Genomic DNA, 126696 nt, shown 5'->3' with positions numbered 1-126696 from the left:
ATATGTAAGTAAAACTGTCTTTAAAAAATGGAGAAATGGGATGCCTAGGTGGCTCAGTTGGTTAAGCAGCTGCCGGTGGCTCAGGTCATGATCCCAGGGTCCTGGGATCGAGCCCCACATTGGGTTCCCAGCTCGGTGGAGAGCCTGCTTCTCCCTGCCTACTTGTGCTCTGTCAAATAAAGCCTTTTTTTTTTTTTTTTTAAGTGGTGAAACATGGGTGCCAGAGGGGCTGAGTCAGTTAAGTGTATGACTCTTGGTTTTAGCTCAAGTCATGATCTTGGGGTCACAGGATCGAATCCGCCACCTGGCTCTGGCTCAGCGTGGAGTCTGCCTGACATTCTCTCCCTCTCCCCCTTCAAGAAGTGCTCGCACTCTCTCTACATTAATTAATTAAGTCTTTAATGAATGAATGATTAAAAATTAAAAATGGTAAAATAAAGACATTGCCAGTCAAACCAAAAATGAGGGAATTTGTTGGTAACAGACCCACCTTACAAAATACACTAGGGAAAGTTCTCCAGAAAGAAAGTGACTTTAGATGGTACCCAAAAAAGCACCAGTAAAGGTAATGACGTGATTATAAAAAATACAGCACAAATGCATATTTCTTAACTGATCTAAAAAGCAATTCTATATATAAAACAATAAAGCTCCCGAGGAGTAACATTTCTGTATCTCATGGGAACTAAGTTAATACACAGGTAAAGTAGATTTTGATAACTTAAAATGGACATAGCAAGCCACACATGCAAGATTAGGACATTTCCAGACAGACAAAAACTGTGGGAGTTCATCACCACTTGAGAACTGCCTTAAAAGTAATGCTAAAGGAATTCAAGTTGAAATGAAAGGACACTAAGTAACAACACAAAATCTTGGGAAAGTATAAAACTCACTGGTAAAGGCATATGGTCAATTTCAGAATACTTAAAAATTGCAAAGGTGGTGCATAAGTCATATTTGAATACGAAAGTTAACAAAAATATTGGGGCACCTGGGGGGCTCAGTGGGTTAAAGCCTCTGCCTTCGGCTCTGGTCGTGATCCCAGGATCCTGGGATCGAGCCCCACATCAGGCTCTCTGCTCAGTGGGGAACCTGCTTCCTCCTCTCTCTCTCTGCCTGCTTCTCTGCCTACTTGTGATCTCCGTCTGTCAAACAAATAAATAAAATCTTTAAAAAAATATTAAAAATAACTAGCTACACTAATTTCTTGATATACAATATAAAAAGATGTAAAATGTAATGGTAATATAAAATGGGGGGAGGGGAAGGGTAAAAGCAGGGCATTTCTATGCAACTTAAGTTGTGATTAGCTTAAAATAGACCTGTTATGTTTTATGTAAACTTCATAGTAACCACAAAGAAAAAACCTATAGTAGATACACAAGTTAGAGAGAAGGAATCTATTTTAAAAAAACATCAGAGGTGCTTGGCTGGATCTTTCGGTGGGCATGAGACTCTTAGTCTTGGAGTCATGAGTTCGATCCCCACATTATGGGTGGAGCCTACTTAAAATAAAAATAAAAGGGGTGCCTGGATGGCTCAGTTGGTTAAGCATCTGCCTTTGGCTCAGGTCATGATCCCTGGGTCCTGGGATTGAGCCCCATGTTGGGCTCCCTGCTTAGCAGGGAGCCTGCTTCTCCCTCTCTCTCCTGCTCGTACTCTCTCGTTATCTCTCTCCCTGTGTCTCAAATAAATAAATAAAGTCTTTTTAAATTATTTGTTTGAGACAGAGAGGAAGACACAGAGAGAGAAGCAGACTCTCTACTAAGCAGAGAGCCCAATATGGGACTCAATCTTAGGACCCTGAGGTCATGCATGACCTGAGAGCTGAAGGCAGATGCTTAACCAATGAGCCACTCAGGCACCCCACATAAAATCTTTGTTTTTATTTTTTTTAAAGATTTTATTTATTTGAGAGAGCAAGAGAGATTGAGAGAATGAGTGGGGGGAGAGGCAGAGGGAGAAGCAGACTCCCTGAAGCATGACTCGATCCCAGGACCCTGGGACCATGACCTGAGCTGAAAGCAGATGCTTAACCAACTAAGCCACTTTGGTGCCCCTCAAAACAAAGTCTTTTAAAGATTTTTTTTTTTAATTTATTTGACAGATAGAGATCACAAGTAGACAGAGAAGCAGGCAGAGAGAGAGGAGGAAGCAGGTTCCCCGCTGAGCAAAGAGCCCGACCGATTCAGGGCTCGATTCCAGGCCCAGGGATCACGACCTGAGCCGAAGGCAGAGGCTTTAACCCACTGAGCTACCCAGGCCCTCCAAAACGAAGTCTTTTAAAAAAAGAAATAAAAATAAAAATTTGGGGAAAAAATCATCAAATTGCAAAGGAAAATAGCAAGAGAGGAAGAAAGTAACAAAGGAACTACAGTAAGACAGTAAGAAAACAATGAATGACAATGGCACATTTTCATGATCTTATCTATCAATAATTACTTTAACTGTAAAGAATTAAATTCTTCAATTAAGGCCATGCAGGCGGGGAGGGGGGTAGAAAAGAAAAAACATCCCAAATATGCTGCCTACAAGAAAATCACTTTAGCTTTAGAACACACATAGGCTGAAATGAAAGGATAGAAAAGATATTCTGGGGCACTGGGGTGGCTCAGTCAGTTAAACGTCTGCCTTCGGCTCATGTCATGATCCCAGGGTCCTGGGATAGAGCCCCACATTGGGCTTCCTGCTCAGCGGGGAGTCTGCTTCTCTCTTTCCACTTGCCCCTCCCCACTGCTTGATTTCTCTCTCAAATAAATAAAAAATCTTAAAAACAAAAAGAAAGAAGACATTCTGTGCAAATGCTAATCAAGAGAGCAGAAGTGGTTATGCTTAAATCAGTGAAAACAGAGTTAAAATCTGTCAGGAGACAAGGTTCGCTACATAGTAAGTGGTCAATTCATAAAGAGGACATAACAATTATAAATATGTATGCATTCAACAGGGCATTTAAATATATAAAGCAAATACTGACAGACCTGAAGAGAGGAGTAGAAAGCGATAAAAGGACAGTGGAGAATTTCAATATCCAACTTTAAACAATGGTTAGCTATTTCCGACCGAAAATCAATAAGGAAAAAGTGGACCTGAATAACACTTTAGACCAAATGGAACTAGCATACATACACAGAACATTCTATTCAACAGCGGCAGAATACACATTCTTCTCAAGAACACACACAACATTCTCCAGGATACATCATATGTTAGGCTATAAGACAAGTCAGCATGTTTAAAACTGAAATCATATCAAGTTACTTTTTTGAGCATAATAGTTTGAAACTACAAACAGGAGGAAAACTGGAAAATTCACAAGTATGTGAAAATTATAAATTTTCAGGCGTACACACTCTTAACAACCAGTGGATCAAAACAGAAACCAGGGGCGCCTGGGTGGCTCAGTGGGTTAAAGCCTTTGCCTTCGGCTCAGGTCATGATCCCAAGCCCCGCATCGGGCTCTCTGCTCAGCAGGGAGCCTGCTTCCCTTCCTCTCTGCCTGCCTCTCTGCCTACTTGTGATGTCTGTCAAATAAATAAATGAAATCTTAAAAAAAAAAAAAAAAGACAATAGGAAGATGTGGTCCATATATACTATGGAGTATTATGCCTCCATCAGAAAGGATGAATACCCAACTTTTGTATCAACATGGATGAGACTGGAAGCGATTATGCTGAGTGAAATAAGTCAAGCAGAGAGAGTCAATTATCTTACGGTTTCACTTATTTGTGGAGGGTAAGGAATAACACGGAGGACATGGGGAGCTGGAGAGAAGGGAGTTGGGGGAAATTGGAGGGAGAGACGAACCGTGAGAGACTGTGGACTCTGAGAAACAATCTGAGGGTTTTGGAAGGGAGAGGGGTAGGAGGTTGGGTGAGCCTGGTGATGGGTATTATGGAGGGCACGTATTGCATGGAGCACTGGGTGTGGTGCATAAACAATGAATTCTGGAACACTGAAAAGAAATTTAAAAAATAAATAAATAAAATTTTAAAACGACAATAGGAAGGATCAATAAAACCTAAGAGGTGGTCTTTTTAAAAGACAAAGTTGAAAAACCTTTTGCTTGTCTGACTTAACCAAAAACACAGAGAACTCAAATAAATAATATCATAAAAGAAGAGAGTTCAAATATTGCAGAGCTGAATATGAAAGATTTGGAGCAGAAAGGAAGTAAGTTTGTAGTTGGCACAATGTTTGTAAATCCCTGAAAATATTGAAAATAAGTTAAAGAGGGCTAAATTTGGAACAACGATGAGAATTTCATGAGTAAAAGATTATGATTAATCCACTTTCATCCAAAGATTTTAAAAGTTAATCCCTAGATTGCTTCTCGGCCTTTTGGCTAAGAGCGAGTGTAAAAGTTAATCCCTAGAATACAAAAGAATTGACAGCTATGGTTGACCTTGGGTAAGTAAACCAGGCGGCTATAGAGCCAGATATTAAGGAAGCTTCAATTTTTACTTTACTTGTTTGATGACTTTTAAATTTTGTAGCATGTGCTTTTATTACCTAAATTTTTTAATTAAAAAAATCAACGTAACATCAAAACGTACTTACACTATACATGCGGTACATGTACAGGTACAGGTACAGGGTAATCTACCCAATGGAAATAAAAGAATGATGTAAGAATGTTTCTTTTTAAATCATTTGTGATAAAAAAATAGAAACAACTGAATGTCTAGAGCAGGAAATGGCTTAAAATACAGATATATATCCCATATTAGAAATATTCTGAAGCTTTAAAAACAGTGAGTTAGATCTATATGTATTCACCTGAGAAAATGTTTGCAATTATTTGTGCAAAAAGAAATTGCCATGAAATATATCATTCTAGGTGGTATAAGCTTCCACTCACATCCAATAAACCCTTCATCCTTGCAGGTATGCTTGAGCAGAAAAGAGCTACACAGCAATATTGGCTATCTCAGGGATTTGTGAAAGGGGAAGAAATTGTTTTGATTATATTTCTGCCACATTTCACTAGTTTCAGTAAAAACACTACTTTACAAAATTATCTGCAATACTGGGTGTTATAACAACCCAGAAACAGCAATCGAACCAGAGCAATTAAGAATTTTTACCTGTTAATTACTTTTTCATTTTTCCACTTGAAGTTTTTTCCCAAGGATTACTGAAATAAATCAATACTAATGAAATTCAGTTATTTTACCAACTTTTACATTGAAGAAAAAAGGAAAACCTATATTTCTAAAAATGATATCATGATGCTAGACTAGGATGGGGAGAAAGGAGAGGAAACCTTACTGGCATCTCAACAGTATGAAGTCCCTGATGTAGATTAAATTGCAAGCCATGATTAAAGGTCTTTCCACACTCATAAGGTTTCTTCCCAGAATGAATTCTCTGATGGTGTGAGAAGCTTGAATGATAGCTAAAGGCCTTCCCACATTCCTTACATTCATAGGGCTTCTCACCAGTATGTATTCTTTGATGTTGAATAAGGTGTGAATGAAGTCTAAAGGTCTTACCACATATCATACATTCATGAGGTTTTTCACCAGTATGAATTCTCTGATGTCTTTTGAGGTGTGAGCACTGTCTAAAAGTTTTCCCACATTCCTTGCACTCATAGGGTTTCTCACCAGTATGAATCCTCTGATGTAGACTAAGTTGTAAGCCATCACAAAAGGCCTTCCCACATTCACTACATTCATAAGGTTTTTTGCCAGAATGAATTTTCTGATGGTGAGAGAAGCTTGAGTGATAGCTAAAGGCCTTTCCACATTCTCTACATTCGTAGGGTTTCTCACCAGTATGAATTCTCTGATGTATGGTAAGGTGTGAGCGATGCCTAAAAGTCTTTCCACATTCTTTACATTCATAGGGTTTCTCACCAGTATGGAGTCGAAGATGTTCAGTAAGTTGAAAGCCACGAATAAAAGCCTTTCCACATTGTTTACATTCATAAGGTTTTTCACCAGTATGAAGTCTCTGATGTTGAGTAAGCTGTGATCGCTGCCTAAAGGTCTTCCCACATTCCTTACATTCATAGGGTTTTTCACCAGTGTGAATTCTCTGATGCAGAATAAGTTCTGAGCCATAATTAAAGGCCTTTCCACATTCTTTACATTCATAGTGTTTTTCACCATTATGGATTCTCAGGTGTTGTTTAAGTTGTGAACAATGAAGAAAAGCCCTCCAACATTCCTTACATTCATTGCACTTGCTACTATTTTGAATTCTCTGTTTAGTAAGATATGATGTATTAACAGTTTCTGCACATTCCTTACATTCAGAAAGTTTTTCTTTAGAATGAGTTCTTTTGTGATGACTAAAAAATAAATAGTAACTGAAACTTTTTCTACATTCTTTAGATTCAAAAATTTTCTCTCTATTATAAAATTCCTGAGTGAGTAAAGTATGTTGGTTAAATATAGGCATGTGTTCATGGTTGATAACGAATTGCCTGAAATAGCCCTCCTGTTCCTGTTGTGTCTCAAAGTGACTACTGCATTCCCAAATATCTCTGAAAATGGACTTCTCAGGATTATGACTTTTAAATTGTTCCATGATAGCCCATCGGGATGGCTCTGTCTCATAAATGTCTCTTTTTGGAGATAACTTCTTGGTCTCCCACCTGGACACCAACTCTGAAAGACAAGAAACACATTTTAATTGCTGGCTTTGTGTTAGAAAATAAATAAAATATCTATGGTAGAAAAGAGAGATAACTGAAAAATAATTCACATAAGAAATGAAAGGCTTGGAGAGCTCTTAAATACCATCGTGCAACTGAATAAAAAAAAGGGTAAGGAGAACACAGAACACAGAGAAAGGAGAGCTCATAGGAGAAAGTGAGAGTTAAATAACAAGTCAAGTCAGTGGGTCTGAATTTTTTTTTTTGAAGATTTTATTTTTAAGCAATCTCTACACCCAAGATGGGGCTTGAACCCACAACCCTGAGACCAAGAGCCAAACATTCAACCGACTAAGCCAGACAGGCACTCCAATGGTTCTGAAAATGTGATCTACCTCAGAGTTTGTTGCAATTATGGATGTTTAAGAAACATTCTGGATCAAATCAATCAGTATCTACCAGAGTCAGTGTAGAATGAGATCAAGTTAATAAGCATGTACAAGAGTGTGTTTAACAATTTCCACCAGGCCAAAGAATTATGATATGGAGACTGCTAATTGCCCACAAATGTATATTGTATATTGACTGAATCCAGTTTTTTAGTTGAGAATAAGGCTGCTCAATATAAACACTGCATTTCCCAGACTCTTTTACAGAATATGCGATGTAACTAAATTCTGTCTTAAAAAGTGTGTATTATACAGTAGCTTCTGAAAGGTTATAAGCCAGGTGGCCCATGACCTATGTCCTTTATTCTCCCATTTCCTCAGACTGCAATGTGGATATGGTGTCATGGTTTTGCAGAGCAGAGCTTACACTCTAGCCTGGACTTTAATGCAAGAGAAAATTAACCTTCTATATAGTTTAGCCATTATTATTTTTTTGTCTCTGTCACATGCAGCCAAACTTATAACCAAACCCAAGTAGCTTCCTATGGAACTGAAATTTAAAAATCCAATTCTTTGTCATGAGAACACAAGGCCCTCTGGTACTTATAAGGCCTCATTTTGAGTCCGTTTCTGTTTTATTGGTGTGCTACAATACTAACCTCCTTTCAACAACTGGGACATGCCAAAGTCATTCTTTTTTCTTTTTCTTTTTCTTTTCTTTCCTTCTTTTTTTTTTTTTTTTTTTTGCCAAAGTCATTCTTATCTTAGAACTTTCAGGAGGCTGTTTCAGAAGAAAAAGCTTAAGATTGATAGCTGTATAAAGCATTCTGTTCTAACATAATTTATTTTTCTATTAGTTTTCTTTCTGTTCTTGCAGACAACACCACCAGGGACTGAACAGGATTCCCAGCAGCACCAGAGATATAAAGCATATCAGAATAACATGAAAGGGCTCTGAAAACTAAGCTGCCATTAGAACTAAAGCTTACAAAAGTAGGCTAGATCTATACACTAAAGCTAACAGCATGACTCCCTGCTAAAATGGACTTAAACAGACTTAAATAGAATCAAGACTCTCTTAACATAAAAACAAAAGTGTCCAGGACACAATAAATCACTTGTCATACCAAAATTCAGGGAAACCAAAATCTGAAGGAGAAAAGATAATCACATGAAACCAATACCAAGATTAATTAGATGTTAGAACTACCTAACAAGGATTTTATTCTATTTTATTTATTTATTTTTTTATTTATAGATTTTATTTATTTATTTGAGAGATGGAGAGTGAGCACGAGAGAGAGACAGAGGGAGGAGAGGCAGACTCCCTGATGGGCAGGGAGCCCAGTAACATGGGGCTTGATCCCAGGACTCTGAGATCTTAAGCTGAACCGAGGGCAGACGCTTAACTGACTGAGCCACTCAGGCACCCCCTGACAAGGATTTTAAATGGTCTTCATAAAAACGCATTGACAATCAATTACAAGCTCTCTTTAAACAAATGAAAAAAACAGAATGTTGTAAAAAAAAAAACAACAACAACACAGTACTTATAAAAAAGAAGTAAGTGCAATGAAAAATGTAATAGGTATTATAAAAGACAAACTAATGGTCTCTAGAGTAGACATATCAGAAGCAGGGAAACAGTGAACTTAAAGACAGTATTTAATTCATCTAAAAAACAAAGATAAACAGACTTAAAGAAAAAAAATACAGACCTCATTTCCTGTGGAACAATAACAAAAGAGCCAATATTCATATCATCCATGTCCCAGAAGGATAGAAAAAGACTGTGGGACTGAAAAAGTATTCAAAGATTTAACAGTTGAACTTCCCAAACTTCATATAAAACCATAGATTCAAGAAACTCAGCAAATACCTATTAAGAAAAATCCAAAGAACTCAAAACCAAGACATCCATTTCTAAAAACTAGATAAAGTCTTTAAAATGGAAATGCGTATTATATATTGATGATAAACACCATTTCAAAAGACTAGATTTTTCATTTGAAACCATGGAGACCAAAAGGAAACAGCACAATAATTTTCAAGTAGTAAAAGAAAAGAACTGTTAACCTCAAATTCTATACTCATTGAGACTCTTCTTTTCTTTCTTTTTTTTAAAAAGATTTATTTATTTATTTGAAAAAGAGAGTATGTGAAGGGGAGAGGCAGAGGGAGAAAAACTCAAGCAGACCCCAAGCTGAGCGCAGAACCAATGTGGGGCTCAGTCTCACAACCCTGAGATCATGACCTGAGCTGAAACCAAGAGTCAGACGTTCAATCGACTGCACCACCCAGCTGCCCCTCATTGAAACTATTCTTAAGGAATGAAGAAGAAATACAGGCATTCTCAGACGAAGGAAAATTAAGAGAATTTGTTGTTGCAGACATGCCCTTAAAGAGTGGCTAAAGGAACCTCTTCCAAAACAAAGAAAATGATAACAGAAGAAGGCTCAGACCTTCAGAAAGGAAAGAATAATAGAATGAGCAAAAAGAAAAAAAAAAATACCAGGCTACCCTTTACCCCATGAGTTCCTTTAGTCCTACTTTATGGTAAAGCAAAAATTTTAACACTATCTCTTGCGGTGATCAATATATGTAGAAGAAATACTTAAAACAATTATACCAAAAGTGTGGGGAAGATAAAGGGATCTACATGGATGTAAGGTTTCTATACTTCACTTTAAGTGGTAAAATATCAAAACCAGCAGGCTGTGAAAGGTATGTACATAGATGCTAATACTCAGAAAAAACAAATAAAATAAAAATAAAAAACAAAAGCAACATATTAAAAAGCATAAGTCAAAATGGTACTCTAGAAACCTCTGAGTAACTCACAGGCAAGAAACAAGAAAGAGAAGAACAAGAAATGGAAGAAAACAACAAAATGGCTGGGGAGCCTGGGTGGCTCAGTCAGTTAAGCGTCTGTCTGCCTTCAGCTCCGGTCATGATCTTGGGATCCTGGGATTGAGTCCTGTATCAGGATCCCTGCTTAGCAGGGAGTCCGCTTCTCCCTCCGCCCCTCCCCCCACCCACATACCACTCCCCCTCGCTTGCGCTCTCTCTCTGTCTCTTTCTCAAATAAATAAAATCTTTAAAAGAAAACATAACCCAAAAAAAGGTAGCTATAAGCCTTCACGCATCAATAATTTTTCCAATAATTATTTTAAAGGCAAATACCTTTAAAATACTTCAAAATACCTTTAAAATACTAAATCACAATTAAAAGACAGACACTGGCACAATGGACAGTGTGACTACCAACATCGTGACTATAAGAAACTCACTTCAAACATGACATAGGTAGGCTGAAAGCAGGAGTGGAAAAATGTGTATCATGTACACATTAATCAAAAGAAAGTAGAAATTTTAAAAAGAAAGTAGAAAAAAAGAAAGTAGAAATAGCTATATTAATATCAGATAAAATAGATTCAGAATAAAGAAAACTAGTAAGTACCACTGACAGAGTTTCAAAATACATGAAGCAAAAACTGATAGAGCTGAAAGGAGAAAGAGACAAAGCACTATTATACCTGGTGATTCAAATGTCCTGCTCTCAGCAACTGATACAACTACCAGACAGAAAATCAGCAAGGATATAGAAGAACTCAATGGAACATGTCACCCAACAATAGCAGAATACACAATGTTTTCAAGCACACAATGAACATTCCCCAAGACAGACCTTCTTCTTTTCTTTTTTAATGTCTCATTTAGAAGTTTTTTAAAGTTTATTTGACAGAGAGAGACAGAGCGAGAGAGGGAACACAAGCAAGAGGAGTGGGAGAGGGAGAAGAAGGTTTGCCACTGAGCAGTGAGCCCGATGCGGGGCTGACCCCAGGACCCTGGGACCATGACCTGAGCCGAAGGCAGACGCTTAATGACTGAGCCACCAGGCGCCCCAAGACAGACCTTATTCTAAGTTGTAAAGCAAATCTTATATTTAAAAGAATCAAAATCACCCACAGTATATTCTATGATGTATAGTAAAGAATTTAAACTTCACCAAAGAGAGATCTGTCTTTTGTCTTCATCTCCAGGGAGAAAATCTCTACAACATCTTTGTTTAGGACCACAGCTACCAGACAGTCTAACAATGGGATTTATGATGTAGGCTTTGAGCCGTGTGGTATCAATTCTCCTCCAGAGAGGCAGGAATCTAAATGTATCAGCTCTACCTCCTGAGAGGCTGGAAACAGAAAGGCCAACCACTTGGGCAGCCAACCCAGAGCCCAAAAAAGTTCTGGACACCAGTATTCAGGTTAGTTTCCCTATCTGGCAATACTACATGGTATAGTTACACACAGTTGATGGGAAAAGTTAGCATTGTCCATGACTACACTGGGTGAGTGCAACTGGAAGCTCCATGTCTGGAAATATCCTGGGCTCTACCCATGTGTTTTTTCCCTTGGCTGATTTTAATCTGTATCCCTTTGCTGTAAAAAACTGTAACTGTGAGGATGACAGCTTTCAGTGAGTTCTGACTTCTTTAGTGAATTATCTAAGGGTGGTCTTGAGAACCTCTGAAATTGCTGTTGGGGTCAAACATAAGGGAAGACTGTGGACAGTTCCCTCTTTCACATGAGACCATAATGGAATTAAAGTATAAATCAATAAAAGAAAGGCAACAGGAAAAACTCCAGACATCTCCAAATAACACACTCCTAAATAATCCACGGGTGAAAGAGAAAGTCTCAACAACAAAAAAAATTAAGGACTATGAGGACACACATATATGGATTTTATATATATATATATATATATATATATATATATATATACACACACACACACACACACACAATGAATTATAAGGTTAATAAGAAACATATAACTGGAGCACCTGGGTGGCTCAGTGGGTTAAAGCCTCTGCCTTTGGCTTGGGTCATGATCCCAGGGTCCTGGGATCGAGCCCCGAGTCGGGCTCTCTGCTCAGGGAGGAACCTGCTTCCCTTCCTCTCTCTGTCTGCCTCTCTGCCTACTTGTGATCTCTGTCTGTCAAATAAATAAATAAAATCTTAAAAAAATAGTAATAAATCAAATTTATAATTTAGAAGATCCCAAAAAAGAAATCTCCAAGTCCACATGGCTTCACTGAAGAATTTTACCAAACACTCCCAGAATCTTGTAACCAGTTTCTTCCAGAAAACAGAAGAGAACACTTTCCAAAGTACTTAATGAGGCCATGATTACTCTGATACCAAAACCAAAGGCAGCATACACAAAATAACTGCAGACCAACACCCCCCATGAACTTAGATGAAAAAAATCCACAATTAAATTTTACCAATCAAACTCAATGATGTATAAAAAGAATGATATACAATGACTAAGTGGGATTTATTCCAGGTGTGAAAGACTGATTCGATACTTAAAAATCAATGTAATCCATCATATCAACAACTAAGGAAGAAAAAATCCCAGGATCCTATTAATAACCATTTATGATTAAAACTCTCAGTGTAAGGGAGACAAACCATAAGAGACTCCTACTCATAGGAAACAAACTGAGGGTTGCTGGAGGGGAGAAAAGTGGAAGGATGGGGTAACTGGGTGATGGACATTGGGGAGGGTATGTGTTTCAGTGAGCACTGGGCATTGTGAAGATTAATGAATCACAAACCTGTATCCCTGAAACAAATAATACATTTTATGTTAATTGATTGAATTAAAAAAAAAATTCTCAGGGCATTAGGAAGAGAAGGGAACTTCCTCAAACTCCTAAAGAGCATGAAGAGCACGTACAAAAAACCTAGAGCTAATATACTTTATGATAAAATACCAAATCCTGGATGTTTTCCCTCTAAAATTGCTAAAAAGGATGTCCATTATTACCACCCTTATTTAATACAGGCTTTGCAGTTCTAGCTATTCCAATAAGGCAAGAAAATAAAGCACACAGTTTGGAAAAAAAGGAAATAAAACTATCTATTTGCAAATGATATGACTGACTATAATAATGAACCTACAAGGAAATAACTGAGTTGAATAAGGTCACAGAATATAAGATCAACATATAAAATCAATTTAACTTCTATACATTGACAATAAGCAACAACCAAAATAAAAAGGCAATACCATTTATAAATGCTCCTGAAAAATGGAATACTGAGGTAAAAAAGTTAATAAAATATGTACAAGATCTATGAGATAAAAATTATAAAATGCTAACAAAAGAAATTTAAAAAAAAAATACTTGAAGAAACATGCTGTGTTCATGGATTGGAAGACAACAGAGTAAAGATGTTAATTCTCTAACTTCATCTATAGGTTTACATAATTCCTATGAAAAATATCAGCAAGGGTTTTTGTAGACACAAGCACTAATACTGATTCAGAGATATCATCAAAGACCTCTAATCTGTAGTACGGCCCTGCTCTTGGCCTCCAGGACCCTGTACTTTCCTAGAGGACCTCTTTCCATCCCAATCAACCTTCTGCTGTCTTTTTTTAAAGATTTTATTTATTTGAGAGAGAGAGAGAGTTAGAGCAAGGGGCAGAGGGAAAGAGATAAGCAGACTCCACAGGGAGCAGGGAGTCCAACGTGGGACTTGATCCTAGGACCCTGGGATCATGACCTGAACCAAAGGCAGACGTGTAACCTAAGCCACCCAGGCACCCAACCCTCTGCTATCTCCACTTAGTCAATGTAATTTTCTTTAACTTCCCCAATTTCTAATCAATCTTAATTTTTCCTAATATACCATTAGAATATATGTTCTTGATCCACTACTATAACACTTAAAAAAAGGTATTCCTGTCACCTCATAAAGCAACTCGTAGGAATTTTTAAAAAAATTAATAAACACTGTTGATCGTGTCCTTTGATAAATAGACATTTTTAAGTTTGGTATATTCCCATTTGTCTATTTTTGCTTTGGTTACCTATACTTTGCTTGGTGTTATAGTCCAGAAATCCCTGCCAAATCCAAAGTCATGAAACTTTTTCCCTATGTTTTCTTCTAGTTTGGGGTCTTACATTTAGTTCTTTGATCTATTTTGAATTAATTTTTGTATATGGTATAAGGTAAGGATCCAACTTTATTCTTTTGCTTATGGATATCCAGTTAAGGATACAGTCCTTTCCCCCATTGAATGGTCTTGGCACCTTTGCATAAAATCATTTGGTCATATATCTGGGGGTTTATTTCCAACCTTTTTATTCCATTCCATTTTTTAAAGATTTTATTTATTTATTTATTTAGAGAGAGCGTGTGCAAGTGCGGGGAGGGGTAGAGGGAGAGAGAGAGAAAATCTCAAGATGCCATGCTAAGTACAGAGCCCAATGTGGGGTTCAATCTTACAACACAGAGATCATGAGTATCAAGAGAGTTAGAATATCAACAGCTGAATATCAAGAGAGTTAGACACTTAAGTGACTAAGTCACTCAGGTGCCCCTATTATATTGCACTGATCTGTACGTCTGTCTTTATGTCACTACCACACTGTTTGAATACATAGTGTTGTAATAAGTTTTGAAATCAGGTTTTCCCTGGGGCACCTGTGTGGCTCAGTGGTTAAGCCTCTGCCTTCAGCTCAGGTCATGATCTCAGGGTCCTGGGATCAAGTCCCGCATCGGGCTCTCTGCTCAGCGGAGAACCTGCTTCCTCCTCTCTCTCTCTCTCTCTCTGTCTGCCTACTTGTGATCTCTGTCAAATAAATAAATAAAATCTTCTAAAAAAAAAATTAAAAAAAAAAAAAGAAAAGAAATCAGGTTTTCCCTAATCTGTCTAAAATAACCTTATCAGCCCAACATTCTGACCAACTGAAATAGTTTCCTGCCTCCAGATCATTGCTTACTCACCTGGGCACTGTCTTCCTGTCACTTCCTTCACAACCAGCCAGGGCTCCTTCCCTTGCTCTAGTGAAGAGATCACAGCCGGCTTAGATATAGAAAGTCCTGATTATAAGAAAAAAAATGGAGAGGAAGTAGAAATCAAAGTACCCAAATACTATGATTCATAATTGGTTAATAAATAAATAAATAAATAAAAGCACAAAATGTGTATTTGATAGTCTACAGACAAAAAAAAAAGGAAAAAATTAAATACTCATATTCAGGTAAACTCAAGATAAAAAACAAAGCAAATAAATAGGTGATAAAGTGCTATTTAAATTAGGTAAGTTTTCTGTCTCCACTTTGATATTTGGAAAAAACAACCTCCTGAGTATGCTTATTTCAGATACTTTTCAATGTTAAATGAAAAGTTCTTAGCATGTAACTACCAAATGCAAATTGTTTAAAAGAGAGCACATTTGTTGTAGGAAATGGAATGGTGTTCATTTAGGCACTAAATAGTAAGTGATATTTCTTGACCCAGTCCATCACTACATTAACTGGGAAAGTTAAAGAGCTTCGCACCCAGACCCCACATATATAGTTTTAACCTACACTAGTGCACCCGCAGGTTTAGCACAGTGTAAATGAAAAAAAAGATGAAGTGGCTTCTTTGACCATTAGTTAACAATTAATTTATTAATATTAATATTAAATAATCAAATAATTAAGCATAAGTTTTAATGGCACAGAATTCCAATTCTGTTCTTTAATCATCAAGGAAGAACATCAATTTTAAGGACCAGGGGAAGGGGTAAGGATGGGAAAAATGAAGATACACCCCCATCTAAGGGTGCTCATTCCTATACAAAGAAAAAATTCATCTAGCCATTTGAAAGGTAGCCCTAAAATTCATAGTAAAGGAAGCAGAAATTCAAAGAAACAGATTCTAAATTATAAGAGGCAGATAAACTTACCCAGTGAAACCAAGTTGCTATAGTTCTCCAACATCACATCTTTGTACAAATTCCTCTGCGTAGGGTTCAGGCATTCCCATTCCTCCTGAGAGACATCTATAGCTACATCTTTGAACATCACCAACCCCTAAAATGACAGAGCACAGTACTGTTTTTGAAATTATAAGAGATATTTTTCAAAAGGAATAAGAGGTGCTAAAAGAAAGCATGCAGGAAAGGAACAGCATGTATATAGTATATAGTGAGTATAGAGGGAAAGGTTGGAAGCTTGTGACCTGGGTCAAGAAGGAATTTAGTGGAAATGAAGCAGAGTGCCTGTATGTTCTTAAAAATTCAATTTCTGCAGATACATCCTCTTGTATAGAATGGAAAATTTAATCAGTCATCTAGAAAGTTAAAAAAATAAGTAGAGGTTTCCAACTAAGTGAAATAGTTGGAAATTTTATAATCTTTCCAGAATGTCTTATGAAAACCTCCAACTTGAGAAAAAGGACTTGAAGATTTTTCTTCATCAGTATGACTATTATGTCATAACCATTTTAACTTTTCAAGCAAATTCTTTAGTAAATACCCAGTGCAGATTGTATATTCCAAGGACAGACAGAATAACAACTCCCATCCCGTATGCTCTTCTTCCGTGTAACCTTGACATACCCCCACACCATTGATATAAGGTCTATGTCTCGGCCCTTGAACATGATCCTGGGAAAACAGCTGTGACTTACTCAACTTATAAAGTATAGCAGAAATGACTATGTGACTTCTGAAGCTGGATTATAAAAATATCTCTCCACCAGTGAGAACATCCTACACCAATTCTCACAATGTCTATTTGGAAAAGTCAAAATTGTGGAAAAGTTCAAAGATTTCCCATGTTTGATTCAATTAACCCTCCCTTATAACACCATTTCCTGTGAGGACATCTCCCGTGGGTGGCTGGCTTTTCTCCTACAATCTTACTCTGTCCTCAGTCTCATTCTGTCCTCTCTTCTCCTCATTGCTGGTGCCAGCAACTGTCCCTCCCCTAAAATCTAATGTCATTATTTCATCAGACATGCATTATCTCTACCTACTGCAGTGATATACTAACATCTAGATTTTTCCCCCTCAGGAATTTTAGCTCCTGGCTCAGTGTCACCATCTCCAACACTACTCCTATCTTAATTCTCAGTGATTTAAAATATCTATATAAGTATTCCATCTATTATCCTGTCCTCCCAATTCCCTCACCTCCTCTCCAATGATCTTGTCTTCCACTCTAGTTCACTCTTTGTATTGCTATCCGAGACCTCATCACTAATAGTAACTTTGACATCTCCAAAACATCAACTGTCTTTCTCTCTGGTCACCTTTACATTGTCACTCACCACACTCATACCTCTTCTCCACTTCTTACCCAACTTAAATTCTATATTCAGCTAATCCTCCAACTTGATAATAACTCCTAATGTGGACTTCCTTTTCATACTTGCTAAGCAAAGCCTGAATCCTACATAAATCTAACTCTCTTCCTATTCTCTCACTTTATCTATGTAACCGAATGAGTAGAGAAAACCACCAACCTTAAGGACAAGTTTTTATTTTTATATTTTATTTTCCTTTCTTAAATAGTTCAGAAAAAAAAAATAGACATTCAGATGTCTTACACCCATTCTCGTCCTTTCCTTTTTTCTTCCACCTCTTAACCCCTTATAGATGAGCAATTTTATAAGTTTCTTTGTGTGTCTTTGCAATGTTTTTAAGCAACTATATATATATACATATTCTACATATATATATTATTTATATATATTATATATTTTTATATATTTATATATATATATTTCCACACGTTTACACAGAAGGGAACATACTATAATATATATACTGTTCTATGCTTGATTTTTAAGTTCTAAAGTTAATGGTTTCCTTATTTTTCTATAGGTACATATCCTCCATTTTTTATCGTAGTTTATTTAACCAGACATCTCTAGATGGACACTTGGTTGTTTCCAATCTTCTGCTCTAACAAACAATAGTATAATGAATACTCCTATAAATATGTCACTTTGTATACATACAGGCATATCTGTACCAGAAAGCCTCAGAAATCAGATTTCTGGGTCTAAATGGAAAATGCATTTGTAATTTTGGTAGGTCCTGTCAAGTTGTCCTCTACAGCAGCTGGACCACTTTGTCAGACACCAGCAATATATGAGAGTACCCGTTTCCTCACAGTCAAGGCAGCAAAGCATTTTGTCAAAACATTTTGTTTTTATCAATTTAATGTGATAAAGGAATTATATGTCGATAGAATTTTAATTGGCATTTCTTGGATTATGAGTTGAGTATTTTTTCTTTTTTTAGGGTCTTTTATGTTTCTTTTTCTGTGAAATCTCTATTCATGCCCTTTTGACTCTTTTTCTACTGGACCGTTGGTCTCTTTTTAAAATTTCTTAGTCTTTATAAGTTAGATGATAAGTTCAGTGTCTGTATGTGAATTGTAAATACCTTTCCCATTTTGTCATTTCTCTTCTGACTTTGCTTACCAATGTTTCTTGCCATGCAGAAGTTTTTTATTTTTATGTAATCAACTTTGTTACTACTTTCTCTTTTAGTTCCTAGAGTTCTGAGTCCTAGTTAGAAAGTCCTTCCTCACATCAAAGTCATGAAGGAGTACTCCCATGTTTTAGTCTAGTAATATTATGATCACATTTTTAAAAATTAAATCATTCTGGACATTGGGGAGGGTATGTGCTATGATGAGTGCTGTGAAATGTGTAAACCTGGCGATTCACAGACCTGTACCCCTGGGGATAAAAATACATTATATGTTTATTAAAATAAAATAAAATAAAATAAATAAAAATAAAAATAAAAATAAAAAAAATAAAAAATAAAAATTAAAAATTAAATCATTCAGTTTAACTAGAGTTTATTTTATATAGTAGATGAGATATAGATTGGGCTTTGTTTTTTGAAAATGGCTCTAGTTACCCAATACTACTTGTCAATAGCCTATGTTTAACCAAGGAGGCAAAATAATTGTATACAGAGAACTATAAGATACTGATGGAAAAAACTGAAAAAGACACAAATAAATGAAAAGATTTTCCATGCTTAAGGAATGGAAGAATTATCGGTGGTAAAACGTCCGTATAATTCAAAACAATCCACAGTCAATATAATCCTTCAAATCCCAATGGAATTTTTTACAGAAATACAACAAATAACACTAAAATTTGTATGAAACCATCAGAGACCTCAAGTAGCCAAAGTAATCTTGAGAAAAAGGAACAAAGCTGAGACATCACATATCTTCATTTCAAACCACATTACAAAGCTATATAATTGAAACAGTATGGTATTGGCATAAAAACAGACACATAGATCAGTGAAACAGAATAGGGAGCCCAAACATATATGCTAATTAATTTATGACAAAGGAGCCAAGAATATACAATGGGGAAAGGACCATCTCTTCAATAAATGATGCTGGGAAAACTGGACAGCCACATGACAAAGAATTAAACTGTATCACTATCTTATACCATACACAAAAATCAGTTCAAAATGGATTAAAGACTTGAATGTAAAACCCGAAATTATAAAACTTCTAGAGGAAATCATAGGCAGTAAAGGTACTTGGCAATGACTTTTGGGATATGATACCAAAAAAACAAAGGCAACAAAAGCAAAAATAAACAAATGGGACTACATCAAACCAAAAATCTTCTGTGAAACCATCAACAAAATGAAAAGGCAACTTACATGGAGAAAATTTTTGTAAATGATGTATCTGATAAGGGTTTAGTAACCAAAACATAAAGAACTCATACAACTCAATAGCAAAAAACCCTAAACAATCTGAATTAAAAAGGGGCAGAGGACCTGAATAGACCTTTCTTCAAAGAAGACATAAAAATGGCCCACAAGTACTAGAAACAATTTAAGTGTCTTCCAGTGGATGAATGGATACAGAAAATATGATACACATACACAAGAATATTATTCTACCATTAAGAAAAAAAGGAGGGGCATATGGGTGGCTCAGTCAGTTAAATGTCCAACTCTTTTTGTTTTTTTTTTTAAGATTTTATTTATTTATTTGACAGACACAGAGTGAGCACAAGTAGGGGGAGCAGCAGGCAGAGGGAGAGGGAGAAGCAGGCTCCCCACTGAGCAGGGAGCCCGATGCGGGGCTTAATCCCAGGACCCTGGGATCATGACCTGAGCCAAAGGCAGATGCTTAACGACTGAGCCACCCAGGAGCCCCAAGTGTCTGATTCTTGATCCCAGCTCAGGTCATTATCTCAGGATCCTGGGATCAAGCCCTATGTTGGGCTCCTCACAGGGGAGAGTCTGCTTGTCCCTTTCCCTCTCCCTCTGCTCCTCCTCTTGTTCACGCTCTCTCTCAAATAAATTAAAAAATAAAATAAAATCTTGAAGGAAAAAAAAAAGGAAATCTTACATTTCCAACAACTTGAATGGACCCTGATGGCATTACAATAGGTGAAATAAGTCAGACAGAGAAAGACTTATTTGTGAAAACTAAAAACAGAAAACAAAAATCAAACTCATAGATACAAAGAATAGACTGGTGGCTGTCAGTTGTGGAGGGGGGAGGGTGGTGAAATGGATGAAGCTGGTCAAAAGATATAAACTTCCAGTTATAAAATTAATAATCCCTAGGGATGTTATGTGCAACATGGTGACTATAGCTATTAATACTGTATTGTATATTTGAAAGTTGCTAAAAGACTAGATCTGAAAAGTATTCATCACAAGAAAGAAAACTTCTAACTATGTGTGGTAATGGGTATTACCTATACCGCGGTGATCATTTTGTAACATATTCATATACTAAACCACTATGCTGTACATCCAAAATTAATATAATGTTACATGCCAATTATATCTCAATAAAAATGTCTATCTTTAGCCTGCAGTTTTGAGATATCACTTTTATCAATATTAAATTACCATATGCAGCTGTGGGCTGGATGGTCAGCATGCCACGAATTGCTAACCCCTGGTCTAGTTTCTCGAAGGCAGAGATCATCAGACTGGATAAAAAAAGCAAGACCTGGGGCGCCTGGGTGGCTCAGTGGGTTAAAGCCTCTGCCTTCGGCTCAGGTCATGATCCCAGGGTGCTGGGGTCGAGCCCCGCACTGGGCTCTCTGCTCAGCGGGGAGCCTGCTTCCCCCTCTCTCTCTGCCTGCCTCTCTGCCTATTTATGATCTCTGTCTGTCGAATAAATAAATTAAAAATCTTAAAAAAAAAAAAAAATGGGGCACCTGGGTGGCTCAGTGGGTTAAGCCTCTGCCTTCGGCTCAGGTCATGATCCCAGGGTCCTGGGATCGAGCCCCACATCGGGCTCTCTGCTCAGCAGGGAGCCTGCTTCTCCCTTCCTATCTGCCTGCCTCTCTGCCTACTTGTGATTTCTCTCTCTGTCAAATAAAAAATTAAAAAAAAAAAAAAAAAAATCTTAAAAAAAAAAAAAAAAGCAAGACCAGGGACACCTGGGTGGCTCAATGGGTTAAGCCTCTACCTTCAGCTCAGGTCATGATCTCAGGGTCCTGGGATCAAGCCCCGCATGGGACTCTCTGCTCAGTGGGGAGCCTGCTTCCCATCTCTCTCTCTCTGCCTGCTTCTCTGCCTACTATGTGATCTCTGTCAGTCAAATAAATAAATAAAATTAAAAAAAAAAAAAAAAAGCAAGACCAAACTGTATGCTGTTATATGAGATACACCTAAAGTAAGTTAAAATAGGGACAGTTGGGTGGTTCAGTCAGTTAAGCATCTGCCTTTGGCTCAGGTCATGATGCCAGGGTCCTGGGATCAAGTCCCTCATTGGGATCCTTGCTTATTGGGGAGCCTGCTTATCCCTTTGCCTGCTACTCTCTCTGATTGTGCTCTCTCTCACTCTCTGACAAATAAAATCTCAAAAGAAGTAAATAAATAAATAAATAAATAAAACCTTTAAAAAAAAAAGGCTAAAGAAAGTTAAAAGGATGGAAAAAAATATGCCAGGCAGGGCCCCTGGGTGGCTCCGTTAAGCTTCTGCCTTCATACATTTTTAAAAATCTTTAAAAAAAAGATATGCCATGAAATAACAATAAAAGAAAGCTGAAGCAGTTATATTAATAAACGTAATGCAAGAAAAAGAATATTACCACAAGGAACATTTCATAATAAAGGTGTCAATTCATCAAGAGGATATAGGAATTTGGGGGCACCTGGCTGGCTCAGTCGGAAGAGCATGCAACTCTTGATCTCAGGATTGTGAGCTTGAGCCCCACATTGGGTATAGAGATCACTTAAAAATAAGTAAACTTTTAAAAGAAGGACATAACAATCCCAAGTACGCATGCACCTACTAACAGAATTTCAAAACATAAAGCAAAACGGACAGAATTGTAACAGACAAATCAACAGCCGTATTTATAAGTTTCAACAGCCCTCTCTCAGTAATTGATAGACCAAATGACCAAAAAATCAGAAAAGATATAGAAGAGTTGAGTACTACTACAAAACACTGATAAACACTCTATCCGACAATAGTATAACAAAGCTTTTTTTTTCCCAAATGCACATTGAGCATTCGCCAAGATAGTCCACATTTTAGGCCATAAAACAAGTCTCAATAAATTTAGAAGGACTGATATTACAAAGTATGTTCTCTGACCACAAAAGAATTGAATAAATTAAAAACAAATTCTCAAAAAGATAAAAAAAGTCCCTCAAAATCTGTAAGTTAAAGAACACTCTTCTAAGTAGCCCATGGGTGAAAAAAAAAAAGAGAGAATCTTGAGCTCAAAAAAAAAAAAAAAAGAAAAAAGAAAAGAAAATTAAACCCAAAGTACACAGTAAGAAAGGAAAGAATAAGATCAGTAATCAATGAAATAGCAATCAAGGCAAGGGCAAACTGGAGAGAAAAATCAATAAAACTAAATCAATAAAACCCAAAAAAACTAATCAATAAAACTAAAAAAAATCAATAAAACTAAAAGCTATTGATCTTTGAAAAGATCAATAAAATTGATAAATTGCTAGCATACTGATAAGGAAAAAAGACATAAATTATTAAGATCAGGAATTAAGAGGGGGAGTATTACTATAGAACTGACAGGCATTAAAAGGATAATAAGGGAATATCATAAACAACTTTATACTAACAAATCTGGCAACTAAATAGAAATAAATGAATTTCTTGAGAGACACAAATTACTAAACTGATTCAAGAAGAAATAAGACTGGGGTGCCTGGGTAGCTCAGTCGTTTGAGCCTCCGCCTTCGGCTCCAGTAATGGTCCTGGGGTCCTTGGAGTGAACCATGCATCAGTCTCCCTGTTGGGCTCAGGCTCTGGGCTAGGTGGAGAGACTGCTTCTCCCTCTGCCCCTTCCCCCGCGGCTTGTGCACTTGGTCTCTCTCTCCCTTCCTCTTGAATAAATAAATAAAATCTTAAAAAAAAAAAAAAAAAGAAATAGAACTCCCAAAAGCCCTGTATCAATTTAAGCAATCAGTCTCCCCATGAAGAAAACTCCAAATTCAGATGGTGTGTTCACTTTCTACTGATGCTGTAACAAATACAGTAGCTTAAAACAACAAATTTATTATCTTACAGTTCTGTATGTTAAAAGTCCAGTAACTGTTTCACTAGACTAAATCCAGGTGTCAGCAGGGCTGTGTACCTTTCTGGTAGCTTAGGAAAGAGTCTATTCCCTTGCCTTCTTTCCTTGTCTAGCTTCTAGAGGCCACTTACATGGGTCATGGTCCCCTTCCTCCATCTTCAAAGCCAGTAACATTGCATTCTCTAACAGAAGTATGCAAGTCACATTCTCACATCTCCCTCTGATGTGAGGGAGGGAGATTCTTCAGATAAGAAAAAATAATGTATTTCAAAATTGTTAGTTTAATAACATCTGTAAATTCCCTTTTGCCACATAAGGTACCATAGTCACAGTTTTCAGGATTAGCACATAGACATCTCTAGGGTTCATTTCTCAGCTTATCACAGATGCCTGTGTTGTTGAATTCTATCAGACAACTAAGGAAAAAATAACAGAATTCAATAAGTTCTTCCAGAAAATAGAAAAGGGTACATTTCCTGACTTATTTTAAAAATTAAGGTAGAATAAAGACATTTTCACATAAAGAAAGCTAAGATTATTTATCATCAAAAGACACAAACTACAGGACATGCTGAAGATCTTCAAGCTAAAAAGAAATAATACCAAACAGAAATTAAGATCTTAAGGAGCAAGAGCAACTAAAAATGGTATATATATATGGATAAATAAAATGTATTTGCAAATAATCCAATAAAGTCCTTTTTCTTTTTTTTAATAATTTTTTAATATTTTATAAACATATAATGTGTTATTAGCCCCAGGGGTACAGGTCTGTGAATCGCCAGGTTTACACACTCCACAGCATGCACCATAGCACGTACCCTCCCCAATGTCCATAACCCTACCACTCTGTCCCTACCTCCCTCCCCACAGCAACCCTCAGTTTCTTTTGTGAGATTAAGAGTCTCTTATGGTTTGTCTCCCTCCCAATCCCATTTTGTTTCATTTATTCTTTTCCTACCCCCCAAACCCCCACGTTGCATCTCCACTTTCTCAGGGAGATCATATGATAGTTGTCTTTCTCTGGTTGAATAAAGTCCTTTTTCAAGATTCTTTTTAATTCCTTTGTTTCTGTGGATTTTCCCCTTTTTAAATTTTTATTTTGTACTTTCTTTCCTAATTTGAGATTTATCTTATTATCTTATTAATGATATTTTTCCTGTTTTCTAATACATAAATAAAAAAAATACATAAAATTTTTTTAAATGGTTCAGTTTCATTCTTTTACATGTAGCTGTCCAGTTTTCCCAGCAGCATTTTTGTTTTAAGATTTTATTTATTTATTTGACAGAGAGAGATCACAAGTAGGCAGAGAGGCAGGCAGAGAGAGAGGAAGGGAAGCAGGCTCCCCACCCAGCAGAGAGCCCGATGCGGGGCTCAGTCCCAGGACCCTGGGATCATGACCTGAGCCGAAAGCAAAGGCTTTAACCCACTGAGCCACCCAGGCGCCCTCTAATACATAAAATTTTTATCTTTATAAATTCCTTCCATATTTCCTCCTACTTCCTTTAAACTTATATATTTTCATGATTTTTGTTAGAAGCATTAAAACTGTAACTTTGTCTCTAAAGTCTTACTTTAACTAAATCCCATGGGTTCCAAAAGCTAGTGCTATCACAGAGTACCAGAAATTCTTTACTTTTAGATTATATTTCTTCATTGAGACAGATCTTACAAACTGTTGGTAAGAGTAACTTTATTTTTCTGATTTTGTTATTAAATCCTAGCTGTATTTCACTGTGTTCAGAAAACATGGTTTATCATTTCTACTTACTTGGACTAGGACTGTGGCCTGATATTTTGTTATTTTTCCTTGATCTATGGACACTTAAAAAGAATGTATGTTCATTATTACTAGTATACAGAATTGAATACATATCTAGTAGGTAGATTTGATGGTGTGTTTCATCCTTACTAAATTTGTCCACTTGGCCTGACTTTGACTGAAAGGATTAATTAGTGTCCTCTCCTACTTTCTTCTTCTATCTGTTTCCCTATTTGCTCAAGGAAATTTGATGCTATAATATTTGATACATGTGTATTTATAACTATGTCATCTTCATTTTGAAATGTATACCTTAGAATTATACAGTGTCCTTCTTTGCCACGTTTAATGGTGTGATGTGGCCTGAATTTTTGTCTGTTTTTAGTTTCCATTTGTCTAGTATAATTTATCCAACCTTTCATTAAATTTTCTGAGCCACTTAAGTGTCTGAGTCTCTTAAGTACAGAGAGTTGAGTTTTTCTTTGAGACTCAGTGTAAAAGCCTTTTTCTTTTGAGTTAAAACTCATACATTTATTGATAGGATATATATTTGTTTTTTGCTCTAGTTTTATCTTGTAATAATTTTGTTCATTTGTTCATATACATATGTGTGTATATATATCTGTGTGCCTTAAATCTTAAGTCTGGTATTATATAAATTTATTTTTTGTCTCTCTCACTACAAATTAAATTCCACAAGGGATGATTTGTATGTGTCTGACTTTTCCCCCCCACCAATTTATTCATACTTACTTAGAAGTGTGCCAGTCACATAGTAGGTACTCAATAAATATGCGTTAAATCACCTCATCAAACCAAAGTTCTGATAAGAGAAACATCAATATTTCCCTCAAAAGAATACTATTTCTGTTCTCTCTTTCTCTGGTGGAACTCTGAGCATATGGGAAATGAAAAATAATTCGTTGACTGCTTACAGGAACACTGGGTTAGAAAGGAGAGGAGCGAAAAAGGAAGACTTTAAAATTTTGAAACCAACACTTACTAATAAGTCTGTACGACAGTCAGGCAACAATATCAGTATAAAGAATGCAAATATTCATATGACTATAGAAAAAAAAAGGACATCAATTAGGAACAAAAAAAATCAACTTACATGGGCCATGTTTTTAAGAATTCAATGTATTAGTCCTCTTCTTAGTTCCACTGTAGAAGAAACTCTCAGAGCAAAGAAAAATATTGCTGGATGAGAGGGATTTAAAAAAAAAAAGACATGAGATGATCCTGCTTCTTAGCTCCCAAAGTGCTAATATAGAATGACATTTTTCTCCCCTCTTCATGTCTACTATGCCCAGTCCCCACAGACTTCTTAGACACTGATTTTGGATGTGCAGCAGTGTTATTCTTTCCTCCTACTCTAGGTGTTTCTAAGGTGAATGGCAGAATTACTGAGGTAGAGAAGAACTATGAGACACCAGGCCTTTCCTAAGTAATCTGTAAAACCAGTGTGGAGCTGAACTCACAACCCCAAGATCAAGAATCCCATGCTCTACTGACTAAGCCAGTCAGGTGCCCCCAACCAGGCCTTTCTTAAAGCTCAGACTTTGTGTGACCTTGTGTGTGATGTGGAGTAGACATTGTCTGTGACCATGGTAGTAACTGTGATTCTATGATACTTGGTGATATGTTTGAGCTCTACAGATAACTGTTGGGGATGAGGGTTAAATGGGCATAAGGGGGATTTGTGATTGGTGAGTGGCTGTTAATGTATTACTATATAGGTTTCTGGGTCTTAGGCTGTGCGATTATGATAAACGTGGATTGGATTACGTCTTTTTGGCTTTGTGTTGTATGAATCTACAGTTGGATACTGGAATGTCTCCCTAACTGCCTGATTATGTTAACCTGGGTGTAACGCTTTGTGTAATTGTGCTTTTTTTCATTTACTCAAGTATCTGAGGCTTACAGAAATAGCCACCCGCAATCAGGTCACAATCACATGCAAACTCCATTCACACAAATGGTCACGCAGACAAGTACACTGTCACAAAAGCACGCTCCCGAATCCAGTCGCTCTCAAGACTAACCGCCAAATACACTTAGTGCGGAGACAAAACCATTAGTCCGGAGACAAAATTTCCTTCACGCACTTACAACCACCCAATCTATCCTCCCTAGAGCAGCTCCCGCACTTCAGAGGCCTAACACTCCACACACTCCTCTTGCCAATGCCTGCAATTCCAGGAGTCCTTACCTTCAGCATGCTCAGGAAGGGCTCTGGTCCAAATTCTGATTCGCATTCCACGGGAGACCGCACGCTTAGCCTTGCACGCTCTGCTGGTTGGGTAAAAAGCCCTCACCTGCCTCAGCAGCCGACCACTCTGCCAACGTTTCTACCGGAAGTAGCTTTGAACCGCTGTGTCCTCTGGGAAACGTAGTCCGGAAGGAAAGCACCCGGGAGCTGAAAGAGGTAAATCTTCCGCTGCATTTCGGGATGCACCTGCGCAGTTTCACTCCGAGCCTGGACTGACTCTACAACCTCTCCCCTTCCAAGGCTCAGACCCGAAATTTGGGTCGGATTTCGGGACCTCGGATTTCTCTGAGGGCGGATTTCAAGCCTGACACCTTAGCTGTCCCTACCCCCTCACGGTGGACGCGCACGTGCTGTAGTTTGAGAATTGTTATCCGATGCGGAGGGATCCGGCCTTCGTCTGTAAGGTGGCCATGCGGCCTGTGTTTTCTGAGTCCGAAAATGCGAGTGACCGAAGACGAGTTTGATAGGCAGGGAGAGGATGTGTGTGTTACACCGACTGTGTCCTGAGTGAGGAAATTAGTTTGTGAAACGTTTTTGAGACCGTTTGAAATAGTGGTTGTGCTGTATACCCGTATGGGGCCGCGCGCAGTTATTGTGAAGTGGTGTATTAGAACGTGGCTTAGGCGCGAGGGGCAGTTTGAGACCTGTGATTGATTACGCATGCTTGTGGGTGGCGCGACTGTGCGGGCAGTGAGTGTAACGTTCTGTGGGAGGCTGTTTGTGTTGGGTCTACCTATGACTAGCAGGAGCGGTTGGCTGTGGTAGGTGCCCGTCTTGAGAAGGGAGGAGGCTGGTCTCCCTGATGGACGAAACCGATCCCTGGGCCAGGCGGAGCTGATCCTGAATCTTACGCGTGTGCGTGGAAGAGGAGTGAAGCAACATTGTGGGGTCTAAGTGTGTATGAGAAACCAGAACTGAGAAGGGTGGAAACTAATACAGATTATCTGCCAGAAGAGGCAAATCTCCTATCTCAAAGTGCCATGTGAAGAAATTTATCTGTGAGAACAAGTGGTTGTGTTTCTGGATCTGATTCTTGATCACATGTATGAGTTGGTTTGCACTTGATATTGTCCAAGGTGTTGAGTGAGATATCCAAAGTATGGGAAGGTGGTTTGTGGCTGTACCCAAGTTTCTGTATGAATTGTATGACAGTGCAAGGGCACTGATTAAACGTTGTGACTTTGAGGTTGATGTATGTGAGTTTTAACAGAGTATGACTGGGAGATCACGTGAGACATCTGGTAAATTTGTTTTTGTGTGTTTGAGTGTAACTCATGCAAGTTAAAATCTGGATGGAAGATAATGTGTGTGGTTGTGATCTGGATGTAGTAACTATATGAGACTGCAATATTATGAGTGTGAGATTGAGTCCTCTCAACCTCTTCACTTACCTCTAAAAAGATGATGATAGTTAAGCTTCCTGAAGCGTAGGTTTTACTTAAGTTTCCAATGGAAATTTTTTTTAAAGATTTTATTTATTTATTTGATAGATCACGAGTAGGCAGAGAGGTGGAAGCAGGCTCCCTGCTGAGCAGAGAGCCTGATGCGGGGCTCCATCCCAGGACCCTGAGATCGTGACCTGAGCCAAAGGCAGAGGCTTAACCCACTGAGCCACCCAGGTGCCCCTCCAATGGAAATTTTTAAAAATTTAAGTATAACTTAAAATGTGGATTTTAAAAATATGAAATAACTTACTGCAATGAATGCAAAATGACCGTGAAAGATTTTTTTAAAATCTCTGTTACAGGGAGTATGGTTAGTAGGCTTTGGTGGAAGTGAAATAGATGAGAAGTCTACATCTTAGTTGATCTGTGTAAGTGAAAGAGTTCTAGTCAAGTGAACAAAAGTCTAACTTGAATAATAAAAAGTCATGACTGTCAGTCAATTCTCAGGCTTGACCCAGTATACAGACTCAGAACACCTTGAATGAAAAACCCTGCTACATTGCCGAAAATTTATGTTGGTAATTTTCCCCCTTGCCTTCCTAAAGGAACCCGCAGCCTTTACCAGGGAGACCATACTTTGAGGAAAAGTAAAAAAATCAGACCATGGACACTGGCTTTGAGCTGACACTAATTCCAGGAGACCCAAAACCTCACTGGTCTACCAGTTGGGGTAGAGGCTTAAGGAGGTCTATGATCAATGTTAAGGTCCATCTCACAGCAGACCCAGCACGTGCCTGAATCCATCCTGTGGTTTCCCCCCCAGTTCTGGAATGGGTAATTGAGACAGACATACTCAGCACTGTCTCTCTGGCTGCTGAGTGAGGAAAGGACAAGTGGAAACTACCAAAACTACCTCTACCTAAAAATAAATAATAGACCAAAAGAAATACTGCATTCCTGGAGGGACTGCAGAGATTAGTGCCACTACTAAGAACTTAAAAATGCAGGGGTGATGAATTCCCAGCATATCCCCATTCAACTTGCCTATTTGGCCTCTGCAGACAAGAGAAATTTTGGAGAATGACAATGGGTTAAACTGGTGGTGACTCCAGCTGCAGCTGTTTTACCAGATGTTTTCATTACCTGAACAAGTTAACAGATTCCTTCGTACCTGCTATGTAATTACTGATCTGTTAATTTTTCCCCCTCCATACCTGTTAATAAAGACAACCAGAACCAATTGTTTTCACTTGGCAAAAACAAGTAAATAACTTCAGTATCCTACCTCAGGGGTACATCAGCTCCCCAGCACCTCCCCTCCCCATTTAGTTTCCATGTATAATAATTTAGTTCACAGGGATCTTAATTCTCTTTCCCTTCCACAAGATGTCATATTGGTCAATTACATTGATGACATTATGCCACTGGACCTAGTGAGCAAGAAATGACAACCACTCTATAGATTTACTGATAAGACATCTGGATGTCAGGGTTGGGAAATAAATCTAACAAAAACTTAAGAGGTCTTCTGTTACCTCAGTGAAACTTCTAGAGATCCAGTGGTGTGGGGCATGTCATGATATCCCTTCTAAGGATGAAGGGCAAGTTGTTGCATCTGGCTCCTCCTACAACGAAAAAAGAGGCACAAAGCCTAGTGGACCTCTGGATTTTGGAGGCAACCTCTTCCTCATTGTGGTATGTTACTTCCCATTTACCAAGTGATGTGAAAAGCTGCTAGTTTTGAGTAGGGCCCAGAACAAAAGAAGGCTCTGTGACTCTGCAACAGGTCCAGACTGCTAGGCAAGCACTTTGCCTCTTGGGCAATAAGGCCCAGTAAATCCAAGGGTGTTGGGGCGCCTGGGTGGCTCAGTGGGTTAAGCCTCTGCTTTTGGCTCAGGTCATGATCCCAGGGTCCTGGGATTGAGCCCTGCATCGCTCTCTGCTCAGCAGGGAGCCTGCTTCCTCCCCTCTCTCTGCCTCTCTGCCTGCTTGTGATCTCTCTGTCAAACAAATAAATATATGTATTTTTTAAATCCAAGGGTGTTTGAAATATCAGAGGCTGGTAATGATGTTGTCTGGGGCCTTTGGCAGGACCCTACAGATGGGTCACAGTGCAGGCCCTTAGGATTTTGAACCAAAGCCATGCCATTCTCTGCAGTTAACTACTCTCCTTTTGAGAAACAGGTTTTAGCCTGCTATTTAGACTTAGAGACTAAACACTAAACCATGGGCCACCAAGTTACCATCATAAACTGGGTGTAATCTGACCCAACTATTAAGCTGGGTGTGCAGAGCAGCACTCTCATAAAATGGAAGGGATGTTTAAATGATTGGGCCAAGTATGCCCTGAAGGCACAAGTAATCCTACTGGTCAGAGTTTTAAGCAGTGCACCTGGGTTTTTGTTGTTTTGTTTTCCTGCTTGGAAGAGGAAATGGTCAGATGTGCGATTCATAGGCTGTGGCCAGTGGTTTGGCTGGATGGTCAGGAGCCTGGAAGGAACATGATTGGAAAATTCATGTGAAGGAAGTCTGGAAAAGAGGTATAGACCTCTCTGCATGGGTAAAAGTGAAGCTCTTTGTGTCCCATGTTAAATGCTCAGCAGAAGAGGATTTTAATAAAGTGGTTAGGATGACCCAGTCTGTGGCCACCAGTCGGTTCTTTCCTCACCCACCCTATCATCACCAATGGGTTCTTGAACAAAGTGGCCATGGTGGCAGTGGTGGCCATTACCCATGGATTCAACAACATGAGTGTCTACTCATTAAGGCCAACCTGGTTATAGCCACTGCTAAATGCCCAATCTGCCAGCAACAGAGACCAACACTGAGTCCCCGATATGGCACCATTCTCTGGTGGCAGGTTGATAACATTGGACTGCTTCCATCATGGAAGAGGCAATATTTTTTTCTTTCTAAATAGAATAGACACTCTGGATACAGATTTGCCTATACTGTACATAATGCTTCTGTCAAAACTACCATCAATGGACTTACAGAGTGCCTTACCCACTATCATGGTATTCTAAACAGCATTGCTTCTGATCGAGGAACTCATATCACAGTAATTGAAGTGCATCAGTGGGCCCATTTTCATGGAATTCACTAGTCTTCCCAAGTTCCCCACCATTCTGAAGAAGCTGGCTTGACAGAATGGAATGATGTTTTAAAGACTCAGTCACAATGCCAGCTAGATGGCAGTGTCTTGCAGGGCTGGGGGATGGTTCTACAGAAGGCTCTTTATGCTCTGATATCAGCATCCAGTATCTGGTGCTGTTTTTTCCATAGTCAGGATTCATAAGGCCAGGAATCATGGGGTAGAAATGGGAATGACACCACTCACTATTACCCCTGGTGACCCAATAGCAAAATTTTCGCTTCCCCTCCCCACAACCTGTGCTCTGCTGCACAGAGGTCTTAGTTCCAAAGGGAAGAATGCTTCTACCAGGAGATACAATGATACCATTTAACTGTAAATTAAGACTGCTACCCAACCACTTTGGGTTTGTCATCCCTCCGAATCAAAAGGCAAAGAAGGGATTAAGGGTGCTGGCTGTGGTGATTCATCTTAACTACCAAGGGGAGGTTGGACTCCACAATGGTGATAAGGAGGAGTGTGTCTAGAGTACAGGAGATCCTTTGGGGTTTCTCTTAATATTACCCTGCCCTATGATTAAGGTGAATGGCAAACTACAAACTATAAAGGCAGGATTATTCATGGGCCACACACCCAAGAATGAATTTTGGGTCCCCCCACCAAGTAAAGAACCATGACCAACAGAGGAGCTTGCTGAGGGCAAAGGGAATATGGAATGGGTGATGGAAGAAGGTAGTTATAAATGCCTACTACAACCATGGGACCAGTTTCAGAAATTGGACTATAATTGTCATGAGTGTTTATTTTGTTGTGTGTTTGTATGTATGTATATAAATCTTTATTCCTTTTTTATATCATTATCATGTAATATAAGATGTACTGACCTTATAGTATATAAATATTATTAACTTTACATCATAATACTTAAGTTGTGGGATATAAGGGAGAAAAGTAAACATTATGCAAGACTTTGCACCCTCTTCTGGGGAAAGGATTTGTGTATTTTTTGGTTGTATGCAAGATAGTTGTATTATGTTAGGTGGAAGTATGTCCTTGTTACTGTTTTTTTTCAGGTATTAAGTATCGTTTAGGGAGATGCATATAGGTGCCAAGTTGGCAAGGGGTGGACTTATGAAGCCTAATTTTATGTAAGTTGGCTGGGCAACAATGCCCAAATATTTGGTCAAATATCATTCTGGATGTTTCTGTGAAGGTGTTTATTAGATGAGATTAACATTTAATTTAAATTAAAGCAGATTACCCTCCAGAATGTGGGTAGGCCTCATCCAGTCAGTTGAAGGCCTTGATAGACTAAAGACTTCCCTCTCCCAGAGCAGAAAGGAACTCTGCCAGCAGACAGCTTTTGAACTCAAACCTCAGCTGTTCTCTGAGTATTTAACCTGCTGACCTGACCTACAGATTTTGGACTTAACAGGCTTCCACAATCTCATGAGCCAAGCCAATTCCTTAAAATCTCTTTCTTAACTCAATACATAGACATACAGAGACACACACATATATCCTGTTGTTTCTGTTTCTCTGGAGAACTCTGACTAATACACTATTATAAGGACATGTATTGTCTAATTTAATTCTCATCTTAGGCAAGTGAGGCATCAAGGCTGAAATAAGTTGTGAAATGTCACAGAGTTCCTGAGAGATGAAACTAGAACTTGAGTTCCAGAGTCTCAATCTTTATTTAGCTACTGGATTCTACTATTTTCCAACTCTTTTCCAACCTTCTGCTGTATTTCACTAAGCCATTCCTGATGAGTATATCTCGTTGACAAATTGAGGCCAATATCATGATGATTATAGTGTGGTCTATCATATCTTATTTAACACATTGTTTATTCTGAGAGAGAGAAAAGCACACTCCCCGCTGAATAGAGAGCCCAACTCAGGGCTTGATCCTAGGACACTGGGCTAATGACCTAAGCCAAAGGCAGACACTTAACCAACTGAGGCACCCAGGTGCCCCTATCATCAGGAACTCTTCAGTGAACATCCTTGTAATACTTATTTATTTTTAATTCTTCCTAAGTATCCTAGATGTAGGATTTCTATATAAGACATTAGACATGCCTACAGTATACAAGAAGTTGTGCCTATGTACTTGGATGAAACACAGATGAATAAGATATAATTGCTACCTTTATGTTGTTCATAATCCAGCAGGGGAAATAAAAGTAGGTCAAAGGCAGAACATGACAAAGACCTCTGGAGAAGTGCAATGATAAAACCACAGGAGTTCACAATAAAGAATTCTAACTATAGCAGCATGTCCAAATTATTGTGAATTCATAGGAACTCTGGGATGTGAACTTTCCCTAGTCAAGTTTATGCCCTAGAGTTTTATTTCTCTTGATGCTGGGTCCAAAGGGAAACTAATGGAGCAAGGTGATTCTCTCACTAGTTGCAGGCAGGGCATTTTGGGTAATATTTCAGAAGTGAAATAAATTCTTCCATCAAAAGATATAAAACAACTAGACCAGGGTTTGAGCCTCTTAGCTCTTCTCTAGGCAGAAAACCCCTATGTATGCTTGGAAATAAACTATTAGAAGGGACATAAGAGAAATCATTCATAGCCAACTATATTTAGAATATGTTGAGCTAAAAATCTAACCTAAAGACCCACAACAGGGCTTTTTTTGGGGCCTATTTTTGAAGAACTTTCTTTTAATAAAATTTCCTAAAACAATCTAAAATCAAGACATTCTTGGTTCCTGTAAAGAAAATAGAAAGTATACTTAAATTTATGGAAGTTATGGAAGTATACTTAAACAAAAAAATCAGTTATCACAGACTGTTAGCTTTTAGAGGTATAAATCCAGATATTTTTCTTTCTATTGCTGATGTCTGACATTCTATCCATATGATATATGTGACCTTTTGGTAAATGGAATTGTTATACATGTTGTATAGTAACCTACTTAAGCCACTGTCAGTATATTTTTGAATTTTTCTCTATTTTTTGGTTATTCCTCAATTTAATTTTTAGTGACCACTTAATACCTTATTGTGAGGAAGTTCTGGAATTTATTAAATTTGTATATTCTTGCTGGACTCAGAAAGCTTAACCATACCAGAGAAATTCCTTCTACATCCTGCCTAGTTCCTACATCTGGCCCACCTTCTCCATTCTTCCAGGGTCATATGGGGCTAGAGTTTGTGGAGTTGGAGTGTTTTTGTCATTTGCAGTACTATCACTTCCAAAGATGTCCATCCAAGGTGAAGAGTGAATCCCTGAGCCCTGTTCAGAAGGATATAAGTACAAGGATGGGATGTTGGAGCCTGATTTTGTGGATTAAAATATTTTTGCTCATTATATCCTCCTTCAGTATGAATCTCTGGAGAGCCTTTGAAGAACTGATTTGGCATCTGTATAATTGGAAACAAACAACTGCATTTTGTATTTACTGAGGCTTCATTTTCTTGATATCTAAGGTGATCTGATCTTCCTCTGGCCCTTCTATTTTCTTCTCTGATTGGCAGCACCTCAGCAGACCCAAGTCCCATTTCATTTCTTTTTTTTAAATTTTTATTTATTTTTTTATTTTTTAAAAGATTTTATTTATTTATTTGGCAGAGAAAGAGAGATCACAAGTAGGCAGAGAGTCAGGCAGAGAGAGAGGAGGAAGCAGGCTCCCGGTTGAGCAGAGAGCCCGATGCGGGGCTTGATCCCAGGACCCTGAGATCATGACCTGAGCCAAAGGCAGCGGCTTAATCCACTGAGCCACCCAGGCGCCCCCCCCCCCATTTCATTTCTTACATATAGTAGTTTATATCTTTAAGCCAGATGTGATTTCCTTATTAGAGGGAAGGAGACAGCCCTGAATGGTAGAGAAACCAATGAGTAAACAGGCTCCAGGAAGAGGGAAGCCATTGCAGTTAAAAGCCCAGATGATGTGAAGAGCTAGAACTTAAAGATGTTTGAGCAGCTTTCTTTAGCCTGAATACTCAAAGATACATCACCATCATCCCCAAGCAGAAGAGACCTCAGGAGAAGGTCAACTTGCCAACACCTTCATCTTGGACTTCAGCTTCCAGAACTGTGAGAAAATTAATTTTTGTTGTTTAAACCATCCAATTGGTGGTATTTTGTTATGATAGCCCTACCAAACTAATCTAGGAATATTAGCCCTTTCTTTATTTGTGATACATCCTGCAAATATTTTTTCCCAATTTGTAAGTTGTCTTTTGATTTTTGTAGTCATGATCTTTGGATATTTTCTCTTATTGCATCCGTTTTCTGAATCACAGTAAGAAAGTTCTTTCTTGGGGTGCCTGGGTGACTCAATGGGTTAAAGCCTCTGCCTTTGGCTCAGGTCATGATCCCAGGGTCCTGGGATAGGTCAAGGCAGGCTCTCTGCTCAGCAGGGAGCCTGCTTCCCCCCCCCCCCACCTCTCTGCCTACTTGTGATCTCTGTCTGTCAAATAAATAAATAAAATCTTTTAAAAAAAAAAGTTCTTTCTTACACTGAGGTTAAAGAGGGATTCACCAATGCTTTCTTCTAAGACCTATATGATTTCATTTCTTATGTTTACATTCCTGATCTACTTGGAGTTTATTCTTGTGGTATGATAATGTAAAGATATAATTCTATTTTTGTCCAAATGCCAAACCAGGAAACTTGTCCCAGCTATGTGCTTATATTTTAATTTTTTATATCACTGTAGATTTACATGCAGTTGTAAGAAATAATATAGAGATCCCACATAACCTTCATCAGGCTTCCCTCAATGGTTATTTCTTATAAAATTGTAATACAATATCATGACCAAGATATTGATGTTGAAACAGTACACAAAACTTGTATCTTTTGCCAGTTTCACATGCACTCATTTGTGTATCTATGTGTATATTTAGTTCTATGCATTTTTTTATTTGTGCAGAGTCATGTGAAAACCACTACCACCATGATTCAGAACAGTTCTATCCCAAGGATCTCTTTTGCTATGCTTGTATAGTCACAGCCACCTCCTCTCCACCCAGTTCCTGGCATCCTCTAACCTGCTCTCCATCTCTATAGTTTTGCATTTTAAGAATGTTATATAAATGGATTCATTTACATAACATTTATATAATTCACAGATTTTAACTTTTATGAGATTGGTTTTCAGTTAGCATAATTCCCTTGAGATCACCCAAATTGTTTCAGTGGTTTGTTCCTTTTTATTGCCAGTGTTTTTCCATGGTAAAGATAAACCCCAATTTGTTTAACCATTTACCTGTTAAAAGACATTTGGGTTATTTCCAGTTTTGGGTTATTACAAATCAACTATGAACATTCACGTATAGGTGTTTATGTAAACCTATGTTTTCATTTCTCTGGGATAAATGGCAAAGATCACAGTTGGCTGGGTCATATGGTAAGCTATGCACTTACTTTTACTGTGAAACTTCACTTATTTCAGTTTTGTTCATTCCCAGCTCTGTGGATAACATTATCCACAGGATAATCCACATTATCTATAAATCCACATTATCTATAGGAATTTATGTTTGCAGCATCATTGGTCATAAGGGGAATGCAAATTAAATATTAATGTATCACTACACACCCATTAGAATGGCTAAAATTCAAAAGACTGACAATGATAATGCTAATCAGGTAAGGCAACTGGAATTCTCATACACAGCACATGGGAGCATAAAATGGAACATTCACTATCAAACACTATTTTGCAATATTTATTAAATATAAACATTTACTTTCTAACCTAGCAATTCTGTTTTGGGGTATATAACACAAACAACTGATTTCACATGCATGCCAAAGACTGACACAAGAATGTTCTTAGTAGCTTTACTCATAATATCCCAAAGCTGGAAACTCAAATACTCCATCAACAAGAGAATGGATAAATAAATTATGGTACATTCAGACAATATAACACTATACAATATTATGTTAAGTTACAAGCTACTGCTGCATACAGCATGGGTGCTATTATGGATACAATGTTGAATAAAAGAGGCCAGACACAAAAGTACATACTGTATGATTGCAGTTCTATAATGTTCAATTATTGTGATAGAGCTCAAAATAATGGTTGGACGGGGGGGGGGTGCTTGGGTGGCTCAGTGGATTAAATCTCTGTCTTTGGCTCAGGTCATGATCTCAGGGTCCTGGTATCAAGCCCAGAATTGGGCTCTCAGCTCAGTGGGGAGCCTCTTCCCCTTCTCTCTCTCTCTCTGCCTGCCTCTCTGACTACTTGTGATCTCTCTCTCTCTGTGTCAAATGAGTAAATTTAAAAAAAAAAATCTTAAAAAAATAATGGTTAACTTAGAGGTATAGTGATTGGGAAGAGTCATGAGGGAGGCTTCTGGGATGTTGGAGTTTATCAAATGGTGGTTGTAAGGTTTATAAAAGGAATCATTAAGCTATGGTTTTAAGATCTGTGTTCTACTTTGTTCAAAACTCTTATTTAAAATGAAGGAAAAGATATTATACATGCTCAGTAAATGGTGGGTCTATGTTTTGAGTCCACATTTCTCTAACTACAAAATCAGTTCATTTAATTCTGGTTTTTATCCCAGATACCCAGATTTTATTACATTAAATAAAACCTCAGCATAGGTAATTAAACAAACACAATTTCCACTAAAGGTAGATTTAAAAGACTGATAATATCCTATATTAGTAGAATAGACACTCTTCATGGTATGTTGGTGAAAATTTAAGCAGGGCAATTGATGAAGGTATATAAGTCGATTTTAACTTTGAAAGCCTCATTCTCAACAATGTTTAAGACTTTAAGATACACATGTTCACAAAAAGGAGTGTGCAATGAAATGCTATATGGGGAAAAGCTAGCAAGAAGTCACAGTGAAGGAAGTAAGATGGCTCCAGAATGCAGATTTTGAATTGGAAAGAGGAAAAGAGATTTTGTAATCATGGAGACCAGTTAATTAGTTAAATAAATGTATATAGATCCTATATCACACCCTTGAACAAATTATTCTGAGTGAATTGAGTCATCTATACTCCACTCAGCAGAAGTCAATACCCCATTCCTAAGTCAACAGACCCATGAAATGATAGGAACCCATGTCCTGTTAAGGTTCTGGAAGGGAATGTAAAGTTGGTGAAGACATGGGAGCTGGACAGTAAGAAGGAGTTGCTCAGCAAAGGTAGTAGTTAAATAAATTATAAAATATCCATGTAAAATAATACCAAGATAAACAAATGCAAGCTGTAGAAAGTAACTAAGGATATAGAAAATTTTCAAGATATAATACCAGTAGAGAAATCACTTTATAAAACAGGTTGACCAATACAATTATATCAATATGGAGTGATTGATTTTTAAAACGTTAAACACCTGTTTCAGTTATCTATTGCTATGTAACCATCCCCAAAGTTTGTGGCTTAAAACAAAAAACATTCATTAGCTCATTATTCTGGGGTTGGCAAATTGGGCTTGGCTTGGCTGAGCAGTTCTACTGATTCCACTCATCTTGATAGCAGCCAGTGGCTTGGTGGGGGCTGGATGGTCTAATATGGTCTCAGTGAAATATCTGGCAATTGTTGCTAAATGTCAGCTGGGCTTCTGTCTCCAGGTGATCTTTTGTCTTTAAGCAAGCTAGTCATAACCTCCTGTTTGAAGTGGTCTGAGGGCAGGAAGAGGAAAAGAGCAAAAGCTGCAAGACTTCCTAAGGCTTTGTCTTGAAAGTCTTAAAACGTCACTTCCACCACATGCTGTTAGTCAAAGTACATCACAGGGTCCTGCCTAACAGTAACCTAACCATTTCAGGAGAAGAACAATTACTCCCTTTTCTGAAAAACAAAAACAAAGAGAACAAGGGCCACAAAACCCCCAACCTTAAGCTTGGTTTCAGATATGCCCAGAAATGTTTTCTTTTATTCAGGACTCTTCACTTAGAGAAGAGCACTGAAGGGGAAGGGGACAAAATCATCAAACACCAGACCTTGGAGCATAGAGTAGGGAAATTGGAAGATATTCTTCAACACCACACAGTCTCTTGCCATCTATCACACACAGAAGTAAAAGGGACATGGGGAGTACTGCTAATCCTTTTTAGTATCAAAGGAAAAAGCCAGGGTCACTGACATCCAGGACTGAAACTTTCTCTAAGTTCACATCAAGTTTCCTGGGGAGAGAGCTTTGGGAAGATGTGGTTCTGAAACATGGACCTTGACCTCAGCTCCCAAGGGAGATCCTCTGAGGAAGGAATCTTACTCCTAGGTTCTCCAAATGTCTTCCTAGGACTTTGCCTAAGGGACTCTTCCAATTCTAAAATTCATTCCAAAAACAGGTTTGTGCTTTTTTGCTTGTATGTAACATTTATACTACCAAATATCTGACTCCCTTTTGGTGACCTTTTCTCTGCAGCTGGGGTGCATGGCTCTAAAGCAGGAGGAAAAAAGGGAACGCAGGCATACAGGCCCTAAGAAAGGATAGAACCTAAAACTGACCCCTAGATGGGCAACATCATCTTCACTGATAACCCCACTGTGTTAAGCGCGAAGCTAGGCAGTGGAGGTGGTGGTGCCCTGACAAGGCAGCTCAGAGCATGCTTCGGTGCAGCGCGACTCTAGTCAAACAGGCATTGCAGTCTTCACAAGCATAGATACACTCTCTGAGAAGTCTTCAACAGACCCCTCAGTCCCGATTTTAAACCCAGAACTGAAGACATGAAGCTCTGTCATTACACAACCAAACTCGTACCGGTCAGAGAATTAAAAGCCTCTCCCGTCACACTAGGAAACAACTAGGCACTATCTTACGATGGTCGGTCTCAAACCCCACAGTGTCACATGCCTCACATCACAGTCGACTGGTCACCCACAAAGTCCTGCATCCGATTAGGGACACACACGCATGTCTACACCTGTCACGGCCACATCACCGCACATACTCGCACTCGGCTTCGTCACGGCCACAAACGCGCGTACAGAGGCTTGAGACCCGGGCTCCACACACCCCGTCAGCAATGTGGGGGCGATGGGCTTCCTCACCGTGAGCGACGGTTGCCACTCGGAGCGCGACGACTTTCAGGTTGTGGAGCGATAATCAAAGACGACCCTGGATCTAAGTTCTTTTCAAAATCTGCAAAGGGGCTGTGGGAAATGTAGTTCAAGGTCGGAAAAGCCCGTATGTCGAGAAGGCGCGCACGCGCGCGCACGGGGGCTTCGCCTCAAAGACCGAGCCGCGGAGACACTTGGGAGGTACAGCCCGCGCGGGAGTACGCAAGCGCAGACAGCTGACCAGTGGTCGAAGGTGAGGCTGGTGGGTCCTACGGAGGCGGAGAAGGCGGGTGATGGCGGGACCCGGGGGGAATGCCGAGGAGGGAGGCGGGAACCTGGGCTGGGAAAAGCGAGGAAGGAAGAGGGAACCTGGGCCAAGAAGGCCGGGGAGGAAGGCGAGAGTCTGGACCCTGCATGGAGCGAGGAGGGAAGCAAGAACTAAGCAGAAGGAACCAGAATTCAAGGCCGAGGAACACGGAGGAGGGAGGGAATGGGGAGCCTGGGCCAGGGAGCGCCCTAGAGGCAACTGGTAGTCCAGGATGGACAGCGCAGAAGAGGAAACTGGAAGCCCGGGGCTGGTGTGAGGTTGGGGAGGGCAGGAATTTTGTTTTTTTCCCCCATGAGGAAACCCCAAGTCTCGCAGTGCGGCCTGGCACACAAGGGCGTTCAGTTCGTGTAGCTTTTTGTGACTTTCCTTGTGTGGTTTGAGCATGTGTTACTCCGTGTGACGTTGTGGAACCGGTTGTGAAAGTGATAAGGTCTCGGTGTGTGTCTAATTTTTCAAATAGGTTGCGAGTCGATTTGTGTTTGAGACTGCATGCGACTTTGGAGAGACAACAGTAAGGGGTATGTGAGTAAAATTTTGTTACTTTGTGTAGAAGTCTGTTACGGGCTCTGTGAGATTATGCATGACGTGTTTCTATGGGATCGCGATTGTTCGTGGGTGATATAATTGTGTCTTTGTCTAATTTTTAAAGTGTTTTGTGTGCACAGTCCGCGGCAATTCATGAATATTGTCTATTGTGTGACTGAGATGGAGCGCTTGAGAAACTGGACGCATGACCAGTTAAATATGTTTAGATTATCTGGATATTGGCCTTTTTATACGCTTGTAAAATTTGACCCTGTGGCAATTAGACAATTGAAATAGAGATTTTTTTTTTTAATGGAGAAAAGTAAAATAAAAATAATTTAGAGATGGTAGGATTGTATACTGGGAAACCGCATACTGACTAATAACTTGTATGTTCAAATGAGTATACCATTTGGGAGTACACACGTAAAAAATTTCTCCCATAATTGCCACTCACAGTTTCTATTTGGATGAATCTCTTTATTACCCTACTGCTGGATGCATTCCTAGACAAATTCAATAATTTCAGTCATTCTGAAGACTGAATCTGTTGAACATTAAAATGTAAGATTAGTCTCATCTTTTGATAGCTATTTAGTTAAGTAAGATGTGCACTATAGAAATCAATACTTTGAACTTGTCTTAAAAGTAAAAACTCTCCCTCCTGCTGGAAGCCTGCCAGGAAAAAGAGTACATGATCAATGATCAGTTAGTTTCTTCTCTAATTCCTCAATCTCTATTTTGTCTCTTCTTTACCCCCTGTAGGTGGGTAGTCTCTAGCTGGAATGGATTGGGAGCTGGAAAACGGGAAACAAGTCAGAAGTCAGGGACAAGAAGAGGCTAACATGATTGGTACCATTATAATTTAGTGTAAGTCAGCTCTTAACCTTCTGAGAGAACCCACTGCTGGGAACTTCCAGATACACTTCCCTTCTCATGGGTACAGCCACTTCTCCAGCTGTCTCCTCAGTGTTTCCTCTGGGCATGCAGTAGTCCACCTGCTCTGGTGGGTCTTGTCTCTCCGGTGAGTCCTCTTGGACAAGAGGATCCAGGCCAACCCAGGCAGTCCCCATCCATGGGTTGCCCATCTAGAGCTCAGGTGAGAATTAACTCTCTTAGTCACTTTGCCCTCTCAGATCCTGGAAATATGTACATTTCCCCCCAGATTCTCTCACCACTTTGGTTTTCAGTGGTATCAGCCTCTGAGGAGCCTCTTGTTTTCTTCCCCTGGAAAACTACGCCCTAAAAATAATTTTTACTTTCCTAGACATTTCCTTCTTTCAGCCTCTCCAGCCTCTTGAAGTCGGGGTTAAATTAACTAGCAAAACCTTACGTTTTTTACACGATTTTATTTTAGAATGAGGGACACTTAGAAGCTTGTTTTGCTCACCATCTTTGGGACATCTGCTGAGACTGAGAGAAAAATTTCTAAGTTACCATGCTGTTAAAAACAATGACAACAATTAGAAAACTCAGAGGTTTGTTGGAAAAAATACTGACAAATCAATAGGCTTTATATGTGTGCTTACATATATATGTATATGTATGTATTAGAAAACTATGGAAAATGATTAGTGGTCATCAAAAATATGAGATACAAAGGATTTTGTAATCTGTGAAAAAAGAATTAATGTTCCGAAGGGACTCAAAAAGTCAGACTTGAATAAAAGAATAGGAAGACACAAAGTGATAAAGTGTTAAAACTCCCTTAACATCATGCAGTTCCATTAAAATGTCAGTAAAACTTTTGCACTTTCTAAAATTCTTACAAAAGGGATGCCTGGGTGGCTCAGGCAGTTAAGCGGCTGCCTTTGGCTTGGGTCATGATCCCAGGGTCCTGGGATCAAGTCCCACATCGGGCTCCTTGCTCAACAGGGAGGCTGCCTCTCTTTCTGCTTCTGCCTGCTTGTGTTCTCGCTCTCTGACAAATAAATAAAATCTTTTTAAAAATAAATAAAATAAAATTCTTGGGAGAATATGAAAAGCCAAAAATTCTGAAAGAAAATGATAAAGGGGGAAATAGCCCTAACCTGATACTAAAATATGTTTTTAAAATGTAATAACTGCAGAGTCATCCAGATAATTAAGTGAACAGGTCAGTGAAACTAAATATAAAATGCAGATCTACTCATATATAAAGGAAATAAAGTATTTGATGGCAGTTTTGATGAAGGGAGGAAATATGTTATTGAACACCTGACAGCACTAAACCAGATGGTCAATAATCTGTTACAAGTTATTTTTGCATAGGAAAAACACAAAGTCAGTTGAGAAACTATAAAAAAGTACTTTAAGTACTTTAAGTATTATTAAGTACTTTAAGTACTTTAAGTATTATTAAGTACTTGTACTTAATAATGCAGTATTTCTGGGGCACCTGGGTTGTTCAGTTGGTTAAGCATCTGCCTTCAGCTCACATCATGATCCCAGAGTCCTGGGATCGAGCCACACATTGGGCTCCCTCAGGGAGCCTACTTCTCTCCCCTCTCTGCCTTGTGCTCCCCCTCTTTTTTTTTTTTTTTAAGATTTTTATTATTTATTTGACAGGCAGAGATCACAAGTAGGCAGAGAGGCAGGCAGAGAGAGAGAGGTGGAAGCAGGCTCCCCACTGAGCAGAGAGCCCAATGCGGGCTCAATCCCAGGACCCTGGGATCATGACCTGAGCCCAAGGCAGAGGCTTTAACCCACTGAACCACCCAGGCGCCCCTACTGCTCCCCCTCCTTGTGCTCTATCAAATAAATAAATAAAAATATTTTTTAAAAACACAATATTCCTTCCTTTTAAAAAGATTTAATAACCAATCTAGAAAATAAAAATATGATAGAGAAATGAAAGAATTATAAGAGACCATTCACATGAGAAACTAAGGTTTTATACTTATGAAAAGCTTATTTTCTGTCATAATAAAAATAAAACCTAGAACCACAATTTCCATCTACTAGATAGGCAAGCTTCAATAAGTTTGTATCAACATTTGTCAGGGTGTGGAGTGACAGGTATTCTCATGTATTGCTGGTGATAGTATAAATGGTAGAGCCTTACAGAAAGCAGCTTGGAGGTAGGCTGCTAAGAGAGAAAAGATGGTGCTAAAAAGGAGGGGAACTTGCCTGAAATCTAATCTGTTGCCCAAAGGCCTGTATCTCTGGATTTGGGGATAAAATAAGATCTGTCTGTCTCATTCTCCCCCCATTAATTTTGTGGAATGTGCACAGAGGTCAAGGGCCAAAGCAAGGGAAACGGAGGCAAATTCATTTGAGTCTTACGGCATATGGGAGCTGTAAGGCATGTACAGTGTCATGTGGCTTCTTTTCATCTTGGCTTTGCCTTCATAGGAACTGCCTCTTTTCCAAAGAGGAACCCAAAGGAAGACTGGCCACATCTTGCAGATCTCAAAACCATGGCTCAGGTGAGGTGATGGTTTCTCTCTCCTTTCCAAAATTGTCTTTTTTTTTTTTTTTTTAATGGATATTTGAGCATTTGCCTTTCTGCACTAAGTCCTCCTGCCTATCTTCTACAGAGGAGCAGTCCCCATTACTTCCTGTATTGGCCAGAAAAGCCTTTTCCTTCCATAAATGCTCCTTCTAATTTTAATCAGTGTTCACACATCAAGCGGGTATATCCTTGAACATCTTTCTCAGTCTTCTCCCAGAAGCAGAGCTGGGACAAAAATCCATTTCCTCAAATGAGAACATATTACTGCATGAACTTGTCTTACTTAGATAAAAACAGTCAAGCTTGAGATAGAATTGATAGATTACTATTAGTAAGTGGCAAGGAGTCTTGTTTTGAGGCTTTGAGAATCGAGCGGTGCTGGGCAAGTTGTACAAAACTGAGAATCTTGCTTTTCTCCTGTTTGATCCTTCAGTTTTGCTTATAACTGCTAACAATTCCTAAAAACCTGGCCTGCTAGTAACACTCCCCTATTATGCTAATGGTGTTGCTATGTTTAAATTTCTTATAATTTTATATTTGGATGCAGGAGAAATAAATGTATATGTTTAGATCACCATATTGAATTACAAGTATAATTCTTGAAATAATTCTGTTCTTGGTTTCAAAGATGTTACTGTCTCGGTTCTTTCAGAAAATTCATCTTGAGGGGCACTTGGGTGGCTCATTTGGTTAAGTGTCTGACTTTTGGTTTTGGCTCAGATCATGGTTTTGGGGTTATGGGATTGAGCCCCTTGTCCCAGTCTCCTTGGGATTCTCTCTCTCCCCCTCTCCCTTTGTGCTCACCCTCCTGCCCCTCCGCTTACGTGCACATGTTCTCTAAATAAATAAATAAATAAAATCTTAAAAAAGAGTGAAAATTCATCTGTGTGTCTGGACCTCTTAAATACTAGTGTTCTCCAGATTCTTTATTGGTTCTCTTCTCTTTACAGCCTCCTGTTTCTATTCACAGTCAACCACTATTCTAATGATGCTCACATAATTTTAAACCTAGAACTCTCTCAAAAGCATATCCAGTCTCCAACTAAATATCACCACCTGCATGTTCCACAGATACTTCAGGCATCTGGCCAAGATTTATCTCATCTCCTGCCCATCCTGTTCTTTCTTGTTTTGTTTTCAATCTGCTTTTGGCCCCAGTCCCATACCCACCTACTAATAACAGTTAGCTTGAGTTAAATAAATGTCTCTCTTCCACTGCACAATTTAGTGGTGAATCTTATTCCTTATAACCCAGTTCCTTTATCTCTGCTGATATATTTATTTTGAGTGCCTCTTGCATACCGTGATCATTTGTTCACCCATTCAACACCTTTACTCCTTTTCCATTTAACACCTTTGCTCACCCAGTACTCACAATGGATCTTTGTGTTTCTATGCTTTCCTGTTTGTGTATGTGTGTTAAAATAGACTTAATATAAAATTTCACCATTTTAGCCATTGTTAAGTTTATAGTTTAGTCCCATTAAGGACATTGACAGTGTTATGTAACCAGCACCACTATTTCCAGAAGGTTTTCATCATCCGAAACAAAACTCTGTACTTACAACATTAATCAACAACTGTTCTCTTATACTTTTTATAGCCTCATACCTAAAGCACAGTAGAAGAATGTGTAAAGATAGCCCATTAGGGTGAAAAATGTTAAAATGCTTATTCACAGTTTAAATTCAAGAAAGGTCATCATTAATAATAATATATTTTTTCCAGGGTGCCTGTGTGGCTCAGTGGGTTAAAGCCTCTGTCTTCAGCTCAGTTCATGATCCCAGGGTCCTGGGATCAGACCCCACATCGGGCTCTCTGCTCAGTGGGGAGCGTGCTTCCTCCTCTCTCTCTGCCTACTTGTGATCTCTGTCTGTCAAAAAAATAAATAAAATCTTAAAAAAATAAAAATAATATAATTTTCCAATTCATGAATATGATGTACATCTCTTTTTGTTAGATCTTTAACTTCTCTCAGTAATGCTTTGTTGTTTTGTGTTTACCTTCTTGCTCATGTTTTTTTTTTTTTTTTTTTTTTTAAGATTTATTTATTTATTTATTTGACAGAGAGAGATCACAGTAGACAGAGGCAGGCAGAGAGAGAGAGAGGGAAGCAGGCTCCCTGCTGAGCAGAGAGCCCGATGCGGGACTCGATCCCAGGACCCTGAGATCATGACCTGAGCCGAAGGCAGCGACTTAACCCACTGAGCCACCCAGGCGCCCCCTTGCTCATGTTTTGATAATCGATCCCTCTGTATTTTTTTTAATGTTACTGTAAATGTTATTCATTTTTTAAAAAATTTTATTTATTTATTTGACAGAGATCACAAGTAGGCAGAGAGAGAGGAGGAAGCACGCTCCCCACTGAGCAGAGAGCCCGATGTGGGACTCGATCCTAGGACCATGACCTGAGCCGAAGGCAGAGGCTTTAACCCACTGAGGCACCAAGGCGTCCCAATGTTATTAATTTTTATTTCAAATACTCACTGTTTACCACTAATATGTGAAAATGCAATTCTTTTTTTTTTTTTTAAAGATTTTTTTTGAAATTTTTATTTATTTGACAGACAGAGATCACAAGTAGGCAGAGAGGCAGGCAGAGCGCGGTGGGGTCAGGAAACAGGCTCCCCGCTGAGCAGAGAGCCCAACGCGGGGCTCGATCCCAGGACCCTGGGATCATGACCCGAGCAAAAGCAGAGGCCTCAACCCACTGAGCCACCCAGGCGCCCCGCAATTCATTTTTGTATAATGATCTACAATCTTTCTAAAGTCACTTATTCTAGTAATTTTTTTGTATATTCTTTAGGATTTTCTACATAGACAGTCATGTCATATGTGAATAATAACTGTGTTCTGTCTTGCTTTTCAATCTATTCATTTACTACATTGCCTAGACCCTTCAGTACAATGTTGAATAAAAGTGGTGAGAACAGACATTTTTACCTTGTATTCAGTGTTTCATTATGAAGTATGATATTAGCTGTAGGTTTTACATAGATTTATTAGTTTGCTGATAGTTTTTATAATGAGAGGGTGTTGAATTTTTTCAGGAGTTTTTCTGAATCTATGGTTTAGTCCCCCTTATATGACTTTTCTCTTTTTTTCTATTAACACAGTAAATTATATTGATTTTGAGGTGTTCAGTCAACTTAGTAGCCCTAGGATAAATGCCACTTTGTCATGATATATTTTTTTATATACTGCCTAATGAATTTGCTAACACATTGTTAAGAAGTCTTGTTTATGAGTCAGAAGAATTTGGTCTAATTTTTCTTGTAATACCTTTGTTTAGTTTTGGTATCAGGGTAATTCTTTTTTTTTTTTTTTTAAGATTATATTTATTTATTTGATAGACAGAGATCACAAGCAGGCAGAGAGAGAGGAAGGGAAGCAGGCTCCCTGCTGAGCAGAGAGCCCAATGCAGGGCTCGATTCCAGAATCCTGGGATCATGACCTGAGCCAAAGGCAGAGGTTTTAACCCACTAAGCCACCCAGGCGCCCCTGGGTAATTCTTTTTTTAAAAGATTTATTTATTGAGAGAGAGAGAGAGAAGTGTGTATGCATGTGAGTGGGGGAGGGGCAAAGGACAAGGGAAAGAGAGAATCTCAGGAAAGAGAGAATCTCAAGTAAACTCCCCACTGAGCTGGACACAGGGCTCAATCTCAGACCCTATATCATGACCTGAGCCAAAACCAGGAGTCAGCCGCTCAAACGACTCAGCCACTCAGGCACCCCAATATCAGGGTAATTCTTATAAGTTGGGAAGTATTCTCTCCTCTTATTTTCTGAAAGAATTTGTGCAAATTGGTATTATTTCTTCTAAAATGTTTGTTAGAATTCAACAGTAAAGCCATTTTAGCCTGGAGATTTTCTGTGGGAAGTTGTTTAACTAGCAGCTCAATTTCCTTAGTAGAATTAGGGATATTCAGGTTATTAGGTTTTTTCCCTTCTATGAGCTTCTATAGTTTGTATTGTTCAAGGAATTTATCAAATTTATCGACACAAAGTTGTCCAAAATATACTTTTTATCCTTTTGATGTCTGTGCAATCTATAGCAATGGCCCTCTTTCATTTATGTTACTGGTAATTTGTGTCTTATTCTTTTTTTGGTCAGTTGGCTGAGGTTTATCAATTTCATCAATTGTTTCAAAGCACCAGCTTTGAAACATTGATTTATTCCATTGTTTTTCTGTTTCTTCTTTCTTTAGTTCTTATCTTTTTTGTTTCCTTTTTTCCCCCCAATACTTTGGGTTTAATTAAATCATGTTCAGTTTTGCAGATGGAAGCTTATGAGACCTTACTTTTTTTCTAACAGAAGGATTTACTGCCATAAATTTCCCTCTAAGCACAAAAAAAATTGCACATGTTGTATTTTTATTTTGATTCAGTTGAAAATATTTTCTAATTTCCCCTGTGATTTCTTTTTCAACCTATTGGTTGTTTAGAAGAAATGTACTTAGTTTCCAAATCTTAGGGATTTTCCATATAGCTTTCTATTATTGATTTCTACTTTTATTCTTTTCAGTTAGGGAACATATTCTGTTTGATTTCAATCTTAAATTTATGGAGACTTATTGTGGCACAGACTATAGTTTAAGTAGATGACTGTGCTGTGTGCCTGTATATAGAGTATTTATTCTGGTGTTATTAGGTAAAGTATTCTCTAAATAATCAGGTCAAATTGGTTGATTGTGATGGTAAAGACTTCTGTATCTTTATTGATTTCCAGTCTGTTATAGCAATGACTGAGAGGAAAGTTGAAATCTTCAGTTATAATTTTGGTTTTGTCTACTTTTCCTTTTCTATTCTACCAGTTTTTACTTAACATATTTTGAAGTTCTGTTTTTAGGTGCATTTACATTTACAATAGTTATATTTTCTCATGAATTGACCCACACTGTTATTATGAAATGCCTTATTTAATCCCTACTAATAGTCTTTGTTCTGAAATATATATTATTTGATACTATATCCATTTGGCTTTCTTACGATTAGTAGTTACACAGTGTACATGTTTTCCATCCTTTTTTTAAAAAAAGATTTATTTGTTTTAGAGAGTGTGAGCAGGGAGAAGGGCAGAGGGAGAGGGAGAGAATCCTCAAGCAGACTCTCCACTGAGCATGGAGCCTAATGGGGGACTCAATTCAAGAACCTTGAGATTATGATCTGAGCCAAAACCAAGAGTTGAACCCTCAACCAACTGAGCCCCCCCAGGTGTCCCTCCATCCTTTTTACTTTAACCTTCCTATGTTTTCTTATTTATAGTGCGCTTTTTTTTTTTTTTTTAAGATTTTATTTATTTCTTAGAGAATGTGCACGAGCAGGGGGAGGAGCAGAGGGAGAGCAACAGGCGACTCAGTACTAAGTACAGAGTCCGACCTGGGCCTAAGTAGTACTCAAGTATATGAATAAACCACAGTTTGTTTATACTAATTGTGTTTTGATAGTCTTTTTTTTTTTAAAGATTTTATTTATTTATTTAAGAGAGAGAGAGCATGCACAAGTGTGGGGAAGGAGCAGGAGAGGGAGAAGCAGACTCCCCACTGAGCAGGGAGCCCAACATGGGACTCAATCCCTGGACCCAGAAATCATGACCTGAGCCAAAGGCAGATGCTTAACCAGTTGAGCCACCCAGGTGCCCCAAGACATAAGTGTTCTATAGTTTTCAGAGTACAGATCTTTTACTCTGGTTAGGTTTATTCCTAGATAAGTTATGATTCCTGGTGCAACTGTAAATGGGATTTGATTCCTTGATTTCTCTTCTGCTGCTTCATTATTGCTGTATAGAAATGCAACAGATATCTTTATGTTGATTTTGTAAACTGCAACTTTGCTGAAATCCTGTATTCTAGCAATTTTTTGGTGGAGTCTTTCAAGTTTTCTACATCGAGTATCATGTTTGTGAATAGTGAAAGTTTGGGACGCCTGGGTGGCTCAGTTGGTTAAGCAGCTGCCTTCGGCTCAGGTCATGATCCCAGTGTCCTGGGATGGAGTCCCACATCGGGCTCCTTGCTTGGCAGGGAGGCTGCTTCTCCCTCTGCCTCTGCCTGCCACTATGTCTGCTTGTGCTCGCTCTTGCTCCCCTCTCTCTCTGACAAATAAATAAATAAATCTTAAAAAAATATATAGTGAAAGTTTGACTTCTTCCTTGTTAATTTAGGTGCCTTTTATTTCTTTTTGTTGTCTGATTGCTGAGGTTAAAATTTCCAGTACTGTGTTAAATAATTGTGAGAGTGGACATCATTGTCTTGTTCCTGACCATCGGGGAAAAGGCTTTCGTTTTTTCCCCATTGAGGATGTTATTTACTGTATGTCTTTCGTATATGGCCTTTATGATGTTGAGGTATGTTCCATCTATCCCTACTTTGTTGAGGGTTTTTATCAAGAATGGATACTGTATTTTGTCAAATGCTTTTTCTGCATCTATTGACAGGATTGTGTGTTTGTTTGTTTGTTTTTAAGATTTTATTTGACAGAGAGATCACAAGTAGGCAGAGAGGGGCGGGGAAGCAGGCTCCCTGCTGAGTAGAGAGCCGGATGCCTGGCTCGATCCCAGGACCCTGAGATCATGACCTGAGCTGAGGGCAGAGGCTTAACCCACTGAGCCCCCCAGGTGCCCCAAGACTGTATGTTTCTTATCATTTCTTTTATTAATGTGGAGCCATGTTGATTGATAATGCAATACTGAACCACCCTTGCAGCCAGGAGTAAATCCCACTTGATCATGGTGAATAATTATTTTAATGTACTGTTGGATTCCGTTTGTTAGTATCTTGTTGAAAATTTTTACATTCATGTTCATCTGTGATATTGGCCTATATAATTATCCTTTTTGGTGTGAGCTTTGGTTTCTGAATCAGGGTAATGCTGGCCTTGTAGAATGTGTTGGGGAGTTTTCCTTCCATTTCTATTTTTTTGGAACAGCTTGAGAAAAATAGGTATTAACTCTTTTTTTTTTTTTTTTTTAACTCTTTTTTAAATGTTTGGTAGAATTCTCCTGGGAAGCCATCAGGCCCTGGACTTTTGTTTGTTAAGAGATTTTTGATTACTGATTTTGTTTCTTTGCTGGTTATGGGTCTCTTCAAGTTTTCTATTCCTGTTTCTGTTTTGGTAATTTGTATATTTCTAGGAATTTATGCATTTCTTCCAGATTGCCTTGTTTGTTGGCATATGATTTTTAATAATGTTCTCTTATAATCATTTGTATTTCTGTTGGTTGTGTTGGTTGTGATCTCTCCTTTTTCATTTGTGATTTTTATTAATTTGCATCCTTTCTCTTCTTTTTGGTAAGTCTGGCTAGGGGGTTATTAATTTTATTAATTTTTTCAAAGAACCAGTGCTTAGTCTGATTCATCTGATCTCCTGGGGTGGGGGGGTTGTCTATCATTTATTTCTGCTCTAATCTTCATTATTTCCCTTCTTCTGCTGACTTTAGTCTTTCTTTCCTGTTACTTTTCTAGCTCCTTTAGGTATAAGGTTAAGTTGTGTATTGAGAGTTTTGTTTCTTGAGGTAGGCCTGTATTGTTCTGTACTTTCCTCTTAAGACCATTTTTGCTTCATCCCAAAGATTTTGGACTATTGTGTTTTCACTTTCATTTGCTTTCATGTATTTTTTTTTATTTCTTCTTTAATTTTCTGGTTAACCCACTCATTCTTTAGTAGGATACTCTTTAACCTCCATGTATTTATGGTCTTTCCAAATTTTTTCTTGTGGTTGACTTCAAGTTTCATAGTGTTGTGGTCAGAAAATATGTGTGGTATGATCACAGTTGTTTTATACTTGTTGAGGCCTGTTTTGTGACCCAGTATGTGGTCTTTTCTGGAGAATGTTCTATGTGCACTGGAAAAAAATGTGTATTCTGCTGCGTTAGGATGAAGTGTTCTGAATATATGTGTTAAGTCCATCTGGTCCAGTGTGTCATTCAAAGCCATTGTTTCCTTGTTGATTTTCTGCTTAGATGATCTCTCCATTGCTGTAAATTATCGTATTTTTATCAATAAACTTCATTATGCTTGTTATTAATTGATTTGTATATTTGGGTAGTCTCAAGTTGGGAGCATAAATATTTACACTTGTTAGATTTTCTTGTTGAATAGACCCCTTTATTATGATATAATGCCCTTCTTCTTATCTTATTACAGTCTTTGGTTTAAAATCTAAGCTTGCGGGTTCCCAAGTGGCTCAGTCAGTTGAGCATCTGCCTTCAGCTTGGATCATGACCCCAAGGTCCTGGGATCGAACCCACATCAGACTCTCTGATCAGTGGGGAGCCTGCTTCTCCCTCTCCCTCTGCCTGCCACTCTGACTACTTGTGATCTCTCTCTTCCTATCAAATAAATAAAATCTTAAAGATTTTTTTTTAAAATATGGTTTGCCTGAAAAAAGTATGGCTACTCCAGCTTTCTCTTGATGTCCATTAGCATGATAAATGGTTCTCTATCCCCTCACTTTCAATCTGCAAGTGTCTTTACTAACCTGTTTTTTTAATCCATTTAAATATATTCTATATTTTAAGGCAGTTTTAGGTTCATGGCAAAATTATATAGAAAGTACAGAGTTGGGGCGCCTGGGTGGCTCAGAGGTTAAAGCCTCTGCCTTCGGCTCAGGTCATGATCTCAGGGTCCTGGGATCAAGCCCCGCATCGGGCTCTCTGCTCAGCAGGGAGCCTGCTTCCCTTCCTCTCTCTTTCTCTGTCTGCCTCTCTGTCTACTTGTGATCTCTGTCAAATAAATAAAATCTTAAAAAAAAAAAATTACAGAGTTTCAGGGTGCCTAGCTGGCTCAGTCCATGGAGCATGTGACTCAATCTGGGATTGTGGGTTCAAGCCTCAGATTGGGTATAAGATTACTTAAAATCTTTTTTTTCCCCCCAAAAGTACAGAATTTCCATTTATCCCCTGTCCCCACACATGAATAGTTTCCCCATTATCAACATTTTGCTCTACAGTGATATTCATTACAGTGAATCTACATTAACACATCATTATTTCGCTAGGTCTACAGTTTACATTAAGATTCACTCTTGGTCTTATATATCCATATCCAGTGGATTTTAACAAATATATAATGATATATCCACCATTATAGTATTATATAGAATAGTTTCACTGTTCTAAAAATTCTCTGTGCTATACTCACTTATCCCTTCCTCTTTTTTTTTTAATTGTCTCCATAGTTTTGCATTTCCAGACTATCATAGTTGGAATCATACAGCCTTTTCCTTTTTTTTTTTAATAATTTTTAAAAAAGATTTTATTTATTTATTTGACAAAGAAAGAAAGATCAGAAGTAGGCAGGCGTGGGGGGGTTGGTAACAGGCTCCCCGCTGAGCAGAGAGCCTGGTTCAGGGCTTGATCCCAGGACCCTGAGATCATGACCAAGCTTAATGCACTGAGCCACTCAGGTGTCCCTCATACAGCCTTTTCTGATTGGCTTCTTACACTTACTAATGTGCATTTCAGGTTCCTCCTATTTTGGGATGAGGTTTTGTTTTGTTTGTTGTTTTTAAAGATTTACTTATTTATTCATTTAACTTAGGGGAGGCAAGGGAAGGGGAAGAGGGAGAGAGAATCTCAAGCTGAATCCCCACTGAGCATGGAGCCTGACATAGGGCTTAATCCCACGACCCTGAGATCATGACCTGAGCTGAAATCGAGTCACATACTTAACTGAGCACTCAGGTGCCCCAACTTGTTTTTTATTCATCTCTTTGTATATATGTTATATTTTGTGTCATTCAAATACATTTTAATAGTTTATTTTCATTCGGTATTGACTTTTTAGTTATATCTATTTCCATGCCCAGGTTTTCATTTTGTTGAGTACATTAAGAATAGCTGCCTTGGGGCGCCTGGGTGGCTCAGTGGGTTAAAGCCTCTGCCTTCGGCTCAGGTCATGGTCTTAGGGTCCTGGGATCGAGCCCCGCATCGGGCTCTTTGCTCAGCGGGGAGCCTGCTTCCTCCTCTCTCTCTCTCTCTGCCTGCCTCTCTGACTACTTGTGATCTGTCAAATAAATAAATAAAAATCTTAAAAAAAAAAAAAAGAATAGCTGCCTTGAAGTGTTTTTTTGTTTTGTTTTGTTTTTTTTGCAAAATCCAACATAGGGGCCCATTGGGGATTTTAGTTTCTCTGACTGGCTTTTTCTGAACATGGGTCATATTCCCCTTCCTCTTATTTTGTTTTTTTTGTTTGTTTGAATGTTTAGTAATTTTTCTAGAAACCTGGATATCATGAATAATACAGTAATCTGATTCTGTCATTTCTTTTTTTTTCCTGAGGATTATTGGTTTTTTTTAGAACAAAATTTTTTAGAACAAAAATTGTTTTTGTTCTAGCAGGCAACTTATTTGGTTGAAATCGAACTTTAAACTCTGCCCCTACCCCCAAGTGTAGAGCAGCTGATAGATCAGCTCAGTTCTTTAAGCTCCTACCTAGTGCTTTGGACCCTAGGCCCCTAAGGGGAGGGGAGGTAGGTTCTCTTCATGTTCATGTACCTTAACTTTTATTAAGGAATTGGTATTTATACTTATATTTTAGGTTTTAGTTTCTGTAGGTCTCTTTCTTCCAGTGTTTTTTACCTCTCATTTCCTGCTGCTTTGTGAGCTGCAACTTTGAACAACTCCATCCTGTAAGACTTCAGTTTTCTTTTGCTTGAGCTATGAGCAGGTTATGTAATGCTGTTAATCAAAAATTCAGAAATCTCAGAATCTCACTAGGTGCAAGTGTACTTATATTTTTTCACAACTCTTTTCTGGCATCTTTTTGCTAACTCCTCTGTGACTTCCCCAACAATTGCTTAGTTTAACTACCAACCTGGAGTTCTGGTAGTGTTTATACTCTCATTTTGGTTCTCATCATTTCTGTAGTTCTCTCACTTCAAGAATTTATTTCCATGGGCGCTTGGGTGGCTCAGTGGGTTAAGCCTCTGCCTTCCGCTCAGGTCATGATCTCAGGGTCCTGAGATGGAGCCCCGCATTGGGCTCTCTGCTCAGCCGGGAGCCTGCTTTCCCCCTCTCTCTCTGCCTGCCTCTCTGCTTACTTGTGATCTCTCTCTCTGTCAAATAAATAAATAAAATCTTAAAAGAAAAAAAAAGAATTTATTTCCAGGAGTTCCTGGGTGACTCAGTTGGTCAAGCATCCTTTGATCTCAGCTCAGATGTTTATCTCACAGTCATAAGTTCAAGCCCTGTGTTGGGCTCAACACTGGGTGTGGAGCCTACTTTAAAAAAAGAAAGAAAGGGAGGGAGGGAGGGAGGGTGAAAAAGGAAGGAAGAAAGAATGAATTTATTTCTAAATCTCCCACTTATCTGCCAGCTCCAAATTCTGTCAGATATACATGTTGTGTTAATTATAAATAATTCTTATCTGAGGGATCGTTTTCTTGACCAATTTATTGTATTAGTTTTGGATGCCAAAAGTTGTTCCCAAGCATTTTAAAACAGTATTCTTCCCGCATAACATAATCTTGACAGGGAAAAATTTTACCTTGAGAGTTGTGCTCCCCTTGTAATATACAGCATCTTGTATATTCTTTTGTTGTAGTACCTGTAGTACCTGTAACACTTTCTAGCATTTATGTTTATACATACTTTCTTAAAGATAGGTGTTCCTGGCTTTGAGGCTATGCAGGGACTGTGCCTTATATGTCTTGGCATTCCAGTAAACTAATGAAGTTTTCGGGTACAAAGTGACTTCTATTTTGAGAATTAGTTATTAAATAAGTTCAGTGACAGGTACGTCTGCCTTCACTTTTGTTTACCTTACTATGTAAATCACAAAATAAAAATGATTGACTTTCTTTGTATTCATATGAATGCCCCAAAGGAGCAGGATCAAAAGTAGTCCACAGTATCTGGTCAGCTTACTCTGATCATAGTTCCAATCCATTGCAGGCATCAGTGTCATTCAAAGATGTGACTGTGGACTTTACTCGGGAGGAGTGGCAGCACCTAGATCCTGCTCAGAAGACTCTGTACATGGATGTGATGTTGGAAAACTATTGCCATCTCATCTCTGTGGGTAAGAAGAACTCTCTTTGAAACTTTCAGTAGCATACATTTCCTTTCAAAGTGCCCGAATTATGGGTTGAATTTCAGGCTTAAGAGGTGATGAATTATTTGTTAACAGAAAGGATAACTGTGTACTTACCCAGAGCAAGATGTTAAGTTTTCTCTTACATGAAGAAGTATCTTAATTTGCAGTACTGAAAATGTACTGTGATAATTTTTCAAGTGCCTTGAAGCCTAAGCAACTTAATCCAAATTTTTCTTTATCAGGGTGTCACATGACCAAACCTGATGTGATCCTCAAGTTGGAACGAGGAGAAGAGCCATGGACATCATTTACAGGTCATACCTGCTTAGGTGAGTTTCTCACTCTTCAGGTAGATGAAATCTGGTGCAGAATAAATTTTAAAATGGTCACATGGTGGGTGGCACCTTTGAAATATTTTGTCTTTTTAAAGGCTTCTAACCTTTTAAATGATTATCATGCCTGCAAAACTTAAACTTTCAAATATCACTTTCCCAATATAATATTCTTTTCTAGTTTGCTTGATGTTATCAAGGATATTTGCCACTCAGTCAAAATGGACTATAAGCCTTCCTGTAGATCTTTTTTTGAGATTTGTGTCTTTTTCTAGCCTTCTCAGTTCTTTATCTTCTTGCCATTGTATGTATTTCTTTTAGGCATTCTTAAATATATATTTTTTAAGGTTTTATTTATTTGACAGAGACAACGAGAGAGGGAACACAAACAGGGGAAGTGGGAGAGGGAGAAGCAGGCTCCCCACTGAGCAGGGAGCCTGATATGGGGCTCGATCCCAGGACTCTGGGATCATGACTTGACCCAAAGGCAGATGCTTAACAATTGAGCTACCCAGGTGCCCCTTAAATCTATTTTTTTTTTTTTTTCCAGTAATAGAGACTGTATTTGTGTTAACACAATGATTATGTAATCCTCAATATCATGTTCAAACAAAATAATCTATAATAATTTCCAAACAATGACTTTTGGTAAAACAGGGGCTCATAAGCCTAGACATTACATATACCCACCACTTTTTTTTTTTTTTTTTTTTCCCACCACCCTCTCCCATCCCCCTTCCCCCCCGCAACCCTCAGTCTGTTTCTTGAGATTGAGTCTTTTATGGTTTGTCTCCCTCCCAATCCCATCTTTTCATTTTTTCTTTTCCTACCTCCCCCCAAACCCCCCCACCTTGCATCTCCACTTCCTCATATCAAAGAGATCATATGATAGTTATATTTCTCCGATTGACTTATTTCGCTAAGCATGATACCCTCTAGTTCCATCCACGTCGTCGCAAATGGCAAGATTTCATGTCTTTTGATGGCTGCATAGTATTCCATTGTGTATATATACCACATCTTCTTTATCCATTCATCTGTTGATGGACATCTAGGCGCTTTCCACAGTTTGGCTATTGTGGACATTGCTGCTATAAACATTCGGGTGCACGTGCCCCTTCGGAGCACCACGTTTGTATCTTTAGGATATATACCCAGGAGTGCAATTGCTGGGTCGTAGGGTAGCTCTATTTTCAGTTTTTTGAGGAACCTCCACACTGTTTTCCAGAGTGGTTGCACCAGCTTGCATTCCCACCAACAGTGTAGGAGGGTTCCCCTCTCTCCGCATCCTCGCCAGCATCTGTCATTTCTTGACTTGTTAATTTTACCCTTAAATCTATTTTTAAAGAACAGAATATTCTTGGCTAATGTTTTTCTTCTCATTGCTTTCCATTTTTTTTTCTTTTTATTACCTCAGATTTGTTTTCTGTGCTAAGTCTAATAAGCTCCCCTTCTCACCACAAATTTAGCTGTTGGTTTTAAAAGTTATTTGCCTTGGCCCAGATTGATAATTCCACAGTTATCATTTCTTCCAGCAAACTTCTGTGGTTCATTTTATATGGCTGATCATCATTCCTGAAGTCAGCCCTTAGTGTGGGTAAAACATTAAGTTATTCTTTTTTTTTTTTTAAAGATTTTATTTATTTATTTGCAGACAGAGATCACAAGTAGGCAGAGAAGCAGGCAGAGAGAGAGGAGGAAGGAGGCGCCCCACAGAGCAGAGAGCCCGATGCAGGGCTCGATCCCAGGACCCTGGGATCATGACCGGAGCCGAAGGCAAAGGCTTTAACCCACTGAGTCATCCAGGTGCCCCAACATTAACTTATTCTTATCCTGATTCCCTTAGTGATTATTTCCAACTTAGCCTCTTTTCTTCATTACTAGCCATATTGCCTGGAACAATACCTGGCATATAATTGTCACTGATACATATATTTTTAAATGTATATTTTTTCACAGTACTCTCAGTCTTATTTCTCCAATTTGACCTCAAGGGATCTGCCTTTAAATTATAGTAATTTCATCCATTGTGAGGACTAAAGCTCTTTATGTAGATGTCTTTAACACTGAGATATCAGCACATTTCTCCCACCCTCACTGTAGTACTTCAGGATTCGGCACTCTGATGTTTCACCTGTTTTGTGACAATATGTTGAAATGAAAATCATGAACTTTCCTAGCTTTTAATTTCTTTCTCATTATCTATTTCTAAATTATTTTATTTCTACCATTGATATCAGCTTTTTCTGTCTCTATCATCTCTTATGAATCTCTTCACAATTTGTATTATGTTTATCAGCCTGTGGGATAGATAGACATCTTCCCATATTTTCATTTTTGACTGATGTCATACAAAATGATGTTACCTTACTTCATGTCTTGACTATAATAATTACATCTTGGCTTTGCTATAATTTTGTCTTAACTCTTCTAATTTCTTATTCCCTATTATTATATGAAATTGAAATTCTTCACTCAAGGACTACTAAAATAAGCCTTCATTTTGTCTTTTCAACTTTATTTTTCTCCCTTGTGGAAAACTTGATAATTTCCACTTGATCTAGTCTCCTCAGTGTTCTCTACACATCTGTGATTTGTCAAGGTGTCCTTTTCATTGTGTTCTGTTTTACCTTTCATATACTATCTGTCTTTTAAGTTAAGTTTTGAGATTTTTTTTTCTCCATACACTGTTTCTTAATTACACCACATCCTCTTTTGAATTCCCATGCTACCAACTCACTAAACCACAACTCTTGGATATGGTTATGTAATTTGATAACTGATTATACAATGGTTTATGTTTAAGGATTCTTTCCTTAAGAGGATAAGATCCTCTGTTCAAATCTTTCTTACTCTAGTATATAACATGTTAAGTATTCAGTAGATGCTTCATTAACTGTGGAGCTATACAGAGGAGATATGTTCTCCATTCAGAAAGCTTACACTGGTAAGCTCCTTTCAGATGTACCTGCTCAGGCCATCGCAGTATAGATTCTGTTTGAAATGGTTGAATTCTGCCAAGCACTACCTATATAGGTAGGATACACAGTGTTAATATACACTCAGAAGAGTTAAAGGAGATAACCAATAAAGTATTCTTTTCTGTGAAAAAGGATTACTATCAAAATCTGCATTTTTCACAAAATATTTATGACTTGATTAAGCTTGTAAAAAGATTTGTTAAAATTGACTTTCCTAGACCGTGACCATTTTCAGGTTATAAAGAAATAGTGCTTAAAGTGGTGGGGGGAAATAAGTGAAGGAATTTTGATATAATTGAATGGTAGCATTTTCTTGAAGATTACCTAAATATGAGTAGAAATAAGACTGGAAGGCAAGCCAACTGATTAAAAGAACATGAGCAAGGCATGTGATAAGAGTAAGTGAGAGGGGGACCTGGGTGGCTTAGGGGGTTAAAGCCTCTGCCTTGGGCTCAGGTCATGATCACAGGGTCCTGGGATCGAGTCCCGCGTCGGGCTCTCTGCTCAGCAGGGAGCCTGCTTCTCTGTTTCTCTCTGCCTGCCTCTCTGCCTACTTGTGATCTCTGTCAAATAAATAAATAAAATCTTAAAAAAAAAAAGTGAGATACTTATAATGCAATAAATACAAGACATTGCTATTGTTATGTGTGAGATTTGGCAGATATGTGGACAATTCTGAAAATGTGTTTGAATATAAAAAGTGAATCTAGGTGATTTAAAGTCTTGTTTACAGAGGTTCCTTGTATGTTGGTGTTGAGGGTAATGGACTCAAGGAAAAAACCTAGGTTTAACATTGTTCTATTGAGTGTGGGTGATTGCAAAGTAACAGAAGTCAAATATAGCTACAAAATTATAAAAGAAATGAAGGTTAAAGTTAATTATTTAGAAAGAGAATGAACAATCTAATCTTGTCTACCATATGGAAAACTGGAGTTAAGATAATTTACTATATCAGGGAAAGACTTGCAGCAGTCTTTCTTTAAACCTGAAAAAATAAGTCTGCAAAGAGGAATAGTTATAATTGATGATCATGAGATTTTTGTTATTAAACCATCCTAAAAGGATAATAGGAATATGAATATGCCAGTAAATATACCCCTAGTCAGTTTTATAGTTCCTATTGGAAGTATTTTCTCAGCTCTTCTAAGAGAAAATGATTCCCAGCTATATGGAGGATAAGAGCCTAGGCTATAAGATTGTCTTTCTAGGGGCACCTGGGTGGCTCAATTGGTTGAGAGTCTGACTCTTGATTTTGGCTCAGGTTATAATCTCAAGGTCCTGAGATCAAACCCTGCATTGGACTTTGTACTCACTGAGAGTGCAAAAGTTACTAATGTACATTGCTTAATTTTTTATTTTTTTCCACACTGAGGCAGAGTTTTTATTTAGGTTTTGTGTCTTTTTCCAAAAGTAATTTGTTGTGGGGTCTTCCTTGATCTCATATGCTAGATCTTTCCATAACAAATATGTGAAGATTCGCAAATTGTTATTAATTATATTCTTTTGTAGAAGAAAATTGGAAAGAGGAAGACTTTTTAGTGAAATTCAAGGAACACCAAGATAAGTTTTCTAGATCAGTTGTATTCATCAACCACAAAAAACTGATTAAGGAAAATAGTAATGCATATGAAAAGACATTTACTTTAAGCAAAAACCCTATTAATTCAAAAAATCTACCTCCTGAATATGACACTCATGGAAAAATTTTTAAAAATGTTTCAGAATTAATCATCAGTAATCTGAGTCCTGCAAGAAAAAGACTTAGTGAGTATCATGGATATGGGAAATCACTCCTTAATACTAAAGCAGAGACAGCTCAACCTGGAGTCAAATCCCATAATCAACGTGGCAGGGCTGTTAGTCATAACGAAGTACTTATGCAGTACCATAAGGTGGAAACTCCAGCACAGTCATTTGGATATAATGACTGTGAGAAAGCCTTCCTTAAAAAGGGAGGATTAATTACACATAATAGAGCTTACAGAAGGGAAAACCCATCTGAATATAATAAAAGGAGAAGAGCAACCAATATTGAAAAAAAACATACATGCACTGAATGTGGGAAGTCCTTCTGCAGGAAGTCAGTATTGATTCTGCATCAGGGAATTCACACAGAGGAAAAACCCTATCAGTGTCATCAATGTGGAAATTCATTTAGAAGGAAGTCTTATCTCATTGATCATCAGAGAACTCACACAGGAGAAAAACCCTTTGTTTGTAATGAATGTGGAAAGTCTTTTCGCCTAAAGACAGCCCTCACTGATCATCAGAGAACACATACAGGGGAGAAATCCTATGAATGTCCACAGTGTAGGAATGCCTTCAGATTGAAGTCACACCTCATTCGTCATCAGAGAACTCATACAGGAGAGAAACCATATGAGTGTAATGACTGTGGGAAGTCCTTCCGCCAGAAGACAACACTCTCTTTACATCAGAGAATTCATACAGGAGAGAAACCCTATATTTGTAAAGAATGTGGGAAGTCCTTTCATCAGAAGGCAAACCTTACTGTACATCAGAGGACTCACACAGGGGAAAAGCCCTATATATGTAATGAATGTGGAAAATCTTTTTCCCAGAAGACAACCCTTGCTCTTCATGAGAAGACTCATAATGAGGAGAAACCCTATATTTGTAATGAGTGTGGGAAGTCCTTCCGCCAGAAGACAACCCTTGTGGCACATCAGAGAACACATACAGGGGAAAAATCCTATGAATGTCCTCACTGTGGGAAGGCCTTTAGAATGAAGTCATACCTCATTGATCATCACAGAACTCACACTGGAGAGAAACCGTATGAATGTAATGAATGTGGGAAGTCCTTCAGTCAGAAGACAAATCTGAATCTACATCAGAGAATTCATACAGGGGAGAAACCCTATATTTGTAATGAATGTGGGAAGTCCTTTCGCCAGAAAGCAACTCTGACTGTACATCAGAAAATACATACAGGACAGAAATCTTATGAATGCCCTCAGTGTGGGAAAGCCTTTAGCAGGAAGTCATATCTCATTCACCATCAAAGAACTCATACAGGAGAGAAACCATATAAATGTAATGAATGTGGGAAGTGCTTCCGCCAGAAGACAAATCTCATTGTACATCAGAGAACTCACACAGGGGAAAAACCCTATATTTGTAATGAGTGTGGTAAGTCCTTCAGTTATAAGAGAAACCTCATTGTGCATCAGAGAACTCACAAGGGAGAAAACATAGAAATGCAATAAATGATGTGACTTCTTTGTAAAGCCTTCCCAAGTTATTGTAAAACTTTAGTTTAAAAAACAGCATGCTAAAACATTTTAAAAAGGTAATTTTAATCACAAATGTAATAATAGTTAACTTAAAGTACCAACTACATAACTACTGTTTACTAGCATATTATAATGGGTATGATCATTTGTTATTAAACTCTATCAGAAATGAAGCTAATTTTTAAGTTTTCAAGTTCTGCTGACTCAGTTTATTTTTTTAAAAAGTACTTACATAATACATGAAGACCAAGATACAAAATGGTCACAATGTCAGTTTCTATAAAAGAAGGAAAATAAACATATTTCTCCTTGTGCTCTGGAATAAAAAACAGTTGTTACTTCCCCAAAGATTACCCCATGTACCTGGCTTATAATGTCATGAAGTAGTCTTTGCATGTCTTTAAACTTTATGTATTTTTTTTATCATGTATCATGAATTTTTTGTGTCTTGTTTCACTCAACGTTTTTAAGATTCATACATTATTGCATGTGGCAGTAATGTGTTCATTTTCATTCTGTTTACTCTTCCATTTTACAATATACCACTATTTATCCTTTTGATGGATATTTGTATTTTTTATAATTTTGTGTTGTAATAAAAATGCTGCTAAAATGCTATAAGTATTCTTTTGTGTGTGTATTTCTGTTAATCTTATATTAAGATGAATTACTCAGACTCAGATGAATTCTGTTAATCTTATATTAAGATGAATTACTCAGAATTACTTATCTACTATGGTAGATAACTGCCAAATATCTCAGACCTTTCTTACTATGAGTTGATTCACTTGGAGAGTAACAGTTCTGATTGTAAGCAATGTGGAAAAGGTCTTTAGCAGTCATCCAACTAGAGAATTATTTTTAAAAATCCATATAATGTAATTGCAAGAAGACTGTTAATCATGAATATATGAGTGTAATAAATCTTTTTTTTTTAAGATTTTATTTATTTATTTGACAGACAGAGATCACAAGTAGGCAGAGAAGCAGGCAGAGAGAGAGGAGGAAGCAGGCTCCATGCTGAGCAGAGAGCCTGATGCGGGGCTCGATCCCAGGACCCTGGGATCATGACCTGAGCTGAAGGCAGAGGCTTTAACCCACTGAGCCACCCAGGTGCCCCAAGTGTAATAAATCTTAAGAGACTATTTAGGGGGCGCCTGGGTGGCTCAGTGGTTTAAGCCTCTGCCTTCGGCTCAGGTCATGATCTCAGGGTCCTGGGATCGAGCCCCGCATCGGGCTCTCTGCTCAGCAGGAGCCTGCTTCCCCCTCTCTCTGTCTGCCTCTCTGCCTAGCTCTGATTTCTCTCTGTCAAATAAATAAAATTAAAAAAAAAAAAAGAGAGAGACTATTTAGCTGTGGCTTAAACCTTACACAAAACCAGAGAATTCGTACTGGAGGGAATCCTATAGTTGTCATTATTATAGGGATAATTTTAGCCATAACTTACACCTTATTCAACATCAAAGAATTCATACCAGAGAAAGGGAAGTTAAGTGACACAGATGAGTAAAATTTGGGAGAATAAGTCACATAGACAGAACTATGAAATAGATATATAAGTAAGCCTTTATACCTTGATCTCAGGAAATGCGGGTATCTGAAATTACTGGAGGGGCGCCTGAGTGGCCCAGTTGGTTAAGCATCTGCCTTTGGCTCAAGTCATGATCCCAAGGTCTTAGGATGGAGCCCCGCATTGGGTTCCCTGCTCAGCGGAGAGCCTGCTTCCCCCTCTCCTCCCTACTTGTGGTCTCGGTTGCTCTCGCTCGCTTGCTCTCAAATAAAATATTTTTTTTTAAAATCACTGGAGAGATTGTGATGTTTGAGAATTGGAAATCTGCTAAAACAATAACATCTATAGCATCCTTTCTGTGAAAATAGTAAATTCAACAGCACCTTGAACAGTGTTACTGAAGGCCCCTGATTATAACATATATTTATTGTATACATTGTTACTGTGTATAATAAAATGCAGTGGAAATCTAAATAGGCTTCCCCTGTCCCCCAGTTGAGGCTGTCTACAGAAAGGGACACCAGTTGCCAGTGGATAATAAATGGAAACATGCTTGTTCAAGGCTTGCAGATAATTTGAGAGAAAAAAAAAGTGGGTAATAAGGAAAATCAGACATGATACAAATTCAGACTTGAAAGGATCATAGAAAATATAATGCCTTGTCTGGCCAGACAGAACACTGTGGAATTTAGCCTTTACTAGTAACTATTTATACTTGGAGGGATTCGGGATTTTTTAAGGTTTTGGGGTTTTTTTGTTGTTTTTTTTTAATGTGGGCAGTTGAACTGATGCTAGAATAAAATAAAAAGGTAAGTAATAGGATCTATATTCATAAATATGAGAATCTAATAATTGTTTCATTTGAATAAATCTATATTTGTATGTGAGTAAATACTATTATATGCTAACAATTAACAAAAGAATTATACTCACAACTGAGAACGTAAGCCTATCCTTTTTCTTGGGTATGTAGTGAGTGGGGAGGTACAGTATAAGTGAATCTGTTCTAGCCTCAACAGACCAAGATATTGGGAATGTGTGAGTCACTTTCTCTTGGATATTCTACGCTCACTTGTTTCTTCTCTGCTATGCATTTCTGTGGCTGTCATAAAAATAGAAATTATCTAGCATTCCTACATGTGCTATCCTGCCTCTCGGTTTACTAATTATGTCCTGAAATAGCCATGTTTTTGCAGTAGAGCATTATATGCATATACTTATTTTATTGCTATACATGGTACCTAATATTCATGTTTTAATAGGTCTTGTGTATGAGGTACTAGAAAATCTTGTGTACTAATGGACAGTGTTTTGAACTCACAGATGACTAGGCTGCTTTCCTACCTAAGAGAATTTCCAGTATAGGAAGTTATATAAACAAGTCAAAAGTATTTGTATAGTAATCATTGGGAATCTCTACATATTTACGCTTTTAGCTATTTCCCAAGATCTCCCCCAATTTCTACTCTTCTCTCATGGTTACTATACCCATCAAAATATGTATCACTTATAGAAGGGGATGGAATGGAGTGTTATTAGAAGAGAGAGACACATTACTACTGTATTCATTGTCATGGAAACTTTAAAAACAGGTAGGCCAGTCCCAGACTCCTTTGGCATCCTAGGACAAACAGCAAATATCCTAAAACTATATTTCACATTTTACATTTCCCTTACTCCTAATCCTATAGTAAGCCCTCTTCATGCAAATCCCTAGGATGTAAATATCTTGAGTTGGCTAAGGAGGGAAGGAGCAAAAAAGATACTATGCAAATGTTTGGTCATAAAAAGTTACCCTACTTGAAATGTCCTTGCAAATATTTAAAGAAGTGGCAGATGCCAAGTTTTCTGTATGATTTCTCTCTTTTTAAATTTATAATTTTTAACTTTTCCATTTAAAATCAAGTCCATTCAATTTAATTTTATAAGTATGCCACTTTATAAATATACAATTTCTTGGTGTTTTAACCAAATTTGTGATTTTTATGGTAGCTTCAGGACATTAACATATTTTGGTACCAGGAAATGGGGCTCTGCTAAAACAAACACCTAAAAATGTGGAACTGAATTTCGGCAATGGGTAGAGGCTGGAAGAATTTTAAGCCACGTGATTAAAAAAGCCTCTATTGCCTTAAACAGACAGTTAGGCTTAGGGATGGTAAGGTATAGGCTCAGGAAGAAAAGAGCAAGATTGAGAAAGCTATTTTCTTAACGGATACATATATCCTCATGAGTAGAATGTTACTACAAGTATTAACATCTAATAGTGTTTCTACTGAAAACACTCAAAAGAAAATGAGAAAACTATTACTGGAAACTGGTGGAAAGATGATTCATATTATATAGTAGAAAACTTGGCTGAATTGTGTTTTATAGTTGTGTGAAAAGCAAATTTGGAAGTGATAAATTTGAATACTTGGCTGAGAAAATTTCCAAGGAAAATGTTGAAGGTTGGTCCTGGTGTTATTCTTGCTGCTTATAGTAAAATGTGAAAGAAAAGAGAAATAGAGAAAGGAACTAGTATGCAGAAAGGAAACAAAGTCTGATTATTTAGGGGAATTCTCAGCCTATCCAAATTGCAAAGGATGCCAAAATTAGGAGATTAACTGGAGAAAGCTCTGGAGAGACGGTGTGCCTGGACACTTTTTTTTTTTTTTTTAAGATTTTATTTATTTATTTATTTATTTATTTATTTATTTATTTATTTATTTGACAGAGCAAGCAAGCAAGCGAGACAGCAAGCACAAGCAGGTGGGACGGCAGGCAGGGGAGAAGCAGGCTTCCGCTGAGCAAGGAGCCTGATGTGGGGGCTCGATCCCAGAACCCTGGGATCATGACCTGAGCTGAAGGCAGCTGCTTAATTGACTGAGCCACCCAGGCACCCCTGGAAAACTTTAGCTGAAGAGATTAGGTATGTGACTCATGGATCCAGTCAACCATCTCAGAAATGAATAGAGATGGTTTCCCAACAGTGATGTTTTGGGGTTTTTTTTGTTTGGTTGGTTGGTTAGTTGGTTTTCTTGAGTGTGGGCAGTTTGTCCTACCTACTAATTGTGTGGATTCCTTTGACAGACAAACAAGACCCACAACCCACAAGGTCTTTGCAAATTTTTTATCAGCAGAAACACTGCTAGCTTGGACTGACAAAAACAGAGACAGGATGAAATAACAAGACTGTCAGGTTTCCCAAATTCTAAAGGCAGGAAATGGGCTGATAGAGACACTCAACTATAAACATACATTACCCTTCAAGAAAAGAGGAAGAATGACCTTAGAGCCATGGACTTTGAGGGCAGAGACCCAACCTGGAGGGTAGAGTCCCAGAACACAAGGGATTACTGTCAGGCCTTAAAAACTAACGGAATTTGCTCCACTAGGTTTTGAACTTTCTTGGAACCATTGATTTTCTTATGTGTTTATTGATCATCCATATAGTTACTTTGGTGGAATGTCTGTTTATATCTTTTCTCTGTTTTCTAATTGGGTTATGTGTGTGTTGGGGGGGGGTTGCTGTTACATATTGAGAGTTCTTTATATATATTAGATATCAGTCCTTAGCAAGATATGTGATTTGCAGGGATTTTCCTCTAGTGGGTAGCTTGTCTTTCCATCCTCTTAACAAAGCCTTTTGCAGACCAAGATTTTAATTTGGTGAGATCTAATTTATCAGATTTCTCTTTTATGAATCATGCTTTTGGTATCAACTCTAAGATCGCTTTACCTAGCTCTAAATCCCCCAAATTTTTCCTTCGTTTTTTCCCACAGGTTTTATAGTTTGATGTTATACATTTTGAGTTGTTATATGATTGTATCAAATATGATATGATTGAGATATTACTATTGAGTTATAATGTATAATACTGAGGTAGAGGATGTTTTGTTTTTGTTTGCCTGTAGTGTCCAATTGCTCTAGCACTATTTGTTGAAAAAGCGGTCTTTCCTTCACTGAATTTGTTTTATAACTCAGAAATCAGTTGGGCATGTTTATGTGAATCTAGTTCTGGTTCTTTGTTTTGTCCCATTGATCCAAGGGCCAGTTTCTGCTAATACCACACTGCTTTTATTATTGTATACTGTAAATCTTGATATTGGGTTGAGTGATTCCTCCCACTTTGTTATTCTTTATCAAAATGACTATATATTCCAGCTCATATGTCTTTTCATTTAAATTTTAGAATAATCTGATCTTTAAAAAAAAAGAATAATCTGGTTTATATTTACCAAATAGACAAAGTAATAGCCTCATCAATATATCCACATCTTAATCCCTGGAACTTGTGAATTTCTAGGTTATATAGGAAGGTATTGCAGATGGAATCAGGTTGCTAGACCTGTCTTTTAAGTAAATTATTCTGGATTATTCACATGGGCATGATATAATCACGAAGGTCTTTTCAAAGATGGAAAAGACAGAAGAGGAAGTCAGAATGATGCATTTTGAGAAGGACTCTATCTGTTATTGCCTGCTTGGACGATGGAGACCAAGAGGGCAATGCACCAAAGAATGCAGGCAGGCAGCCTCTAGAAGCTGGAAATAACAATAGTAAGAAGAACCAGAAGAAAGAGGAGGAGAATAGAGAAGATAGAAGGTCCCACATGAGCTTCCAAAAGGCCATAAAGGAGTGCAGCCTGCCCACACCTTGCTTTTAGCCCAGTGAGACCCACATTGGACTTTCTAACATATAAAACTATAAAATAATAAATTTGTGTTTTAAGCCATTTGTTACACCAGCAATAATACATTTACAAAAAAAAAAATCTTGCTGGATTTGGATAGGAATTGCATTTAAACCTCTTATATCAATTTGGAGTAAATTACCATCTTTACTGCCTTCCAACCCATGAATACACTGTGTATATATATTTTGATCTTCTATTTCTTTCATCATCGTTGTATAGTTTTCAGCAATAAAAGTCCTATATATGTTTTGTGTTATATTACTATGTATTTTTCTACATAGATAATCATGTCATCCGTAAACAGGACAGTTTTATTTCCTATATAGGCCTTTTATTGCCTTTCTTTCCCCTACTGCATACACAAGAACTTAAGGATTATGTCAAGAATAGTGAGAGGAGAAATTCTTGCTTCCTGATCCTCAAGCAAAAGGATTTACTATTACACCTTTAAGTATAATATTAGCTGTAATTTTTTCTGTAGATAATTATCAGTTTGAAGACGTTTCCCTCTATTCCTATTTTTCTGAGTTTTTACCATGAATCAGAGTTGAATTTGGTCAAATGTTGATTTGTGATTTTTTTTTTCCTTCTTTAGTTTGTTGAAATGGTAGATTACCTTAACTGATTTTCAAATATTGAACCAGCATTGAATCCCTGGAGTAAACCCCATTTGGTCATGTAAAATTCTTTTTATATAATATTGAATTCTCTTTGTTAATCTTTAAGGATTTTTTGTGTCTATATTCATAATGTATAGCGGACTGCATATTTTTTCTTTTATACTGTCTGTGTCTTCAGCATCAAGGTAATACTAGTATTCTGTTTTCTGGAAGAGATTGTGTTTTTTAAACATTTGGCAAAATTCTCAGATGAAATTATCTGACCCTGGAGGTTTCTTTTTGGTGAATGTGTTATAGATTACAGAGTAAATTTCCTTAACAGTATTTTGGCCATTCACATTATTTCATATTGGGTACATTGTGGTAGTTTTGTGATTCAAGTTCATTTCATCTTAGTTGTCATATTTATGTGTAGAATTGTTAATCAGTATTCTCTTATCCTTTCGATGTCTGCAATGTAGTGATATCTGCTATTTCACATGGGTATTGGTAATCTGTGTCTTTTGGGTTTTTGGGTGATGGTGTTGTTTCTAGAAGTTTGTCAATTTTATTGATCTTCCCAAAGAACCAGCTCTTAATCTCAGTGATTTTTCCTATTGTTTTTTTGAAGACACCTTTTTTCTATATATATATAAGATTTTATTTATTTATTTGACAGAGAGAACACAAGCAGGTGGAGTGTGAGAGGGAGAAACAGGCTTCCTGCAGAGCTGGGAGCCCAGGGCGGGGCTTGATCCCAGGACCCTGGGATCATGACCTGAGCCGAAGGCAGACACTTAATGACTGAGCCACACAGGTGCCCCGTCCTATTGTTTTTATGTTTTCTTTTTTTTTTTTTATTAAAGATTTTATTTATTTATTTGACAGAGATCACAAGTAGGCAGAGAGGCAGGTGGTGGGGGGGCGGGAAGCAGGCTCCCTGCTGAGCAGAGAGCCCGATGTGGGGCTTGATCCCAGGACCCTGAGATTATGACCTGAGCCGAAGGCAGAGGCTTAACTCACTGAGCCACCCACGCACCCCTCTTTTTTTTCTTCTAAGTGAGTTTTCTTTCTTCTTTTTTTTTTTTTAAGATTTTTTATTTATTTGACAGAGAGAGCGATCACAAGTAGGCAGAGAAAGAGAGAGGGAAGCAGGCTCCCTGCTCAGCAGAGAGCCCGATGCGGGGCTTGATCCCATGACCCTGAAATCATGACCTGAGGTGAAGGCAGAGGCTTAAACCCACTGAGGTACCCAGGTGCCCCTGTGTTTTCAATTTCACTGATTTCTGTTCTTACCTTGATTTGCTCTTTCTTCTGTTTATTTTCCATTATTTTCTTTTCTAGGTCCTGTTTTGGGAAGTTAGATTAAGAATTTGAGAATTTTCCTCTAATATATGTACCTAGTGCTATGAATTTCCCTTTCATCCTGCTTCATCTGCCTCCTACAAATTTTGATACATTGTTTTCTTAATTTTCATTCAGTTTTATTTTCATTCAATGTCTTTTTTCTATGAATAATTTCAAATTTTCTTACTTAGAAAAATTAAATAACCAAAGGAGTATTTTAAAATTGCATATGGTTCACTTATTTATCAATAGAGAGTATTCTTTCTGATGAAAATACCATTTTCACTGACATCTCATTTTTAAAATTCAGATAAGTATCTTTGGTTATCATTCACCAAAATACATCTTGGTTTTTACCATATACCAATTTATATATGTAGCATTTATTTCCAAAATTAGGTTCCCAAACCATAATCAGTTCAACATGTTTTTGAGACTTCCTCTTTGACCCATGGATTATTTAGAAGGATATTTTTAAGACAGGCCACTCTTGGTTTTCTTTGATTAATGTTTGCATGATATACCCTTTTCTATGACTTTCAACTTTCCTGTATCTTTATATCTGAAGTGTGTTTCTTGGTGACAGCATATTTTTTAAATGTTTTTTTAAATTGTGGCAAAATATACTTAATGTAAGATTTACCACTTTAACAATTTTTAAGTGTACAATTCAGTGGCATTAAATATATTCACACTGTTTGCCACCATCACCGCTATCCATCTCCAATATTTCAGCATCCCTAACTGAAACTTGGTATCCATCAAACATTAACTCCCTATTACCATTTCCTCCCAGCCAGTGGTAACTACTATTCTACTTTCTTTCTCTATGAACTTGACTGCTCCAGGTACCTCATATCATGGAATCATATATTTGTCCATTTATGTCTGGCTTCTTTCACCTAGCATAGTATTTCCAACTTTCATCCATGTTGCATGTGTCAGAACTTAATTCCTACTAAAGGTCAAATAACACATCCATTGTATGTATATACCACATTTTACTTTCCCATTCATCCAATAATTGACATCTGGTTTGCTTCTACCTTTTAGCTATTATGAATAATGCTGCCATGAACATTGACATTAAAGTATCTGTTCTAGTCCCTACTTTAAATTCATTTGTAATTGTTGTACTGTATGATAATTATATATTTAATTTTTTGGAGGAACTGCCATGTTTTCTGCAGCTTCACCATTTAAGGGTTTCTCCACATCCTTGACATTGATTATTATTATTTTTTTAATTATAGCCATTTCAGTGGTTATAAAGTGGTTATTTCATTGTGGTTTTGATTTGCACTTTCCTAATGACTGATGATACTGGTTCTCTTTATGCTTGAATGAGATATAGATATAGGTATATGTTTGTTTGGGGTTTTTTTGTATTTGATTTTGTTTTTGCTGGATAGAGGATTTGGAATTTGGAATTCTTTCCTTCAGTGCTTTAAAATGTACCACTTCTTCGGGCCTCTATGGTTTCTTATGAGAAATCTATTTTGTTTGGATTTCCCCCTCCAAATGTAAGGTGGTGTTTCTCTTCTTTCAAGATTTTTATTTAGTCCTTAGTTTTCAGAAGTTTGACTGTGATATAACATGATATTGACTGGGGGAGGGGGTTGGAGAGGAGTCTTGTTACTCAGTACCTTGAATCTGTTTATGGTCTTTTGCCAAATTGGGGGAATTTTCAGTCATTTCTTTTGAGTACTTTTTCAATCGTATTTTTTCCATCCAGGACTTCAATGTTAGGAATGTTAGATCTTGTATTATAGTCTCACAGGTTCCTGAGTTGTTTTTCACTCTTTTTTCAGTCTATTTTCTGTTGTTCAGATTGGGTAATTTCTGTTGTTCTGATTCCTTCCCTGTCTCCTCCATTTATGCTGTTAGCACATCTATTAAGTTTATTTCCATTATCATACTTTTCGCTTAATTTTCCTTTGTTTCTTTTTTACATCTTCTGTTTTCTTTTCTGGACTTCACATTTCTTTGCTGAGATTTGTTTTTTCTTTTGTTTCAAGTATATTTGTTTCAGGCATTTTTATGAAGTTTGATGTATTTATGAGACAATTCTAACATCTCTGTCATTTTGATACTCTTTTGAGTATCTTTTTTTCACTCATTTTGAGATTTTCCTGGTTCTTGGTATCATGATGGATTTTCAGTTGAAGTGTGAACATTTTGTGTTAAGATTTCAATCATATTTAAACCTTGTTTAAGCTGGCATTCTCTGACTCCACTCACATGGGAAGGGGATGTGCCATCTTCTGCAGGTGGGAGATTCAGTCTCCACTGACAGGGGGATGGAGGAGTCCTCCTTACTATTATGTGTGAGTGGTAGTTCTGGCACCCTACCAGCCTCCTTTTTATACCTACCTGGCTGGGAGAGGTAGGAATACCTCTTTACTGCTCATTTGCCCTCCATATTCACCATAGAAAAGAGTGTAGTCTAGTTAGCCTGGGTGGTGGTGAAGATCTTGACCATATTACACTTACTCTAATACCAACCCATTTGGTTGCTAAAAATTTCCCTCTTGGGAGATGCCTGGGCAGCCCTGTCCATTAAGTGTCTGCCTTCAGCATAGGTTATGATCCCAGGACCCCGGGATCAAGTTCCGTGTCAGTCTCCTTGCTCAGCGAGGAACTGGCTTCTCCCTCTGCCTGCCACTCCCCCTGCTTGAGCCTCTCTCTCTCTAACAAATTAATAAAATCTTAAAAAAAAAAAAAAAAGAATTTCCCTCTTGGTACTGCTGTGGCTGTATCTTATAAATTAATATCCTGTATTTCCACTTTTGTTCAGTTGAAAATATCCTCCAATTTCATTTGAGACTTCCTGTTTGACTCATGGATTGATTACATGTCAGTTGTTTAATTTTTAAGTATTTGTGGACTTGCTAAATATCTTTGTTATTTTTTTCTAATTTAATTCAATTTTGGTAAGGAAAATGCTTGGCATGATTTCAGTTCTTTTACATTTATGAAGATTTAGTTTATCCAGAATATTGTTTATCATGGTGAATATTCCACATGCAACTGAAAAGAATACATACTCTGCTGTCAATCTACAGATGTCGTTTAGATGGCATTGAAGTCTTCTGTACCTTGATCTCTTGTCTGTTGATCTATAGGTAAGAGATAAATGTTTAAATCTTCCACATTAACTGTAGATTTATTTACTTCTTTCAGTTTATCAATTTTTGCTTTGTGCATTTATTATAAATATATATATATTTATATATATATATACCCCCACCTTTACCAAGGTATAACTGATATATAACATTGGATAAGGTATACAATGTGATTATTTGATATATGTGTATGAAATGATTACCACAGAGGGTTAATTGACACCTCCATCATTCCATACAATTACCTTTTTATGGGTGTGGTGAAAACAATCTACTTCATTAGCAAATATTAATTATATAATTCAGTATTAACTGTAGTCACCATGCTGTACATTAGATTCCCAAAACTTATTCATCTTATATCTAGAAATTTGTACCCTTTGATGAATATCTCCCCACTTTTCCCATCCCTAAGCCTCTGGCAACCACCATTCTCATTCTGTTTCTCAGTCTGGCATTCTTAGATTCTACATATAAGTGAGATCATACAGTATTTGTCTTTCTCTGACTTATTTCACTTGCATAATGCACTCAGGATCCATCCATGTTGCCACAAATGGCAGAAATTCTTTTCTCATGGCTGACTACTACTCCACTGTATTTATGAGTGTATACATATACCACATCTTCTTAATCCATTCATCTAAAGATGGATACTTTTCTAGAGATGGATTTTTTTCTGTATCTTGGCTATTGTGACTACTGCTGCAATGAACGTGGCAGTGCAGATCTCTTTGAGATCTTTATATTATTTCCTTTGGATATACACACACAAATGGAATTGCTGGATCATATAATACTATTTTTACTTTTTTGATCCATTTCCATATTGTTTTCCATAGTGGCTGTACCAATTTACAATCCCACCAATGATGTACAAGGGATCCCTTTGTTCCATGTCATCACCAACACTGTTAAGTCTTGCCTTTCTGATAATACTTTTCTAACAGGTATGTGGTGATATCTAATACTGATTTTAATTTGCATTTTCCCAATGATTAGTGATGTTGAGTACCTTTTCATGTACATGTTGGCTATTTGTATGTCTTCTTTGGAAAGGTATTTAGTCAGGTCCTTTGCCTATTTTTTACTATTGAGATTTTTGCTATTTGAGGTTATCTGCTATTGAGTTGTATGAGTTCCTTATATTTTAGATATTAATCTCTTATCCAGGTAGATGGTTTACAAATATTTTCTCAAGTCTATTGGTCAACTTTTCATTTTATTTATTTTTCTGTATGGAAACTTTTATTTTTTATTTTTTTAAAGATTTTATTTATTTGAGAGACAAAGAGAGCACAAATGGGGAGTGAGGAGGCAGGGGGGCAGGTATGGGAGGGACAGAGGGAGAGGGAGAGAAAATTTTAAACAGGCTGCATAGCCAAGGTGGAGCCCAAGAGTGCAGGGCTCTAGCTCATGACCCTGAGTATTTTCACTGAAAAGAATATGAGATTGACAGTGGTTTCCTTAAAGTACTTTAAAAATGTTGTTCCACCTACCCATAGCATTCACATTTTCTGATGAGAAACTGTGTTATTAAAGATATTGTTCTCCTATATGTAATACATTAGTATTCCATTAAAAGCTCTCAAGATTATTTTTCCTTTGATTTTCAGCAGTTTTATTACAGTCTGTCTCAGCAAAGGTTTCTTCTTAATTTATCCTTTTTGTGGGATTACAGGCATACCTCATTTTACTGAGCTTTGCAGATCAGGAATTCTTTTTTTTTTTTTAAGATTTTATTTATTTATTTGACAGAGAGAGAGAGAGCACAAGTAGGCAGAGCGGCAGGCAGAGGGAGAGGGAGAAGTAGGCTCTCTGCTGAGCAGGGAGCCTGATGTGGGACTCGATCCCAGGACTCTGGGATCATGACCTGAGGTGAAGGCAGCCGCTTAACCAACTGAGCCACCCAGGCGCCCCAAACCAGGCATTCTTTACAAATCGAAAGTTTGTGGCAAAAAATTTTTCCAACAGTATTTGCTCACTTTGTGTCTCTGTGTTATATTTCAGTAACTCTTACAATGTCAAAATTTTCATTATTATTATATTTGTTGTAGTGATCTGTCAATAGTGATTATGACTCACTAAAAGCTCAGATGATGATTAGCATTTTTTAGTAATAAGGTGTTCATTAAGGTATGTATATTTGTTTACACAATGCTATCGCACATTTAACATACTACAGTGCAGTGTAAACATAACTCTTACATGCACTGGGAAGCCAAAAAATTCATTTGATTCTCTTTATTGTTACATACTTTACTGGGGATCCCAGGACCCCAAGACCATGACCCATAGCATTATTAAAGCAGAGGCTTTAACCCACTGAGCCACCCAGGTGCCCCTATTGAAGTTTTTTTTTAAAGAGAGATTTTGAACCAAATTTTCATTTTCCCACTGTATTTATTAGACCAGGCCAATTTCTACTTTGTCAATCTGAAAAAAAATATTTTATATACACAGTATTACCATGCTATTTAAAAATTCTCCATAAATATATGTATCCCACCTTATTAAAGCTGTTGTATTTCTCATCTTTACATTGATCAAACTTATAAGTCTAGTTTAGATCGGTGTTTTTTCCACAGAAAATAGATGTTTTATTCTTCCTCCATTAACTTCTAACTGTATGAATGGTTTCCTTCTGCTGGATTTAGGGTAATTTGTTCCTTTCCTAGATTCTTAAGTTTGGATTGCTTTGACAGCTTATCAACTCTCCACTATGTGAAAGACACTGTATTAAAACTAGGATTATAAGTGTAATCATGTGGGGCAATAATCAATTGCTAGAAAGTGACTGTTAAGCAAATCAAAATTCTGGCCTTAAATTCTCATTTCCTGCATTTATTAAAGAGTGCTAACTTCCCACAAGATGACTTTCCAAAAATGACTCTGATCACCTCCTGCAGGTTTTGATATATAGCAACTCATTATCACTCATATCTGAATGCTATCCTATTTCAACACTGGTATTCCTTTTGAATCAAAATGTAAATTTCCAAGAGGGGTTAGAATTACTTCACAGATTACTTTCTAATTGTAAGGATTAAAATGGACCTTTAAAATAAGAAATCTGACAGGGCCACCTGGGTCGCTCAGTTGTTAAGCGTCTGCCTTGGGCTCAGGTCATGATCCGTGATCCTGGGATTGAGCTCCACATCAGGCTCCCTGCTCAGCAGGAAGCCTGCTTCTCTCTCTTCCACTCCCACTACTTGTGTTCCCTCTCTCACTGTGTCTCTCTCTGTCAAATAAATAAAGAAAATCTTTAAAAAAAAAATCTGTCAAATAAAAAAATCTTTTTAAAAAAAGATGCAGATGCTCGATCCCAGGATCTGGGATCATGACCTGAGCCGAAGGCAGATGCTTAACAACTCAGCCAGCCAGGCGCCCCAGTAAATAAAATCTTAAAACAAACAAACCACAATTTGACAGTTGTCACCTTAACCTTATGATCAAATTTAGCCTCATGGTATCAATATGTGCCTCTTAATATATGACAATGCAAAATATTTAACATATTTATGAAATAGTCTTGCAAAATTGTTTTACCCAAACTCAATCTTTTCTCTACACTTAATTTTTTTTTAATTTTCTTTTCTTTTCTTTTTTTTTTTTAATTTAACAGACAGCGATCACAAGCAGGCAGAGAGGCAGGCAGAGAGAGAGAGGAGAAAGCAGGCTCTCCACAGAGCAGAGAGCCCAATGCAGGGCTTGATCCCAGGACCCCAGGATCATGACCTGAGCTAAAGGCAGAGGCTTTAACCCACTGAGCCACCCAGGCGCCCCTCTACACTTAATTTCTAATGTAGATGGCAGAATAAGTTAAATGACAACATTAGGAAACAAGCACAACAATCCAAAATATGGAACACCCTACAAGACAACTGCATGGCCTCTAAGAAGAAAAACCCAGTATCATGGAAAAAAGGAATAAAGGTAGAGAACCAAATTAGACTAAAAGAGACATATCAACTAAATGTAATTTATAAACCTAGACTTGATTCTAGATAGAAAGAAAAATAGCTATTAAAGTCAGTCTTGGGACAACTGGGAAAATTTGAACAGGCATCATTTGACATATTTTAGAAGGTGTGATTATATTATGATTATGTAAAAAATTATAGGAAGATAAAGCAAACATGACATTCTGTTAGCTTTTTTTTTTTTTAAGATTTTTATTTATTTATTTGTCAGAGAGAGAGAGAGAGTGAGCACAGGCAGACAGAGTGGCAGAAGGAGAAGCAGGCTCCCTGCGGAGCAAGAAGCCCGATGTGGGACTCGATCCCAGGACGCTGGGATCATGACCTGAGCCGAAGGCAGCCGCTTAACCAACTGAGCCACCCAGGCGTCCCACATTCTGTTAGCTTTTAAACTGGGTAGGAGTTGGTGGGGGTAAATGCATGCTCATTATCCTTTTCAACTTTTCTGTGTTTGTAAGTTTTCATAATGACAAGATGGGGAAGTTTAATGGGCAGTTTTCCTCCTGTTATCCTTTTGATAATTTCTAATAAAGAAGAAGTCTAGATTACAGAATACCTGTTATTTGGACTTAACTGCAAACTGCATTATACCTTCTTCTACTTCTTCAGTAATGAGCTATATTCTCAATATATATTTACAGCTATTTAAAATTTTTTTTTCAAAGATTTTATTTGACAGACAGAGATCACAAGTAGGCAGAGAGGCAGGCAGAGAGAGGAGGAAGCATGCTCCCCGCTCGATTCCAGGACCCTGGGATCGCCGAAGGCAGAGGCTTTAACCCACTGAGCCACCCAGGCGCCCCATATTTACAGCTATTAATTCCAGAGTATTGCAGCATTAATTTCCTGATGCAACTTAGGAATGAAGTTGTCTCACATGTTCTTTATATTATTTTTTTAAGATTTTATTTATTTGAGAGAGAGCACAACAAGCAGGTGGAGGGGCAGAGGGGGAGGAAGAAACAGACTCACTGCTGAGCATGGAGCCTAGTGTGGGACTCGATCCCAGGACCCTGAGATCATGACCTGAGCCAAAGGCAGACTTTCAACCATCTGAGCCAGCTAGGCGCCCCCTTTCATTTATTTATTTTTTAAGATTTTATTTATTTGCGAGATAGAGTATAAGCTGGGGGAGGGGCAGAGGGAGAGGGATAAGCAGACTCCCTGCTGGGGGGCTGGATCCCAGGACCCTGAGATCATGACCTGAGCTGAAGGCAGACACTTAACCAACTGAGCCACCCAGGTGCCCCAATTCAGTCAGGTGTATTAAATAAAAATGCAAAAATAAATAAAACAAGAAAGTTCTTAGAAAAAATTCAGAACCATAGGATGCCATGAAATTTCAACAGACCCATAACCAGGAAAGAAATTTAAACAGTAATCAAAAATCTCCCAAGAAGGGGCGCCTGGGTGTCTTAGTGGGTTAAGCCTCTGCCTCCAACTCAGGTCATGATCTCAGGGTCCTGGGATTGAGCCCCGCATCAAGCTCTCTGCTCAGCAGGGGGCCTGCTTCCCCCCTCCCCCCCGCCTGCCTCTCTGCCTACTTGTGATCTCTGTCTCTGTCAAATAAATAAAATCTTAAAAAAAAAAAAAAAAACTCCCAAGAAACAAAAGCCCAGCGCCTAATGGTTTCCCTGGAGAATTCAACCAAACATTTAAAGAAGAGTTAATATCTATCTTCTCAAACTGTTCCAAAAGATAGAAATGGAAGGAAAACTTCCAAACTCATTCTATGAAGCCACCATTACCTTGATCCCAAAACCAAAGACCCCACTAAAAAGGAGAATTACAGGCCAGTATCCCTAGTGAATTTGATGCAAAAATTCTCAATAAAATACTAGGAAGCTGAATCCAACAGTATATTAAAACAATTATTCACCACAATCAAGTGGGATTTATTCCGGGGCTACAGGGGTGGTTCAATATTTGCAAATCAATCAACGTGACATACCACATTAATAAAAGGATAAGAACCATACAATCCTGTCAATAGATGCAAAAAAAGCATTTGACAAAATATAGCACCCATTCTTTTTTTTTTTTTTTTCACTTTATTTATTTGACAGACAGAGATCACAAGTAGGCAGAGAGGCAGGCAGAGAGAGAGGAGGAAGCAGGCTCCCCACAGAGCAGGAAGCCCAATGCGGGGCTTGATCCAACGATCCTGGGATCATGACCTGAGCTGAAGACTTTAAGCCACTGAGTCACCCAGGTGCCCCTATAGCATCCATTCTTGATGAAAACCCTCAACAAAGTAGGGATGAGTGTAACATACCTCAACATCATAAAGGCCATTTATGAAAGACACACAGTTAATATCATCCTCAAAGGGGAAAAAAAATGAAAGCCTTTCTGGTTGGGAACAAGACAACGATGTTCACTCTCATTATTGTTATTTAACACCGTACTAGAAGTCTTAGCCTCAGCAATCAGACAATAAAAACAAATAAAAAGCATACAAATTAGCAAGGAGGAAGTCAAACTTTCACTATTGGCAGATGACACGATACTCTATGTAAAAAGAGTAAGACTCCACAAAAAGGTTGCTAGAACTAATACATGAATTCAGCAAAGTTGCAGGATATAAAAACAACGTACAGACATCTGTTGTACCATTACAAAGCAGCAGAAAAAGAAATTAAGGCATCAACCCCATTTGCAATTGCACCAAAAACAATATACCTAAGAATAAGCCTAACTAAAAGATCTGAACTCTGAAAACTATAGAACACTTATGTAAAAAATTGAAGATGACACAAAGAAATGTAAAAACATTCCATTCTCATGGACTGGAAGAAAAATACTGTCAAAATGTCTATGTTACCCAAAACAAGCTACATATTTAGTGTAATCCCCATCAAAATATCACCAGCATTTTTCATGGAGCTAGAACAATCCTAAAATTTGTATGGAACCACAAAAGATCCCGACTAGTCAACAATCCTGAAAAAGAAAAAACTGGAGGCATCACAATTCCAGATTTCAAGCTATATTACAAAGTTGTAGTCATTAAGACAGCATGGTACTAACACAAAAAGAGACACACAGATCAATGGAACAGAAGAGAGAACCCAGAAATGACCCCACGACTCTATGGTCAACTAATCTTTGACAAAGCAGGAAAGAATATATTCAAGAAATGGTGTTGGGAGCAACATGCAAAAGAGTAACACTGAACCACTTTCTTACAGCAGCCACAAAAATAAATTCAAAATGGATTAAAGACTTAAATGTGAGACAGGAAACCATCAAAATCCTAGAGGAGAACTCAGGTTGAAACCTTTGAATTCAGCCATAGTAACTTCTTACTAGATATGCTGCTGGAGGCAAGGGAGACAAAAGCAAAAATGAACTACTGTGACTCCATCAAATTAAAAAGTCTCTGCAAAGCGAGGGAAACAATCAAACTAAAAGGCAGCCTACAGAATGGAAGAAGATGTTTGCAAATGACTTACTGATACAGTGTTAGTATCAAAAGTCTATTAAGAATTTATCAAACACAATCCCCCCAAAACAAATAATCCAGTTAGGAAAAGGGCAGAAGACATGCAGAGACATTTATCCAAAGAAGACATCCAGATGGGTCATAGACACATTTATTTATTTATTTATATTAATATTTTATTTATTTATTTATTTATTTATTTATTTATTTGTCAGAGAGAGAGAGCACAAGCAGGCAGAGGCAGAGAGAGAAGCAGGCTCCCTGTTGAGCAAGGAGCCCGATGTGGGACTCAATCCCAGGACCCTGGGATCATGACCTGAGCTGAAGGCAGTGGCTTAACCAACTGTGCCACCCAGGCATCCCTCATAGACACATTTAAAAGATGCTCAACATCATTATCAGGGAAATACAAATTAAAACCACAATGAGATACCACCTCATGCCTGTCAGAATGGCTAAAGTTAACAACACAAGAAACAAGGTGTTGGTGTGGATGCAGAGAAAGGGGAACCCTCTTGCACTATTGGTGGGAATCCAAACTGGTACAGCCACTCTGCAGAACAGTATGGAGGTTCCTCAAAAAACTAAAAATAGAACTACCAGCAATTACACTACTAGGTATTAACCCAAAGGATACAAAAATACAAAGTGGTACATGCACCTAATGTTCAGAGCAGCATTACCATCAACAGTCAAACTATGGAGACAGCCCAAATGTCCATCGACTGATGGATAAAAAAGATGTAGTGTGGGACTCCTGGGTGGCTCAGTTGGTTAGGCATCTGCCTTCAGCTCAGATCATGATCCCAGAGTCCTGGGATGGAGTCCCACATTGGGCTCAGTGAAAAGCCTTCTTCTCCCTCTGCCTGCTGCTCCCTCTGCTTGTGTACACACACACACACTCTATCTCTCTGACAAATAAATAAATAAATCTTAAAAAAAAAAAAAAAGAAGAAAGAAAGATGTAGTGTATACACACACACGTGGGAATATTACTCAGCTGTCAAAAAGAATGAAATCTTGCCATTTGCAATGACATGGATGGAGCAAGAGTATATTAGGCTAAGTGAAAGAAGTTAGTTGGAGAAAGACAAATACCATATGATCTCACTTATATGTTTAAGAAAGAAAACAGATGAATATATGGGAAGGTGGGAAAGAAAAAAAAAGGAGATAAGGAAACAAACCATAGGGGACTCTCAAATGATAGAGAACAAACTGAGAGTTGATGGAGGGAGGGATGGGCTAGATGGATGATAGGTATTTAAAAGGGCATTTGTTGGGACGCCTGGGTGGCTCAGTTGTTAAGTGTCTGGCTTCAGCTCAGGACATGATCCAGGGTCCTGGGATCAAGCCCCACATCAGGCTCCCTGCTCAGCAGGAAGCCTGCTTCTCCCTCTCCCAATCCCCCTGCTTGTGCTCCCTCTCTCACTGTGTCTCTCTCTGTCAAATAAATAAAATCTTTTAAAAATAAATAAATAGGTGCCTGGGTGGCTCAGTGGGTTAAAGCCTCTGCCTTCGGCTCAGGTCATGATCCCAGGGTCCTGGGATCGAGCCCCGCATCGGGCTCTCTCTGCTCAGCAGGGAGCCTGATTCCCTTCCTCTCTCTCTCTGCCTACCTGTGATCTCTGTCTGTCAAATAAATAAATAAAATCTTTTTAAATAAATAAATAAATAAATAAAGAGGGGATTTGTCGTGTTGAGCACTGGATGCTGTAGTAAGTGATGAATCACTGAATTCTACTCCAGAAACCAATATTGCACTGTATGTTAACTAAAGTTTAAATGAAAAAAAATTAACTGGTTCTAAATTCTTTGGAAAGATTAATAAAATTGATAAGCCTCTACTAGACTGATCAAGAGAAAAGAGAACACAAAATTACCAATTTGAGAAATTAAAATGTGGACATCAAAACTAGTTTAAAAAAGCAAATATGTGGCTCAGTCGATTAAGCATCTGCCTGTGGCTCAGGTCGTGACCTCAGGATCCTGCGACTGAGCCCTGCATCAGGCTCCCTGCTCAGTGGGGAGTATGCTTCTCCCTCTCCCCCTTCCGCTGCTTGTGCTCTCGCTCTCTCTGTCAAAAAAATAAATAAAATCTTTAAGAAAATAAAATAAAGGGATGCCTGGGTTGCTCAGTTGGTTAAGCGTCCACCTTTGGCTCAGGTCATGATCACAGGATCCTGGGATTGAGTCCCACATCAAGCTCCTAGCTTGGCAGGGAACCTACTTATCCCTCTCCCTCTGCCTCTTCCCCTGCTTGTGCTCTCTCTCTGACAAATAAATAAACAAAATCTTTTAAAAATAAAAAAAGGGGGCACCTGGGTGGCTCAGTGGGTTAAAGCCTCTGCCTTCGGCTCAGGTCATGATCCCAGGGTCCTGGGATCGAGCCCCGCATCGGGCTCTCTGCTCAGCAGGGAGCCTGCTTCCCCCTCTCTCTGCCTGCCTCTCTGCCTGCTTGTGATCTCTGTCAAATGAATAAATAAAAATCTTTAAAAAAATAAAATAAAATAATAAAAATAAAAATAAAAAAAGAAAGAGAAAGAAGGAAAGAAAGAAAGAGAGAGAGGGAGGGGAGGGAGGAAGGGAGGGAGGAAGGGAAGTTTACACCAATAGAAGCCTCTCTCAAAAAACAAGAAAAATTTCAAATAAACGATCGCACCATACACCTTTAGGAGCTACAAAAAAGAATAAACAAAACCCAAAGCCAGTAGAAGGAAGAAAATATAATAAATATTAGACCAGAAATAAACAAAATAGAAACCAAAAAAGCAATAGAACAGATTGCCCTGGTTCATTGAAAATACCAACAAAATTGATAAACCTTTAGCCAGACTTTTTTAAAAAAAGAGGATTCAAATAAAATTAGGAATGAAAGAGGAGAAATAACTGATACCACATAAATAAAAGATTAAAAGAGAATATTATGAAAAACTATATGCCAGCAAATTGGAAAACCTTAAAGAAATGGACACATTCCTCGAAACATATAACCTCCCAAAATTGAATCAGGAAGAAATAGAAAATCTGGCCAGACCAATTACTAGCAATGAAATTGAATCAGTTATCAAAAAACTCCCAACAAACAAAAGTCTGGGACCAGACAATTTCATAGGTAAATTCTACCAAACATTTAAAGAAGAATTAATACCTATTCTTCTCAAACTATTCTAAAAAATAGAACAGGAAGTGAAGCTTCGAAATTTATTCTTGAAGCCAGCATTACCCTGATAACAAAACCAGATAAAGACACTACAAAAAAAGAGAACTATAGGCCAGTATCTCTGATGAACATAGATGCAAAAATCCTCACTAAAATTGTAGCAAATTGAATCCAACAATACATTAAAAAGAATCATTTACCACTATCAAGTGGGATCTAATTCTGGGATGCAAGGGTGGTTCGATATTTATAAATTAATCAACATGATAAATCACATCAACAAGAGAAAGAAAAAAACCCTATGATCATTTCAACAGACAAAAAGCCTGTGACAAAGTACAACACCCATTCACGATACAAACCCTCAACAAAGTAGGTTTAGGGGGAACATACCTCAACAAAATAAGGGCCAAATATGAGTAACCCACAACAGTGAAAAAACTGAAAGCTTTTTCCCTAAGATCAGGAACAAGATAAGGATGTCCACTCTCAACATTTTTATTAAACATGGTACTGGAAGTTCTAGCCACAGCAATCAGACAACAAAAAAGAAATTTTAAAAATCGGTAAGAAGTAAGCCTTTCACTATTTGCAGATGATTTGATAATATATATATAGAAAACCTGGAAAACTCCACCAAAAAACTGCTAGAACTGATACATGAATTCAGTAAAGTGACAGGACACAAAGTCAAAATACAGAAATCTATTGTATTTCCATACACTAATACTGAAACAGCAGAAAGAGAAATTTAAAAAATGGTCCCATTTATAATTGCACCAAAAATAATAAAATATTTAGGAAGAAGCTTAACCAAGGAGGTAAAAGATGTATACTCTGAAAACTATAAAACACTGACAAAATAAACTGAAGATGACACAAAGAAATGGAAAGATGGAAACGGAAATGGAAATGAAAAGATGGAAATGGAAAAATGGAATCCATGCTCATGGATTGGAAGTAAAAATACTGTTAATATGTCTATACTAGCCAAAGCAATCTACATATTTAACACAATTGCGATCAAAATACCAAGAGCAGGGGCACCTAGGTGGCTCAGTGGGTTAAGCCTCTGCCTCTGCCTTCAGCTCAGGTCATGATCTCGGGGTCCTGGATCGAGCCCCGCATCGGGCTCTCTGCTCAGCGGGGAGCCTGCTTCCCCTCTCTCTCTCTCTGCCTGCCTCTCTGCCCACTTGTGATCTCTGTCAAATAAATAAATAAAATAATTTAAAAAAAATAATAATCCTAAAATCCATGTGTATGGAACCACAAAACAAAACGAACAAAGAAAAAACACCAAATAGCCTAAGCAATCTTGAAAAAAGAACAAAACTGCAGGAATTACAATCTCAGATTTCAAGATATCCTACAAAGCTGTAGTAATCAAAAGAGTATGGTACTGACATGAGAAGAGAAACACAGATAGATTAATAGAACAGAACTGAGAACACAGAAAAAACCCCACAATTATATGGCCAATTAATCTTTGATAAAGGAGGGAAGAATATACAATGAGAGAAAGTTTCTTCAACAAATGGTTTAGTAAAACTGCACAGCTATATGCAACAGAATGAAACTGGACCACTTTCTTACACCATATACAAAAATAAATTCAAAATGGATTGAAGACCTAAATGTGATCCTGAAACCACAAAAATCCTAAAAGAGAACACAGGTAGTAATTTCTCTGACATTGCCCATAGCAACAATTTTCTAGATAGGTCTCCTGAGGCAAGGGAAACAGAAGCAAGAATAATGTATTGTGGGGCGCCTAAGTGGCTCAGTGGGTTAAAGCCTCTGCCTTCAGCACGGGTCATGATCCCAGGGTCCTGGGATCGAGCCCCACATCGGGCTCTCTGCTCAGCAGGGAGCCTGCTCCCCCCACCTTCTCTCTGCCTGCCTCTCTGCCTACTTGTGATCTCTGTCTGTCAAATAAATAAATAAGATCTTTAAAAAAAATAATAATAATGTATTGTGACTGGGGCACGTGGCTGGCTCAGTCAGTGGAAAATGTGGCTCTTGATCTCAGGGTTGTGAGTTTGAGCTCCACCCTGGGTGTAGAAATCGCTTAAAAATAAAATCTTAGGGTGCCTGGGTGGTTCAGTTGGCTAAGCGACTGCCTTCAGCTCAGGTCATGATCCTGGAGTCCTGGGATCAAGTCCCACATCAGGCTCCTAGCTCCATGGGGAGTCTGATTCTCCCTCTGACCTCCCCTCTCATGCTCTCTCACTCTGTCTCTCTCTCTCTCTCAAATAAATAAATAAAATCTTTTAAAAAAATAAAATAAAATCTTAAAAATAATAATTTATTATACCAAAGTAAAAACTTCTACACAGCAAAGGAAACAACAAAACTAAAAGACAACCCACCAAATGGGAGAAGATATTTGCAAATGACATATCTGATAAAGGGTTAATATTAAAAATACATAAAGAACTGATAAAACTCACATCCAAAAAACAAATAGTTCAATTTTTAAAAAGGCAGAAGACATGAACACACATTTCTCCAAAGACACATATAGATGGCCAACAGAACATGAAGATGCTTAACATCACTGTTCATCAGAAGAATGCAAATCAAAACCACAATGAGATATCATCTCACACCTATCAGAATGGCTAAAATGAAAAACACAAGAAAGAGCAAGTTTTGGTGAGGATGTGGAGACAAAGGAACTCTTATGCACTATTGGTTGCAAGGCACACTGGGTGCAGTCACTGTGAAAAATAGTATGAAGGTTCCTCAAAAAATTAGAAATAAAAAGGCTCCTGGTTTGTTCAGTTGGGTGGACATCCAACTCTTGATTTTGGCTTGGGTCATGATCTTGGGGTCATGAGATTGAGCCCTGCGTGGGGCTCTACCCTCAGCGGAGAGTCTCCTGGAGAGTCTCTCCCTCTGCTCCTCCCTCTGCTCGTGTTCTCTTTCTCTTATAAATAAATAAATCTTTTTAAAAAATTAGATATATGGCACTTGGAGTGAAAAAGAAAATAGAAATAGGGGGGCGCCTGGGTGGCTCAGTCGTTAAGTGTCTGCCTTCAGCTCAGGTCATGATCTCAGGGTCCTGGGATCAAGCCCCGCTTCGGGCTCCCTGTTTGGCAGGAAGCCTGCTTCTCCCTCTCCCACTCCCCCTTGTGTTCCCTCTCTTGCTGTCTCTCTCTGTCAAACAAATAGAAAAAAATCTTTAAAAAGAAAAATTAGAAATAGAATTACCATATGACTTAGTAATTCCACTACTGGATATTTACCCAAAGAATACTAATTTAAAAAGATATATGCACTCCTATGTTTACTGCAGCATTATTTACAATAGCCAAATTATGGAAATGTCCATTGATAGATGAAGAAGACACACACACACACTCACACACACGATGGAATATTACTCAGCCATAAAAAAGAATGAAATCTTGCCATTTCCAACAACATGGAAAGATCTAGAGGGTATAGAGCTAAATGAAATAAGTCAGTCAGAGAATGACAAATAACATTATGATTTCACTCGTATGCAAAATTTAAGAAAAAAACAAACAAACAAAAGGGACAACCCAAAAAAACAGATTCTTAACTACAAAGAACAGATGGTTACCAGAGGGGAGGTGGGTGAAGGGTTAGGTGAAATAGTTGAAAGGGATTAAGAGCACACTTATTTTTTTTTTTTTTTAGGATTTTATTTATTTATTTGAGAGAGAGAGAGAGCACACGCAGTGGGGAGAGGAAGGCAGAGGGAGAAGCAGGCTCCCTGCTCAGCAAGGAGCCTGATATGATACCTATCGCAGGACTCTGGGATCATGACCTGAGCTGAAGGCAGGCACTTAACCAACTGAGCCACCCAGGCATCCCAAGAACATACTTATCCTGATGAGCATGGAATAATGTAGAGAATTGATGAATCACTACATTGTACACCTGAAACTAACACCGAATGTTAATTATACTGGAATTATTATTTTTTTAAGACATGAAGGACACCCTGACATTTGCAACAACATGGATGGACATTGAGGGCTAAATGGAATAAGTCAGACAGAAAAAGAGACTGCATAATCTCACTTATATGTGGAAATCTTAAAAAAATTAAAAAACTGAACTCAGGATACGAGCATAGATCAGTATTTCCAGATGTGGGAAGCTGGGAAGGCAAAATGGGTGACAGTGGTCAAAGGGTACAAACTTCCAGTTATAAAATTAATAACTCCTAGGGAAGTAATGTATAGCATGTTGAATATAGTTAATAATTTCACTGTAGGGGCACCTGGGTGGCTCAGTGGGTTAAAGCTTCTGCCTTCGGCTCAGGTCATGATCCCAGGGTCCTGGGATCGAGCCCCGCATTGGGCTCTCTGCTCGGTGGAGAGCCTGCTTCCCTTCCTCTCTCTCTGCTTACTTGTGATCTCTGTCTGTCAAATAAATAAATAAAATCTTTAAAAAAATTTTTTCACTGTATACAGTATTTGAAAGTTGCTAAGAGTAGATCTTAAAAATTCTCATCACAAGAAAAGTATTTATTAACTGTGTGTGGTGATGGGGATGCCTGGGTGACTCAGTCAGTTAAGCCTCTGCCTTCACCTTCAGGTCATGATCCCAGGGCCCTGAGATCAAGTCCTGCATCGGGCTCCCTGCTCAGTGGGAAGTCTGCTTCTCCCTCTGCCTGCCACTCCCCTGCTTGTGCTCTCTCTCTCGCTCTCTCTGTCCAGCAAATAAGTAAAATCTTTTTTTTTTTAAATTTTATTTATTTATTGGACAGGGAGAGATCACAAGTAGGCAGAGAGGCAGGCAGAGAGGGGGAAGCAGGCTCCCCGCTGAGCAGACAGCCCAATGCACGGCTTGATCCGAGGACCCTGAGATCATGACCCAAGCCTGAAGGCAGAGGCTTAACCAACTGAGCCACCTAGGTGCCCCAAATAAAATCTTAAAAAAAAAAAAAACAAAAAAACCAAAACAAAACCTGTCTGGTGATGGATGTTAACTAGACTTATGAGATCATTTCACAAAATATACATATATTGAATTATGTTGTACACCTGAAACTAATGTTATATGTCAATTATGTCTCAGTAAAAAAATGATAAGAGCTATGGAGAAAAATTAAATAGGACAGGGGTGATAAGAAGTACATTGGTTGAGGTGTTATTCTATACAGGATGGTCAAGGACAACTTTTCCAATTTGGTGACATCTGAGTTAAGTCTTGAAGAAAGTGAAGGAGTAAGTGATGCCAGGAGTAAGAAAATTCCAGGCAGGAGAATCAGCAAACTCATACACTAAGGGGTCAGAATTAAGTTATTAAAAAAAATTAGAGAAGATAAAGTCAGGTTAACAGAGAGCCAGATCACATAGGGCTATAAAAACAACCGTAGAGACTTTGGTTTTTATTCTGAAATGGGAAACCACAGAAAGCTTTAAGTCAAGAAGTGACATAATCTGAAGTACATTTTGGAAGAATGACCCTGGCTACTGTGTTAAGAAGTAATTTTAGGAAGGCAATAGAGGAAGTAGAGACCAGTTAATAGGTTACTGTACAGATCAATTGAGAAAACTGTGGCCTAGATGTGGATCAGCTGAACTTTTACATGCAAAGGCTTCCAACATGTGAACTGCCCTCTCACCTGGGCATAGGTGTTGGTCACAATGTTGAAATGCATATGCTCCACCTCACAGTTTCAATTAACTGCATAAAATTCCCCTAATAGTGAGAATTACTTAAAACTTCCTTATTTATGAAACTCGTTTTGGCTATTATTATCTTAAAGATTGCCCTAAGGTGGTGGTTCTGGATCTATCTTTTTTGTAATCCTTAGTATCATTACAGTCTCTTTCCCTTTAGAAGTCAAGGATGGACATGGATTCCAGGTTGAGTACCCCCCCAAAGAGAACCATTTGAGCCTTTAATTCGAAACAGACCTGGAAACTGGTCCAAGTGTTTACTCACAGATTACCTGGTAAATCTTGGTCTTATTGGTACAGAATTCATTGATCGAGCCCCCAATCTCATTTATACCTCAAAAATACTGCCAAAGTGAAAGATCTTATAGCTTACTTGGACTGAGACTAACCAACACCATCCCATAAACTGCATGGCTTCCAATACCAGGACTGTGGTATGTGATGTTACATACAAGGTAATCTCATTTCCAACAATTCTTTTATGATAAAGACTCTTGTATTTACCTCACTAGACCAGCAGAGATCTTAGTAGAGATCTGGCACATAGAAGAAACTGCCAAATTAATACTAAGAGGGAGGGGATAGATTTAAAAATTGAGTATTTGGATCTAACTCCAAGGCCCCATATCCAAATGGTTTGTTGAATGGGCTTTTGGTAGTCAGGAACTGTCAGAAAAGGGAAAAAATTATGCTCTGAGAAACGAGAACGGGACACCTGGGTGGCTCAGTTGGTTAAGCGGCTGCCTTCGGCTCAGGTCATGATCCCAGCGTCTTGGGATCGAGTCCCACATTGGGCTCCTTGCTCAGCAGGGAGCCTGCTTCTCCTTCTGCCTCTGCCTGCCTCTCTGTCTGCCTGTGCTCACTCTCTCTGACAAATAAATAAATAAATAAAATATTAAAAAAAAAAAAAAACGAGAACTATTTCAGGGAAGAAAGAAAAAAACCCCAAAGCACCTTGATCATGGCCTCTGGCTGTTCAATAATCATTCTTTAGTCTTCCTCTTAGCAACAGAAACTGTAGAAAGAAAGAAGAAATTGATGAGACACTGGGTTTTCTTGGAATTCCAGTTGACCAGGTTGGAACACACACTTCCTCCAGTCCCTCACTGTCACATACAAAGGAAAGTCAGGGAAGACTAGATTCCAGCCTAATGTAGTTACAGGAAAGGATCAGAATCTGTCATGAACTCACAGATGTCTCCTGGATAGAGTGGTGAGTCGCACCTGCACATTTACAAAACCCTCCACCTCATGTGCAAACATGGTTCTGTACCAGGTCACTCACTTACATATAATCCCACATACACACGTAGGGGACACACAAAGTCAGAATCACACAGCCTCCCCACACCCACAAACCCCTTTCCCACAGCCAGACGATCACAATCTCTCTCTCTCTCTCTCACACACACACACACACCCCAAGGGGGTCACACTACTCAAACCTGCACAGCCACAGACACTTAACACACAGTCACAGACCCACACCCACACAGTGCCGCACATGCTCCCAAAATCCCACACACACCCCTACGGTGGGACACAGTCCCAACTGCACAATCACTGGTCCTCTACGTCCCTGTGCACGATGGTGGAGTCATGCAATCACAATCACATACCCATTCTGGGAAGATGCACAGTCCCAAGCACCCTACTCCATCACCCAGAGTTATCACCACATACAGTCACAATCACACACCACGACGACACGCAGTAACAATCACAAATAACCTCTCTTCCCCTCCATTTTCCCTCCCTCCCCTCTCTTTCTAGCTCTCTCTCTCACACACACACACACACACACACACACACACACACACACACTTTCTTTCTCTCTCTCTCTTTCTCTCTCTCTCTCTCTTCAGTCCGCTCCGGACACGAAATGCTCCTACCTGAACTCCTCACCCTAGTCCTTCCCTAGTTCCGTTCTGGCCCAAACAGGTTAAGTTGCCCGGGACTCCAAACGCCCCTCAGCAGCTAACTCGGGGAAGCCAACCGTCCCGCCATCCCGCAAAGCGGCCGAAATCCTGAGGAATGTAGCGTCCGCCTGCGGAGTCCTCTGGAAGATGCAGCCCGGAAGCGGGCAGCAGGCCTCGGTACTCCTCTCAGCGCGGACACTGGGCTCGTACAGCTTCTCCGCGCCAAACAGAACCGCCAGACCCGACGCGGAGCGGCTCGTACGCGGAGCGGGTCACCCGGCTGGACGCAACCGCCAGGCCTCCAGACGCCTGACGCCGGGCGCCCCTAGCGCCGCCGTAGGCACGGGACAACACGCCCGTTTCGAAGCGACGCAGCCTCGAGCCGCAGCGTCTGTGGGAAATGTAGTCCTGGCCGGAAAAGCAGACGCTCAGACGAGAATGCGAGCGGACACCTGCTCCGGACCACCGGAGTCCGAGCGGCGGCGGCGCCCGATAGATTTCTGGAGGAGCTGGTACGCCCTCTGCACTAAAGGGCTGACATTTCATCTTTGTTGGTGAGCGCAAACCTCGGCCGCTTAGCGCTGAGGGTGAGAGAAGGTGGGACCCGGTCGTCTCTTTCTGGACCATTTGGAGGCGGCGACAGGGAAAGGAATCACGGGCTTGCAGGGAGACGTGGGGACGCGTCCGAGGGACGCGCTCAGGTGCAGAAGGCGGCCGGGCAAAGGCGAGTCCGGAGATGCTGCGTTGAGACCGCAGAGGTGACTGGGTGTTGTGTACATGTGAGCACAGGACACCTGTTTGGGAGAGCAGGATTGTATCTGTGTATCACCAATTAACCACGAAGCCTCATCCGTAAAATGGTAAGGCGGCATCTTTTTGGAGCATCAGTTTTCTTTGAAGGTTGACAGGAGAAACATAAAATGGGTTTTTAGGTTAAAATAGACATGTAGGGAGCCTGGGTGGCTCAGTTGGTTAAGCGGCTGCCTTCGGCTCAGGTCATGATCCCAGCGTCCTGGCATCGAGTCCCACATCGGGCTCCTTGCTCAGCAGGGAGCCTGCTTCTCCCTCTGCCTCTGCCTGCCTCTCTGTCTGCCTGTACTCACTCTCTCTGACAAATAAATAAATAAAATATTTTTAAAAAAATAGACATGTTTAGAGAGCCTGGGTGGCTCAGTTGGTTAAGCAACTGCCTTCAGCTCAGGTCATTATCATGGATCCCAGGACTGAGTCCCACATTGGGCTCCCTGCTCAGCAAGGAGTCTGCCTCTCCCTCTGACCTTCTCCCCTCTCATGCTCTGTCTTTCTCATTCTCTCCCACCTATAAATAAAATCTTGAAATAAAAAATAAAATAAAATAGACATGTTTAGTATGGATTAGAATACTAATTTAACATGCTTTTAAAGCAAGAAAGACTGTTGCAAAATAATTGTTAAGAGATGTTTGATTTTATCAGTCAAGACCCTCGAGTTTAGAAACATACTTTCTTATGCACACTTAATGAAACTATTAAAATATTTAGGTTTAAATCTACCACCTATTTGTTTTCTGTTTATTCCACCTGTTGACAATCTTAACCTTTTCAGAGTACAGGTTAGTTATTTTGTATAATATTCTTCAATTTGGGTTTACCTGATGTTTCCTCATCATTTATACATTTTTAAAAAGATTTATTTTTTGAGAGAGAGCCTGCAAGTGTGTGAAGAGAGGGGCAGAGGGAGAGGGAGAGAGAGAATCTCAAGCAGAACTCCCCCCTGAGCACCACAGGTCTCAGTCTCAGGACCCATGACATCATGACCTGAACTGAAATCGAGTCCCACACTCCGCCGACTGAGCCACCCAGGTGCTCCTCATCATTTATACATTCTGAGAAATAACCCATAAAAGTGATGCTATGCTATTACCAGTTTATCCTATCCAGAGACACACAATGTCAGTATGTTCCATTACATCTGCGATGTTAATTTTTTTAAAGATTTTATTTATTTATTTGACAGACAGAGATCACAAGTAGGCAGAGGCAGGCAGAAAGAGAGTCGGGAAAGCAGGCTCCCTGCCGATCAGACAGCCTGATGGGGGGCTCCCCCCCAGGATCCCGGGATCATGACCCGAGCCAAAGACAGAAGCTTTAACCCACTGAGCCATCCAGGTGCCCCGATGTTAATTTTTATTACTTAGTTTAAATAGGGTCCATGACTTTCTCCACTGTAGAGTTAATGAATTTGTAGCATTTATCAGTGAATTAAAAAAAAAAAAAAAAAAAAGGAAGCCAACTGGCAAAGGAGTTTGAGAAATGCTCTTTTCAGACTCCCAGTCCCAGCATTAGAGAAACCTATAAAAGGTTCAATGTGGAGCTGAAAAACAATAGGTTAATAACCAACACGTGGTCATCTTGCAAATTTCCTTCACTTCTTTTTATTTATTTTTTTTCTTTTCCAGTAGTGCCGTACCCCCACCTGGTTACCAGAACCAGGTGCTCAAGAGGTGTGCCCTATGTGGGCTGCCTGTGCCCCTCTGTTATGGCTGCCCCTGGCAGCTGCCACCATGCTGGTCGACGGGGCTGGCCATCAGCCACCCTAAAACCTGGAGTGACTACTGTGGGTGCACTGGTGGTCAGAGCTTACCCTGAGGTTGCCAACTGAGAGGCCGAGCTGTAGTTGGTGGACCTCTACCTCTTTTTTATGTTGGATTACTAGTTTCTGGAGCAGTGTCTTCTTTTATTCTTGGTTTGATCTTTCTCTTAACACCTTGAGAAAGGTTAATATGGAGTAAAAATTTTGGGTCCTTATAAGTCTAAAAGGTCTTTATTCTACCTCTTTTGGATGATAGCCCAACTAGAATGGCATTTTATTTTTATTTTTTAAAAGATTTTATTTCTTTATTTGACAGACAGAGATCACAAGTAGGCGGAGAGGCAGGCAGAGAGAGAGGAGGGAGCAGGCTCCCCGCTGAGCAGAGAGCCCGATGCAGGGCTCGATCCCAGGACCCTGGGATCATGACCTGAGCCGAAGGCAGAGGCTGTAACCCCCTGAGCCACCCAGGCGCCCTAGAATGGCATTTTAGATTAGACATTGTTTTCCCTTAGAATTCTGAAAGAATTATACAAAGTTTATAGTTTTTTATCTTAAAGTATGATGACAGTTTGTGTTTTGTTCTTTCTCTTTGGAAGCACTTAAGATCTCTTCATACCTACTTTTCTGAAATTTCACAAAGGTGTGCTTTGGCATGGGTCTTTTTTGTGAGTTGTACAGGGACCTCTTTATTTTGAAGAATCATGACCTATATTTCTAGAAAGCTTATATCTGTTCTCTGAAAGTTTCCTCCATTCAGTTTGCTCCTCTCTCTCTTGAACTCCTTTTATCTGGATATTGAAATCCCTAATTTTATGTTATCTTTTTCATCTTTTATTACCTTTTTAAAACTTTTTTCCTACAACTGAGTGATTTCCACAACACTATTTCCCGTATCTGCTATTAAAACTTTAATAATAGCTATTTTTTAATTTCAAGAGCAGCTTTTAGGGGCACCTTGGTGGCTTATTCAGTTAAGCATCTGCCATTAGCTCACGTCATGCTTTCAGGGTCCTGGAATCAAGCCCTGCATCAGCAGAGAGCCTGCTTCTCCCTCTCCCTCTGCTGCTCCCCCTGCTTCTGCTCTGTCAAATAAATAAAATATTTTTTTTAAAAAAAGAATAAACTTTTTTAAAAAAGAGCAGTTTTTATAGTACCCGTCATTTGTTTCCCTAATATAATATCTTATCTCTTTTTGGTATTGTGGGGGGTTTTGGTGGGTTGTTTTTCTTTTTATTTCTTTTTTGTGTTCCTTACTGTATCCATTTCCTTGGAAATTCTTTTTTCCATTGTTTTCATTTGTCTTTCATATTACTAGGCTTACATTAACATATTAGATTTTCCCTTATTTACAGATTAATAGCTGTCCTTTCATCTTCATTATAGAACTATTGGTCAAGAATTCAGACATTTCTTTGTCAGTCTCAAAATGTTAGTATTACAGATTTTCTCCTGGGCTATTCCACTTCTCCAGAGAAGAGTCTTCTCATCTCTTGAATACCAGAATTTTGGAAGTCCAACAGTAATGAGGACCCACCATTTATTTAATCCCTCTGATTTGGTGTGCCTGGGTAGCTCAGTCAGTTAAGGGTCCAACTCTTGATTTCGGCTCAGGTCATGATCTCAGGGTCAGGAGGTCGAGCTCCACAGTTGGCTCAGTGTGGAGCCTGCTTAAGATTCTCTTTCTTGGGGGTGCCTGGGTGGCTCAGTGGGTTAAAGCCTCTGCCTTTGGCTCCGGTCATGATCCCAGGGTCCTGGGATCGAGCCCCGAATCTGGCTCTCCGCTCAGCTGGAAGCCTGCTTCCCCCCTCTCTCTCTGCCTGCCTCTCTGCCTGCTTGTGATCTCTGTCTCTGTCAAATAAACAAATAAAATCTTAAAAAAAAATAAAAGATTCTCTCTCTTTCCAGCACCTGGATGGCTGAGGTCATGATCTCAGGGTTCTGGGATGGAGTCCTGCTTGGGCTTCCTGCTTAATGGAGAATCTGCTTCTCCCACTCCTTCTGCCCTGACCCTCTGCTTGTGTTCTCTCTCTCTACCTCTCTCTCAAATAAATAAAATCTTAAAAAAAAAAAATTCTCTTCCTCTGCCTCTCTTCCTCTGCCTGCCCCTCCCTCCACTCACATGCATTGTCTCTCAAAAAAAAAAAAAAATTTTTTTTTAATCCCCCTGATTTCAGTTTGGTGCCTTTCCCTGACATCTGCTTTTCTTTCTTTTTTTTTCTTAAATTTTTTAATTTGTTTATTTTAGAGTTGAAAGCTTAATTTAGACTTAACATATTATAAAGGAATCCATGTAATAAAGAAATGATATGAATATTATAAGTCTATTATAACTCATCCTATTTTGCAGTAACCCCTACTAATTGAAATCCGTATTAACAGGGATTCACAAACAAAGCTTATCAAATACTTGAGAATACACTGTGGAGAAAAACCCAATGAACTAACTTTCTCCATGTGAGGGCTTATATTCACACTTATCTTATTATTCACTAGAGTAATAATGCAGCAAAGGAAACCTGTCTATGTAAGGCTACTGGAAAACCTTTAGCCAGTTACTCCAACTGGAGGCATATGAGAAAATTCAAACAGTGGAGAAACTCAATGACAGTAACAAGTCTGGAGAACTGTTTTGCCAGAAACACAACTCCATAGAACTTGAGAAAATTTAAACCTTATGAATGTGAGAAAGCTTCCATTTAGATGTCAAACCTCATAAGTCACCAGCAAATTCCTATTGGAAAGAAATTTTGCTCATGTAAGAAATGGGGGAAAGCCTTTAGCCACAAACCAAGTATCACTGACCATGAGAAAATCCATATGGAAGAGAAACCCTTTGAATGTAATGAATGTGAAAAAGACCTCAGTCAGAAGGAATGCCTCACCAAGCATCACACTGCTCACTCTGGAGAGAAATCCTACAAATGTAATAAATGTGAAAAATCCTTCAATCAGAAAGAAAATCTCATTACCCATCAGATAATTCATACTAGAGAGAAGCCATTTGGATGTAATTACTGTGAGAAAGCTTTTATTCAGAAGTCAAGCCTCATTAAACACCAGAAAATGCATACTGGAGAAAATCCTATACATGTAAAGAATGTGGGAAAACCTACAGCAGCAAATCAAATCTCACAAAGCATGAGAAAATTCATATCGGAGAAAAACCCTTTAAATGTAATGAATGTGGAACACCCTTTAGCCAGAAGCAATATCTCATTAAACATCACAACATTCATACAGGAGACAAACACTTTGAGTGTAATAAATGTGGAAAATCCTTCTCTCAAATTACATCACCTTTTGTACAAGTGAGAATTCACACAGGTGATAAGCCTTATGAATGTGAGGTATGTGGGAAAGCCATCTCACAAATTTCATCTCTTACTGTGCAAATGAGAGGTCATACAGGTGAGAAACCCTATGGATGTAATCAGTGTGGGAAAGCTTTCTCTCAATTCTCAACTCCTGGTTTACATGTGAGAACACATACAGGTAGAAGCCTTATCAGTGTAGCAATTGTGGGAAAGCATTCAGCCGGAAGTCACACCACGTTAAGCATCAGAAAATTCATACTTATTAAAGATAGTACAAATGCCTTGATAACAAAGCCTTTTGTAGGAGCTTACACCTTCTACATATCAGAGAATTCATCGTGGGGTAAAACATTATGAATGTAGGAAAGCCTTTAGCAGGAGCTCAAAATATGAGATCAGAACATTCTTATGAGCAGAAACATTAATATGATGAAAAATTTTCAGTAAACATCATAATTAATGCAGAACTTTTGGAAACATTCCCATTCAAGTCAAAGACAAGACACGGATGCCTGATATCGTCACAAGTCAGTATAATCCTAGAGACCAGAGCCAATGCAATAAAGTGAAGAAGTATAAGGATTGAAAAGGAATACATATTTTCAGATGATATAATTTATATAGTTACAATTATTAAAACTTTGTGATATGCATTAACAGATAATAGATTAATAGAATGGAATATGAAACCTACATACAGTTTAATTCTGTAAAGAAATTATGACCTAATTAAATAATGTTTTGGGTGATTATTGCCTTTCTCTGTAGAAAAAGAGATTCCAAAAAAAAAGAAAAAGAAAAAGAGATTCCTACCTTATATCTTACACTGAAAAAAGAAAAATACACTGAAAAAAAAAATCTGAAACTTTAGCAAAATTACTTAGTAAACCTGAATAGATTTTCCTAAAGTATACCTCAAAACACCCCAAAATTTCTTTTTTAAATAGTATCCCTTAGAGAAACTCCAATACAACACAGAGAGATGTGTACCAAAATGTTCTTTGCAGTGTGATTACTGGCAGCAAAAACTATTAGCATGATTTCTAGTAGCCAATTATTGGGGGTGGGAGGAATTGGAAATGCCTGTCATTAGGGAAAAGTTTGAATAAAATGTGTTATATTTATATGATGGAATAATGTACAGCAATTTATTGCAACAAACCATATCTATATAGATTAATAAGGATAATCTAAAAACCATGATTTTGAGTGAAAAACAAAGGGTAGATGATGTACATAATATAACAATATCTCTAACTGGAATAAAACAACATTGGATTGTATATTGGCTTGGGGTATAGATATGTATGGAAAAGTATAAAAAAGGATTGGATGATTGTATGCTAAATTCATGATGGTGACTGTTTTTGGAGACAATGAATGAGAAGAATGGGGTAGGGGTGACAGTTAACAGGTTTGGGCCTCACATCTGAATATGTATATGTTATTTAAAAACTACAAAGAAACATAAAAATTTTACTTCTGTATGGTGGTAATACACATATTTGTCTTACTATTTTTTGTGTTTGTCAAGTTTTCCATAGTTGAAAAGGTGGATTTATATTACCAATAGAAATAATGTAACAGTGGTCTTCAATTCCAATCAGATACTGAAGGTGTATTTTTTTAGAAGTTTTTGTAAGCTGTTAGGTTTATTGAATACCACAAACCATAAACTTTAAAAGAATTTTGGGGTGTGCCTGCGTGGCTCAGTTAAGCGTCTGCTTTAGGCTCAGGTCATGATCCCAGGGTCCCGAGATCAGGCCCCATATCAGAGCCTGCTTCTCTCTCCCTCTGCCTCTCCCTCTGCCTCTCTCTCGGGCTTGTGGTCTCTCGCTCACTCTCTCTCTCAAACAAATAAATAAAATCTTAAAAAAAAAAAAAAAAAGCATGAGGAGGGGCAGGGCACCTGGGCAGCTCAGTAGGTTAAAAATCCGCCTTCTGCTGCTGAGGATCTCAGCGTCCTGGGATTGAGCCCGACTGCATTGGCTCTGTGCTCAGTGGGGAGACTGGTTGTCTATCCTACCCTTCCCCCACTCATGCTCGCTCTCTCTCTCTCTCTCTCTCTCAAATAAATAAACCTTTTTTTTAAGTAAATTAGTAAATACCAGTCCTTATTTAGTGATCCTGGCTCCCAGCTGTTCATTGGCTTAATACACCTGCAGCTTCCTGCTCTGTGAAGAAAGCAGACCTCTCAGGCCACCTCTTCCACACAGCACTTTCCCAGGAACTTCTTCAGTCAGGCACTTCTTCCTTCCTTGTTCCTCACACTTAATTGTGTGAGAAGGAGTTTACCACCATGTACTGCCGTGCCCTGGTGTGGCCACAGGAGCTCAGCCAAGCACTGGAGAGCGCAGTAAGAGGGGCAGAGGGCTCTGTTCAAGAAACCCAGAGAGCCTGCAGCCGCCCCCTCAAAGACCATCCCACATGTTCATTTTCTTTTTTTTCTTTTTTTTTTAAAGATTTTATTTATTTATTTGACAGACAGAGATCACAAGTAGGCAGAGAGGCAGGCAGAGAGAGGAGGAAGCAGGCTCCCTGCTGAGCAGAGACCCCCCCGAAGCGGGGCTGGATCCCAGGACCCTGAGATCATGACCTAAGCCGAAGGCAGAGGCTTTAACCCACTGAGCCACCCAGGTGCCCCCACATGTTCATTTTCTAACTAGTCTTATGTCAAAGGGGAGCAGAGAGACAGATAGATGGACTACCGTTCACACGAGCTGTGATTGAAAGAATTCTGATTTTCCAAAACTGATCTAACACGGTGGTGGATGTGGTGCTGTTAGTTGGGGTGGAAGAAGATTCATACCATGTATTTGTTTAGTGACCCCCAAAGGTTTTATATTAGATTAGCATTTGTATTTGATGACCATTAAATGCTCAGAAACTGATTAAGGTATCATGTTTTGATTCACAGTTTTTACACCAAACCATTTCTCTGTTGTATTTTGTTCTCTAAAAAATTCTAAGATTTACCCACCTCTGATTATGTTTGCATTTCTCATGCCTATGTTTTAAATTTTGTATCCATGGGTTTTCTTTTGTCCCTTTCTTCTGAGTCCTAAAAGAACTTTGTCTTTGACATCAGTGATATGATTTTTGAAGTATCAATCTTTTTAAAATTGAGTTATATCTCTTAGCTTAGCAGCTAATACCAATGCTTCTTACAGTGGTGAAGTTTTGGTAGTTACTCAAAACTGTTAGATTCAGTTATATGCAGTTTTGTTTTTTAGTAGGGGACAAAACATTTTTTTTCTAATAGAGGGTATGTCTGAAAACTTCTAACTGCTTACTATGTAAAATTACTTAACTAATTTATTTAAAATGAAATCAGAGGCGGGCCTGGGTGACTCAGTTTGTTAAGTGTCTGACTCTTAATTTTGGCTTAGATCATGATCTCAGGGTCACTGAGATCAAGCTCTGTGTCGGGCTCTGCACTCAGCATGGAGACTGAGACTCCCCTATCTTTCTGCCCCTCTCTTCACTCAGTGCTCATTCTCTCTAAATAAATAAATGAAATACAAATTAAAAATTTTAACAATACTCTCTATATATTAATTCATTGGCTCCTTATGATGCAAGTGTTATCATAAATCACAATTTCCAGATAAGGAAACTGAGGCAAGTTGTCCAAGATAAGCTAGCAAATGACAGAGCTAGAAATCAAACCCCAGCAGCCTGGTTCTTACTCCATATGCTTTACTTCTTCTCACATTAGACCCTAAAAGAGATTTTCATGAATTAGAAAAATCAACAATATTCACTCACTTTTAAAAAGTGAGTGAATACCCGCATAGGGCTCTCTGCTCAGCAGGGAGCCTGCTTCCTCCTCTCTCTCTCTGCCTGCCTCTCTGCCTACTTGTGATCTCTGTCTGTCAAATAAATAAATAAAATCTTTTTTTAAAAAAAAGAGTGAATAAATGCATACATGGATTGCTGAATCAAAATTAATTCATTTAAAAAAAAAAAAGAGGGGCGCCTGGGTGGCTCAGTGGGTTAAGCCTCTGCCTTCGGCTCAGGTCGTGGTCTCAGGGTCCTGGGATGGGGCCCCGCATTGGGCTCTCTGCTCAGCAGGGAGCCTGCTTCTCCCCGCTCCTCTCTGCCTGTCTCTCTGCCTACTTGTGATCTCTGTCTGTCAAATAAATAAATAAAATCTTTGAAAAAAAAAAAAAGAATAAGCCATTGGACAGTAAGAAAAATGATCAGAAGTGTTTTTAAAAAGTAGGTATTTGAGAGGGTTAAATCAAGTATAGATAAATGCAAAGAGCAAATTAAAAAGAAAAAGAACTTAAGGACTGGGAAAAGATATCCATTGAGGAAGAACAAGGGCACCTCCCTTTTTGAAATGAATGAGAAACAGGTAAGGGTAGTACAGAAAATAGTCATTGGGGACACAGAAGGGACATGCTGAAAAGATCTTATCTCTTCCCAATGTCCCAGGCCCTTCTCCATAGGCCATGGCCATTGAGGAGAGCTTTCCACCAAAGATCTCAAGGTTCCTTCTGGAGCTTTCCCCCAACCTGATCAACACTTACTTGGGCACAGTCCTTTTGTCGCATTCAATCATCCAGGGCTCTTTCCCTTTTTGCATAAGGAGATCGAAGCTGGCTTAGAAATGAATTTCTTCTTCACACACTAGAAAGAAAAGAAAGAAAGGGAAGGTGAAAAGGAAGGGAAAGGGAAAGGGAAGGGAAGGGAGAAAGGAAAGAAGGAAGGAAGGAGGGAGGGAGACAGGGAAGGGAAGGGAAAGGAAGGGAAGGGAGGGAAGAAAAGGAAGCGGAAAAAGGGAAGAAAGAAAAGAAAAGGGACTTGACCAAGCTGTAGTGATTCCAGAATTCAAATCCAGTTGCTTAGAAATGAAGGAAAAGAGGCAATTCCAGGTAGGATTTTAAAAAGGGGGGATGGGGAGGAAAGGTTTTCTGGAGACAAGGTGAAATTGCCCAAAGGAGCCACTCATTCCCAAACCTACAAAGCACGAACTACTCCTTTAAGAAAAGAAAGAAGAAAAAAAGTGGGGAGGGGGAGAGAAATTCTGCTATGCACATGAGACACAATCCATAAATGCACAAAGAAGAAGAAATTCCAGAAATATGTGGAAATGGATATGCTTATCCACTGAAATCGGACTGCTATAGTTCTGTAACATCACATCTCTGTACAAATCCTTCTGAGCAGGGTCTAGGCTGAGAAAAGCCTACAGTCGTACCCCTGAACATCACCAGTCTCTGGAAAAACAAGTCCATTAGTACTAGTGAAATTAAAGGAAATATTTTAAGATGGAAGAATCAGAACTGTAAAAGGACACTGAGGGGAAGGGGGAAAGGCTGGAGCTAGAAGTTTGTGTTATAATACAGCACAATAAGATAATCAGAGTATATTCATGTTGCTTAAGCATGGTAGGACTTTTCCATTACCTTTATATACCTGGAAGTGAATAAAATCTATGGGGAGATTAAAAAAGCAATGGCACCTGGGTGGCTCAGTCTGTTAAATGTCCAGCTCTTGATTTTTGTTTTTGATCTCAGGGTTGTGAGATTGGGTCCTGCATCAGGCTCCATGTGGAATCAGCTTAAGCTTCTCTCCCTCTCCTTCTGCCCTCTCTCCCCATTCAACCCCACTCCCACTCGTGCATGTGCTCTCTCTCCAAAAAAAAACCAAAAAATAATGGTTATAAAATACAAATCAAACTATAGGCTTGGTAATAAATTATAAAAGAACATGAATTCCTCATCTCCCATGAAGGACTAAGGTAGAAAAAGGATTCTTCCATAACATCTTGTAATAATAAATATTGCCTTCTTGGAAAACAGAATTATAACTAGGAACTAAAACATGGCTGATCTGGGAACAAGAGAACTTCAGAACTGGAAAGACTGGGCCTTCATTTTACTGTAATTTTTAAAAACAAACTCAGGGTTGTTTTTTTTTTAAGGATTTTTAAAATTTATTTTACAGAAAGATCACAAGGAGGCAGAGAGGCAGGCAGAGAGAGAGGGGGAAGCAAGCTCCCCGCTGGGCACACAGCCGGACACAGGGCTCAATCCCACACGGGGCTCGATCCCGGGACCATGAGACCATGATCTGAGCCAAAGGCAGAGGCCCAACCCACTGAGCCACTTAGGCACCCCAAAACAAACTCAGGTTTACAGAATAGTTGCAAGTACAGTGGAAAGACATGCCCCATACCTGAATACTTTATAGTGCGTTTCTCACAAAGGACATTCTCATATATGACATAATACAACCATCACCATCAAAATCTAGAAATTAATATTGATACACTATTGGGGCGCCTGGGTGGCTCAGTGGGTTAAAGCCTCTGTCTTCAGCTCAGGTCATGATCTCAGGGTCCTGGGATCGAGCCCCGCAGCGGGCTCTCTGCTCGGCAGGGAGCCTGCTTCCTCCTCTCTCTCTGTCTGCCTTTCTGCCTACTTGTGATCTCTCTCTGTCAAATAAATAAACAAAATCTTTAAAAAAAAAATTGATACACTATTGCCTAACCTCAAACAAACCATATGAGTATTGCCAATTGTCCCAAAAATGTCCTTCAGGGCAAAATGAGTTCAATATCATGTCATGTACCCTTAGTTCATTCTATCGAAATCACTTCTTCAGTACTCTCTGACGTCCACGAATTTGACAATTTTGAAGATTATGGGCCAGTTACTTTGTGGAATAACCTTAAATTTGGTATTGCCTGATACTTCCTCATGATTCAATTCAGATTATATATCTTTGATGGGAAGGTCACAGAAGCGATACTATGTTCTCAGTCTGCTGTATCATGTGATACACAACTTGTCCCATTACTGAAGATACTCAGTTCATTAAATTAAGGTGGTGTCTGTCAGACTTAGTTAAGGAAGAAAGCTTAAGAGTATGTAAGTAAATATTCTGTTCATCAAATTTTCAAAATATGTATTTATTTATTTTAAAGATGTTGACAGAGAGAGACACAGTGAGAGAGGGAGCACAAGCAGGAGGAGTGGGAGAGGGAGAAGCAGGCTTCCTGCTGAGCAGGGAGCACAATGCAGGGCTTGATCCCAGGACCTTGGGCCGAGGGCAGACACTTAACCAACTGAGTCACCTAGGCATCCCAAAGTATACAACTCTTGATCTCCGGGTATTGAGTTCAAGGCCCATGCTAGTCCATCATATGGATACAGAATGATTTACTCAATTTATCTATTATTTTTTTTTTTATTTGACAGAGATCACAAGTAGGCAGAGAGGCAGGCAGAGAGGGAGAGGGGAAAGTAGGCTCCCTGCCGAGCAGAGAGCCTGATGCGGGACTCGATCCCAGGACCCTGGGATCATGACCTGAGCTGAAGGCAGAGGCTTAACCCACTGAGCCACCCAGGTGTCCCCAATTTATCTATTATTATATGTGAACTCTGGACCAGGCCTTTATACTATATAATTCTCCATATCTCTAAGTATATCCATGAAATAAATACCCAGAAGTAAAATCACTGAAAGTTAAAGGTCGTTCCCAGGTATTCCATAGTTTTTGATTCTAACAAATCATTCTAAATCTTTTGAGGTTAGACTCCCTTTGGTAGATATTATGAAAATACGATTCTTCCCTCATAAGATGAAACTGGACATTTGGGGTCCACCTAATCACCTCAAACATGGTGTAAAGCATGCAATAAAAACATAATACAAGCCATACATGTTAAATTTTCTTACAGCCATATTTTTTAAGGTAACAAAAGATAAAATGAATTTTAATAATATACTTTATTTAGGGCACCTGGGTGGCTCAGTGGGTTAAGCGTCTGCCTTCAGCTCAGGTTATGATCTCAGAGTCCTAGGATCAAGCCCCGCATCAGGTTCTCTGCTCAGCAGGGAGCCTGCTTCCCCCTGTCTCTCTGCCTGCCTCTCTGCCTACTTGTGATCTCTCTCTCTCTCTGTCAAATAAATAAATGAAATATTTTTTTTTAAAAATTCTCAGGAGGGGGCAGGCACCCAGGTGACTCAGTCAGTTAAGCATCTGCTTTCACCTCAGGTCATGATCTCCAGGTCCTGGGATCAAGCCCCATGTCAGGTTCCCCACTCAGCAAGGAGTCTGCTTCCTTCTCTCTCTCCCTCTGCCCCTCCTCCCTGCTCATTCTCTCTCTCTCTCTCTCTCTCGAACAAACAAATTAAATCTTAAAAAAAAAAAAGAATTCTCAGGAGAAGGAAAACAAACACTCTCATGCTCTGAAAAATAAGAAGGCACTTTCAGGAAAGAAAACAGCCACTAACCTCATAGTTTATAGATCACCATTTCTTTCCTTGTCCTCTGGGCACCTTTCCTGGAAATGGGCAGAAACAGGTAAAGGGATCATGAAATATAGGTCCCTGCTTATAACCCAGACTGACCCAGAAAAATCACAGCCTCAATCCTTCCCCACTTGTCACAGACCCACAGAGGCAGTCTGGGCAAGCAGGCCCTCCCAGGATTAGAGAAGAGCCAAATTCCTCTACAAGGTGGTCCAAGGTAAGACAATTCAGAGGATGTAGGGGATCTCCTCCTCCTATTTCAGAGTTAAACTGGTGGAAACCTCCAACTCTAAATTTCATTCCATGGCCTGGTATAGAGCATAGAGACCCCTCACCTGAAAACTACTCTGGACTCATGTTCTTCCTTGGGGGTGATTTCTATGACGCTCTCCTGTCACAATAAGGTGAGAGGGCAGAGGGGCAGCACACACCCCACAGAAGGTTCTAGATACTCTAACATTCACAGTTAGCCTCAGGGTGCACATCACTCCCATAATGCCCAATCCATGTCAGCTCCTAATAGGATAAAGACTGGAGATGCCAAGAGAATACTGTACAGGTCCTGCTCACAGGAGGGTACAGAGGCACTGTTGAGAAGCAAGGGGACAAGCCTGGTAGAAAAACAAGGGATTGGCACTAATACCAATCCCAGAAACACAAATAAGAAACTGCACCCATCCCCTGCCAGTTACACTCCTATGGTCAAATGTTGACAACTTCCTTCATGGTCTTCAAAATCCCCCAAAACACCATTCCACAGCTGACAGAGATCCCAGAAACACTGAAACGAAGACAGAAACTTCCCACACCCAGTCGCCTCCCAGCCAAACTCTTATATTGTGACACAGGGTAACCACACTCGTAGTCGCCCTCACAGAAACCCAAAAGCACCACCACACAGCCACAAACCCAATCATTAGAAACATCCCAGTCCATTCCCAGCCAAATTTCTACCCATTCAGTAACACAAATGGTGACATACAGCCACATAAACAGTGCACACATTGTCAAAGATCCACAGAAGCACTATGCGCTGTCATAATCCAACCAATACATATCTCAGAGACACAATTATGGAGATGTATAAAAATGAAAACTTTTTTTTAAGACTTTATTTATCTATTTGACAGAGAGTGAGTGAGTGAGAGAGGGAATACAAGCAGGGGAATGGGAGAGGAAGAAGCAGGCTTCCTGCTGAGCAGAGAGCCCTTTGCCGGGCTGGTTCCCAGGACTCCGGGATCAGGACCTGAGCAGAAGGCAGACACTCACCCAGGCGCCCCTATAAAAATAAAATCTTTTTTTAAAAAATGGGGCACCTGGCTGGCTCAGTTAGTGGAGCATGCCACTCTTGGACTTGGGGTTGTAAGTTCAAATCCCACATTCGTGGGGTACATGTAGAGAGATTACTTTAAAATCTTTTTTTTTTTTTAAGATTTTATTTATTTATTTGACAGAGAGAGAGTATAAGTAGGCAGAGCAACAGGCAGAGGGGAAGCAGGCTCCCCCGCTGAGCAGAGAGCCCGATGCGGTGCTGGATCCCAGGACCCTGGGATCATGACCTGAGCTGAAGGCAGACGCTTAACCCACTGAGCCACCCAGGCGCCCCAGAGATTACTTTAAAATCTTAAAAAACAAAAATAAACCCCAAGTATGGAAATATGTTCATACCATCTCCACCGCCCTTCACCTCCAAATCCTTACCAGAATAAATGACACAAATGGTCACATGCAGTTACATTCGATCACAATCACATAGCACTACACTCTCTAGCTGGACAATACAAATATAAAGACAACGCCTCCAATACACAGTAAATAATATAGACAAGAGACTCACAGTCCGCGTTGTTAAAAACGGTTACACGCATAATCCTGCAGTCACAATCATGCAAGAGTCACACAGCCCGCCAGTGTCCCCTGCATCGCCCGCTCCCCGCCCCCCACCCCCCGCTGCGTGAGCGCGCGCACGTCTCCCGCTCCTTCACCAACCGAGACTCTCGTGCATGGGTTCGTCTCACCCACTTCAAACTAAAGGAACGAAGCTACTGGCTGACATGCGACCACCGCAGCCTGGCTCCTAGGCCAGGGAACTGGGATAGAGAGTAGCCTCGGGCACAGAGGTAGCGCTGCTCAGACCCCGGGAAGCCGCGGACCGCGCCAAGCTGGGCGGTAGATTCCGGCCGGGTGACTGGAGTTGCCCTAAACTGCGGGCCCTCAGGAGATCCTGGGTTCACTCACCCTGGGCACTAGAGATGTAGTCAAAGCACGAACTGGGGCAGGTGGTAGCCTCCAGGAGGAGAAGGTTCCAGGAAATGTAGGCCAGGGCTAGATGTCACCGAGAGGCGCGGCGGACCCTATGAAATGTAATCGTGAGTGGAGCCAGCCTCGCCCGCCTGGCCAGAGCGCCTCTCCGTGGCACCTGCCAGCTCGCAGTGGTTGTCCCTGCGCAGAACCGGCCCCTCCACCCCAGAACCGAGCCTCTTCCCTCGGCTGGGATCAATTCACGCCCCCTAGAAGCGAATCAGTCCGCGGCGAAGATGTGTGGTGGTCCCAGGGAGGGGAAAACCCGTGCAGCTCTAAACTGAGGCTGTGGTCATGGGAAGTGGAGGGAGGCAGCTGCCAAAGGGGTTCAGAGTGTGGGACCCTTAGCAACAGACCCTATGACTCTTCATAAATATTGATACATTACACCTGTAGGGAGCAATGAGGGAGGCTTCTTTTCAAACTGTGGGTCAGAAAATCCGAAGAAATAAAACAGGCGCCTGGCTAGCTCAGCAGGTGGAGTATGGGACTGGATCTCAGGATTGAGTCTGAGCCCCAAGCTGGGTGTAGAGGTAACTTTAAAATAAAATCTTAAAAAAAAAAAAAAAAAAAAAAAAACAGAAAGGAAGGAAGAAAGGAAGAAAGAAAGGAAAGAAAACAAAAGTCAAATAAGAGAATTAGAATTTCACAAGTTTTCTAGCCACTGAACAGGATAACAGGAATTTGAGAAGAGGAAACGGGAAATAAAAAAGTGAAAATGATCAATACAAGAAAATATCCTAAAGTTGACAGACATGATGAGTCGATAAGAGGAAAGTCCATGGAGTACCAAGCACCAGTGAATGAAAAAGATCCATTCTAAGGCATGTAATTAGACAATATCAAAGCATCAGTGATGGCTGACTTCCACTACTAGCCAACATGAAATACAACCGTTACAGAGTATCTAATAACTACATTAATAACTATTTAACACTGGACCAGATACAAAAGGCAACCATCCAAGGACTCAGAAATGTAAACAATCTCGGGGCGGTGTGGGGGGGATAAAAACTTGAAGAATGAACAGTACTGAGGTATGTTACCTGAGGTGTTTTTCTTCCTCATCTCCTGGCTTTGCCTGGAAGGAGGGCATGTCCCAGAACATACAATTTGTGCAAACACCAAAATCTACACACGAAGTCCTTTCTTTCTAGGCAGAAGACTAGAAAAAGAGGCTTCTGAATGGGAGTGGGGTAAAATGTCCCCCTTTCCTCTCTTTTCTTCTTTCTTTCCTACTGACTTTGCACCGAGACCAGTCTTGAGACTAGAGAGTCACTACAGTGGCTGTCAGCAGAACCAAGAAAAGAGGCCCACGGGGTCCAAAAGGGGTATGTTATTATATTTTTTCCTTCTCTACTTGTGACATCTCACCACAGGGTGAGTTGTGTGACAGCTTGGGGGAGGGAGGACAACCACAGAAACCCACTCTTTCTAACCTGAGGACTGGCAAAAAGTGGCCCCTGGCAGTCATAGGTCAGGGGGAAATCCTGGATAAGAGACCTAGAGAAGGGGATCCCCTGACTCTGTAAATGAACTGGTATAAGACCCATACTCACCCTCAATCTGTACATGAATGGAACAGACTCAAAGGAGCATAATAAAGGCTCTGAGAAGTAAGCTGTGATATAAACCATGACACCCATGTCCTTCACTAACCTCAGGGTGGCATATGTATGGGCATGCCCAAAGCAGCATAGTAAAGCCTTCGAAAATTGAACTGATATTGAATCCATGACCCACAGAAAGTTAAGCAAAATATTCAGTCTGAACCTAATTGTATATATTGCCTGCTAAAATTAGTCAGTTAAGCATTTGCTCTTGGCTCAGGTCATTATCTTAGGGTCCTGAGATGAAGTCCCTCACTGGGCTCCTTGCTAAGCCGGGAGCCTGCTTCTCCCTCTGCCTGCCACTCTCCCAGCTTGTGCTCTCTCTCTGTGACAAAAAAATAAAATCTTTAAAAAAAAAAAAAGTATCCAATCTGAAGAACAGAGAAAAAAAGACTGAGAAAACAAAACAAAACAAAACAAAACCAGATCCTTAGCAAACTATGGGACAACAGCAAATGCTCTGAAATTTGTGTCGTTGGGAGTTCCAGAAATTGAGGGAGATTGATGCAGAAAAAAAATATGTAAAAAAACAATGGCTAAAATTTGGCAGAAAACATAAATTTACAAGTTCAAGGAGCTCAGTAAACTCCAAACAGGATAAAAACAAAATCATGCCCAGACACAACATCAAATTGTTTAAAACAAACAAACAAAATATTTTGAAAGAGCCAAAGAGAACACATTACAAATAAGGGAATAATGATTCAAATGGTTGTGGATTTCCCATCAGAAACCTTAAAGACCAGAAGACAGGAAAGCAGTATGTTTAAAGAGCTGATAATAATAATAATAATAATAATAATAATAAGTGCTAAGCTATAACACCAGTGGAAATATCATTTGCGAAATTAGGTGAAATAAAGACATTCTTAGATGAAGGAACATTAAGAAAATCCATTGCCAGCATCCTACTCTAAAAGAAATGCTAAAGAAATTTTTAAAGTGGGAGAGAAATGAAAGAAGGGAAACTTGGAACTTTAGAAAGTAAGAAAAAGCAACATAAGTGGTAAATACCTGGAAAAATATGATACTATTTTCCCCTTCTGAAACTATTTAAGATATGTATAACTTCAAAAAGTATTACATTGTCTGGTAGGGTTTTCATTATATGTAGGTATAATATGACAACAAAAGAATGAAGTGGGGAGGTTTTAAGGCTTATATATTGTACTTGAATTTGTCAGATACTGACTTTAGGTAAACTGTGACAACACAGGATTATATGTTGTAATACCCAGAGGAATCACTTTTTAAAAAGTATTTTTAAATACAAAAATATAATCACTTTTTAAAATACAAAGAAATAAAGCTATTTAGCTTTATTAGACATTAGACATCTAACACATAAATTAAAATGTAATACTAAAATACATTCTAATGGAAAACTCTACTCACAGCACAAGTAACATCAAATGTGTAGGTGTCCAACCCCCACCGCCACATCAATCAATTTTCCAACTCTGGACACCAACTGGTATTTTTAGTCTAATTCTTCTTTTTTTTTTTAAGATTTTATTCATTTATTTGAGAGAGAGAGAGAGCATGAGAGGAGAGAGGTCAGCGGGAGAAGCAGAGTCCCCACTGAGCAGGGAGCCTGATGTGGGACTCAATCCTGGAACTCCAGGATCATGACCTGAGCCAAAAGCAGTTGCTTAACCAACTGAGCCAATCAGATGCCCCTTTTAGTCCAATTCTTGACACTAACTCTGGGTAGTTAGTGTCAGACTCCACAGGTTTAAGGGCTGAATCCCACAAGAGTGTCCTCAGTTCAGACACTACTTTCAAGTAACGGGTCTTCAGGGTACCCACATTCTGTCCAAGTTGGCTACAAAGTCCAAGGTTTCCATATACAATGCCCCCCCTACAATTTCAATAATTTGCTGGGTGCTTACAAAACTCAGAAAAATGTTACTTATGTATCCAGCTCTATTATAAAGGATATCATAAAGGATACAGATGAACAGCCAATTGAAGACATACACAAGGCAAGATTTATGAGTCCCAAGTACAAGAGCTTCTGTTCCAGTGGATTTGGGGTGTACTGCTCTCCCAGCACCTGGATATGTTCACTGTGGGGATTCACAGTGCCCAGAGAGATAAAACCTGACTTTATACCTCGCTGAATGAGACTAATTGAAAAGGAAAGGAGTGGTGCCCGAAACACGGGGCCTCCTCTGAAGTTTCTTAGCTGAATGAGGTGGGATTCTTACTGCAGCTCAAGGGTCTCATCCAGGGAATAAATCCTTAAATGCAGGCTCCTGTAGTGGTCATGTACTTCACGAACTCCTCACCTTGCTTGCGCAGTGTGTTAATTAAACTCACAATAAAAGCAGAGAAAGAGCTTGGCTTGAGGCCTTCTGCCACTAGAGCGTCTGGCCCCCAGGCCTCCCCTTTCTCCTACTAAGGTGTTGGGGAGTAACCCTTTCCTGTGCCCTTTCAGGGTTTGCTGGCCAAACACAACTGTTTACTAACCCAGAAGCTCTTCAAACCCCCTAGTTTAGGGATTTTTATGGAGGCTTCAACATATAAGCATGATGTATTCTTAATTCAGTCTCCAGCCCCTCTCCCCTCCCTGGAGGACGAGAGGGTGGGACTGAAAGTTCCAATATTCTAATTATGGTTTGGTCTTCCTAGTAACCAGCCCCCATTCTGCAGCTATCTAGCAGCCCACCAAGAGTCACCTCATTAGAACAAAAGATGCTTCTCGCACCCCTGTCACTCAAAAAATTACAAGGGTTTTAGGAGCTCTCTGTCGGGCACTAGAGACAAAGACCAAACAGATTATTTCTTACTATCTCACAATTTACATAATCCAAAGAAAACAGGATGGAGGGAATAGAAAAACAACACACAGAGAGGCCAACATAAAGCAAATAATAAAATGATAGACCTAAGCCTAACCTTATCAATAATTACATTCAATATAAAGGGTCCTGGGAGGCCTGGATGGTTGGTTAAGCATCTGCCTTGGGTTAGGGTCATGATCTTGGGGTCCTGGAATTGAGTCCTGTGTCTAGCTCCCAGCTCAGTGGGGAATTTGTTTCTCTCCCTCTACCCCTCCTCCTGCATGTGGTCTCTCTCAAATTAAAAAAAAAAAAATAATAATCTTTTTTTTAAAAAAAGTAAAGGGTTTTAACACACCAAATAAAAGGCAGATTTTCTCTAATTATATTTTTAAAAAATTGCCCAACTGTATATTGTCTAAAGATATCCATCAAAGGGGTACCTGGCTGGCTCAGTGGGTTAAGTGTCTGCCTTCAGCTCAGGTCATGATCCCAGGATCCTGGGATCAAGCCCTACAGGGGAGCCTGCTACTCCCCCTCCCTCTGTCTGCCTCTCCCCTTGCCTGTGCTCTAGCTATAAAAAATAAAATAAAATAAAAATCCATCAGAAATACAATGATATAGCTAGGTTAAGGGTGAAAGGACAGGAAAAGATATGCCATATAAACACTACTAAAGGGTCGCCTAGGTGGCTCAGTGGTTTAAGCCTCTGCCTTCGGCTCGGGTCATGATCCCAGCATCCTGGGATCGAGCCCCACATCGGGCTCTCTGCTCAGTGGGGAGCCTGCTTCCTCCTCTCTCTCTGCCTGCCTCTCTGCCTACTTGTGATCTGTCAAATAAGTAAATAAAAAATTTAAAAAAATAAATAAAAAAAATAAACACTACTAAAAATTAATTTGTAATAGTCATATTAATATCAGGCTTCATAGATTTCAAAACAAGGAAAATTACAGTGTATAAGTAACAGTGAAAATAATTTACAGAAACCTTGGGGACTTATGGGATAATATAAAAAAGTCCAACATTCATGTCACTGGGGTCCCAGGAGAAAAAGAGCATAAGACATGAACTAAAAAAATTTTTGAAGAAATAATAGCTAAACACTTCCCAAATTTGGTGAAAGACATACATTACATGATCAAGGTAATTTTTTTTTAAGATTTTATTTATTTATTTGACAGGCAGAGATCACAAGTAGGCAGAGGGGCAGGCAGAGAGAGGAGGAAGCAGGCTCCCTGCTGAGCAGAGAGCCCGATGCGGGGCTCGATCCCAGGACCCTGGGATCATGACCTGAGCCCAAGGCAGAGGCATAACCCACTGAGCCACCCAGGCGCCCCTAAGGTAATTTTTTGTAAAGATTTTATTTATTTGAGAGAACACGAGTGGGGGAGGGGCAGAAGGACAGGGAAAAGCAGGGTCCCCACCCAGCAGGGAGCCCACCAGAGGATTCCAGGAGCCCGAGATCATAACCTAAGCCGAAGGCATACGTTTAACTGACTGAGCCACCCAGGCACCCCTCAAGGTAATTTTCTTGACAACTAAATTCAAAGAAAATCATATCCAGCCATATTGTAATCAGAATACTAAAAAAAATCAAGGTATTGAAAAAAAACTGAAAGCAGTCAGACAAGAATAGCACAGTATATGTAGGGGAGCAATAAATCAAACTGTTGTGAACTTTTCATAAAAAAAAAAAAAAAAAAAAAGTAGAGCCCAGAAGGCAAGGAAACAGTATCCTGAAAGTGATATTAAAAAAGAACTGCCAGGGCGCCTGGGTGGGTCAGTGGGTTAAGCCTCTGCTTTCGGCTCAGGTCATGATCTCAGGGTCCTGGGATTGAGTCCCGCATCGGACTCTCTGCTCGCCAGGGAGCCTGCTTCCTCGTCTCTCTCTCTCTGCCTGCCTCTCTGCCTACTTGTGATCTCTCTCTGTCAAATAAATAAATAAAATATTTTAAAATAAAAAATAAAAAAATTTTTAAAAATTAAAAAAAAAAAAAAAGAACTGCCAGGGGGCTCCTAGGTGGCTCAGTTGGTCAAGCATCTGCCTTCTACTAAGGTCATGATCTCAGGGTCCCAGGATGAGGCCCTAGGTCAGACTCCCTATCTACTTCTCCCTCTTCCTCTGCTGCTCCCCTATTTGTGCTCTCTCTCAAATAAAAATCTTAAATAAAATAAAATAAAATAAAAATTTTTTAAAAACTGCCCATTGGGGCACCTGGGTGGCTCAGTCGGTTAAGCATCTGATTGGTGATTTTGGCTCATCTCCTGGGTCATGATCTCAAGGGTTCTGAGATCAAGCCCTGCTTCAGGCTCTGCACGCAGCAGGGAGTCTGCTTGATATTCACTCTCTCCCTCTCCCTCTGCCCTTCCCCACCCCTCTCTCTCTCTCAAATAAATATTTTTTAAAAAGAACTGCCAATCATTAATTCTCTATACAGTGAAAATATCCTTTAGGAATTAAGGTGAAATAAAGATGTTCTTGGAGAATACCTTCGGTGAATTTTCTTCTTGGAAGGCAAAGGAAGAGAATTCATTCCCAATATCCCTACTTTGAAGGAAATGCTCATGTTCATCAGGATGAAGAAAAATAAATGGGAAACTTGGAACTTAAGAAATAAAAGATGATCGTACCATTAGGGCAAATAATACATTATATGTTAATAAAAAAAAAAAAAAGATGACCAACAAGAGTGGTACATGTTAGGATAAACATAAAAACATTATTCATCCCTTGGGCACTTGGGTGGCTCAGTTGGTTAAGACTCCCTTCGGCTCAGGTCATGATCCCGGAGTCCCAGGATTGAGTCCTGCATCAGGCTCCCATCTCCACGGGGAGTCTGCTTCTCCCTCTGACCTTCTCCCCTCTCATGCTCTCTCTCAAATGGATAAATAAAGTCTTAAAAAAAATTATTCATCCCTTTTAGAGTTGTCAGTGTATATAGGTATAATGCTAAACATAGAGAAGATTTTATTTTATTTATTTATTTAAAGATTTTATTCCTTTATTTGACAGAGAGAGATCACAAGTAAGCAGAGAGGCAGGCAGAGAAGCAGGGGGTGGTGGGGGAGGGAAGCAGGCTCCCCGCTGAGCAGAGAGCCCCATGCGGGATGATCCTCAGATCATGAGCTGAGCCGAAGGCAGAGGCTTAACCCACTGAGCCACGAGGCGCCCCTAGAGAAGATTTTAAAAGGGCTTTGTGGTTGTGAAGCTTAAATTTTACTTAAAGTAGTAAAATCTCAACTCTACATGGACTGGGAGAACTTAGATACGTATACAGATCTTCCTTGACTTGTGATGGGTTTACATCCAGGTAATCTCATCGTAAATTGAAAACATCATTAGGCAAAAATGCATTTAATACACATAACCTATCAAACATCAAGCCTACCTTAAAGATGCTCAGAACAATTACACTTTGGCAAAATCATCAAAACGCAAGCCTATTTTTGTTTAAGATTTTTTTTTTAAAGATTTTATTTATTTATTTGACAGAGCGAGATCACAAGTAGGCAGAGAGGCAGGCAGAGAGAGAGAGGAGGAAGCAGGCTCCCTGCCAAGCATAAAGCCCAATGCGGGACTCAATCCCAGGACCCTGAGATCATGACCTGAGCCGAAGGCAGAGGCTTAACCCACTGAGCCACCCAGGCGCCCTTTTTTTAAAGATTTTATTTATTTATTTGACAGAGATCACAAATAGGCAGAGAGGCAGGCCGAGAGAGGGGGAAGCAGTCTCCCCGCCGAGCAGAGAGTCCGATGCGGGACTCAATCCCGGGACCCCGAGATCATGACCCGAGCCGAAGGCAGAGGCTTTAACCCACTGAGCCACCCAGGAGCCCCAACACAAGCCTATTTTTATAACATGTTGAATATGTCATAATTTGTTGAATACTGTCCTGAAATTGAAAAACAGAATGGTCGTATAGGTATGGAATAGTTCCAAGTGAATTGGTTGATTACCCTCATGGCCAACCGGGACCTGTGGCTCACTGCTGCTGCTAAAATCTAACCTAGATAAACTCTGGGTTGAACAGTTTTTTCTTTCGTCATTTGAAAAACGTGCCTTTTTCTCCCTGATCTCTGGTGAGGTATCTGCTGTCATTCAAATTGTTTTCCTTCTATAAGTAAGGTGTCATTTCTCTCACAGCTTTCAAGATTTTTTCTTTATATTTAGTTTCCAGAAATTTGATTATAATGTGTCTTGGCTTGGATTTCTTTCTTTCTTTCTTTTTTTAATTGTTTGGGTTTTCCTCAGCTTCTTGAATCTGTAGGTTATAGATGTATGTCTTTTGCCATATTTGGGGATTTTTCAGCCATTATTTCTTCAGCTATTTATTTAGCCCTGCCCTCTTTTTCTCCTTCTGTGGGACTCTTGTGACAGGAATATTATATTTTTTCTTATAATCTCACAGGTCTCTAAAGCTCTATTTTGTTTATCTGAGGTCTTGTTTTCAGTCTAGTTTCTCTCTGTTGTCAGACTGAATAATCTGTCTTCAAATTTAATGAATCTTTAAAAAAAATTAATAAATCCTTCCTCTGTACCTTCCATACTGCTGTTGAGCCCATTCACTGTTTTCTTTTTTTAATATTATTTATTGTTTTTTTTAAAGCACTGTTTTTTTTTTAAAGATTTTATTTATTTATTTGACAGATAGAGATCACAAGTAGGCAGAGAGGCAGGCAAAGAGAGAGGAGGAAGCAGGCTCCCCGCCGAGCAGAGAGCCCGACATGGGGCTTGATCCCAGGACCCTGGGATCATGACCTGAGCCGAAGGCAGAGGCTTTAACCCACTGAGCCACTCAGGCGCCCCTAATATTATTTATTGTACATTTCAATTCTAAAATTTCCATTTAGTTCTCTTTATGTCTTCCATTTCTTGCTGAAATTTACTTTCTATTTTTCATTTGTTTCAAGTGTTTTTGCAATTGCTAATTAGGGCCTATTAATAATGGCTGCTTTAAAAGCTTTGTCAGATCATTGTAATATCTCTGTCATCTATGTTGGCATCTATTAATATTTTTTGTTAATTTTTAAGCTATTTTTAAAAATTTTTTGAAGATTTTATTTATTTGAGAGAAAGAGCACAGTCGGGGGAGTGGCAGGCAGAGGAAGAGGGAGAAGCAGGTTCCCCGCTGAGCAGGGAGCCCAGTGTGAGACCTGGGATCATGACCTGAGCCAAAGGCAGATGCTTAACCAATTGAGCCACCCAGGCGCCCCTCTATTAATATATTTTTTTAAGATTTTATTTATTTATTTGAGAGAGAATGAGTTAGAGAGAGCATGAGAGAGAAGGTCAGAGGGAGAAGCAGGCTCCCCAAGGAGCTGGGAACCTGATGCAGGACTCGATCCTGGAAGTCTAGGATCATGACCTGAGCCGAAGGCAGTCGCTCAACCAACTGAGTCACCCAGGCGCCCTCTATTAATATTTTCAATAGACTATTTTTTAGAGAAGTTTTAGGCTCATGACAAAACATTTATTGATTTTTACTCATTGAGATTTTCCTGGTTTTGGTATGATTTTTTACTGAGCCATAGACATTTTGGGCATTTTGATATGAAACTAGATCTTATTTAAACTTTCAGTTTTAGGGGTGCCTGGGTGGCTCAGTGGGTTAAAGCCTCTGCCTTCAGCTCAGGTCATGATCTCAGTGTCCTGGGACTGAGTCCTGCATCAGGCTTTCTGCTCAGCGGGGAGCCTGCTTCCTCCTCTCTCTCTGCCTACCTCTCTGCCTACTTGTGATCTCTCTAATTAAAAAAAAGAAATCTTAAAAAATAAATAAATAAATAAACTTTCAGTTTTAGCTGGCTTCCTCTGACATGGTTATGGCTGAAAGAGCAGATACCACCTTGTCTCTGCCAAATGTGGGTAGAAGTCTAGGTTCTCCACTCAGGTTTCTTTGACACCTGAGAAGGGGAAGACCTCCTAGTTATGGCTGAACAGGGATCAAAGTTCCAGCTCCCCATTAGGCATCCACTGGTAACCTCCCTGGCTGGGACAAATTGGACTGCATCATTACTGGTTCCCAGGTGGTCTCTACTGACACTATAGCAGTGTGTGTGGCCTCATTAACACTGGACAGTGGTGAAACTTCTGACTTCCCTGTAGGCCTCTCTGACATGACCCAGTAGGAAGATTGAGTGTGGGTACCTCATCACTGCTGTGTGGGGGGTAGAAGTCTCACCTGTCCAAATGATTTACCCTGACACCACAGAAGGGAGGGGTACAGTCTCACACGCCGTGTGGGTTGTATCCTTTTCTGACACCACCTCGGTGAAGGGAAGGTAGGGTTGGAGTACCTTTTTATAGCCTCGCAAGCGTGGAAATCTACACTACCCATGCAGTGCTTGCTGCTATGGGCAGAGTCTATTTTTTTCTGCGGTGTTTTCCTAGAGTAGAACAGTCACTATATAAAAGTTTCCTGTCTTACTAAGCTGCTGCTTTCCTTGTTCTTTGGTTAGAGAGCAGGCTTTTTCTGGGGCTTTTTTCCTACTGTCTCTACCAGTCGGCATTTCAGAGTTGCCAGCTTCTTCAGCTCCAAGTGTGGGACATAGGAGGCAAAAACAAAAAAACCAAAACACCAAAAAAACCCCCAAGAATCTCACCACCATGTTATTCCTTAAATCCCATGGTCCCAACCCTGTGTCGTCTTCTTTCCACTTTCAAAATCGTATGTTTGTTTTCTGCAAACATCCAGGGTTTTTAATTTGAACTTAGGAGAAATAGGGAAAGTACCTCTACTCGCTCCTCCCTGAGGCAGGGAATCTTCCTTTTTTGCTTCAATTATTACTTCCACCTTGTACATCTGTCCTTTTCTTGACCTTTTAAATGTCTATTGTACATACAGAGGATATTCTAGGTCTGTTCTTTTATTTTTCCCTTTCATAATTTCAATGTCACTTTTCTTGGTCTTGTGATAACTTATCAAGCTGTTAAGCTGATTTGGTCTCTGCCTATCCATTATGCTAACTATAGTTCTTCAGTCAGATTGCTTCATTTTATTGGTCTCAGTTTGTTCAACTTTTTTTTTTTTAAGGATTTTATTTATTTATTTGACAGAGAGAGAGAGAGGTCACAAGTAGGCAGAGAGGCAGGCAGAGAGACAGAGGGGGAAGCAGGCTCCCTGCTGAGCAGAGCCTGATGCAGGCCACGATCCCAGGACCCTGAGATCATGACCTGAACCAAAGGCAGAGGCTTAACCCACTGAGCCACCCACGTGGCCAGTTTGTTCACTTATAAAATAAAGGGGTTGGAAAAAAATAAAACAAAGGGGTTGGAATAGTCTTGAGCTTCCCTTTCATGTCTAAAGATGCTCTATTACAATAGTGGTTTAAGAACTAATGGTTAGGTGTGCCTGGGTGGCTCAGTCATTAAGCATCTGCCTTCGGCTCAGGTTATGAACCCAGGATACCGGGATTGAGCCCCACATCGGGCTCCCTGGTTGGCAGGAAGCCTGCTTCTCCCTCTCCAGCTTCCCCTGCTTGTGTTCCCTTTCTTGCTGTCTCTATCAAATAAATAAAATATTAAAAAATTTTTTTTTAAGATTTTATTTATTTATTTGACAGAGATCACAAGTAGGCAGAGAGGCAGGCAGAGAGAGAGAGAGGAGGAAGCAGGCTCCCTGCTGAGCAGAAAGCCCGATGTGGGGCTTGATCCCAGGACCCTGGGATCATGACCTGAGCCGAAGGCAGAGGCTTTAACCCACTGAGCCACCCGGGCGCCCCAATATTTTAAAATTTTTTAAAAAAGAACTAATGGTTGGGGCGCCTGGGTGGCTCAGTTGATTAAACCACTGCCTTCGGCTCAGGTCATGATCCTGGAGTCCCTGGATCAAGTCCCACGTTGGGCTCCCTGCTTGGCAGGGAGTCTGCTTCTCCCTCTGACCTCTCCCCTTTCATTCTCTCGCTCTCAAATAAATAAATAAATAAATAAATAAATCTTTTTAAAAAATAAAAAAGAACTAATGGTTAATTACTAGCTATGTAAATTCCGATTTCCTCATCTGTAAAATGGAAATGAGTGACCACACTTCATAGACTTGATACATTGCAAATTTTTAGAACAGTGTTTGGCAAATATTAAAGACTCAATTACTGATTTAAAAAAAAAAAGACTCAATTACTGGTAGTTACTATTCAGAAACCTATGATGTCTGAGTGTACAAAGGCAGGAATAGTAAAGGCTCAACTCTACCTTTGATGATGAATACATTTTCATAGCTGGTAATTAAGAATTATAGTGGATGGACATTCCAAGCAGAGGAAAAGGCATAAGAAAAGTCGGTAATCTGGAAAAGTGCAAAGCAAGATCTGGAACCATCAGCAACCTACTTTTAGTTAATGTATAAAGCACATGCTTTAAATTGTGCTAAGTAAAACTAGAAAAGTAGAAAGTGAACAAAACATGAAAGAACCTGAACATTGAAGAATTCAGACTGCTCTTGATAAGAATTGAAGAATTAGGGATAGCTGGGTGGTTCAGTTGGTTAAATATCTGCCTTTGGCTCAGGTCATGATACCAGGGTCCTGGCATCAAGTCTTGCATGAGCTCCTTGCTCAGCGGGGAGCCTGCTTCTCTGCCTGCCTGCCACTTCTCCTGCTTGTGCTCTCTGACAAATAAATAAAATCTTAAAAAAAAAAAATTGAAGAATTATAAACATTTATTCTAAAAAATTTTTTTTAAAAAAGAAAACATTTATTCTTTGTATGGCAATGAGATAACCAAAGCCATTTGGTTTTTACATTTCTCTGGGAGATACATGGAGATTGCATTTACCAATGACCACATTCTATATGGCTCTACCATCTTAAAAACTTCGAGGGAAACCTGGGTGGCTCAGTCAGTTAAGTATCTGACTCCTGGTTTTGGCCCAGGTCATGATCTCAGGGTCCTGGGATAGGGCCCCCTGAGGGGCTCTGTGCTCCATGCTCAGTGGGGAGTCTGCTTCCCCCCCTCCCTCTCTCTGCCCTTCCCCCCAGTTCGAGTAGTCTAAAATAAAGAAATCTTTCTTAAAAAAAGATTTTATTTATTTATCTGACACAGAGAGAGAGACAGTGAGAGAGAGAACACAAGCAGGGGGAGTAGGAGAGGGAGGAGGCTTCCGGGGGAGCAGGGAGCCCGACATAGGGGTCAATCCCAGGACACCGGGATCATGACCCAAGCTGACGGCAGACACTTAATGACTGAGCCACCCAGGTGCCCCTAAAATAAAAAAAATCTTAAAAAACAACAATGGGGCGCCTGGGTGGCTCAGTCCATTGGGCGTCTGCCTTCAGCTTGGGTCGTGATCCTAGGGTCCTGAGATTGAGCCCTGCATCGGGCTCTCTGCTAGGCAGGAGGCCTGCTTATCCCTCTCCCACTCTCCCTGCTTGTGTTCCCTCTCTCACTGTGTCTCTCTCTGCCAAATAAATAAAATCTTTAAAAACAACAACTTAGCTCTTCTGCCCTTTCCTTCCTAGATTATGTATCTGACACGACTCCATCAATTACCTCAGTAACCCAGACAACCAGACATTTAACCATTTACACTTAAATGAAGTTAGGAAAAATTAAAACTGGTTCTGGTTCCGGGTAAAAAAGATGGATGTGACTGTCTGCTGTGGTTCAGAGAGCTTTTATAAGAAAGCCAACCAAACAGAACTGTGAAGACCCCGCAGCCCCACTTTTCAGACCTGTCAGCATAGCCACTGCGGTCAACCAGCCTAACTCACACTTCCCCTCTACTTCTGTCTGGGCCTGTCATTTCATTTTGCCCTTAAAATTGCCAACCATAATGCAAACACTGCATATGTGCTAAACCTCAACACTAAAAGGTCTAGCTCCACTTTTTGCCTTAACTTAGCCACACTTTTCCTAAGGATTTCTCTTCCCCTGTCGTCCACTAGAGTTGATGTTGCTCATTCCCCATGCCTCACATCCTATGGATCCCAGATATCACTGTTTTGTTGCTTACACATTCGTATCCCTCATCCTCACAATGAAAGTCCTTCAGTGAGAGCTATGTCCTATGGTAATACCCCTTCCTATATTTTGAAATACTGTAATGTTCAAAACTCATTCTAGGAATATAGATTTGAGGAAAAACTCAAGGATCAAAAAATATATATATATATATATTTTTTAAAGAAACTGGTGCCTTCCAGCTAGATTTGCTCAAACTTATGCTGGCAATTTTAAGAACTTCTGTATCTAAGCTTCTTTTCACAGGAACTGCTGTTTCAGTTAGTTTTACTGATTTCCAGGTTGTGGGTTGGATTATGTCTCCAAAAAGCTGTATTTAAGTCCTAACTCTAGTATCCATGAAAGTGACTTTATTTGGAAACAGGGTCTTTGCAAATGCAATAAAGTTGAGATCATACTGCATCAAGATAAGCCCTAAATCCAATAATTCATGTCCTTAGAAAGAGAGAGGTATGCAGACAGACACAGAGGAGACAAGGGGAAGGGGACCATGCAACTACAAAACCAGGAATGCCTAGGGCCACAAGAAGCAAGGAAGCGTTCTTCCCTAGAGCTCTAGAGCGAGCATGGCCCAGATCACACCTACTGGTTTTGAACTTCTAGCCTCTAGAATGGGGAGAGAATAGCAAAATACCAAAACAAGCAAAAACTTGATGGCTTCTTTAAAATTTTGTGGTATTTTGCTCTGGCAGCCCTAGAATACAAACACTCCTCATTCACTGAAAACCTTTACATACGTTTTTTTAATTTCCTCTCTTTAGTTTATCATCATCTGCATGGAAAACTTGCCCAATTGGCCAATCCTCTTCTCACATGTATTTTCACAGTGGTAAAGAACAGTGACAAATGAGAACATATCACGTGGATTACAAACTTAAGTTAAAAAGGGAAATTATATATCAGTTTCATTTATGTAATCAGATTTGAAAGCTTAAAAAATACCAAACTTATTCCAGTAGAACTCCAAGTTGGCCAAACAAGAATTCTACAAAGAACTCAATAAATGAACTTTTATTACACATGTACATTTTTTTTTTAAATGGGGGTGGGGGAGGGACACCAGGATGGCTTAGTAGGTTAAGCATTTGCCTTCGGCTCAGGTCATGATCCAAGGGTCCTGGGATCGAATCCTGCACTGGGCTCCCTGTTCAGCAGGGAGCCTGCGTCTCCCATTGTCTGCCACGCCCCCTGCTTGCGCTCTCTGAGAAATAAATAAAATCTTTAAAAAATATTAAAATGAGGGTGGGGGAAGTTAAAAAAAAAAACCCAAACTAATCTAGCTACTCGGGATTATCTCTCTTAATATGTGCTAACCACCCTTCCTTATTTTATTCTGAGTATGCTCAGAAAGTGTACCTTGTATACAAATGGTTATTTCAGATCTTGTATTATTAGTTTCTCTACCATACCATAGGCAATTGCCCATTTTTACTGCACTGTAAAAACATGTAAGAGCAGTGGAGTAAGTGACCTGAGGGCAATAAAATGTATGTGCATGTGGCTTTCCCACCCTACTCTATTTATGGGTCTTGGTACTCCTGAGTTAGGAGAAAGAAAGAAACAAGAGATAGTCCTGCCTGAAGGTACATTACGTGAAAGGTTCTCAAAACCAGTATAAGTCTTTCAACTTACAGCCCAATTAGAAGGCCAGGTTTGAATGGTTATCCATAATTGATAGGTGAGGAAACTGAATAAAAATGCCAGGTCAGTGCCTTGACACAATTTGGGAACCAACTCTTATCTCTTCCAAAGACCCCTATCACCTTTCTTTTTAGACACTCAAGAATAAGGAATTTTAAAGACTTTTTTTTTTTGGACAGAGATCACAAGTAGGCAGAGAGGCAGGCAGGGAGAGAGAGAGGAGGAAGCAGGCTCCCCACCAAGCAGAGAGCCTGATGCGGGGCTCGATCCCAGGACCCTGGCATCATGACCCGAGCCGAAGGCAGAGGCTTTATCCCACTGAGCCACCCAGGCGCCCCAAGAATAAGGAATTTTAAAATATTAGGAATGATCATGAGTTTACACTGAATTGGCTTTGCTCCTGTTTTAAAATATCTGGTAAAATGGCGCCTGGGTGGCTCAGTTGGTTAAACATATGCCTTCAGGTCAGGTCATGATCCCAGGTTCCTGGATTCAAGCCCCATGTTGAGCTCCCTGCTCGGTGGAGAGTCTGCTTCTTCCTCCCCCTGCTCATGTATGTGCTGTCTTTCTCTCTCCCTCTCAAATAAATAAAATCTTTAAAAAAATACATCTGGTGTATTTGTCAAATTTGTGTAGTTCGTTTTACTTGAAGAGCACACCTTAGAGGTGCTTGGGTGGCTCAGTTGGTTAAGTTGATTCTTGGTTAAGCTACTGATTCTTGATTTCAGCTCAGGTCATGATGCCACGGTCATGAAACCAAGCCCCACATTGGGCTTTGCCTGCTTGGGATTTTCTCTCCCTCTGTTCCCCCTCTCCCGCCCTCTCACCATCACCCCAACCCCTCTGCAGCTTGCACTGCCTCCAAAGGAAAACAAAAAAACAATAAACCAGAAACAAGATTAGAATCATTTATTTTACCCTCCTGGTGAATTCAAATTTTTTCCATTCTCTATAACTTTATCTCTATTGATGTGTTTGAAAGACTGTTTTGTTCTTGTATGCTATGTGCCTAGTACACCTTCTGTATTTTTCACCCGTATCCTTCTCTTTTTA

The 126696-nt window shown here is 39.3% G+C and overlaps 1 protein-coding gene and 1 long non-coding RNA gene across 4 annotated transcripts; one reads left to right on the top strand and one right to left on the bottom strand.

The window, feature by feature from the left end:
- Positions 1 to 41065: 41065 nt before the first annotated feature.
- On the top strand, positions 41066 to 64388 carry ZNF567 (zinc finger protein 567). Of its 3 annotated transcripts, XM_080828285.1 has the most exons (7): positions 41066 to 41129; positions 41665 to 41722; positions 42495 to 42828; positions 45063 to 45136; positions 57054 to 57180; positions 57438 to 57524; positions 62018 to 64382. In XM_080828285.1, the coding sequence occupies exons 4-7, from the start codon at positions 45128 to 45130 to the stop codon at positions 63736 to 63738; spliced, it is 1944 nt and encodes a 647-aa protein (XP_080684411.1). In that variant the 5' UTR covers positions 41066 to 41129; positions 41665 to 41722; positions 42495 to 42828; positions 45063 to 45127; the 3' UTR covers positions 63739 to 64382. The 3 variants fall into 3 exon arrangements, with proteins under 3 accessions (XP_080684411.1, XP_080684412.1, XP_080684413.1); XM_080828286.1 differs by lacking the exon at positions 41665 to 41722 and having other exon boundaries at positions 41107 to 41129; positions 42495 to 42599; XM_080828287.1 differs by lacking the exons at positions 41066 to 41129; positions 45063 to 45136 and having other exon boundaries at positions 41408 to 41722; positions 42495 to 42599; positions 62018 to 64388.
- On the bottom strand, positions 63817 to 93567 carry LOC308358186. Its single transcript, XR_013968292.1, has 5 exons — positions 93173 to 93567; positions 92235 to 92295; positions 74949 to 75020; positions 71851 to 71901; positions 63817 to 64042 (listed from the first exon to the last, which is right to left on the bottom strand). It is a non-coding gene; the product is annotated as an uncharacterized lncRNA (long non-coding RNA).
- Between the last annotated feature and the right edge of the window lie 33129 nt (positions 93568 to 126696).

Source organism: Martes martes (genome assembly GCF_963455335.1).
Source record: "Martes martes genome assembly, chromosome: 17".
Classification (NCBI taxonomy): domain Eukaryota; kingdom Metazoa; phylum Chordata; class Mammalia; order Carnivora; family Mustelidae; genus Martes; species Martes martes.
Note: the sequence above shows the minus strand (reverse complement) of the source record. Positions and strands in the feature narration are given on the sequence as shown.

What these genes read in the sequence shown, in the direction of transcription:
- ZNF567 (XM_080828285.1), top strand. An exon ending in TTGCCATCTCATCTCTGTGG is followed by an intron (nt 57,181 to 57,437) that starts GTAAGAAGAACT and finishes TTTCTTTATCAG; the next exon opens with GGTGTCACATGACCAAACCT. An exon ending in TACAGGTCATACCTGCTTAG is followed by an intron (nt 57,525 to 62,017) that starts GTGAGTTTCTCA and finishes ATTCTTTTGTAG; the next exon opens with AAGAAAATTGGAAAGAGGAA.